At 40.8% G+C, this 126,650-nt stretch overlaps 6 protein-coding genes across 9 annotated transcripts; 4 read left to right on the plus strand and 2 right to left on the minus strand.

Annotated features, from left to right (window-relative positions):
- The first annotated feature begins 10,202 nt into the window (after nt 1-10,202).
- pcdh7a (protocadherin 7a) lies at nt 10,203-51,685 on the plus strand. Its single transcript, XM_026170852.2, has 6 exons — nt 10,203-11,676; nt 11,837-13,780; nt 16,000-17,176; nt 22,274-23,053; nt 45,916-46,117; nt 47,650-51,685. The coding sequence occupies exons 2-6, from the start codon at nt 12,357-12,359 to the stop codon at nt 48,186-48,188; spliced, it is 4,122 nt and encodes a 1,373-aa protein (XP_026026637.2). The 5' UTR covers nt 10,203-11,676; nt 11,837-12,356; the 3' UTR covers nt 48,189-51,685.
- Nucleotides 51,686-62,940: 11,255 nt separating this feature from the next.
- On the minus strand, nt 62,941-73,427 carry crmp1 (collapsin response mediator protein 1). Of its 2 annotated transcripts, none has more exons than XM_026170853.2 (14): nt 72,688-73,427; nt 70,867-70,955; nt 70,448-70,632; nt 70,142-70,306; nt 69,632-69,693; nt 69,449-69,529; nt 68,587-68,655; nt 68,376-68,496; nt 68,145-68,301; nt 66,511-66,652; nt 66,249-66,419; nt 65,008-65,187; nt 64,346-64,511; nt 62,941-64,232 (listed from the first exon to the last, which is right to left on the minus strand). In XM_026170853.2, the coding sequence occupies exons 1-14, from the start codon at nt 73,036-73,038 to the stop codon at nt 64,141-64,143; spliced, it is 2,031 nt and encodes a 676-aa protein (XP_026026638.1). In that variant the 5' UTR covers nt 73,039-73,427; the 3' UTR covers nt 62,941-64,140. The 2 variants fall into 2 exon arrangements, with proteins under 2 accessions (XP_026026638.1, XP_026026639.1); XM_026170854.2 differs by lacking the exon at nt 72,688-73,427 and adding an exon at nt 71,851-72,067.
- Nucleotides 73,428-75,285: 1,858 nt separating this feature from the next.
- wfs1a (Wolfram syndrome 1a (wolframin)) lies at nt 75,286-85,716 on the plus strand. The gene is made up of 12 exons (XM_026170855.2): nt 75,286-75,438; nt 75,856-76,416; nt 78,693-78,772; nt 80,348-80,492; nt 80,568-80,741; nt 81,011-81,091; nt 81,175-81,314; nt 81,465-81,602; nt 81,698-81,943; nt 82,634-82,912; nt 84,137-84,300; nt 84,480-85,716. Exons 2-12 carry the CDS (start codon nt 75,861-75,863, stop codon nt 85,663-85,665), a joined length of 3,189 nt encoding a protein of 1,062 aa, XP_026026640.2. The 5' UTR covers nt 75,286-75,438; nt 75,856-75,860; the 3' UTR covers nt 85,666-85,716.
- A 2,020-nt stretch (nt 85,717-87,736) lies between these two features.
- Nucleotides 87,737-96,295, minus strand: ppp2r2ca (protein phosphatase 2, regulatory subunit B, gamma a). 3 transcript variants are annotated; one of them, XM_026170861.2, is made up of 10 exons: nt 95,486-96,295; nt 94,646-94,839; nt 94,153-94,250; nt 93,845-94,028; nt 92,946-93,058; nt 92,512-92,689; nt 91,226-91,390; nt 90,965-91,134; nt 90,527-90,618; nt 87,737-90,239 (listed from the first exon to the last, which is right to left on the minus strand). In XM_026170861.2, the coding sequence occupies exons 2-10, from the start codon at nt 94,707-94,709 to the stop codon at nt 89,942-89,944; spliced, it is 1,362 nt and encodes a 453-aa protein (XP_026026646.1). In that variant the 5' UTR covers nt 94,710-94,839; nt 95,486-96,295; the 3' UTR covers nt 87,737-89,941. The 3 variants fall into 3 exon arrangements, with proteins under 3 accessions (XP_026026646.1, XP_026026645.1, XP_026026644.1); XM_026170860.2 differs by having other exon boundaries at nt 94,646-94,890; XM_026170859.2 differs by having other exon boundaries at nt 94,646-95,016.
- Nucleotides 96,296-96,573: 278 nt separating this feature from the next.
- On the plus strand, nt 96,574-106,405 carry pde5aa (phosphodiesterase 5A, cGMP-specific, a). Its single transcript, XM_026170856.2, has 20 exons — nt 96,574-96,991; nt 97,264-97,930; nt 98,637-98,720; nt 98,855-98,935; nt 99,056-99,145; nt 99,235-99,387; nt 99,538-99,605; nt 99,706-99,854; nt 100,361-100,536; nt 100,654-100,704; nt 101,193-101,339; nt 102,192-102,320; nt 103,337-103,431; nt 103,599-103,686; nt 103,869-103,969; nt 104,076-104,153; nt 104,253-104,316; nt 104,419-104,493; nt 105,164-105,247; nt 105,429-106,405. Exons 1-20 carry the CDS (start codon nt 96,714-96,716, stop codon nt 105,549-105,551), a joined length of 2,781 nt encoding a protein of 926 aa, XP_026026641.2. The 5' UTR covers nt 96,574-96,713; the 3' UTR covers nt 105,552-106,405.
- A 245-nt stretch (nt 106,406-106,650) lies between these two features.
- Nucleotides 106,651-120,142, plus strand: hpf1 (histone PARylation factor 1). The gene is made up of 8 exons (XM_026170862.2): nt 106,651-106,807; nt 107,652-107,835; nt 108,615-108,801; nt 109,013-109,111; nt 116,852-117,005; nt 117,360-117,447; nt 119,298-119,470; nt 119,815-120,142. The coding sequence occupies exons 1-8, from the start codon at nt 106,769-106,771 to the stop codon at nt 119,947-119,949; spliced, it is 1,059 nt and encodes a 352-aa protein (XP_026026647.2). The 5' UTR covers nt 106,651-106,768; the 3' UTR covers nt 119,950-120,142.
- The last annotated feature ends 6,508 nt before the right edge of the window (nt 120,143-126,650 follow it).

Genomic DNA, 126,650 nt, shown 5'->3' on the forward strand with positions numbered 1-126,650 from the left:
CAGAACTTTTTGTTTGGCACCTCCGATTTTTTTTTTCTTAATTAAAGTGAAATAAATATGTTCATATAATCAACATGTTTGACTCCTCCTATAAACAAGGTCTCAAACCATGACTCTGCAGTCCCATCAGCTCTGCAGAGCTTCATAGCGGTTTTCAGGTCACTGTTTGCGACTTGCCTGTTCCAGTTTTCTCTAATAGCTTTATTTAAGCTGCAGCAAACAGCTGTCTACAACAGAAAAGCACTGAAAGCCCACTATACACTGCCTACACAGCATCAAACATCATGCAGACTGCTGGTACCAGTTAGCTGACAGATATGAGTGTTGGAGGCAAACTTAAAGGAGAGTGAATATTGAACTTACATGCACCCAAGGATATGACTTCACAAGTATGAAATGACTGCAGAGTGATAGACAGTTCAATAAGTGTTTATTGACAAGCACTTGGAGTATCTTGCAGAATGCATTGGGGAAATCTGAAGTAACCCCATTTTTCGATATGTGGAGAAGCACAAAGCTCTAACCAGTAAAATAATGGCTGCTAAGCTTCCAGTTGGGCATATACAGTCCATTATGATGTGTTTACACAAATAGTTTTAATGCATCTATCATGTTTCCTGAAACTAGTTTATCTACACAAAAACAAAGCAAACAATGGTTTGGGCCCGCTGATTGGTTTTGTGACAGTATCTAATCACTACATGATCCATTTTAAGTGCTTCTACTGTATGTGCAAATAGTGCAAAACCTAAATATCATAGACTCTGCTAACAACAACAACAACAATCTTTATTTATAGAGCACATTTAAAAGCCTTGGGCATACCAAAGTGCTTTACATAAAACAATAAAAGGTTCAAACATTGATAACGGATAAATAAAAATAACGAGTTATGTTCATAGATAAAAGCTACCAATAAGAATGACTACAGCACATGGGTAATAGCAAGATAAAAGCTGTACCACCATAATAAAAGACACCAATAGAAAGATAGGAGGGAATTAATACAAGAGGTCTATAGGTCACAGCAACCAAACAAACAAACAAACAAACCAGCAATTAAAAGGTGGAGAAGGCAAGTTTAAAAAGATATGTTTTAAGCTGTGATTTAAAAGAATGAATAGAATCAGATGCCCGGATGCCAATCGGGAGATTGTTCCACAGCACAGGTGCGACAAGAGCAAACGATCGATCACCTCTAGTCTTAAGTCGAGATCTGGGCTGAGCCAGCAGTAGCTGTGACGATGACCTTAAAGCCCTAGCAGGAGCATAAGGGTTTAAAAGTACTGCTAAAGTACTGGATACACAAAAGCAATTATAACCTAATTCATAACCCATCACTAATCTTCATTTGTAAATATAGGATGTGTAAATAAGCTGCGGTTCGCTAACAGAGGTTATTGTATGATCTGAAAGCAGTCTAATGTTTCAAGATCTTACTGCTCTGGAATGCACTACAGTGGTTAAAGCCTTATTTTTTGCAGCCACAACCAAGGGTTTCTATTGTTAACAAGAAACCGTCTTTCATAAAGATTAAAACAGCAGCTTCACAGAAAAATTCTTCAATTAACAGTACACCTAACTGCAATTAAACTTTCACCTTTAATTAAGGTACAAACACAACATCCTTGTTTTTTCAAAGAGCACTGTCAGACATCAATCATGTAAATGATAAAAATAATTACCTCGCCTCTCCTGCTTAGCAGTGGTATAAAGATACACACTGTTTGGTCAAAACAAGGTGTTAAACAACAGACTGTACTGCCGAGTGTAAATGTCAGCGATGCTCATAACATCTCAGGCATTATAAATAAATGTTGCTGAAAAGCTGCAATGCCTTTAATAAAGAACTTCCCGACGGGTCTGATCTCAGCCCTATTCATTTATTACAGAGCATCTTCGATATCAATTACAAGCTGAGGCTTAGAAAAGGCTTCCTAAATGCTGAGTGAATATGTATCTGACACACTAGTTTAACAGCTGTACCCTTCTAGATCTGACAGGCATATTTTTTACAAGCTTCTTAACCAGATTACTAGAGGTCTGTGTATTTAATTAATAATATGAAAAGGTTCAATTGTTGACATGCTTGTATCTACATTTATTTGTACATGAGTGTCATGGTCCTGTATGTATTTGGACTTTTTGATTCTGGCTTATTTAATATTGTAACGTTTAGCTTATTTTCAGGGTTTGTGTAGTAGTTGTATATTCTGGTCTTAGTTTTGTCATCTAGTCTTTAGGTCTTTGTTTCCATGCCTCCCCTGTTTTCCATCTTCCATGTTTAGTCACCCTTGTCTTCATGTTTGCTTATCTCTTGTCCTGGTGTTTTATGTTCCCTTCTGTCTCCCCAGTCTGTTGTTTTCCCCTTGTTGGGTTATTTCCAGTCAGTTGTATATAGTATTTGTATTTGTATTCTATTTTTATCTTATTGTATATTTATTTTTATTTTATTCTACTGTATATAGTATTTTATTTTATTCTATTCTGTACAGTTGTGTACTGTATTTATTCTTATTGTATTCTAATTTTTGCCTCATAACTTTTGCACTGTCCACTTCCTGCTGTGACAAAAGAAATTTCCCACGTGTGGGACTAATAAAGGTTATCTTATCTTATCTTATCTTATCTTATCTTATCTTATCTTATCTTATCTTATCTTATCTTATCTTATCTTATCTTAGTGTCAAGTTCACATGTCTTAGTATGGGTCTCGGTGTTAGTTCCTGTTTTACGTTGATAGTTCCTGTCTTGTGTGTATTATGTTCAGGTTTGCTTCATCTGTCTCATCAATCGGATTAGTGTCAACTGTGTTCCCACCTGTGTCCTGTTCCCTTCTTATCCTCTCTGTGGCTGTATCCCAATTCAGGGTCTGCAGCCTTAAAGTACGCAGCCTCAACGATCCTCAAGGGCCGCGTACTCAAAGGCCGGAAGTGCGAGGCTTGTGAAATGGGACGGTCTAGCCTCTGTTGCGCTGCCCAGGTTGCCTAGCAACCATGATACTAACAACTGGAAACGTGTCATACAGCTTTGCTTGACAGAAATGAAGGAGAAAATCTTTTGTTCATTTGTTGGTTTCTTTCTACATGAGCTTTGATCATTCTCTGTAAGATTAAGCTCAGCTATTGAACGGCGTATATTTTAAAGTAAAGGCTTTAAAACCAAGTTAGTACAAACGTCACTTATGTCACATAACTTTGCCGACATGTGGCCAACAGTAATGTTTTAATGTTCTTCGTTATTAAACATTTGCACATAAATAAGTGACATAATATTCAGTACTTACTTAAAGTGTACTCTTCGGGCGCCCCTCATCCGCCGTTTTTTTTCGGCAAAATTATCCACACCCACCGCCACGCTATGCATTCTGGGATATGTTGGGCCACGAAGTCTACACTGCCACAGCCTTAAAATTCAGGGAAATGAAGGACGCATTTCAGGGCCGCATTTCGAGCAGCCTTTGAATTGGGACAGCCTTCGGCGTGCCGCTGTGACGTAATCGGCCTTGAAATGCGGCCTTTAAGGCTGCAGACCCTGAATTGGGATACAGCCTGTGTATATATTGGTCGTGTCCAAATTCATGGGCTGCATCCTCCTGAGGACCTCCGCGGTCTATGCGGGCCGGGTCCTCAGAAGGTCGGGTAGGCCGGAAGTAAACAGCTGGGGAAATTGGACGGTCTAGCCTTCTGATTAGCGTCACCGCTGTCTCGGTGGAGTTTAATAAACTCAGCCGTCTGCTCCTTGCTATCTAAAATATAACAGGACACTGGCGTAAATTCTCGACCGTCTCATACTTCTTTTTCATCAGTTTTCTGTTTGACGTTTAGTCAGCTGTGTAAAAACCAAGGAGGAACCCACCCGGGGGATTAATAAAGTTTTATTTTATCTAATCTAATAACTTTAATCTCAGCCAAACTGATTTACTCACGAACAAACAAAACACTGAAAAAAGCCCAACAATAACATTTTTAGGTTGTCTAAGTGACTTATATATTACGTTTAACCCGAGTAGCGAAAAATGAATTTGGACACGACTGCGTTCCCGTCTGTGCTCTGTCGTGTTTTGCTTCATTGTAGGTAGTGGTTCTGTCTGTCTGTTTTCCTTCCTGTCAGTGAGTCAGTTTATTTTATGTTTTGTGACTCTTTAGTTGGCCCTTTTCCTCGTGTTTTTTGTTGCCTTTTCCAGCATTAAAGCTATGAATTTTAGTTCAGTTCTACGTTTTTGGGTCTGCCTGCCACACACCTACGCGTACAGTTATGATACATGAGTGTTACAGATTGATGCTTCCTTTGCTGAATAGGTACTCCAGAACAAAACCACTGACATGTAAGCTTGATTTTGACCTGCCATTGGGTTATTGTAGAATTAGTGTAACCTTCCACCAGTTCCATTTTGTCATTTTGTGACAATCAGCAGGGCTTTGCTCCCTGAATGTTATGTACACTGATCTTTTCTAATCATAAAAAAAAAAGAAATAACACTAAGCGGCTTAGCGAATTTTGCCATCCCGGGTGTCAGAACAGTCACTCACTGCAGAACAGTCACTCACGCAACTAGTTTTTCATTTACACACTGTAATTTCCACTGTCACATGCAGTCAAACGCTTGTAGTGTAGAGTCCAGATGTCATTAAAAAGAGCAATATAGCAACCCAAGAGATGGACAGTACATATTTCAACAAAGAGCTGGGTTTTTTGTCTGCTCTACTGTACCTGGATTCTACTTTAAATATTTGAAACTGTTAAATGTCTCAAATCCCAGTTGTATCATGAGTCTATCCCAGCTGCCAACTGGCAAAAGGCGAGGTACACCCTGTTCGCCTGTCTGTCACAGGGCTAAGACAGAGAGACAGACAACCTATTGTAGTTGTGTGCATGCCTGTTGCCACTATTGTTACTACTATTTGCCATTTAAAGATTGCCCTCATGCACTCATTCAGTTTTATGAAATCAACCTTTCCCAACATTTCAGTAGTCGCAGATTGTTTTGTTTCTTTTTCAGTAATTTCGGTATTTATTTTCAAATCTTTGTTCAAATACACAATTTATGTCATAACTTAAGCTATAACAAACGCAACAGACTGAATCCTTGTGAGCTACACAAAGCATTTATAATCATTTTGTTAAAAATAATACGCTAACACGGTTAAAATTGGAGCAAAAGGGTCGCACAACATCATGGCAGGATACATATTATTCTGTTGGTAAACATAAAAAATAAATGCAGAAATGTTGCTTAATATTTAATGGTTTTAATATGTTTATCACTTTTGTATTTTATTTTTAGTAACCCGGGTTGGAAATCAGTCCTAACATTAGTGTTTTCTCAGAAAAGAAGATGCTAGAAGTGGAATGTAATGAACTATAAAAGTCAAGGATAAATGTAGATGTTAAAATAAAGGAAATATTGCATTGGTTAGACTCACACTCTAAACCGAATCAGAAAATATTAGAACAATATGGAGGACTGACCTTTGATCTACCCATGGTGTAAGTACACGACTCGATCGTGTCACTTCTTCTTTGTGTCATCTCACTGTGATCCTGATTCTGGTAAATGGACTTATATTGCACTTTTCTATTCTACTTGAGCTCTCAAAGCGTTTTGTGCTACATGCCTCGTTCACTCATTCACACAAGCACATTTTCTACATCTAAGTGCTTTCCATCTCACATTCACATGCTGATGAATGCATCAGTAGCAGCTTCAATATCTTGCCCAAGGATACTTTGGTATGCAGGCTGGAAGAGCCAGGGATTGAACCACTAACTGTCCAATCAGTAGAGTACCTGATCTACCTCCAGAACCACAAATTATGAGGGACATACCTAAAAAGGTAGATTTTTATATATATTTTATTGAATATGTTTTTATATAATATGACATTTGCTAGTAGACAAGAAAACCAGATCACTCACCTATTAGTAATGCCAACTTCTGACTGTCTTTTACAGGTGATTAAGGTTGGTTCCTTCAGAATCAGTTGAGAGTTCATAGCAATTTCATTGAATTTGCTGACTCAGGTTTAGCACTGCATCTAGCAAGTCCAACTCTATGAAGAAGCTAATTTAGCACTGGCACCTTAGCTGGGAAGCCTTAAAACATTAAAATTAAAATTGTGGCAAATGCTTCTCACAGTCACAACTCCTAAACCTTTCTTTCCAATATTGTTTGAGTGCTTGTTATCATCCTAGTGGAGAAGACCAGCTACCCCAAACACACTGCCACGTCTCTCTCTGTTTTCCTATTCACACTCAGCACAGAACTTAAAGCAGACTACATGCTGCATTTAATGTCTGCAATAAATTATATGCACTAGGTGTAAACAGCTGTTCAAAAACATCTATGACTACCAACTATAAAAATGGAAAATAAAGAAAGTACCCTGGGGATAATACAAACAACCCAGGGGAATTTGAACTTTGGAGCCAAGTATGCCTGTGTACACAGCACTAGCAGGGGCATAGGAATAATAACAGAGATACAGCTGCATATAAGGAGAAGCCCAGAGATGCTGAGCTACCTAGAGGTCAGTACCATCAAAGCTGAATCAGAAGTGAAAATTCAATTGATTCATATATTAGAAATAATGTTGAATAAAACATGATATCATAGTGCAGATAGTGGTCAACATATGGTATGATTCAGTACAAAAGCTGACATTATGCGGAAGCTAGCTCTTAAATGCTGATGTAAAAGAAAAAAAATAATGCAGTATAGATCACTGGGATTCTATTCTTAAGTGGTTTTCAACCTTTCAATGAGAAAGAGTCACTTTTCAGGTGACACACAAGATCACTGTAAATTAGACATGAAATTACTGCATGTTTTTAGTTTGATCACAAGTTTCTCACATAACACTGACTGAGACAGAGAGTAAAGGACGAACAGACAGCAGCAGGGGTTTTATTTCTAGGAGCTTTATTAGTTTATTAGAACATTAGTAGTTCCCAGCATGTAGAACATGATTTATAGTTCACAGCTCTGGGAAGCAAGTACACAAACCAGCATAAAATTCAGATAGATGCTTGTCACTGAAATTATTTTACAAAGAGTTAAAATAGGACAAATATGCATTTGTTGGAATTATAACTGCAAGTTTTAGGAACATTTGCAAAATGTGGAGTTAGATCATCACCGTTAGATCATTTCACCTTGTAATTGCTGTTCTTCTTTGTCAGACTCCTTACCCTGGACTTATTCAATATTAAAATAGTTCTTTGACTGACACTCTCATAGTTAGAATGTGAATGATTGGGCCTCTTTAGAGGTCTGTTACTGCAGCTGTTTCAAGCTGCTTTGAAAAGACATCAAACCGTTGATTACCAGACCTTGCTAACAAAAGCTACTAATTGGCATTTCATCTAATATAGCCCACCAGTACCAGTGTTTTCAAATGTGATTAAGTTATTCCAGAGTCCAGTTTAATAAAGCATATCCCTTGTATCTAGAGATTTGTAACTGTGATAACATATTAACAAACAGAAACATTTTATTCTAGACATCATCCAATGCACACGTGGGCATGTGAACTGAACTGTAATATTCCTTGCATCCAGAGATTTGTAACTATGACAACATATTAACAAACAGAAACCTTTTATTCTAGAAATAGTCTAATGCACACATGGGTGTGTGAACTGAGTTGTAATTTCATATTGAAGGACACCTGTGCTCTTTGTTCCTTTATTAAATGTCTTCTACACATTAAATACCAGGTGTATAAAAATTAAACATTATACATACACAACATAACAGCAAAGTATACTGTCCACACAAAGCCATGAGGGCTGATCCATGGTAGAAGTCAGAGAATGGTGACAGAGGCTAAAGTCCCACATCAGTGCTGATGGTGCTTGGTTTATTGGCTCTTTCACCATGATAAAGAGGATGAAGGTCATGCAAGATTGAGTCAGTCCTTGTACTCATCCCACTCTCACTGACTACCTCTAGACAATATGGGCTCATCCTACAACACAGCTTGCTTTCTTGACTGGCTTATTGAGCTATTTAGCTTTGCCAATCTTGATGCTCCCTCTCCAGCACATCATAAAAAAGAGTGCACAAGCTCCTCAATGTCCTGTGTTATGGTATTGTACACAGTGAAGGACAGAGTCAGCCTCCTGCCTCCTCTGTATCTCTGCTTTTCACATGCTGTGGAGAATTAGATATTGGCACAGTCAAATGTACAAACAGATATCAGTTTCACTGTATAAGGATATATATGTTTGTAGGGTAATTGGATCGGTGTGGGCGAAGTGACAGTGATTTGAATTATTAAGAACCATGAATGACAAAAATATTATGTATGTTGAGAAATTCTGAAAACCGAGTTAACAAAGAAGAGGATTTCTTCCCTGCTTGTTTCTAAGGTGAATGCTAAGATGTGGTGAGGCACAATCTTAAGGGAAGCAATTAAAGTTGTGGTTGCAGTTATTAGAACTGATTATGACTTTTTCTTTTTTCAACTGTTGATATTTTTCTTGATTTTCTGCATTCCTCTTCTAACATTCTTCACCTGTAATGCTTTTTTTCATGTTTTTTTATTGAACAAATCATTCCATTTTGTTAAGGTTGCCAGAGCTGTTCACCTTAACATTATGCAAACTCATCTAACGCTTGCATTACATACAAACCCAAGAAGTTTGAAAAGGATTAAAAAGATTCTGATGTGTTTAACTGGAGAAGAGCAACAGAAAGTACACACATCTAAGGAGTGATGGAATATTCTGCAGCTTCATTTGCGCTCCCCTACCAGGAAGCTGCCGATCCTTTAACAGGTGGAAGCAGGCATTGTGATTTAGGAGAGATTCGTGTGAACCAGATAATGGATCAAATCGCAAACGCTGAGCTGAAGTCCACCACCAGGAAGAATCAATAAATGTATTCTTGGGCTTGCAGCTTGTGTTCTGTGTAGGAGGTGGACTGCAGGATGTCAAGTAGGTGGTCTGTGAAGATGATTCAGGTTTTAAAGGGCTTTATGACCACTGAGGTTAGCGTGATGAGTTTTGTAGTCACTCAGCCTTTTTTTGCTGCAGTTCTGGATGGGAACACTGGGGTATAAATATATGCTCAAACAACCTAATGTGTCACAGATAGTTGGCAACTGGTGTTCGTCTTTGTGCTTCTACCAAAACATAACAGAGGCAGCAATCAATAAACAATTAACAAATCTCATTTATGATGCAGTTTGAGTAGAAAAAATGAATAGACGGAGAGGGGAAAATACAAATGTCAAAGAAATGGCATATAATGGCTTTAGATATAATGCACCTTGAAAGTTTCTGATTGACTGAATGTCTGTAGTTAAAGCTCCATGATGTCAATGTAACATCACATATACATAAATTTGAATGAAATTGATTATAAGGTCGCATTCTCTTAAAAGGGATGGTGCTGGAACAATTATCATTTGCCTGGATGACATCGAGCAAACATGATTCATGATACTTAACATGAATAACTTTTTATGATCAATGCTGTGGAATGGTTTTTCCCTTATTTCCCTTATTTCCTTATTTCTCTGTGTAGTTATTACAATATGATGTAAAGACTGTTGACTGCTGCTGCGGTGGCACAAACAGCAGATTAAGCCTTTAGGCTAAAAAGCTTGTCAGCGCAGAGACAAAAAAGACATTCTGTGTTTAACTAGACCACACACACACACACGCACGCACACCACGGGTCACTTTTCATTCAATATGCAAATTGAAAGTGCAGTTCATTTGCTGATGAAAGAGGATTCGTGCTCAATTATATCTTAATGGGTTGGATATAACAGCATGTTCGGGTCAGCATATTTTTATTAGATGATTTTTTATTAGGTCAAATGAGACCAAAATTTCTTAAATCAGCTGAAGCAAAAATGAACTAACCTGACCGGAGGAGCCAAACAATACACACAAGCAGGCGCGCACGTGCACTTCATTTTCTAATTGCCCGTTTCTTTCTTTCTCTCGTTTCTTCCCAGAAATGAATGTGCGCGCTCATGCCCGCGCGCACAAAACACGAGGCGAATTCCAGGATTCATTTCGAGGGAAACAAACGCGCACGTGGGGCAGACAATAGAGGGCGTGAGTGCGCTTGAAGCGGGCGAGTGTCGGTGCCTCTGAATGTTAAGCACATTGGCCCATAAGCGCTTTACACACCCACAGCTCCTGGTGCAGCTGGGAGGGGGGGAGAAAGGGGAGTGGGGGTGGGAGAGAGGGTAGAAACGGCAACATGTCACCCGTCTAGGCAGTTTGTCAGTCTTTGTTTACTCTCCGTCAGCAATAAACTGTTCACTAATGGCTGGTGCACAGGGCTCACTCCGTCAATAATGTTATGTGTTATGGGGAACTCCCTGCTTTCAGGCCGGGAGACAAACGGTGCTAGTGGCTCTATAACAAACGGCCTGACTAGCTTGGAAATTAGAAATGCAAAGGTGATGTAGTAGAGCAGCAACGTGGAAATCCCGGTAGTGTTCAGTAAGCAGCGGACCGATGCTGCATTGCGCTTCTCACCGAGCAGGTCCCTCCGCTGAGAGACAACAACTCCACACCAGTGTGCGCACGTGTGTGAGTAGACTATGTAAGAGGCAGTGAAAGCCAAGAAACAACCGAAACACCTCTGAACGTTAAAAGAAAAGAAAATAAAATCAGAAAAAGTGGTAGATAGCATGCTTACCACTTTTAATTCATCCGTGGAATTTATTTCTGCATTTATTTACAATAGAGCATTGGTTGCAGTGTTGCCTTGTGGAAGGTATACTATAGGTTACAGTTTACGCATGCCGTGCAACTATACCCGTCACAGGATTGTAAATATTACAACAATTTCCCATTACGTGAGAGCGCAAAGGCTGTGTCAATTTCTGCCTCTTTCAGAAAAGAATGAATGAAGCCCTCTACACTTGCCTCTGCAAAAGAGCTGCACCAGCAGAAATATGACTGAGCGCTGGGCTGACTTGTATTACAGCCAGATCACTCTCTTTTCTATCCGTCTCTCTTGTCCTTTGTATGAATACGTGAATAAAGATATTTCCCCACCAGGAGCTGTCAGCAGCCCAGACACCAAGCCATTTAATCTTCCTATATGACAGGAAGGGGGGTGAGGTCTGTCCCCAGTAACCGACATACACACACAGCGACCCAACACCGCCTCTGCTGCCTCTCCCGTTACAGCTCAGCGATCGAGTTACGCGAATGGGGGAAAATGTTGCAGTAGCGAAGAGAGAGAGACAGAGAGAGAGAGAGAGAGAGAGGCAGAGAGAGAGAGAGAGAGAGAGAGAGAGAGAGCGAGAGAGACTGCAGCATTGCTGGAGACCGGAGGCAGCAGCAGCAGTCCCGAGCAGTGCAGGTGAGAGGGAAAAAAAACCAGAGGAGGAGGCGCGTGTGGAGGAGTGAGAGAGAATGCGGGACTCTTGGAAAAAGACGCATCTACACTCGGTCCATCACCGAGACATCCATCCCGAACACGGGCTGCACAGGATTATGCTAAATTGATGCTGCACTCGGGATACCCCCCTTTTAGTCCACAAAGAGTGGCTCTGGTTTTTCTATTTTATGAGAAAATACATGATCAGAAAGTCGGCTTGCAAAACACTCCTCTCTCCAGATAACTTGCGTGAAGGAATCCGACTGCTTGGCACGTTGCTCCACTGCGGGAAAAAGAGGAAAACGCAGCTGGATCTGAAGGTAAGAAAAGATCCCGTCTAGCAGGATCCCAGAGACTTGTTTCAAACAGATTTTCATTCTTTTTCTGAGATTCGAGTAAATTTTGACCATCCGGAGAGCTGAGAGGCTGTTTTCTCTTTCTCCCTCTCCCTCTCTCTCTCTCTCTCTTTCTTTCCTCTAGTGGTGCTGCATTGCAGTTTCTAACTGTGAAAAACGCGAGAAAAGCCTCTGTCCCAAATGTGACTGGAATAAAAAGAAGTTACAAATAGCATTATGAACTGATAAGCGCCCTTGTCCGGATAGCTCTCCGGTTTACGGAGGGAAGAGAAAGAAGTGAGGAAGTGGATTAATCCAATTCTGATAAATTAGTTTTATTTTTCGCAGCAGGATGGATTTTTTTATATCTCTGAGGCTTAAACAGCCCAGCAAGATAAGAGCACTGCTGCTATAGAAGTTTGAAAATAAAAATCACTGAGTATAGGAGGAGAACAGAAGAAAGGAGCCTGTGCCACTGAAGTGAACTACAGTCAGAAAGCTTTTCTCCGGACCTCAGGCAGCAGTCCACAGAGAGTGGTAGAGAAAGGGTAAGAAAGGATAAACCAAACACCCACGCCGTGAGGTACACCAGAACATAAATAAAGAAGAGACGAGCCGCAGCTACGAGGCAGACAGCGGGAAGGAGAGAAGCGAGAGAAAGAGCCATGCAGAGGCTTGGTGCAGTGCACTCCTCCGCGGCGCAGGTTCTCAGCCTCGTGGTCTTAGTGCTGCAGCTGCTGACTCAGCTACCGGGTGCCGACTCAGCTCTCCGGTACCGGGTGGCGGAGGAGGGTCCACCTGACGTCAAGATTGGCAACGTAGCCGCAGACCTTGGCCTCACAGCAGGTACAGGCAGTGGGGATGTCACCTTTGCCCTGGAGAGCGGCTCAGAGTACTTCAAGATTGACAATGTGACAGGTGAGCTGACAACCGGCCCACGGCGCATCGACAGAGAGAAACTCCCCCAGTGCCAGATGATATTTGATGAAAATGAGTGTTTCTTGGACTTTGAAGTGTCAGTGATCGGGCCACTGCAGAGCTGGGTAGACCTGTTTGAAGGCCGTGTTGTCATCACAGACATCAATGACAATACACCTTCCTTCCCCTCACCCGTGCTGCAGCTCTCAGTTGAAGAGAATCGGCCCATTGGAACCCTTTACCTGCTTCCCACTGCCACAGACAGAGATTTTGGGCGAAACGGCATTGACCGTTATGAGCTCATTCAGGACGGTGGGGCTGGGTCAACTTCATCAAGACGCACAGCAGGAGGAAACCCCATTACTAGAGTAGATGGGCTTGGGGACCGGAGGGGTAGAAGTGGAGATAATGGGGGAGGAGCTAGAAGCAGTGTGTTTGAACTGCAAGTGGCAGATATACCAGATGGTGAAAAACAGCCACAGCTCATTGTGAAAGGCACCTTAGACCGTGAGCAAAAAGATTCATATGAGCTTGTCCTGAGGGTTCGAGATGGAGGGAACCCACCACGTTCCTCCCAAGCTCTGCTTCGTGTTTCTATCTCTGACGTGAATGACAACAGCCCACAATTTGAGAGGTCTACATATGAAGCAGAAATGGCAGAAAATGCCCCTCCAGGTACACCTGTCCTCCAGGTTAGAGCGTCAGACCGTGATATTGGAGTCAATGGGCAAGTGGAGTACGTCTTTGGAGCTGCAACTGAGTCTGTCAGGCGACTCCTAAGGCTGGATGAAGCAACTGGATGGCTGAGTGTTCTCCACAGGATTGATAGAGAAGAAGTGGCACAACTGAGGTTCACAGTAATGGCCAGGGACCGCGGCCAGCCACCCCGCACTGATCGAACCACGGTAGTTTTGGCTGTTCGGGATGAAAATGACAACGTTCCTGTTGTAGAGATCCGAAAAATTGGCCGGATCCCTGTACGAGACGGAGCCTCTTTAGTGCCAGAGAATGTCTTGGTGGACACACCAGTAGCTCTGGTCCAGGTGTCAGACCGGGACCAGGGAGAGAATGGAGCTGTGACTTGCACAGTAGTAGGAGATGTCCCATTCACACTCAAGCCAGCTGGGGAAACAGTGCTCCCACCCTTACCTGCAGATGACGCCTTTGACAGGTAAGATGAACCAAAACAGTTAACAGTGATAACTTACACAAAATCCTGAAAAGTTAAAAGTAAACATGCCAGGATAAGTGTTTATCATTAAGCATTTGCTGAACAACACTGAATCAAAGACTAGATAATAAGTTACTTGGGCACACACTGTCAGATAATGAACCTCTATCCTAATAATAATTCCTTGCCAAAGCACGGTGGAAATTTTTTAAGGAGCACAACACAGTAAGTTATCTTTGGTAATTATGAAGTAATGAGGCATTTCAAATAAAAGTTCAATATGATACACAACTTCACTTGAGCGGGGGACAAAACATTAGCAAACAGGCAGAATATTAGTAAAATAACATGTGTCTATGTATCATTAAGCACCTGAATCAAAATGACAGAGTTGAAAAACAACAGCGAGGTCATTGTTTATTAAAAAAAAGGGTCATATACATCAAACAATACAACTTTAAAATTCCATCAAACACAGGTAATTTATAGCTATTTATTAACACTTATGTACAGTGATTAATTCAGTTATCAAAGAACACAGATGTGTGAACAATCAGAGGGAAACTTGAACCCTTGATCCTTATACGGAGAGATTCTGTGGGCTCTGTCATGCTATGGAGGTCAAGTTCCTGGAACAGTTTGTTCCCTTAAAGGCAAGGGTCTCCAAAAATCAATACAAAGGTGTCCTGAGTGCTCACCTTTATTGCTTGATGAAATATTTCTGTACTGATGGCCTTAATCCATAGGGCACAAGGGGTCACTAAATGGTTTATGAGTATAAAAATGATATTAATCATATGGTCTTTGTAGTAACCCCATCTCAACCCAGCACAACACCTATGGGAGATTTTGAATCATATACAAAGACCTGACTCTCTACCATTGTTATCAAAACATCAAATGTGGGAATATATATTTTTTAATAACAATATTTAATCCCCCCCATTAGCGTTTCGCACACTTGTAGAATCAGTGATGAATGGTGAATAAAAGTTGTTCTAGAAGGAGCCTATTAGCTTAGTAAGATGCTTTTCTTCTTCTTTTGTAATTTGTCAACCCCCATTTTCCATAAACTGTACACTAATGTGAAGCTACTTCTTGGCTCACTCACTGGTATCTCCTCACCATACATACCATACAAACCTTGAACCGTGTGAACTGTTATCATGATTCAGAAATATACAGCATATGAAAATGTATATACACCTGCTTATTCTAACACTGATAACAACACATCCAGCAAACTGTTTCCATCTAGATCTCTGTTTTTCACAGAGAATTCAAGTGTTTTTCTATGCCAATTTCACTTGAGCTTAGTTCAAGTAGTGTCACTCATTCACTAACGTTACAAAGTAGGGAAGCTATCTTACAATCTGTAAACTTAAGGCACAAATATTCATTATAGTCAAGGGCTTTGCACTTTTAAATAATATTATTCCAGCAGTGATGACTACAGATGTCAGTGCACTTCAGTCAGTTATAAGAATGTTCCCTTAAGGCATTGAATGGCAGGAGTGAGAAAAAAAAGACAAAGCCTCTTAGGATATTATTGTTAGTACCAGACACCTGTACAATGAGGTTAGTGGTTTTATTGAATGTAAGGCTATTGTCGACTAAAGAAATTTGTCAAAGTGGTAACGATAAGAGGTCTTCACCACATCGATACATGGTTTTAATTAAAATGTCACAATCACAGTTTCTCCAGTGTTAGTGTCCCTTCACAGATTATTGCAGTCACCTTGGAAGATGTTTTTAAATCCAATGATTATTAAAGTAGCAAATATTAGAGCTGATTGAAAGAAAAGTGAAATTATTCGACAGATGTTAATTTTCAGGCAAAAAAAAAAGAACAAGGTATTCTCTAGTCCTTTCTTTTTAATTGGGTGCTTGTCTTTTTTTTGTTTCTAATCACTGTGATCTGCGTATCTCTATGCTTTTTTTCCTGTTGGAGAGACAACACAAGACTTTTGAAGATGTGACCTTGGGCTTTCTAAAATCAAAAGAAGTGACATTTTGTATGATATGATAATAGAACATTTCCCATAAAAATACCAAGACAATAGCCACTTAACTTTCTGCAACACCTGGTGTCTCAGTGCCAGTGCAGTTTAATAAGAAATATCATTATTTGTCTCCACCGGAGATCAGACGTATATCATTTCCCTGTAAAATGTCTATTGCATTCATGTTTCTTTTTTTTCTTTTTTCTTTTTTTACAGGAACAAGAAAAAGTACTTCTTACACACTTCTGCCTTGCTGGACTACGAGGCCACAAAAGAGTACAGTGTAACAATTGTGGCAGTAGATTCTGGCAGCCCCAGTCTCTCTAGTAACAGCTCATTGATGGTGCGAGTTGTAGATATCAATGACCATGCTCCAACCTTTGCCCAGAGTGTTGTGGAGGTCCACTTTGCAGAGAACAACTCGCCTGGCGAAAGGGTAGTCACTGTTGTAGCTACAGATGCAGACAGTGGCAAGAATGCTGAAATTGCCTACTCACTCGACCCTGCTGCTAATGGACCATTTTACATAGATGCAGACAATGGAGACATTCGTGCCACTGGGGTTTTGGACCGTGAGCAGCGAGAGCGATATGAACTGCGGGTTTTTGCAAAGGACAAAGGCACCCCGTCTTTACAAGGCTCTGCCAGCGTTGTTGTTCAGGTGACCGATCGCAATGACAACGCTCCAAAGTTTGTTCAGGAAATCTTCACATTTTATGTAAAGGAGAATCTGCTAGCCAACAGTCCAGTTGGCATGGTCACTGTGACTGATGCTGACGAAGGTCAGAATGCAGAACTAAGTCTTTTTGTAGAGATGGATGGAGTTGATGAGAAGATGACAGGAGAAAAATCAGAGGGAGAAGATGGTAAAAAAGAGAATGAAGAGTTGTTCTCCATTGAGAACAACACTGGAACCATCTTCTCTTCTGCATCATTTGATCGTGAAAAGCTTTCCACCTACACTTTCCGTGTCCGGGCAGTGGATGGAGGTGAGCCTCGCAAAACTGCTACTGCCACCGTCTCGCTCTTTGTGACGGACGAAAATGACAACGCCCCCGCAATTACTTCTCCAGCCAACGAGTCCTACACCCTCCTACCGCCTGCTAGCAGTGCCCGCACCATTGTCAAAACTGTAACAGCCATAGACTCAGACACAGGCCCAAATGCTGATCTTCACTTCTCTCTAGTAGGAGGAAATCCCTTCCGACTGTTTGAGATTGGCCACACCAATGGAGTGATCACCCTGGCAGAGCCTCTGGAGCGCCGCCACAGAGGTCTACATCGTTTGGTGGTCCGAGTGAATGACAGTGGCATCCCCTCTCTCTGTGCCACTGCGCTGGTTCATGTCTTCATTAATGAGAGCTTGGCTAATGCTTCACTAGTGGATGCACAGGTAACTTCATGTATTAATACAGTCTTATGCTAACTGATTTCTCCCACAGAGTACATTAAGTTAAATAACTCAAAGTAAAAGATTTAATGAAACCTACTGTCCCTTTTTGGTAAATGTGAACCACAATTCCACACTGTTGATAATGATAACAAATATTGACAGCGATGGTATTGCCCCGGGGCCTACTTAAACGGCCACAATGTCTACACATTACAGTGCAGGAGCTGTGGCTGCAGAATGAATAAATGCAGAGATTCTGCAGCCTGCATGGTGTAATTTTCAGACAGTTTTTTGGGGGAAAATGTGCCTACATTTGCCCCAGATAAAGAAGCCCATTTCTCAATTGATGGCTACTGGCAATGCCAGCTTCTTTGTAGTTTGGAGCCTACTGGAGTGTGTTCTTTGTCCAGCATGCATTGTTATAATGTGTGTGTGGTTAAAATAACTGTTATTACTGAAGTGGTTCTCCTTTTATGGTACATTGAACTCAAAGCTGAAAGCATTAGGTGTGTGTGTGTGTGTGTGTGTGTGTGTGTGTGTGTGTGTGTGTGTGTGTGTGTGTGTGTGTGTGTGTGTGTGTGTGTGTGTGTGTGTGTGTGTGTGTGATAGAGAGAGGGAGAGTGAGAGAGAAAGAGGAGAGGAAAAGAGTGTGTTTGAGAGAGAGAGAGCATTAGAGGTAAGTATGTTAGAGAGCCAGCAAGAGAGAGATCGCCCTGTCCCAGTTTTGGCCCTCTGATACAGAATAGGTTGAAGTATGTTCGTACATTTGAATAGAAGTTATTCCAGAGCCGTGTCTCTTAACTATAGACTTGAATATTAATGCAGTATAGAGTTTGCATTGTGTTTTGAAGCACACTGTGAAGAGAAGAGACACGGGCAGAGATTAGATAAAGTAAACCACTTCAAATGGTAAAGGAGTAATGTTTACTGGGAGAATAAAGAGAATCTTTAATATATAATGCATCTGCTATTACTGAATAAATCTGTGTGGCTTTCTGAAACAGAAGTCTTCAGAGCAAGATCAGAGTTGGCTTGAAAGAGCCACACAGAGGTGCAGAGGTAATTGACTAGACTCAAAGACATTACCGAGATACCAAAAATAACTACAACAGTATGAGTTCAAATTTAGCTTATGCTATGCTGGTGGAAATCTTTCTTTCTCCTCTGCCTCCGTATTAATCAAATGAACTTCCCATTACACTTTAAAAATGTTCAATTAAGTTATAAATGCTGGCAGGTAATAATTACTGAAACTTTATCTCTGGTGTGGAAATTGGTACTGGCGCTTAATTAATTAAATTGGTTCAGTGGCTTTGTGGTTAGAGTGTTTGTGCTGAACTTGTGGTTTCAACTCCCACTTGAAACTTGGGCAGGAACTGATTCTTAGATTTTCTCTGAGGAAAAGGTCTTCAGCTGTCCACTCTTTGCATGTATCATGATTTATATAAATATAAATATTGTATAAATAGTAGTGAGGTAGTGAGGCGAACAGTAAGAGTAGTAAGAGGCACACATATAACAAGCAAAAAAAATGTTTTGGTCAATATGGACAGCATAAAAAGTTCCACTGAACTCTAACCTATGCAAAATGTTAGCTGAATCTGTAAGAGCACACTTTATAATGCAGATGCACCTCTTGCAGACTCTACCTCGTTCTATGCTTGTTGTAGTGTATTGCTTCCCTGGGTGGGAAGATGACTAAAAATGAGACACTTGGAGAATATATATGATTGCCAGCTGAGAAATGTAAACTTTAACTAATTTCTCATTTTCTGTTATGTTAGTATAGCTATTTTAGACAGTTGCATAGCAACTACAGTAAAACTGTGCTAAACATGCCCTCTGAGTAATCTAAATCCTTGTATTGAACCACACTTAAAGCTAAATGTTGTGTTTTAGCAAGGGAAAAACATCCTGTATTACCTCAGCTTGAAAGTTTTGACTCACCTCATGTGGAGACAATTTGGCATCCAGATATCTTTTCGAACAAAGTCAAACAAATGAGTGCAGACAGAGGGTGAATGATTTTATCACAAGGGAGTAAATAGAACACCTTATGAATTTAACACTTAAAAATAGAAATATATATAAAAAAAACAAGAAATCAAAGAGATGAGAATTTAAAAAGATCACGAGGTAAGTGATGAAACAATACCAGGGCAGGAAGAATTAGCTGCAGTATGCCTAAATGACCATGCCACTGAATCAAACAATAGGGTGTAATATATCCAAGCTGATATAAAAGCTGTCTGTGATTACAATATGCATAGTTTAGTGTGACTGTAAGGAGGAACTTGAAGGAGTAATTGAGTAGAAGTCATTGAAGAGAGAATACCTCCATCTCATAATGAAGTCAAACTGAGTGGTGGATGGATGCCAGATGCAATTAGGGAACGAAAACGGCTGCTGCTGCTGCAGTAGCACCGCGGCAGAAAATTACCCCAGTCTTTTCTATCCAACATTACTGGGAGAGCCACATGTTGGATAATTATCTGGAATATCATTCTGCAGAGTTTGAGGTAGAAGAAGAAAGAATTTAGTTGTGAGATTTTAGACATTGCTGTCATTTGGGACCCCTTAAGGTACATCAAAAGTGTGATCTACTATGACGTCCACTTACACATTTTGACCAATTGTATATTATCTCAGTTCATCTATATATATATGAATATATATTTTTTCATCTTAAAAATGTAAGATTTTTAAAAGTGTTGCTATTCTGTGGTGTGAATTTATTGAGCCCCCAACCGGGAATGAGTACTTTTCAAGTATCGGCTAGTTGTGTGGACTCCTTGTCTGGATGCATCAGTATCTGCAGTGACATGCTGATAACTGAATCCTTGGAGAGTAGAACAGATAGATGCTAATGTTAGGTCCAGCTAGAATAAAGCTCATGCAGCAGAATGGAAGATTCCTCTGGGATTTTGGGATGCGTCACAAGGTTGAATTCAAATGTAGGGGTAGAGTTGGCAGCTTATATCGCTCAACACTTGGGGCATCTAATGTTCTTGTGCAGGTATGCTGTACCCATACCTGCATACAGCATGCATATCTACACTTGGATGACAATACATGGGCTGTCTCATCTTCTCACATGCACACTCACTCACTCACGCACACACACACACACACACACACACACACACACACACACACACACACACACACACACACACACACACACACACACACACACACAGAGAGAGAGAGAGGAGATGATTCACAAGCATACACCTTGCACCATTTCGTGTTTTTTGCCGTCACATGTGCCTGTGTGCTCACTCAAACACACAGAGACTCGGCGGCTGCACCATCACATAGTGGTATCTGTACATATGACACACCATCGCAATGTTCTCTTTGTTCTGCACACACAATACAGCAGACAGTGCAGGGGATGCGCTATGCCAGAGACGCCCAGTAGAATGAGAATGGAAAGGAATACTGCAGGCAAAAGAACAGTGGGGCTGATGGGAGAGCGGAGCCTGGCAGAGAGGCCCTCTGCAGTGGAAGCAGAATAATGGAATAGAACCAACACAACTCAGTGAAAAACAATGAAACTTAACCCTGATAGATGGGGATAAAACAACGAACTACAACACTGCCAGGCTTATTCTCAGCTCATGGATAACAAAAAGAATGCCTCTGTATAAGTAAGCCTCATATGCCTTTTGTAGTATAATGAGCAAGTTACACAGTGCAGCTGTATGAGCAGAATTTTCTGCAGTATTACTAACACTGCAGGTTATACCATATTTTTTTTTTATTGAGCCATCTGAAGCCACGAGGGCTCATATTTAACTTCTTTTTCTCCCATCCATCCTTGCATACTTTATTATCTAACATTCTTAAGCAGCAGGCAGCAGGAATTACATGAGTCAGTAGTTTTTTGTCTAGATGGGTCAAAGAAATTGTCGTATGAGCTCTGTGACAAGGTGTCGGGATTGCTGAATGAGTTGTCTCGCTAACAGCTTACACTCTCTGCGGGCATGTGTAGGTGCATAAATAGATATCACTGTGCTCATATCTGTCTAAACTTGTAGTGCATCTAAATAATGATTCTGCCTACAAAGCTGGTTTGTATTGATTAGTCGTATTTAAATTCATGAGTCTACCCCATATTATCAGCAGGGCTGTGCAGACCAGAACACCACAGCCTCATTGTCTCCTGTCGAGCAAGGCTCCATATCCACTAATGGCTGTGTTTGTGTTTCAGCATAACCCACTTTCTTATAATGATCCTTTTATTAGTGTACAAGCTCAGAGCATGTCTGAGCTTCAATCCTGTATATGTGTTCATAAAGGAAGATAATTGTTAGATCTATCTTAAGCCCAGAGACAAAATATGTGCAATATGCTGTATATTGAAATGGATTAGCGTGGATTTACCTTGTAACAAAACCATTATGCTAAACAGAACAAACTTGAGACCTTAAAATGTGGGGGAAAAAATGGCTCTAAAGACAATTCCACAGAGCTCACATATTTACAGTGGCCTCCTTATTTGTCTAACTGTCCAATTCGCAGTGCAAAAATTGTGATACCAAATCCTTAACAAATCCATGCCTACGCTTTCATTTACAATAGGGACATTGTTCATTGATGAGACAGTAGATGAGTTTGCATTCAGAGGGTGTATTCATAATGTCTCTTGAATTTATTTTCACATTTACTGACTGTTTCTCCTACTTTTCCCATTCCTAACTGCCCATGAGCTCAATGTCTAAAGTTTCATTTTATTCTTTTAATCAGCTTTAAACAGTATAATCCCAGATTTTTTCTCTACTACTGCAGAAGATGCGAGATCACAAGTGAAGAATTGGAGGCACAATTTGAAATGCTGCAACTGGGAAGCAAGAGCAATTATATATTTAGTGACACCCTATGTGTCTGGGAATAATGGGAAGCTCTCACACTAAAACACAGTGTAATTAAGATGACGATGCTGTTTGATGTTTCTCTGTGGCTCACCCCCACTGTGTCATCTTTTTACAGTTGCTGCTCTAAACTTTTTATTGATGGTTTGTCTCTGCATTCCTTTTCCTTCTTTACTCTGCATTTGCATCTTATCTTTCCCCCTATTCCCTTTCTCCCCAGGTGGCCCGAAGCCTGATGGCTCCGCTGTCACTAGACATTGCAGGGGACCCAGACAGCGAGCGTGCGTTAGGCAAGCAGCGCCTCAGTGTAGCAATTGGTGTCCTGGCAGGAGCCGCAGCAGTCATCTTGGTTATTCTTCTGGTAGTCACAGCTCGGCAGTGTGGTGCTCAGGGTAAGAATGGCTATGAGGCCGGCAAGAAGGAGCCAGAGGAAGATTTCTTTGGTCCCACGGGGGCGCAGCCACAGGTTGGCCGTGGTGGGGGATCAGATCGTGGACGCAAGCCTCGTAGGGACAAGCGCAGTGGAAGCAGTGGGAATGGACCTGGAGGAGGAAAGTCAGACAGAGCCCTCTACAGTGGTATAGTCACAGTCAACGGACTGCGTCGCCATGCCAATGATGATGATGAAGAGGATCTGAGCAGTGCTAGTGAGCGCCTGGCAGCTCGTTACTGTGCTGTGGATGGTGACCCTGGAAGCCCGCGGATGGGCGGTGGTAGGAGGCATCAGTCAAGCCCAGATCTGGCCCGGCACTACAAATCCAGCTCGCCCCTCCCCGCAGTGAATCTTCAGCCTCACTCACCTCCAGCAGAGGGAAAGAAGCACCAGGCAGTCCAGGAGCTGCCTCCCTCTAACACCTTTGTAGGCAGTGGTGGGTGTGTGGGAAGTGCTGGTTCCAGCAGCAGCAGTAGTGGAGGCAGTGGCAATGCAGATGCCATGTCCCTGGGATCTGACCAGTGCTCAGAGTATGGCTGCCAGACTGGAAACAAGTACAGCAAACAGGTAGGCGCACTGGATGTTGAATATTCTTTTGACTGGTCCCTCTTTACAACTCTGTCTTAAAAAACTCAGCTCTTTCTGTCTCTTTGTCTCTTTGTCCGCTGTGTGGCTCCTGATCTCCTCCTTTTCATCCCAGGCTTCATGTCTTCTTATTCACACATCTGCTGACATACTGTACTGCAAACCCTGTCGCTGATGTCTAAACACCATTTTATCTCCACAAAATAGCTGTCAGTGTGTGTGTGTGTGTGTATGCTTACGCACTTTTTTGTGTCTGTGTCAGCATACTAAGCCTATGAGCAGTGTGGCGGTAGCCTGCTGTCAGACGCGTGCGCTCCATGTCAAACATCGGCCCTCTGTTTAGCAAGATCTACTACAGGGCACATACATCAAGCTCACACTGTAGCCAAAGAGTACGTGAATGTGCATGATTGTGTGTATATGTGCGCGCGCACACGTGTGTGTATGTGACACCGTGTGTATGAACCCCTGAGGAGATCAGTCGGAGTGAAAACAGAGAGGGGTGTGGGTGAATAGTTGCTTCCAGCAGGGTAATTGGTCATTTTGTGTTTCTGTTTCCCTTGTCAAGCTGTTATCTTTCTTCCATTTATATATATGTTTATCCCATAAACAATATCAGTCATATAGTTAATGGATGCAATGGCTTTGGTTTTCAATCCAGGCGCTGCAGTTAAAAGCTGAATTCCTGCTGATAAATAAATGCACCATAGAGATGGTCACTCACCCCTCCACCTACACATGTATACACATTTACAAATACACAGACACAGTCACTATCTATCATCACGGCAGCTAACCCTTCTTAAAGAGGCGGGCTTCTCATTTCCTTGACAGACAAGTCTACATTTATCCTCCACGTGGTGAGAAAAGTGCTGATGTGGTCATTAAAAGGGAAGGAGAGCAGCTTCTTAGGCTAATCAGTTCATACATGGGCTCTCTGATCCCGCTCAGTGCACGTGCACACACACACACACACACACAGGAACACTCACACATATGCATACGCACACAAACTGCAGAGGTTAATCCATTACGGATTCAATCCTCTTAATCTGCCATTCCCAGGGAAAGAAAATGCTTACTGGGAGAGTTTGGTGTTCATGCTTATGTGCACTCAAAACATGCCAGAGCAGAGAGAGACTCACACAGACACACAAACTGACAGAGTAATGAATTATTGATCGGATGTGGTAATTAACTCCCATTCTGCAGTGAGGTTTGCCCCCTCCCCACCCAAGCTGACCCCCAAAATTTCCAACACCCATTGGTTTCATACACAGTGTGTGTGTGTGTGTGTGCTGGCTAAGATTTTGGGAGCTCATGCGTGACTTGGTTTCGCTTACATGTCAAAATTTGTTAACTCAAACAGTTTAGCGACATGAGCAGGTTTTTGTTTGTGGGTGCCTGTCACTTTGCTTGCAGTAGTGCTTATTCCATGAAGGCATATGCATTTTATACATGAGTGCAAGTGAGAGATAGACTCCGGGAGTAATAGGTGGTGTGCATGTGCCAGATGTAGGATTTGCGATGCCAACAGAAATTGGAATAGAATTAGATCAGGAGTGGGTGAGAATTACAGAAGGTTAGGAGGGGGAAGAAGATGGAGTAAACGAGATGGGGCAGAACTTCTGCATTTTAAAGCTACTTTACTGGGTCAGTGAAAATATTAAAAGCTGTTCATTTGAAGTCAGCACATCATCAGACCAACTTGGATGCTCATGAATAAAGTGCAAGATTGCATCAAAGAGGAAACAAGATCACAAGACAGCTCAGTTAATAGTGTTGGTTGTTTTTATGTAAATTGTCCACTGAGGAGTAGGGAGAGAGAGAGTGGGAAAGATATCTGTATACGAATGGAAATGGTGAGGGACAAAATGGTGAAAAAAACAGAAATGTGGTCTAAATGATTAGCTATTTAACTAAATTCTACAAGAAGTGTGTGTGTCCGTGTGTGTTTGTGTTGGGGGTCGGGGGTGTGTGTCTCTAACAGTAATAGAAAAATTATAGAGGTTCAATACCAAACTTCTTCTTCTTGCTCACCACAGTTGATCAACTGCCTCCATCTCACCCTGTCTCTAACATCCTCCTCTGTCACGCCGACCCCCTTAATTTCCACTATATCCATGAATGTTGTCTGTCTTTTTCCTCTTTTCCTTCTGCTCAGGAGCTCCATTTTCAACATCCTTTCCCCAACATACCTACTATCCCTTCTCTGCACATGTCGAGAGCATCTCAGCCTCAGACTTTGTCTGTAAATTGATCAACCCGTGCTATCCCCCTGATATACTCATTTCTAACCTTGTCCATCCTGGTCACACCATAACATCTTCAACTCTTCACCTCCAGTTTGGCCTCCTGTCGTTTCATCAGTCTCCAAACCATATATCATAGCAGCTCTCACTAACACCTTCCCTTTTCACTCTTGCTACTATCTTTCAGTCACAAATCATCCCTGACACTTATCTCCACCCACTCCACCCTGCCTGCACTCTCCCCTTCACCTCTCTTACATGCTGTCCAGTGCTGTGGAGGTTGGTTGAGCCCAGGTATTTAGTTTTGTTTACCCTCTCCACCTCTGCTCCTTGCAACTTCACTTTTACACCTGCAGTGGACAAATTCTAAGAAAGACGATAGGAGTATGTTTCTCCAAGAAAAGAGAGGCATGGAAAGCGGGGAGTAAAGATAGAAGACAAGAGAGCGAGAGAAAGAGAGAGGCCTGGTTTGGGTGGCAGCCAGAGACTGAGAGTGGACTGCTGAGATGTGGGTCATCAGGATACCCGTTGGCATCAGGACACATTAATGATCACAGCAGTCACATGGCACTGCAGTCAATATGGGCAAAGTGGCCTTGTTCCACCCTTTAACTCCACCACACACACAAAAAAAATGCACAATTCATCACAACAAGGTTCCTCCTGTCTGTTGTCCTCAGTCACCCACAATTAAAGCTTATCAAACTTAACAGTTATTTTTCCAGTTATCTTTGGTTTTCATCCTTTTTGCAGAGTGTAACTTAATCTGAAAGAGCGCTTTGAACTTTTCACTTGTTCACTTTTCTCCCCTTTTAACTCTCACTCCCTCTTCCTTTCCATCAGTCTCCAACTTTCTTTGCCATATGCCAGGCTATAAATCTAAACACCCCGTCGCTGGTACCCTTGCATCTTCCATGCGCCACACTGACCTCCGAGAATAAATCGACTCAGCATTTTCACTAGTGCGACTTCTTTTACTGTAGTGTGCACTTTCTCTCTTGCTGAACCCAGCGGGTGTGCGGGGGCGGGTGAGCGCTCGGTGCCACAAAGGCTGAATCGAACCAGTCACACATCATCTTAAACCCATGCACACACATTCAGTCCAAGTCCAATCAATGTCCTGTTAACAAGGCCAAGACTGCAGTGGAAACAGGTGGGTCGACGGTGCAGTTTTTTGCGCACTGCACATTTCTGCAACACTTGGTGAAGGTCACTGCTGGACTCTCACAACACGGGGCACTTGTATTGGCACAGCAAGGTCAGGTGAAGGGGAGTTTGTGGTGAACAGGACTCATCCGGCCAGTCTTGTCCATCTAATTGGACTGTATGGACGGGTGCGGGTGGAGAGATTAGGTCTACTGGATTATAAAATTGAAAAGCAGCTTTTCATTTCAGCAAAATCCCTCCAGGATTAAATATGATGAGCCTCTGTCACAGACTCAGATTCATGCATGCCACATGAATGCATCCGCACATACGCCCCCTGTGATAACATGCAGCGTGCATTTGGGTCGTAGAGGTGAAGGTACTGTCATCCAGAAACAAACAGAAACACACAACCACACACTGTCCCCTCCCTGTTGCTTTGTTACACACACGAATGCGCACACTGTAACCATCCCGTGACCCTTGTCATGATGATACCAGCACACTGAGGTATTTATTAAAGTCACGACGAGTTCAGGCCACTCAGCCAGCCATATGCTCAAGGGGCGAGTAGATGGGAGATGAGGAGGTGGAGGTAAGTGGGAGGTGAGAAGGACAAGGTAACCAAAGTGGGGATCACCCATTGAGCCAGACTGAAACTGATCTGCTGACCTGGCAGCAAAGCACGAGGGGAGGGGAGGTGCTGGGGTTAGAGGCAGTGGACTTGAGAGAGGAAACATGAGCCAGACTGAATGAAATGAGACAGAGTGAGAGAGGTTTAAATGATGGAAGGAGACTAAGAAAGGGTTGACCATCGCACTATCCCTTCTTAGGTGCTTGGCTGTAGATTTAGAACACTTGCTTACCCTGTAAACATTGATTTTCCGCTTGATCGAGATTGTACGAACATAAATAGTCTGCGTCTGAAAGTGCACTGAAGGTCCATTATTAAAACTCACAAACAAACTGACATTTGTAAACATCGAGAAACACGAATTTCCCTTTTATTGACAGTTTTGTCGACCTGCCATTCAGCAGTACTTTGTGGGCTCTTGGCATGAAGAGCCACAGTTGAATGGAAGTACAAAAGCATCTTCATCGCACCTTCGATTTAAGATTTAGAAGCATCAGCTGAAATTGAAAGAATAATAGTTTGTTAGTTAAATCATTTCATTCAACATTTATATTTTAAATATAGGCAACGATCAGATTTATAAATGACTCATAAATGTTTTTGTCATGTTTTTTAAGATCACTGGACAAAATAATCCTTTACTTTTTTATTCATGTTTTTATTTATTTATTTCCATGTTTACAGTGTAGTACTGTACACAGTATAGACATATCTACAATCACAGGTTTTGAGCTATCCATCTGTTTGAACTCCTCTGTTGTTAGAACAGCTACATTGATATAAATTTAACTGAAAGAAACTAAGCTCATAGACTGAATCTGACCAAACAAATCTTCAGCTGCATTGCACTCACTTCCACAGATATAACTCTGTAATACAGGGGAAAAGCCTTAGCTTGAGGACCAGATTTGGTTTCAAATTCCTGAAAAATGGTAAATGTGAAAGCACTGCAGGCTGCATCTGCACAAGAACTGTTTTGGTCTCATTTCGAAGCTGCCATTTCACACCTGTTTTTCTGCTATTTTCTCCGGGACTATGTAGAGTGTATTGGGCCGTGACTGCTGCCGAAACTTTTCAGATTGCACAGCGGCGCTCCAACTGAACACAAAATGATTGAGAACTGCAGCTGCTACTGCTGCTGGGCTGGCATGCTGCTTTCACAATGTAGCCAGCGTAGACAAGGTGCAGTCCAAATGTCCTCAGTGGGATGAAGATGAGGTTTTTAAAGTGATGTTTTGGTCGCCCATACTCTTCAAAACGCTTTGACTCAAGATAAGAATGTGAATGTAAAAAGTAAAGGGCAACAGGCGATGCTAAAGGTTGAGATTATTTTTAGGATTCATTGAATTAAAGCCACAAAGACAGCATGTGCACTTCCATGTGTGGCAGCCTAAGTGCAGCCAGAGAAAGACAAAGGAAGGAGAGAATCAGAGGGAGGGAGGTTGCAGGAGGCAAAAGGAGACAAATTGTCTGTTTCCTTACACATCAAGGTCAACCAGAGCTGGAATGTGATTAGAAGTCCCTTGTCTGTCTCAGCTGTTTACCACACAAGATAATACAGACAGGGTGTTCAGCTGATAATGTTACCGTGTTAACAACTCCTCCCTTCAGCTTTTGTTTCAACTTCTCTGTGGAAATGGCAAGAATGTGGGAATGTCTTTCCAGCAGATACATGCACTCACGCAGGCAAGCTGAAGCAGGGATACATGTGGCAGGCACTGTCAAAATTATGATTTTAACACACACAGACGTGCCCACCGAAACACTTTTGTGTGTACATAATAGCACATAATTACACACCCTCCCAGATCCTTATGCATACACACTTTTTCACTGCAAGCAAATGAAGTCTGATAAGAATATGATGACACACAAGTGGATAGGAAAGTTTTCCATCTCTTACATCAGTTTCTTCTTCCATTCCCTCTGGATCGGAATCACATTCACAAGCCCGGGCACACTCTGCCTCCAAGAATCACACACATCTGCGGAGGCTCACAAACACTCTCTCTTAACTCCCTGACACAGACACACATTTGAGCACACACAAAGACCTACATAGCAAGCCCCTCACTGCGATGCTTCCTTTTATTTGCGTCTTGAAGACTCTGCTCCGCATTGTACAGCTCGGCATTCAGCTCATCTGCCTTCCAGCATTACCTTAATGGTTGTCTGTGGGTTGAGCAATTTTACCCAATATTGCTAAACAAAAGCACTCTTTCTCACACTAGACAGGGATTCGAGACAGCTTAGTAGCCCTATGACTGGTTTTATCCACCTACACAAAAGAATCTTCAGTGCATTAAGTGGTATTGAGTTGAGCCGAATTAAATTGGCTTGAATGGATTTTGAATTGAACTGAACTGGACTGCGCACAGCGCAGCTAAATTGAATAATTCAGATTGTGTGGAATCAAGTCAGATTGGATAAACTCAAACTGAATCAATCTAGGGTGAGTCAACTTGATTAAAATTGGTTTAGCGTTGCCAGTCGATGTTCCAGGTGACAGCTCGGTGGACGGACTGATTTTATTATGTAGAATGGACTGACACAATATCAGCATGCTTTCGTTAAAAGATGCTGAAACTGAGTTTTGAACTCATGACATCTACAGAGGAAACAACTTACGAATCATCAAACACCTATCCAATGACAGGTCTGCAAACACACATAAAGAAAAAGCGCTTTTATTCTTAAATCACAATCAGGCTTAAAGCAAAGGAGGTGAATGCTCAGAGTTAAAGTATTGGAATATAAAGATATATGTCTAATTATGAGTCTTAAAAAAAGACAGTACATACTCTCAAAAGTGATGGTAACAGATCTAAGCTTCAATGTACAAACTTACAAAACCAAGGTGGCAAAAATCTACTCACTGGAATGTGCTTATAAACACTTATTATTTTATTGTACAGAGCAGGCGCCTGAGATATTTGCTTTAGAACTCAGCGCTGTGTAAGTCGTCCAATTAAAAAAAGTGTCTCTTTCCAATCTTCCATCCCCAATGTCTGACTTTACCCCCCGCCCCCTCCACACACTCACACACGCACAATTACATCTTCCTCCGTCTGTCTTTCTCTTGATTGATCTCTTTGTTCTCCCTAAGTGGTTTCATCTCTTTTCATCACTCTCCATCTGGATCCATCTTTTTTAAAACGTGTTTTTAATGGTTCCAAACTTTCTTTTTTTATAACACTTAATAGTTTCTTTAAATTTTACAAATGACTCTTAACAACCCTCTCCATTTCCTGCTCCCTCTTTTTCGTCTGTTTTTAGACCGTAGTTAAAATCAGCTTTAATCTTTGCTTTTCATTTTTGGGGGGGTTGGATAAAATTAAGCATGCTACCAAGGAACAAGCCTAAGGTGTGAATATCTGCACTGTGCAATATGGTTTATGCATTTTTGCCACTGGCGAATCAGAGCACATTTCTCGCCGGATATCAGCTTATTAGATCTTGCGTGAGTGCAAAAGACTGGCCCTGGTAGCGCTGTAGTCCAAAGCCAATGTTTTTGCTCCAGGCTACGTGTAGCCATCTGTTTAGAATTGTTGGTGGAAGATAGATAAATCGGAAGATCGAGATGAAGACTGTAGAAGAGGAGGAGAATAAATGAAAGAGTAGAAAAGAAATTCCTGGTTAGTACCACTAACTTTGGGGGGGGGGGGGGGGGTATAGTGGTGGCGGTGTGGGGTGGTTGTAGGAGATTTGGGTAGGTGGATGAAGAGAAATAAGGTGAGTGGGAGAACAGGCAATGCTTCAGTGAGTGGTGGAGGGAGATGTGAAGCTACAAAATGAAAATGCATTCTTAGGTATTGCCTAGGGGTGGAAAGCTGATGGGGGGAGTACAGGGAAGGAGGAGATGGACTGAAAAAGATAGAAATGAGGTGTATGGGTCTAGGGTTAGAAGTAGAAGAAGAGAGGAGGGAAGGAGGTTCACTTTGAGAGGAAAGCCAGCTCAGACTCTCCAGGCTATTTTGGTGTGTGTGTGTGTGTGTGTGTGTGTGTGTGTGTGTGTGTGTGTGTGTGTGTGTGTGTGTGTGTGTGTGTGTGTGTGTGCGTGTCAGGGAGAGAGGGAGAGACAGGGAGAGGGAAAGAGATGAGAGCTTTCTACCTGCCCTAATGAAAAAGTTACATAAATCTGAGTGGGCATGCCTCTGCCTGCAGCATTTCTCCATATTATACCACTGACCCAAACCTCTCCCAGTGCATGTGTGAGCGTACACGCTATGTGTGCGTGTTCGATCCTTGTAGAGTCCCACTTGCCTGTTCATGTCAGAAATAAACTAGAAGAGAGACACCCACGTAAATGTGCAGACACACTTACACTTACACACAGACCAAAAGATCTAGCTGACCCAAGCCCTAAGAAATAGCCAGTGTCTTCAAACAGAGATGTTAAAACAGGTTGACCTGCTTGACAGACACACATTTTCACACAGGCTGTATAATCACACACTCTTGTTCCCTTGGACTTTGGAAAGGAAGAACTACCTCCATACGCATAAACTAACATGATTTATGTTCACATACAGACACTTAGAGCCAAAACACAGTGAACGTGATGAATCAAACTACACTTAAAGTCAAAGACTTTCTCCTGATATAGCACAGTAATAGCAAGGCATTACCATAAAGCTCGTTCTTAATGGGTCAACAGTGCACAGGTACAAATCAGACATAGATTATTTAAGAGGTTCTCCTCTTGTTTCACAAATGCAGCACTAATATGAAGATGGCAACTAACAGCACTTGAGGAAAAAGGGGGTAAAAGCAAAAAAAACCCCTCACTTTTACTGAAAATTACTCACATCCGCATATGCACACAGAAGCTTTAAAACAAGCGCACTAAGAAACTGAAATCAAAGTCATGCAAATACGTCTTCCAATTAGGCCCCAAACAGGTTTCCATGGGATGAAATGGCAACCTCTAATTGGCTGGATAAAAGAATGCTCACATCCGAGCCGACAACTTGAGACAGCTTGGAAAATATACACATCCCTACCTGCATCCATACAAAGACACACACAGGTGTACACTTTGTAAGCGCGGATCACAGACAATTTATTCATGGTTAGGGGAGTCACACACGGTATCACCGGTAAGATGAGAAGCAAGGGTAGAGTGTGTTGACACAGATATGGTGTATTGTCAGGTGCAGGCACACACACATGCTTGGGTCAGTCTCTTTTTAAAAGCGTGAATAAAGCTTTGGTCGTGGTGTCGTGTTAACATAAAAGCTTTCATGCTGTTAAAAAGACCAGGCTTTGATTAGAATTTGATGTGTGAGAGTGTTTTCTAATGCCGGCCTTTGCTGACAGCGGCCCTTTTAAATCCTGCAGAGCCTTTGCAGGGAGTCTTCTGTCAAAAATATGTTGAATCAACGATTTCACCTTAACATGCTCTGAAGGTTTTTTTTTGTTGTTACTCTTTTTCTTTTCCCCCCTTTTTTTTCTCTGAATTCTCTAAAAGACAGATGTTAAACGTGCTCACCATGTTTGCAGTAGATCTTTAGTAGATCTCAACCAAAAGGCAACAGCAGCAGCAGTAACAGTGTAGCTGTGGATGATCAAACATTGAATTTAAAATTGTTAACTAACTGAATATTAAAAAAAAATGTTTTTTTTAAATCTGATTAATAAGTCGCTCCTGCAAGAAAGTGTCTCTGTGTGACTTTTACAAAGTGGTGTTACTCTTACATGGCATGATCATTATGAATGGTTAAATAATTCATTTCTTATTCCCGTATGGGGATTTGTGTAGAATATGAGATCTGGACTGTGAGGAATCCAAATGCGCATATCATGTCTGAACCCATGTAGAGATCAGTGAATGTATTTGCATCTACAAAGTGCTCCACTTAAGCTCAAAGTTTTCAATATATATAGTGCTTAAGTTGCTGAAATATTGTGTACATTAGAGGTCTCGTTGCTGTCTTGTGAAAATTAGTTTTCAGATAAACTAAGCGGATTAAATCCCCCTAATGGGCTGAAAAATACATTTCTTCCTTGAATAAGCTTTAAAGAGTAATTGGATTGTTGTCTCGTGGCTTAAAAGAAAGCTTGAAAGATCAATGCTTTCTAAAAACACATAGCTTCCTCTGCAGATGGACACCGTACAAGAGCCGTAGACTGCAACAGTTTCAGTATTTAAAAATTTATGTAACTTTTAGGGATGAAAACAGGTTGGATTTCAGAATCTTCTATGCCAGCATACTGAATATGTAGTCTGGACTCTTGGTTGGTTACAAATGGCAATTTCTGTCAGCCTATTGGGCTAATGAGACTAAATTATTAATGAGTTGTGAAAATAATCCACAGTTAAGCCCTGAAGCCTGAAAACAGAAGCACTGAATCAGAACATAAAGAAAATGTGACAGATGTTATATAGATGGTTATATTTTAATATACCATACACAAATCCTCATACACCCAAAATGAACCCTAATGAGGTTCCTTACTGACACCTTAAAAGTGCAATCTATACCTGTCGTTTTATGCTGCAGACAAACAGCATCTAAACTATTTTTACTGCATTAGCTGCAGAATAATTTGCACTTTTCAACATTTTTTAATGCCACGAGTCGCATAATAATCAGGCAGACTTCTGAGTAAAAGGCTCTGCTGAATATGACTTCACGGGAGCCATTTCTTAACCCTAATGCCGAACTATAATTTTCAAAGGGGATTGCAAAAGCCAATGTACATATATACGCTTGAAGTGTGGTGTGAGGTTATCGATAGGGACGCTTTGGAGTCTCCCCTGCTTTCTAATTAACTCTCCTTCTTCCTTCTCCGACCGCTCAATGGCCCAACTTTGCACTTGGTCTCTGGTGTATCGAACACACACGCGCGCGCACATGCACGCGCAGACTCACACACGTTATCACACACTCGCATGCAAGAAGTCTGTTTGCATACCAAAAGCATACTTCATAGCTGAAAGAAAATGAAAGCCGTATTAATTATACAGTCTGCGTTTGTACACGCACGCACACACACAAAGAAAAAAAGAGGAGAGAGTGAGGGAGCAGTTATTTTGTTTCTCCTATGCGTCAAAGGAGACAGAGTGCGAGAATGATTGAGTCTCTCTGCGTCAGGGAGAGAGGGAATGAGAAATAGTGCAGAGGGAGAGAAAGAGTTCACTGTCTTCTCTCTTTAATGTGCGTGTGTGCACGTGTGTGTGTGCCTGTACATCTTCGTGCGTGTCGTCTACCCAGTATAACGCCCCCTCTGTGTCCCCGAGCCACTCTCTGTCACTCACACACACTGAGACTATTGTCAAGACATTGGGCGAGGCACCCCAAGACATTTCTGTGGCACTGTGTCTGTCACGGGGGTGATAGGGCTGTAAAGGGGTTTGCACATGCACATACACCCACACAGTTGTGTTTAAATCATTTTAGAGGACATTAAATTGACTTAATTTTTTTATCTGAAGGCTTCTCCTGAAACTAACCATAGCTGCTATTTGCTTAACTGCTTCCCTTCCCTAAACTTAAACTAAACCTGCTCGCAAACCATGTCTTCACCTCCGAATTGTGCCCTAGTTATTATTGGGACTTGTTTATGGTTCCCAAATGGGAAGTTGGTCCCCACAATATGATGGTGTAAATACATTTATGTCCCCACAAAGTATAAACACACAATCTATAAGATCCACAACTAATGTACAAATATGCCATTTTATATGTAGGCAGGTGAATTAATGTGGCAGTCGCCTGGAGTGCAGAGCAGGCATGTGTGAGTGTGTGTTTGTACTTGTGCGTGCCAGAGTTATAGCATACGCATATGTGGGTTGTGATTATGTGTGGCAAGGCCTATGTGGTGTACGTGCTTGTTTGTATCTGACAGCACATTAGGCAAAGCTATCTTTAACCTTGTAAAATGAGTGACACTGATTCTAAACTGACAGGATGGATTTCAGTTTGCCATGGCGCTCCATCGTGTCAGCCTCTGTCAGCTCAGCCCGTCCGCCCATTTCACAAAAGACAGGAGCGTCACAAAGGAGACAAAGTATATGTGAGGGGGAGGTAGAGAAACAACGAGAAACAAGAAGAAAATGAGAGGTTTATGGAGAAAGCTGGGAAAGATATGAGAAATGAAATAGTTTGGAAAGTCGGGGAGGAAGAGCGGTCTTGTTTGACAGAGAAAGGATGCCACACCAAAAGAGCTGAAAGTGTAAACGAGGCAAAAGAGTGTGAAGGAGAAAAAAAATGGGAGTGTGAACCGAGGTAGAGGTGGTGGAGGGAGCAGGGGGAAAGAGACCTTGCTCTTGTAGTCGGACGTCTCTGAGGTCCTTTATTGACTCTATCTATTGTTCACAGCAGCACTCCTAATCACTCTCAACAGGGAGGTTGTGTTTGTGTGTGCCCGCGCGTGGATGTGTGATCTTGTTTGCGTGATCTTGTTTGCCAGCCTTTTACAAAAAGTACGTATCTTTAGCCTCATCCTCACTTTTACTCTTTCATACACTGGCCCCCACAGAGAAGCTATTGTTCACTCTTCATCTGGTCAACCTTAATGGACAATAGCAGTGGGTGGGAAAAGCCTGTTCCTAACACGCATACTATTAGTCTAATGGTACAAATTCTCACACACACACACACACACACACACACACACACACACACACACACACACACACACACACACACACGAAGACAGAATGGGCAGTAAATACCATCTAAATAGCAGGCATACATATGTATGGTCTCTCTTACTCACGCAGGCACACAGAAGGCCAGTTGTACGCGGCCATCCTGTTTGCATCTTTCTTAACAATGACTGCTGTCATGGATATTATAAGAGATGACTGTTTTAAGGACTAGCACTGGAAAGTGATGAACACCACCAGCACACACACACCAACAGAGGAGCTAATCTGAATCATGGGCATTTGTCCGGTAAGCCTCGTTTCACATCTCACACTATGAGCCTTTGTTTCTGTTTTGTTTTTTCCCCTATAGACAGCCACGGCTGCACAAAAGGATAAACATTTCAAAGAGCCGATGCTGTGAATAGAGTCAATGATTTTCAATGTGTATCTGCAGGGTGGAGAGCCCAGATGGAGACAGGGAGAAGGGAGAAAGCACAATGCCAGAGTGGACAGATTGATGGTAATAAAGCTGTGGTGGATGGCGAAGCAGTCGATCCACATGCAGCGAAACAGTCTCTCTGCCTGTCTGCCTCTGCACAAACAGTCATCCGCAAAATACCTGCAAACATCCACACACTTTAAATAACTAGTTAGGGCTAAAATGGTGCACAACTGACTCACGGTTTTATTTCTAAATGGAGCCAATAAGAGAAAGTGATTGAAGTTCACAAAGCTTCAACAAATCACAAACGTGCCTCGCACAAAGCAAAAACTGTTAAGCGGGACAGGCGTGTCAGAAGTCAGCGAGGCTCGTAGTTCCAGTGTTTGCCACCGGAGGGCTTGCAGCAGACTGCAGCATTCTGAAGAGGAGTGTGGAGAGAGGGAGCGAATGGGTCCGCATAGTGCCGATCAGATGACCTCGCTGCTGCAGTTAATGTTCTCTGGCGCTCAGACACAAGGCTAAGGCTCTCCCTCATACCGCGGGGCTGTTGTACAACAAGCTGTTGTGGTGGTAGGGGTGGTGTTGTTTGAGGAGTGCGAGTGTGGTTGTGTGTAAGTGTGTATGCAGGAGGGGAAAAGATTAGGGGAGTGGAACAAGAGAAGGTGCTCCTGTGAGGGGAATGAGGGAGCGTGACACCAAGAAGGTAACATGTTTCTAAAGCACTGCTCAATTTCTGTAATCCGGTCTTTCTTTCTTCTATACCCTTCTCCCCATATTTCTCCTTTTTCTTTGCCTCCTTTCTCTTTGTCCCGCTCTCTTGCCCTCTGCGTCTCCACCCCCCCACGCACTTTAATTTGCCCCCTCATTTCTACTGCCGCACTTGCCCCCCTTTTTCTCTACCTCATACCCCCTCTCCCTCCCTCTTCTCCCTTTCTCTCTCTCTCTCTCCCTCTCTTCTTTTTCTCTCTGCAGTGCAGCACAGTGATTATCATTCCTCTCACAGAGTCAGGCCTGATAGTCAGATACTGCTGAGCACCCTTCTACATCACCTGCTTCTAGAGGGAGCAATGGAGAGCGAGAGACTGAGACAGAGGAAAGAAGAGAAAGGAAGAGGGGAGGGAAAGAGGGAGAGAAGATCGGTGAACTGCAGAATGAGGGGAATGAAAGAAGAAAGAGGAAATGAAAGGGGAGAAAGTGGGGGGTGAGGGAACAAAGGGTGAAGGAGAGCAGAGAAACATGGGAAGGGAGGGAAAAAGCAGAAGCATGGATAAGGGAGGATTGCTGTTACTGCAGAGGTGGTCCCACTGCAACATACATGCTGCATAGTTATAGATGTGTTGTCAGTGTGTGTTAAAGTGCACACTTGCAAGTGTGAGTGTGAGCAAGCGTGGCTGAAGTGCGCATTTACGGCATCAGCGTGGAAGCTATGAATGTCTGTGCGAGTGCGTGAGTGTGCGCTGTGATAATAAGGCGCCTTGACTCATCAACATCACTGGGCCAGACAGCTGAAGAAATGCCACTCATATTGCTTCATCCCTCCCTGAGCTGAGTTTCAACCTGCTCCAAACCATTTTGTGCATTCTGCAAATGCCACAACAGTCCGCGTCTCTCCCTCTGAACGACATTCTTCATCTCTTCTTCACTTCTACTTCAGACAGTCTGTGGTCATGCCGAGTCTTTTCCTTTTATTATTTTATATTTACCTCGCTACAAATGCTGATTAACAGACATTTTTTTTCCTCATCCCACCTTTGATCAGTTGTTCCATCCATCATCCGTCACTCCCTTCCACGTAGTCTCTTGACACATGTCTGTACCTGTCTGCTTGACCCAGCGGTGACACTGCGTAAGCAGGATGTCTGCTCTTTTCAACATAGCCTTAAGAAACTGCATTATGGCACTGGAAACGTCACTCTGTTACACCACTAAGGGCTTGAACAAAGTTGCAGATCATTTCTATATTTAAATAACCAGTTTAAATATATCATCATCAAATAAATTGTTAACCCGTCTGTCCTGTTTGCGCAGTAACTGAAAGATGCTTTCTGTCAGTGTGCTTCACTGTTTCCCCTCCTCACTGGCTTTGATGCATAACTTAACAGTTGACAGCAAAAGATTTCAGGAGGTTTTCTCATAAACTCTTGGAGATTTTATTAGGATCACACGAATTTTACCAATTAACTCATTTTCCAGTTAAACTTTAGTTTCATTTATTTTATTGGACTCTTTGACATGATGAGAAAAGACAGAAGAAAAGAAATAGCAAAAACTGTTGGAGTAGAAATGAACTTTGTTTGTGCAATTAGATTAAAAAAAAAAAACAACAACAAAGATATTCATGTGTTGTTGTTTTTTTCACCAACAAATTTCACACTTAAGGTGCTTGTAAAAAGAAAAAAATCCCTTACAGTTATGAAACAAGACATCTGGAGCCAGAGAATTTAAATGGCAATTAAAATGGTAGAAAACAATAGTAAAGAAAGGCAAGGAAAAGCAAGCTTTGAAGTTAAATGCAAGTCATGCAACATGTCATCCGTAGAGCCACTTTGTGTGAATCCACAGTGAAGAAGTGTCTCTGCATAAACGCCTTTTTCATGGCAGTTTAATCATGCAAGGTGTAAGGATTCCTGCTTTAAAGCAGTCAATGCAAGCTCATTATTTTTCAATAATATTTGCATTGTAATCTGGTCGCTGTTATTGAGTTCACTTATTCATTCCAGTATTCACTCTACTCTTAAAGTATGACCACATGCACGCTGGCTGTCTGCATTAGCACAACATGATTTCTAAACGGCAGCAAAACAACAGAGCAGAAACAAAGGTCATTTTGACTGATCAGCATTCCGGATATGAAGTCTGGACTATACCCATGTGGTGTCAACAGGAGCATATTAGTTTTCAGTGTGTGCTCTGGTAGTATAGTGCAATATCACCTTACGTATTCCACACAGTTATAGCTGTAATAAGCATTAGGCTGACATTTTATCAGGTCTGGTATTTTTTTAGATAGTAAATAAACTTCCAGATTATAAGAATCGGGATAAAGTGATATTATCTGTTAATAAAAAATAGCTATGTTGAATAATCTGCACTTTTAAGGCATTTTTAATCCTTTCTCGTGCAACACTAGTCACAGTAGAGCTGGCGTATGAAGCTCACCGGCCATCAGGAGCAACTAAGGGTTGACCGTCCTGCCCAAGGTGGAGGGACCAGGGACTGAACTGCCAACCCTCTGATTTATTTATTTTTTGACAGCTTTGTACAGAACCAAAGAATAGATCGCTATTTACTTTATTCATTTGTATATTAAAGGCTTTTTAGAGCAATGTACTCGTTTAATCACTAATTTATTTTTTTTAATTGATTATTAAGTCATTACTCATATTATGCTTAAATCCCAGGGTTATTCTAATGATTCAAGAGGTCATCCTGCCCACTAGAGCTGCTAAGCCTCTTAAAGAATTCCATAAATCTGGTCTGTAATTAAGACTTTCAGTATCCCACATCAGTCACACAATCCAATTTTTGGCCTAAAAATATCTTATTTTACAAATATTGATGTATGCCATCAAACGTAACGTGTTCTCAGGATTAAATCACGATTCAAGGATCGCTGCCAGGGAAATTACACCGCGGCACCCCTCAGTCAACGTAAGGAAAATTTCAGGTGTCTGGAGGGAGCGATTACAAACAGGATGTTTGTTGTCTGCTTGATTGACGTTGGACTCAGTGAATAAACCGACTTTGGCCTGTTTCAAAAGAACTATATTAACAACACGGGAAAAACACTTTTTCTTTTAACATCCAGTTTTTTATTTTTAGCAAACAGCAATAAATACAAACATGCAGCAATATGTTGGGCAAAGACAGATGAAAGTATAATCCATCACAACACTTTTGATGCCGGGCAGTAGGACCGGCTAACGTCATTATGAATTATAAAGATAAAAATTAATCATCATCAACACTAGCATTTCCAGCTCTCAGTCGATAAATTTAATATTTGTTCTGTCACAGCCTGTTACATTTTACACTTCTTTTCATAGTTTTGTTTTCTTGAATAAAAGAAAGAAGCCACAAAGAAAAAAACCAATTATTATGGTCATTAAGTATGTTTAGCCGAAACCTAATTACACTGACTTTTATCAATTGTCAGTTCAGAAGTTAAAAGCTATCATCAACTCTTTTAATGGATAATGATTTTATATTATGTATCAGCATTTAAAAAGTCATATCAGTCAATCCGTCAAATGAATTATTTTACATTTTTTGGTCTGTATTTACTGAATGTGTCTCACTCTGCCTCCATGCAACATGATTTGAATAAATCTGTGTTCATGATGGGAATTTGTCCCCCTGTCTATGCACTGTTACAACCCAGTACACTTGGTTTCTAAAAATTAGCCGCAGTGGCTCTTCACCTATACAAAGATGATGTCAAACATCAAGGAGAACGAGCAGAGAGCGAAAGGGAACTGTGGCTCCAGTCCTACAACCATATTTGTAGTTTTGGTTTATGCATAAGCCGCATCCTGTCAGTTCATTATGCAGACCAGAGTGTACCAGGGCATAAACAAACACAAACACGGTCTCACATCCAAATGCTCTCTCTCTCTCACACACAGACACACACACACACACAGAGAGACCAAGAATCAGATGTGCAGATACACACATGTGTTGAATATGCAGACACATGTAACAAGAAGAGAGGGAGACTGTTAATTAACTAGAGCTCGTTAATTCTCTTTGAACCGACAGCATGGAGGTTTACACACTAATTACCTTGATGACTGAGCCAACCTGTGCACGCGCACACACACACATTCTACAAACACAGACGCACACGCAGGTGCGACTAGTCTCACGGGCTGACATAACACATCTTGCAGGTTTTGAAAGTCTCACACTCGTACACGGCTATCAAACACAAACATAAATGTGAGAAGTCTCACTCATATGCATATACACACACTCACACACACAGTCTGCAACACGGTTTTGCCCTGAAATGAAAGCTATATTAGGAACTCTTTTTTTTTCTCTTCAGAGCTGCAAGATACAGATGGTTAAGTTTATTCTTAGTTCAGACCCATCATGCTTCCTTTTGATTCACTCTTTCGATCTGCCAGAAATAACTTCAGACCAACTTCCAGGATGGTCATATGTTTGTACAATATAGTTGCATTACATCCACACACACATATGAAAACATAATCGATCAAACACGGACACTCACACTCGCTCACTTTGCTGCGCAGATGAGCGAAGCTCCCATGTCAGTATTGGACTGTAATGGCCCATGTCAGATTAGGGGGAAGGGTTTTTTTTATGTCCTCCGTCAGACTCAATTAATACTCCATCAGGCATGAATTCATAGGCCACACTGGACCTTAGCCAGTTCATCCATGCGTGTGTTTTGAAACTAATAAATGTGTTTTCACATTCAGTTGATATTTGAGTATAGCACTATGTTACCTATTATAATAATGAGACTTTTTTGAAGTTCCTCCTCCAAATTAGAGAAAGTGCACATGCACACACAAAAGTGCTTTTGTCAGTCAGGTTGGAAAACATCAAGGAGGTTTTTCAGTGCAAAGGTAGAAGCTGGCAAAGAAGCAAGGAGAGAGTAGGAGACACTTCGCAGGTATAAGCAAAGAAGGCGGAGATGTGAAAAGCTTTTTAAGAAATCCATATTCACAAAAGAAAGATGTTCAAATGGTTACTGGGTAGCAGAGGGTGAGTGAGAGCGAAAAGGAAAAAGTGAGACGACAATGTGAAGTAGCAAGAGGAGCTGAGGCAGAATGTGTAGAGTGTGGAGTCATAGAATGTAATGACTAGAAGATGCCAAAATATGGGATTTGGCAAAAGAAAAGAAGCGAGGTTTGTCAATGAGGCTAAGGCAGTGGATGTGAGAAGACGCTGGAAAAGGGGGTTTGGGGAGTGCAGAGAAGTTATGGGTCAATAAAGCCCGCTGTGGGGAAGCAGAGAGGGACTCATAACGAGGTCAAGGACACATCATCGATCGCCACATCATAACGCTGACTGGCAAGGAGAAGAAAGGATTGAAGAGGAGATGGAGGAAGTGAACAGGAGTCACGGAGGACAGAGGGAGAGCTATGCTACAGCTGTGGAGAGGGGGTGACTGTAGAATTGGCCGAAGCGAAGAAGGGGGAGAAGCGGGAGAGAAGTAGAAAATAAAAAATAACAAGGATGAAGGAATGAAAGGGGGCAAGTCTGGCCAGAAACAAGGTTAGAGGGAAATTGAATTAGACGGAATCATGGCTGAACAGATCAGATCTGTAATAAAACACACACAGAGGAGCAACCCGCACCAGTTTTGCAATAAGCTGCTGTAAATCAAGGCGTGCTCTGTGTTGCAAGCTGGATTTCTACACTTACACAGTAATCCTACCCCCTCTCATGTAGCTGACATGTTACATTTAAGCCACAGAGCTAAGAATCTCATATTCAGAAGTACAGCTCTAAGAAAAAGTTTGCTAAGCCTTTGGAAAGACCATGATCTCTACATTGATTGCCCATAAAATGTTATCTGATCTTCATGTGACAATTATAGACAACCGCAGACTGACTAGACTAGCAACACGCAAACAGCTGTGCTTTTCGTCTTTATTGAGCACACTAAGTAATTGCTCAATAACCACATGAAGAGAACATGAAGAGTTTGTGTGCTGAATCAGATCTTTCGACACAGCAGCCTCAGCTTTATACTTTATACTTACTGCTCAATTAGCAAAGGTTGCTCACACGCTAACTTTCTTAGCATAGTAGCTAATATAAAACATATTGACGGTGTTATTGTTACTTGTCATCTCAATATACCTCTGTTTACTGACAGCTTTGCCCACCTGAAACAAATTACCTAGTTGCACAAAAGTACGATTATTACCTCTTTTCTTAAGTTGTGTATTTCCTCACTCAGGTAGATGTAACGGCACATCCTTGATGTTATTGAATACAATCAAAATAGAAGTGATTTTTATTTTATTCTGGACATTTTTCAGATTGAAAAGGGAGAAATGTCAACTGTGCAATTATACTGGTTGAAATATCTTCTATTGTGTAAGATAGAGAGCGTTTTTCTCAGCTGGGCAAGAAAAGAAATTAGCGGATTCAGGAAAGAGCTTCTGAACAGCGGACTGTGTTTTTAAAGTTGCCCAGTCATTTATTAGGGGGCAAGTTTGTTTTGTCAAAGCCATACATGAGAATATCTTTCTTTCTTTTTCCTGTTTTATATCCCTTGAATACGGGCATGCCCCTCTTGTGGCCTTGTGATCAGAAATTATTATAATTTTTCATCATTATTTTCATGAAATAAATCTGTGATCATGAAAACACATCCTGCCGTAATGTTGAGTTAATATTATTTTATGATCAGAAGTAGAAAAGTTTTGACAGCCTGTTAAGTGAATAGAGGATTTCTTTTTGTCAACACCTGTGATGTCGGAAAACACTTATTATTACAAGTTCCCACATTTTCTTGGCAGCCAAACTATTTCTTACTCATGTTCTCGCTGACTCTTTACACCCAGCTTCTACTCATTTATCCACTGTTCCCTCTCTGAGCTGTTGCCCCCTGTTTGAATAAGTGGAAAAGAGGTTGAGCTGCTTCAACTAAGTGAACGCTCTAAAAAATACATTGCTGTCTGTGGAGAGTTAAAATGAAGCCACCGAGGTTGCAAGAACTACTGGTTTTCCATTAGATTCCAATGTCTCGGCTCTTTCCTCACCCTTGCACGTGCCTCCCATCCCTGTTGTCTGAGTCACTTTTTCTCATCCCCATTTTATCTCAACGATGTTAAGAAGTGGCAGAAGAAACACGTGCTCCATTAATTTCCCGTTTCTCCTTAATTAATTTTGCTGTGTTCGCCTCTCATCTTGTCTTGTGCGTTCATTAGGTGAACTCGCTCAAATGTTTCTTTTCTTTCTGCGCGCGCTTGTGTGCCTGTTTGAAAGAAAAGGAAGATTTGGTACAGTCCGGACTTTTATTGCAGCCCTCCATCAGTTTTCCTCCCCGATTATCCTGAGGTGACTTTCTGAGCTGACGTTTTGTCCACCCTAATCTGCTTCCGTCCTCTGCTCAGTCACTTCCTCCCCATACGCTGCATGTTTCAAAGCAGATTTAGGTTGAAAGGGATGTAATTTTGTGACCAGATAAATGAGTATGAAAGGGGTTTGTGGGGGAAGGGGGGTTATATAGAAATGGGCTTCCTGGTGCAGAGTGATCCCTTCAGGCCAGACAGCGTCGTTTAACTTTCACTGATAGCCTCTCAGCGTGAACTTATAACAATCTTTATCCTCTCTGTCTCGCCTCAAAGTGAAAACCACTCCGCTAACTAGACTGGGGGTGATTAGAGCGTTAAAACTGGAGCAGGTGCGATGCTTAGTTTGCATGAATGATGTAATTCACTCCTGAAACCACTAACACTGTAAAACTAGATTATTTGTTATTGATGGGAGATGGTTCAGTGGTTTGTGTCGCAAGGATGCTTGCAACCTATTTTTGAAAGTTGCAGTTCTTATTTATTTTTTGCTATTCAGATATTAATAAATTTCTACATTATGATGAGTTGGCTTACTTCTAAACTAAGATAAAATGAAGGAAAACGCTTGTCAGATCTTTTGATATCTCATATCTCTGGAACTGGAGCCCAAAGAGTAAATTGTTGTGGATCACAAATGTGTAGTTTTACATTCTTATTTTTTTTATTAACCCTTTAATGCCCAGTGTATTATATTAAAATGCATTTTTTAGACTTCTACATCATCTGTCAACCCTCCCCACTCCCCCGAAAAACCTAAATAAATCTCACAATACATTTTAAGCAATAAATAACAAAAATAGAGGTAAAAAAAATGCCAGGTGTAGCAAATGTGACATAAATTAAAACTCAGGCTTTAAAGGGGTTAAATAAATGCAGTGGATTTTAGTAAGTAAGCTAGTGCGAATTCCACATACACAGCAGGATGATCTAGTAGAGACTGGCTTGAGCTGAATACGCTGCCTGTCATTCATTTTGAAGGAACATGTCACCCTTTGCGCCAGAGAGGCTGTATGAGCCTTTGGAGACACAGACAAGCCTTTTTAACTGGAAAGCACATGCACCACCGAGGCCTTTTTTGCAGTTTCAAAAGAGTTAACCACGCTCAGACTGAAATTTAATGGCCTCTTCCTTTGTGCATGTTCCACCATTCCAGCACATTTCCGAAAAATCTGACCTGCCAGTATTTGTACCTGAGAGACAGACAGGAAAACGGAAGGCCTTCACCCCGGCTTTTGCTTTAGTCAAAAGCATAAAATCTGTGCATGTCCGTTTTTTCTTGCTGTCAATGAGAAAGATGTAAAATGTCACCAGACTCATCATTTAACATCCTTCTCTTATTTCAATACAGTGCTGAATGTTGTTTGTGAGCTTGAACTTTATATTACCCAGCTGCTACTACTAGGCACCATTCCAGATTGAAAAGAAACTCTCTCTGGCCCGTCCAGAGGTTTGTAAACATCAACCATGTCCAGAAACCTTAATCTAAACTGGGATTAAAGGCCAACTGAAAACTTTGAGGGAGTGCCATGATTGGTTGATAACTATTACCCTGCATTGTAGCAGCTAAGCCCATAATCAAGGCGAACATCCTCCGATAATCCCAATATGTCTTTGCAGACCCCTGCCCAACAGCCTAATCCTCAGATTTAGAACCTCAGATTAGGAATACTGGATGATTAATCTCATATTGTGCGTTTGTTTTCTGCAGGGGACCCTTCGCCGGGTGACCTTCTCGGTAGTGAGCCAACCACAGGACGGTGGTTGCTATGACAGTGGCCTGGAAGACTCGGAGACTCCGAGTAGCAAGAGTTCATCAGGGCCTCGGTTGGGAGCCCTGCCACTTCCAGAGGAAGGCTACGAGCGAACCACACCTGAGGGCAGCGTAGGGGAGGAGGAGCATGTGGAGAATGGTACACACATGGTGCATTAGAGCTCAAAAAGGCCGAGCGATGCATTTACTTGTATATGTTTTACTTTGCTTGGACATGTTGATAGACACTATCTATGTCTCTCATTTTCTCTTTCCCTATCTCTCTCTCGCACCCCCTCACCTCCTCTTTCTATGCCATAAAAACACACAATAACACTTTCATTAAAACCTCGGCTTGCTGTCAAGGCCTCGGGAATCTTTTCAGTCTTTCACATGATGGAAATCTGTTTTATACAAAAAAGCATTTGTTCTGTGTGTGTGTCTGTGTGTCTCTGTGTGTGCATGCACTTGTCCCACATATACAGAGTGTTTCTGAGTAATATGTGAAGGGTTTTTTTAATAAAAGCTAATGTGTGTTAGTATGTTATGCCAGAGAACCGTCCTTGGCCTTGTCCAAGCATCTGCTTCACCAATGAAATTGTGTTTTCACCTTTTTGTGCAAAGTCTTTGTCAAGGATGGCAAGCGACAAAAAAAGTTATTCTTTTGATCTTTTCACTCGTCTTTCCTCTGTATATGGTCATGCCAGGGCTGCAGCAACATCGGCAACAAGCCAGGGTCACTGTGACCTTGGTGAATAACTAGTTCTGTGGCTATCAGTGAGTTTCCAGTTCAATGCTGCTTCTTGCCAGTGTGCGAAATTTTGTTGAGTTTAATAAGTTTTTGTCACGGTCAGATGGAGAGACGAATTGAACAGAGAATTCATTGTGTTGGCTTTAATTATACTGCACAAGTATGTTCTTGTTTGGTTTCGCATGAAGTTACTGCTGCCGCTCTACATATTCAGTAAAACTTTGCTGGCAGATTACAGCAGAGATATCTAATTTCTTGCGGTAAATTCAAGTGAAGCCAAAGTTAGAAGCTTTAACAGGAAATGAACACATTACATGACATGACAAGACATGAAAAGACAAACGACTGGTTTTGCATACATAAGGCTACAATACATCAGCATTAAATCTCTGGTAGTCTTGCTAACCTTTGGAAAAAAGCACTGGAGGAATGTTACAAATACACATCCAATCAATTCCTTCCACATAAAGAAATTTAGTCTTGCCATTCAAATTCCTGCTGATGAATTTCCTTTTCTTTTCAGTATTTTTTTCTTTTTCTTTTCTTTTTTTTTGCTTTGACCTCAACTTTTACCTTTAATGTAATGCTGAACCGCACCTGATTTTTTTATGCATTCTTTGGATGTCAGCAGTTTTTCTTTTTGCTCCAGCAGCATTTTTCCTTTAATTCAACCCCCTCCTTTGCAACCTTTGTCTAAAACCATCTTTTTAAAGCTATTTTCTGTCTTCCTGTTTCATTGTTCAACTCTCCTTTCTCTCTGGTACTTTTTATTTCCTTGTCTCCTCATCATTTGGTGGTCTAGTGTGTGGCACCGTGAGTCAGTTCATTGTGACATTCCCCTTTCACTCTCTTTTCGCCAGTGTTTTCATTGTGATATATTACTTGTTAAATTAAGGCAGAGATGTCATTTAACTTCTTTTGTTTCTTTTTTCTGTATCCAGATGCTAGACAGCTGCCAGATGTAGCTTTGACAGGGAAGTGTACCAGGGAGTGTGATGAGTTTGGCCATTCTGACACTTGTTGGATGCCTGTCCGCTCTTCGGCACGGCCGCGTCAGCGCCACGGCAGCGACCCACCACGACTCTCGACCTTTGCCCCCGGAGATGACAACAATAACCTTCGCGGTAACGACCATGAGAGTGACAGTGAGAGTGCGGGAAGCGCGGGGAGCTCCGAACCCGGAGTGGTCGTCAGTGGAGAAGGTCAGAGATTACCTTTAGCCAATGGGGATCCGCTTGGCACCCTGGGTAGGGGAAACCACAACAGGAATATGGGTGATCACAACCGTAACCTTCTTAACCGCAAGATGACTTCTGCATCCTACGACACATTTAGCAGTGCTGGTTTTGGGAGACGCCAACAAGAGGAGGGAGGGGGAGAAGGCCAAAACCCACCTGAGGTCATACCACTGACGCGGACAGGAGGGGACTACAAGACCACATCCTGCCTGACCTTGTCACGCCGTGAGGTCTACCTGTGACATCCTTGCAGTCCTCACCACTACTTCCTTTTCCGTAACAAGAGGGAGGATTAAAACTTCACTGGCAAGTCATCAGCGTGAAAGGACTTGGAACCTGGGAAGATGTGAAACTGTCAGAAAAGATGTTTTCCAAAAATACTTTTTGATTCTGACTAATATTTATAGGCCCTTAAATGTAGGAAAAAAATTGGATAAACTCCTAGGAGAACCCTGAACAGAAAGAACACTTTCTAAAGCATTTTTCTAAATACTGGTGAAAGTTACCTACAGGCAAAGCTCCTCTTATGACAATGTGGAGGAGGACAATCTTCTCTTCTTTTTACCTGAATCTGATGCATGCCTGACCCTATCCCACAGAGGGAACTGTATGAAGAAGAAAGAAGCGGAGACGGTGTAAATTCTGATGCTATAAATTCCTGAGTGCGTATAAAAACTGAGTCTACAGCAGACCAGATTTGGACTCAACTGGTGAGCCATCTGCTGAAAAACCACAGAGGTTTCATCCAGTCAAAACAGATTAAAAAAGAAGTGACGGGTCTTTGATTGAGTTATTTGAATCTAATTCAAACCAATCAATTTTTCTAATGTCTAATCAACTGTATCATAACACAACAGGGGGATATTAACCAATCAAACTGCTCATGTCTTGAGGATTTTCTGTCATAAATAGAGCGTAAAGTACCACCTGAGTGTGATCGCCGTAATGTTACACACTAGAAAAAAACGTCAGTTGTTTAAAACACATACGATTCAGAACAAACAGCAACAATGTGAAAACAGACTTTTCTTACAATCAAATGTAATTTTTCAGAATACAGTGTCCTCATAGTATGTCAGTAGTGCCACAGTATTCGGGCGTGTGTGAGAATATATGTTTATTATTTTACCTTTACACCCAGTCTGTATGTATATAGTGTATGTCAGTATTTGATAAAACAGCAGCGTTATCTCTCCGCTGCTGTCTTTCGTTGAGTAGACTGGGGTGCTTAGTTCATTGCACATCTACGGTATCCTAACGGTGTTCATGTATGATAAGTGCTTTCTCACGCACACGCGGACACATATGCACTCATACGCATGCAAGCGCTCATACACTGAGCATAGCATGTAAACACAAACATACAGTGCATTTACAGAATGTGGACGTGCATAAGGCCACCGTTTATGACACGAGTCAGTGGCTGTGTAACATAAAGTATGTAATAACCTGCATTAACTTTCATACAGAAAAAATTAAGAACAGGCAAACACAACACACACATACACACAGCATATTTAAACATAAGTCATATAAACGCAGTGCATAGTTCATGTGCACTATGTATGTATGTGCTTTTTTATCATAATTTTTTAACATTATCATTGAACTAGCTGTAGCATTTTGCCTGCTCCCCTCCATCCAGTATTTAAACATGAAATGTATTTAATAATTATTCATCTCTGACTGATGTGTGAGACTACATTAAAGGGAATTTCAGTGACATCTACTGTAAGTGACGATAGACAATGTGAAAACCGGAGCTATTCTGCTGTACGTAGGACTCATAGAAAAGACCAAACTTCTATAGCTTCTGTAAGAAAAAAAGGAAAGAAAAAAACTGCATGAAAGGAAGATTATGCTAACTTTTTTTTCCTCTCTTTTTTAAACCACATGCTTTTTTGAATACCACGCCTATTTGGATACATCTGTACTAAATGTGTGTGCTCGCGGGGAAATGGAGATAATGATTGCAGCAAGGGAGTTAGCTTCAGTGGATGAGATCGTTTCTTCTTTATCGTGGAGAGAGTTTGAAGTAACCTTGGGCCCTTTCGCTCACTTTGGCACAAAGGATGCCAGAGGCTATATATATATATATATATATATATATATATATATATATATATATATATATATATATATATTAAAAAAAGAACATAGTGAATTGGGAACGTAAGACTTGTGCTGCGACCCGTTTCACCGCGCAGTGCTGACCTGAACACGCCCATACTGCTGTGCTGAACTGCACAGATAACAGACTCCTTCACATTTTGTCCTTCCCATCAGCTACTGCACGACTTCGACACACTCTGCTGCATTGGGCTAAAGAGTGGGTGTGGATTGAGGCCAACACATCTTAATTCCCATCATCAGTGTGTGGCTCAGTGGTGTGATAGGGATAATAGGGTTAGGTCGTCCCTGTGGTCTTAATGAGTTTCTTTTCTCCTCTCTTCTCCTCCCTTGATCTGTTCTGATCTCATTAATGTCTGGATAGAGGAATGTAGCACTGCTGGAAAATTGCTAGTGTGTCTCTTAATTTTTCTGGTTGTTTTCGGAACATAAGAGTGAACTAAGACATTTAAAAAAAAATGTGTAGTAAGGTTCAGCTTACTCACAGAGTCGCGGCTTGACTGTCACCTCACTGAAAGATAACTGGACTGGAAATGAAGCAGGAATCATTGTGACACCTCCTTAGATTTTACAAGGATAAGAACAGCTCCGTGTGTGTGGATACACTTTGTATACCTGTATATATCTTTAACTTTCCAACTCTGTAAAAAACACTCTTTAGCTTCAGGTCCACTGATGTATTTACTCCCAAAGCCTTCATTACTCCCATATACCCCAATATGGCTGTTTACTGAGCTCTGTTTTTGATGGACTGTGCTGAGGATGTAACAAAATTCAAAGCCTAACATTTGGGATTTTTCGCTTCTTGGAGACTTCATGGGGATTGAAAACAATCATAATATCCTGCATGGTATGTTCTGAGAGACAAAAGGACACGTGCTCATTCTCTGGGAGAATGAGTTGAGATAAATGGTTTTCAGACCCTTAAAGGGCATCAAGAACCCGTGGAGAAACCAGTTTGTGAGTTTTGCAAAGAGACTCTTGAGACAGCCCTGCCTTTTAAAAGTGGCAAATATTTCTTCAAACTGCTGTTTTATGGCAGTTCCATGATGGCACCTTTCAAACACTTAAGAGTGGATTTAAGGGAACTTTATGTAAATGAATCTGTGTGGGTGTGTCTCTTTTTTTTATACTGCACGTTTAAACATGAAGATGTTTCAGTCTACTGCGAAAATGAAGAGGGGAGAGAGACAGAGAAAGGCATCATGTCTGAGATCTGCCACCTACTAATCAAGACACTTTTGAGAAGAGACACTTCAGTGGACGCCATGTACCTGTCATCCCCCTTGTGCTGTTACCCTAGCCATGTACAAATAAAGTACACTGTAGAACAGACAACCGGAAACCATAACAAACGATGGCATGCTTAAGGTTCAAATCTGCACTTGATAAAAAAAAGGAAAAAAATGTTATTTTTGTTTTCCTCTTCTTTGTTTTCTTTACCTTTAGGAATTGGCTCTGTTTCTTTGCCAATTCCCCCCTGTAATTACATAATGAACTAATTGCATTTGCTATGATGTGGAAGAAGAAGAAGAGCTCTTGACGAATGGTTTGGTATGAAGATTAATCATGTAAAAGTTTGACTTTGACATTAAAAACTTCAGACATACCCATTGGCTGTTAGCACTTTCACTCTGTTCTCAGATTATTTCGCACAGTAACAATGAGAGCAACAGCAGGTGTGACACTTGTAATGACACCAAGCAAAATAACTTGCAATATTTTTTTTTTATCAAGAACTGAGCCAAATGTTGGCAAATTTATTCATCAATAAAGTCATTACTTACAGCAAATGGAAGCCTTACTTGAAAATGGTACAAAACTGGAGACAAGGCCATCTTTATTCAAGGTCAGCTTGGTCCAAATTCTCAGTTTCATAACAGCAAGCTGCAGTTAAAAACTTCAGAACAATTTTCTAAGCAGGCTGAAGTGTGGAGGTCATTCTCCCATTTACATCTTCCAAAGTCAAGAACGCCCAGTGAAGTTTAGCTTTTGTCTGCCTTCCTGTTGAACCAACAGCACCACTGTCACGCAATTATATGTCATTTTTGCAGCTGGCTGATATCTGAAAATTAGATTATCACAAAAAAATAAGTTTAACACTAAAAGGTGGAACAATCTATCAACTTTGAAATATTCTGCACTGGACCTTGTTACTAGAAAAGTTTAAAATGTAGAAGCAATTTGGATTTGGACTTATCTGAAAATGCTTCACAGGTGTTAACTGCTACAAAGATTAGCGTGAAGGACTTTAAAATGTCAAAACGAAAAAGAAAGGAAAAGAAAAATGAGAATCTGTGTTTGGTTTGAGTATGCAACGCTGACACCAGATGGTCATGCGTGGTACGTCAGTTTCCTGGTAGAGCTTTTTCTCTGTGTCATAACCCCTTTAAACATGCAGAAGTGAAGTACAGTAATATTTTTAAGCAATTAAAGGCATTAACTTTACATTAAAAAACATGTCATTTTAATTCAAATGACTCTTTTCACTGAACCAAAAATATTTGCTAAAGATTTAGATGTAATAAAATATCAAAATATGATGTCCCTGAATCTTGGAAATGATCCTTTAAGAAAAGAAGGTTCTTCAAATTTATGTGATACACAATATATTTTACATGATAGCTACAATAACTATTTAAACATTACTTTATTGTTCTTGAAAGGAATTGATAATTTCAGAAAACAAGCACATTTTAATATTTGAGTACCCATTATCAGGGGCATCGCAGCAATTAAAAGTTGAATCCTGCACTCTACTCTGTTTTCCATTGTCACAGAACAGCATGTTTTCTCCTGAACTTTGAGCTGGTTACAGCACTCAGAATTTAATGCGTTCCTGTTTCACAATTAGATTTTCAAACAATTCCAACTAATTACTAAATTACTTTTGCTGTTTGACAAAATTCAATTCAAATGCATCTTGTTTTATTTTTTCCTCGGGTGATGGCTTATAATAATCTCACATTTGATTTAAGGTTCAGTGAAAAAAATGTCAATTGATGGACTCTAAAGTCATATAATTGTGTGTCCTTATTATCATCAATTAGAATAATCGCTTGTATTACTATGCAAGTGTGTCACCCATTCAATAAAAGGCTGTTTTCACCTGGAAAAACATTATGAAGTGCTGACCTCAGTTTTAAGTTTTCAGGAAATAGCCACCTAGATGTATTTGCATTCCACAGAGGACAAATTCTTATGTAGCTGGTAATAAAGTAATAAAAGCACACATTGATTAAATCATTTAAAAATATTAAAAACCTTCTTTGAAACATCAGAACCATCATATCAATCAACTTTTACTCATATAATAAGCACTAGCCATAAAAGGTTTTGTAAATGATAATTGAATAAGAAATTGTCTGTCATCCAGAAAAAGTGTTAAAGTTAAACTCTTCATTAAATTCAAGGGATACATCTGATGGATGTTCATTTTATTGATTTTATAAAGATAGAAGAAAGTGTTGCGATTGCGCCCGGTGAAGTAAATCCCAGCATGTTAACCTCCTCACACACTGCCCAGCAGTATATCAAGTGGTCTTTGGAGTTGTCAGGTGTTTTCAAGAGCTTAAGCTCACTCTTCTTCTGAGTGACAGAAAGCTAGATTGAATTGCCTTTGAATTGGCTTTACATGCACAGAGAACCTTGGGCTCATTGCTTCAAAGTGAAAAGACATATTCGTGTAATATGTTGAAATTCGCCTGTCTTATTCGTTTGTGCTTTCCAATGAGAGGGGTTTATTTTCAGATCCTATCAGAAGGTGTAAGAGTAGAAGATGTAAAGAGTTCTGCAACTTATCCACACACACACATACACAACATTCAGGATTGGTAGAAGTGAAGATAAAGCATTAAGGATGCGATAAATTCTGTCAGTGCAATGTTCCTATGTTAAGGGGAGCCTTGCAGCAGAGCTGTAAACACTATTTCTCGCCAATATGCCAGACAGATGATGTGAGATTTGATCCTCCCCGTCTTCCTCGATAGGCTGTCATTTATGTCTTTTCATCTTTTCATGGTCACACCAGCCTCAGCTCATCAAAGCTGTGCCATCAGCATTCTTGGTAGGAACAAGGAAGCAGGAAATAACACATATACAGCACATTTTATATAAAAGCGCATCTTTTAGCATGATGGCATCTGCCTATACCTGCACGATAAAAGTTACTTTTCAGATGAAAAGTGGGTTATTCAAATGTTCCTAAATGTTTATGAAGCAGGATAAATATGCCAATTATATATTTCTATGAAATATGTAATATATTTGACAGTCCTCTGCTGTGCTTAGCTTTGCACTTGCTGTAATGTATGAAGACTGCATGGTATGTTTTAAGGCTAATTTGCACAGTATCAATGTCAGTTTGGTTTCTGCTGTCAAAGTAAATCCAAACAAGTGAGAATAGTCATTACTGTAAAATGCATTAACGGCTTCTTCATGTTTTAGATGAAGGGGTTTCCATGCCGATGGAAGGCTGCAAGAACGGTCTTGAACGAAAAATAAAAATATATGCAGAAAATGAAGCGATCACATTGCAGAGCCATGCCGTACCAAATGTGCGATGTCACAATGGTCACTATACCAGGACTTGTTATGATGAATAGGTTTCAGCAGGGAAGAAAAATACGCAATGCAGTATTTGTGGCAAAGCGGAACAGGTGGAACAGTTTTTCATAAAGATAAAAGAGAAACAGCTAAAACAGCATTTAAATTCATTGGTACATGTTGTTAAGGTTTTGCAGTTATACATCCTGAATGAACACATTTATATTCTGTCCATTCTTTTTAAAGGACTTTTAAATTAAGGATTCATTTATACACACGTTTAAAAGTGAACTTAGGATTTCCTCACTGCATACTGATGAAATCTAACAGAACCTTTCACAGCCTCTGCTCTGCTTTTATGTAACAATCATGTGATTTTCAGAGAACTCACTTTGACACTCACAGAGTAACGTTATTTCCATACTTGCAGGACCGCACTGCTTAGATTGGTGTAATGGTCTCAAGGCGAGACCACTTTTCAGTGTTTTTAATTTACCCCATGGGTCTCCTCAAATGTGTTTACTTTGTTTGTGCCATTTCCTCACAGATAAGTCTGAGCTCATAATCCGTAGGAAGTAATAAAAACCCTCTGTGTGTGCGTGGTTGTGTGTGTGTGTGTGTGTGTGTGTGTGTGTGTGTGTGTGTGTGTGTGTGTGTGCGTGTGTGCGTGTGCGCGTGTGCGTGTGCGTGTGCGTGTGCGTGTGCGTGTGTGTGTGTGTGTGTGTGTGTGTGGCTGATGACCTGCAGGTGGTGACATGTGATTTTCTGTTTCAAGTGATTGCAGGGATGTCATTGCATCTCCTGATTGACCATTTCTTTGGGTTTCCAAATGTTTCTTCAGTCCTTTGTTGTTTTTTTGTTGTTTTTGTCTTTATCCTCACAAAAGAAGGTTTGGGGGGGGTTCACTTGTGTAGCTAATTCAGAATCAAAGTTGTGACAGCTGCCCAGTGTCGAAATTTTACTACATGTGGTTAAGTTTGCATGTTAGTAAATAACACCCCCACTCTCTGGTCTCTTGCACCGTGAGATAGGCTCCAGAGCCACCCTGTGAAAGCCTAAGTGGGATAAGCAGTGCCAAAGGAGTGACAGATAGATACGTTATACACTTCATTTCTATTTCCAGTAATTCGCTTTGACTGTTTTCATTTGGGGGATAAAAAAGTACTGTAAAAACTGCTGCCCTAAAGCTTTATTTAAAAAGTTCATCCATATAGCAAATGCAGTCTCGTCTGTTACTCAAGTAAAGAGGACACCAAACATTGTTGCTCAAGTTTAAATCAATCTACATCCATTTCAGATTCTGAATGCCTCGAGAGTCTAGACCATTTTCCCCAAAGTTCAGCATGGACAGCATCTTATTTAAAGAAACTTTTGTCTTTCTCAGGCAGATGTGATTTACTGCTGTTAAAAGCATTTGATGATGACACATTTAACATGGGGATGTGTAATAATGTCAAGTGGTAATGCCATTAATAATCAAACTGCATCCCTCTACTTCCTCCTCAGAAGGCAATCATCATTTTTGTGGTCTTGATAATTTTGTTGTTGAAATTAGGACTATAGTTATGATCCATACTATCTCTGCAAACATGTCTGTTTTAGAGCTACGAATAATGGACCATTCATTACCGCGTATTATCTTTTGTTTTTGGATGTCACTCAAAATATCGTCACGTTCTAAAGAGAACTAGCAGACTTTTTTGTTTATTGCACGGATGCTGGATGCAGCTCAAATATGCACTGCAGGGGCCTATGGGACTATCAGTAGTAGGACGAAAGCACAGCTGGCTCAGTAATTTGCCTGGATGCAGTCAATCCTCTGTTATGCCCAAGAAGCGGTCTGTACTCTTTCAAGGGATGGGAAGTCATTGCATTGTTATGGCACCTGTTCAGACTTGTGTAAACTCCACGTACACACAGCCACTGTTTTACATTTCTGTGATTTCATCGCCTGCAGCAGAAAATCGGAAGACATGCATAATTTCAGCCTCAGAAGCTCAATATTACATCCCTTTGGTTTACTCCCAGAGCAGATGGCAGCAGCAGCATGCAGGTCTCTGTTGGTCTCTGTGAAGGTGATGTTGTCTGGATTCAGTTCATCTGTACTAGAAGCTAGAAAATGTTCTTTTCAAATATATATATATATATATAGTCTGCATGATGTAAATTAAAAATCTCCAAGCAAATAAAGTTTTAGTGCGAAGATCAAATAAATGTCAAACTATGTGCTATTACTAGTCTGCTTTATTGCTTTTACAAAATACCCCTATCTGTTACATGCGACATAAAATTAAAATCTTTGACATTTCAGATTGCATATGATGAACATCTTTCTGACCTTTACATTTTTTATGATCATAGAAAGGGTAAGTGGCTCCACTGTTTCTAAAGCAAGCCCCAGCACTGCTCTCCCTGCAGCATTTAAAAACTGTTTATTCATTTTCATAATTATCACTTTCACACCTGGTCTCCCTAAAACACAACATGGTGTTTTAGGACTTTAGATGGCAAACACAAATAAACTCTGGGACACTATAACGAATGCAACTGATGCACAGAGAGTGCAAAAGCAACCCCAATAAAGCAAACTCACTAAACAGCGCTTCCTTTGAGAAAACACTTGAGAACAAGTGATATCAGTCTCCAGATGAAACGTGGAAATTAAGTGAAGTAGAAGTAGCTGTTATTGTTGAGGACCACAATAAAGGGAAATGAGCCTCCAAGGAAACACAGATGGGTGTAGATATTATACAGATGCAGCATAATTAATCGTATGTAGCGTTTGGATGTACATGGCTTTTTGTCGTGCTAGTTGATATGTTTTGCGTAGCATTTATTGCTTACTTTAAGATATCATGTGACATCTGTGAAAGTTCACTGACTAATGCTGTGTGAAACTAATATGAGACAGTCTGCGGTCCATGCTGTTCCATGTTAATGGAGCAGGAGAAAACTACATAATGGCTGCTTACTGTGTAGTTCACTACACTCATGCATCGGGATAAGTGATGTTTAAAACAGACTCACAGTGGATCACTGCCAGTCAATGCAAAGTTGTTCTGAGTGATAACCTTTATCCTGACATATCTATCTCAGTGTTAGTGCTCTTTTCCAGGATCACACTGCTCCAATCCATGGTCCCCAATGTGTAAAAAATATATTGTCAGTGATATGCTATCTCCTTCGCAGTCACCAGTCACTCTCCGCTCAAACCCCTGTTAGAGATTTTGGACCGCCTTGTTAGACAGCACTCTCCATCGCTATCATCAAAACACTAAATGAGGAAATATCTTCTGGTAAAACGGTGCTCTATCCCTCCAATGGAGTTTCAGACATTTTTATTGCCAGGGGCCCTCACATAGGCTGGGAAACTGTCTGGGGTGTACTGCACTTGTCTCCTGATGAAAGCTGTCTCCACCACCCTGAAATGGGTAAGCTGTTAAGAAAATGGGTGGATGGATGTTATTGCCAGGGCACGTTCAGGCTGTTCTGGCATTGCGTGGTCACCCAACAACAAACTAAGGGACTTTATGCGGGCTTTTCTTTTCAATTGTGGCCCATCTATAGCCTCTCTTTCATGAGTATTTGTCACTGTTAAGAGCCTGCCAGCTATAATATAAAAGTTGTGAAGGAGCACACGCTGCCATCCAGATGAAGTCCTTTCCAGGGAAAGGCCTCGCTTATTGTGATCTGGCAAAACAATGCTAAACCACATTCAGAATGAATAACACCAGCATGCATGGCACAATATTAAAGGAGTCCAGATGAAAATCCACCCTGCCTGAAGTCCAGACATGTCACCCTTTGAAAACATTTGGCACATTATGAAATGAAAAACAACAAATGAGGCCCCCAAACTGTTGAGCAGCTGAAATCCTAAACAGGCATTTGAAAAGATCGCTCTTTCAAAGCTAATTGCTCTATGTTCCCCAATACTAAGTGGGCACTTTTAAAAGAAGAGGTAATAGGGGATGCAATACAATGATAAAAATGCCGCCTGTCACAACTTTTTGAAATGTGATGCTGTGGTGAAGTTTTAAATATAGCATTTATATGTTCTTTAGCCATCCCTTCTTTCATTTGAAATGCAGTGTGTGCTTAAAAAGTTTTAGGAAAATATTCAAGTTGAAGGTAAAAGAGGAAGCGTGCAGACCTAAATAACATCTAACATATCTGAAAGTTATGTCCTTAAGAAACCGGGGGACAGTTCCTGAAAGACCTGAGACAGGATCTGAGACATGCATCTGACCCGTATTCTATTCACCAAAAGCTCATCCGAAATTGTTCACTGGAAGTGATGGCTGTCAAGAAGCAGTTCTTAAGGAAGGGAAGAAGGAAGAAAAGAGTGAGGTATGCCAGCAGAACACTATCAGTCATGGATTGGTTTCCCCAGAGCCCGGACCTCAGCATTATTGAAGCTATGTGGGTTCGTCTTGACAGAGAACAGAACAACATCCAAAGAAGAGCCTTGGATCTTCTTCAGATAGCCTGGAGAACTATTCCTGAAGACTATATAAAAAAAATTACAAGGCAGCTTGCCTAACAGAGTTTATTCTTTGTTGAAGAATAAAGGCAGTCATACCAAATATTAACTTTCAGGCTCATTAAAATTTTACAAGCTATGTTTTTACCATATACACTATATGTCCGTCTATCTATTTCACTTAATCCTTGCACCTATTTCCCATTTACCCAGCAAAACATAAAGAAATGAGCAGCAGCTTGAGACTTTTAAACAGTACTAGATATTTGTTTTACAAACAACAAACACTGATAGTTTGCATATTTGATATGTTACCTTTGTTCTACTTTTAATTAAATGTAAAGTTATTCAGAGTCAGAGTTCTGTTTTTGTTTGTTTTTTAAACAGTGCTCCATCTTGTTAGAAATAGGATCATCATACTGTTTAATCACATGCACCTTTTACTTGAAGGTAATAATAATAAATCATCTTTATTAAACAACAATTAATCAATGACTATATATGAAGGATGTTTACTTTGATTATACAACCATTATATGGGAGTAGCTAATCGATAACAGGTAATTTGTAAATGTAAAATGGAGAAATATGGAGAAATATGATGAGAGGTCAAATGTGACATGATATTTGGATACAAACTATAACATGATATTCAAAATCCCCATATACCAGTACTGTTTTCTAAATGTTGCCAATACAAACAAAGGCAGTAGACTTTTAAGTACAGCTTTAAAGATAAAAGACACTTTGTGAAAGTTTAACCTTATAAGATGAGATCAGAGGTCCAAAGAAACAAGATATTTAGCGTTGTAGATCAGTCTCTATATCTTAAGTAACATAGTTTTTAGTAGATATTTAGCATTATTATCACTTTGTCCTTCAGATCAATCGAGTTTGAAGGAGAGGTTAGAGGTCAAATTTTACATGATATGTTGAATCTCTATGCCATATCTCTGTGAAGGTTCTCAATCTCAATCACCTTTATACTATATGTTAGACCACACTTGTAAAAATTATAGTTTCTATGTTATAAGGCTTTTTTATAAGCTGACCTCGGCGTATGTGAGGTAAATTTTAATGGATTGTTGACCCCATGCTTGAAATATCATGTTTACAGACACTACCAAAAAATGTAACCTCCTTGGTGGCAGAAACAAACCTTATTTCTACTTAATGCATTATTAGTTACATAATTAATATAATCTTAAGAAAAAAATGATTTTCATTATTATTATTTTTCAAACTTACAATTAATTTACATATTTTGTAAAAAATTAAAATCAATAGCTTTCTTTGATTCAACTTGTAACTTTTTTCCAAACACAATGCAAATTGTTATTTAACAGCTTATTTAACAATATTTTGATTTTGATATAAAGTAAACATTATTTGTGTTGTATTTTTGTGATGAAACTGATATAAAATACTTGAAATAACACAAAAACCAGCCAGCCCAGAGACATAACCTCTCCACCATGTCCTCTGTCTGCCCTGGGGCCTTCTTTACATGTCCAAAACACCTCACCTTGAAGGCACAGACAGGGCATCCCAGTCAGTCACCCAAACTACCTCAATTGGTGCCTTTCTATGTGAAGGAGTAGCGGCATCCAAATGAATATCTCTAAGGCTGCACACAGACCCCCTTCATAGGAAACTCATCACAGATGCTTGCATCTGTGATCTTATTCTTTCAGTCACTACACAGAGCTCCTGACCATATGGGACGGTATGGTCACATTAGCCGTCAAATTGACTGATTCTCTCAGCTCTCTTTTCACCACAGCAGACTGGTGTAGCATCCACATCACTGCCAAGACTGTACCAGTCTGTCTGTCAATCTCCTGCTTCACTCTGCTTTCACCCGTGAACAAACACCGAGGTACTTAAACTCCTCCACTCGGGACAGCACCTCGTTCTGGGCACTCCACTCTTCCGTCAGATAAAGGTGACACCTTTGTCAAGTAGATTGTCCAGCCAAATATTGGACAGTCACATCGGCAGATGGAATTTTCTTCACTCCCAGGAGGGATTGTGGCTTGCAATATAACAGCATCAGCTGTCCTTTTCATGTGTGGCATAACCAGGGCATCTATCTGTCTCAAGTAGATCTGGCAATGTCTCCAATGTTCTGATGACTTCCAGTCTGGGAAGTTCCCCATCAAGATGATGAATGCAGTAATAGCATCTAAGTTGACACATGACAGGTACCCCTGCCTCCCTTGATATTATGTGATACTTTAACTTAGGACAAACAATAACTGAATAAATCAGTTTGCTAAAACTGCAACGGCAGAATTGGGTTCTTTTTAAAACATCTGTATTTTAAAAAAAAAACACACTAATCAAAGCAGAAATAGAAAGCAATGATGTGGCATCATTAGAAACACATTAACTGACAAAATCATAAAATACCTGAAAGATTGAAAAAAGAGATATAACAAAAATATAACTCCTGGGGCTTCATAGAGCCCAGTTAGTGGGATGACAGTTAAGGATACACTTAAATTAACTCTGGGAAATGATGCCTCAGATGTGCATAAAAATACTGCTAAAAAACCTCATTGGTACTGATCTACTCCATCATAAAGTGAAAGGACATCTTTTAGAAATACACTTTTACTCAGACTACTCTGAAGTAGCACAGCTTTCCAGCACAACCCAACATTCTGCCATCATAGACATGAAAGGCTTTTTCGTCAGACATGGAACCCCACTGTGTGCCTGCTGTCACTATTGACTGTAAGCTGGATAGGCTGTAAAGCAGCAAGAGCCATGTGTACTGACAAAAAAACATCCAGAACGCCCTCTGCTGACCTTTTCCATATTGCACACAGATACAGAAGAAATCCAATGTTAAAATACAGCTTCTCTAAATTTTGAAAAAAGAAACCTAAATCAGACTTTTTTAGATTCTTTCTACTACATCCTGTTATACCAAACGTTTTTGTAATGTGCCAAATTTCACAATATGCTAAAAAGGTTAGCACTGTTGGTTCACAGCAAGAGGGCCCTGAGTTCGACTCTGCCAACTGGCCAGGGTCTTTCTGTGTGGAGTTTGCATGTTCTCCCCGTGTCTGCGTGGGTTCTCTCCAGGTACTTCTTTGCACAATCCAAACACATGCAGTTAGTGGGGTTGGGTTAATCGGTGGATCTAAATTTCCATGTGAATGTAAATGGTTGTTTGTCTCTCCATGTTAGTCCTGCATCAGATTGGTTTTCATTCAGTCTTGATCTATAAAAAATGTAGTGTTCTCATTCCTGTACTCATTTCTTTTCAGTTTAGCAACTTTTTCTACTGTGATTTATAAATTGTAATAATAAATTATATAATTATATTTATAAATCAGTTTTTCAACCTTTTGCATGTGTAAACCTTTTTGGGGGGGATTGTATCTAATGCTTTTAACAGCAACGTTACCTAAATCTTTCTGATTAACTACATGCAGTTTATGTTGGCAGCGACTTTCCTGTATAACAGTGACTCTGAAGATTATTAGATTATTTTTATATGCATAACACACAGTATTTAACTGAGCCTCTATAAAAGGAAATTTATCTCCAATCTTAAACAAAATACAATAAAGTGAAAGAATTATAATTGTGCTTTAGTTTGTAACCATTACAACCTATCAAAACTGGCTGTTCTAAAGTTTCCTTTCAAGGTGTATTACAATAAATAAGGCCTTTGATTTAACCTGAGAAAATGCATTCAGTAATTCTAAATTTAGAAAAGACAGAGACAGATCGTGAAAAATTATATTCAATCATCTGAATTTTGATTACGATCAGAATAACAAATGATATTACTAATAACTCACAGTGTGTTTGTCTTACCATCATTTTTGACAACAGTCCAGTCTTTATTAAGTGGTTCCATTGGTGACAACAGACAAGAGTAAACAAAACAGAGAAACACTAAATGTACTATAATGAGGAAAATGCCCAGAAATAAATAACTGAAACAATAAAAGATTTAAAAAATAAAAATAAAAAAACCTGTTCAGAAGTTCTTTTTCTGCAGTGAGTTTAGCATGTCATTACAACAAAGTTCTTATTCTGGTGGGAGTGATTGGCAGCAAACTAAGCACGCACACTGAGAAGTCTACATTATGTAGGTACATCAATCTAGAACTTAATTTAGTTCACTTGTTTCTGTTTTCACTTTGACTGCTTATCTACTTTCACACAGAGTGTAAGAGAGTACTGACACATTTGCATATAGTATCTGGTGGTGGAGAAAAAAATGCATTCCTTTCAAAATTTACAGTAATTTAAATTGCATGAATATGTTTTTAACTAGGTAACAACTGCCTCTGCCCACAGTGGATGTCGTTAGGGTTTTCAAACCATACATATACCAATATAAGAATATGCTTGTGCTGTTGAATACAAATGTGCTTTGAGTTCATTTTAAAGTGTTCCTCCATTGCAACAATAAACCACAAGTAGTGTAACATCTAAAGACGCGTCCATGCAGTGTAACTGATCCGCTTGAGCCACAATGAAACAAATATTGCCAAGATATTAGAACCAGATGCAGAAAAAAATCTGACAATTCTTGAGCTGTCCACCATGTGGGTGGAAAGGAGCACCATGTCAGACCCACACGGTAAGATGTGGGAGGTGAGGAAGAATAAGAAGGAAGTCATGCTCACAGGAAATAAGTTTATGACATAACACTTGGGCGACGGGTTGGTTGGAGGGGGTCCAACACTGAATCTGTGTGTGTGTGTGTGTGTGTGTGTGTGTGTGTGTGTGTGTGTGTGTGTGTGTGTGTGTGTGTGTGTGTGGTGTGCCTGGAACGTGACTTTTTATTGATTTGAATTATTTAGCTGATTGTAACTCACACACCTTTTTTGGATTAGAAGTAGAAATGTGCTTTTTTTGTTCTGAGTGACCATGACAAACCGATATAACAGAAACGGTCACGTTATGCCAAAAAAATGCAAAGGTATTCATTCAGTCGTACACATACACTCGCACACACTCAGTAGGTGAAGCGTCGCACCAGCCGTGCTTCATATGTATTCAAGTATTCAGCCAAGGCTGGTGATGTTGGAGCGACCACCCGGGGGTGCTACAATGCGGTGGCCAGAGCGACGTGGGATATTGTCATCAATCTGTGCACCTAAAATGAGGACAAAATTTATATATTAGATGGCTCTAATTGCAAAAGAAATCAATTTTGCATAACTGTGTATTTAGAGTACATTCTGTTTGAAAATATATTACTTTTCTTACCTGAAAGGCTGAAGTTGGACTGGTGAAGATTACGTATTGGTGGTGGCTGGTGAGAGGTGGGAGAGGTTTTGGCTGACGGTGAAGGAGTAATGTATTTGGGAGTCGGAGCAACATCATATACAGGGCCATCATATATCCCCCGAGTTACACCCTGCTTACGCTTTACCTGGGCAGAAAACAGACAGAGACACAAACAAGCCAACCTATTATTCATTCTTTAGAAGCGAATGGCCTGCAGCACATTAGTCTCCATAATGCGGGACTAATTGGCTCATTTGTATTTTGCCTGAATCACCTACTGGTGAAAAAAGAGAGAATAATGATCATGTTTCTAATCAATTCAGCTCCTGTTTTGTTTTGTTTTTTTTCTTTTTCATTATCATAACATAATAATCTGTACAAAAGGTAAAAATAAACATCCCAAATTCCTCCAACCAAGGTTAGGTTGTACAATTATTTAATTTACAGAGTCTTCTTCAAATCTTTATTTGCCTCATTTTGGGGGCATATTTAAATTTTTACCTTTTATGAGGACTTGCAGCAAGATAAGGAAAAGAAATCCTCAAACATCTACTATCCAATTAATCTTTCAATGAAATTTTTCAATGTGACATTTATAACACTGTTTTTTAAGTATTTTTAAAATCTTCTAAATACTCTACCTCATTCCTGAACTTTACACGCTGGTAAGCATAATCTGGGAAGGGTTTGCGTGGAATAAATCGACCGGTGCCCTGCTGAGCATGCAGCTTTCCTTCTTCATACACCACCTGGCCTTGAATCAGCACCAGCACTGGACCTCCGCGACATTCCAGACCCTCGAAGATGTTGTATTCTGCAGCCTGTGCAGAGAGAAAATATGAGACAAAGAAGTACAGAAAACAGAGGATTATTTGATTTTTCCAAATACTGTACAGTGTTTAGCCTCTCTATGCAGTCAGGGCAAGCTTGTTTTTTATCATAGGGTTTAATAGATGCAGCAAAATGCAGCATATGAGAAGATGGGGGATAAATAAGTGGGGGGCAAGGGGATACGGGAGGTGACTGTATAAATTCAGGGGGATGGGCGGAGATATAACAAAATGGGTGAGGGGTGAAGGGAGATTATAATTTAAATCTGGCTTCAGTCTGGATTAGGGTCTTTGGGAGTGGCAGAACAGACCAATAAATGAACTACGGTGTATTGAGTTACATTTTTGAAAGCAATTTTGTTTTACCATTTGCCTATAGCTCATTTTGTTTTGCAGATAGATTTTGTCTTATCCTTCACACAGACACAGCTGTCTGTGTGATAGCTGCTGCTGTTGAAAAAGGTGAAAAGGCTTCATCTGTGATGCTTAAAGGATTAAAACAACAATGTCCTGATAATCCACGGTCCACAGTGTGAACTCGGGAGCATGGTTATTGTTCCGTGTCATTTTCAGTAGACTCGGTGTCGGTTTCACAATACGAAATTTCACTTGCCATCTCTGATTTTGAGAGAGAAATGTACAAAATGCACATTTGACCGCACATTTGCTCAGACCCGAACACAATAAGAATGAACAGCTATTCATGTGTAAACTCTGTCTCATCTGCCTTTACGAAATATTATTTTAATTAATTTAGGAAAAAACTTTTAAAACATTGAGGCTTACTATTTTGGTTCTAGCACACATATATGATATATACTGAGTAAAATAAAGCTAGACTTGACTGCATATTATTATTCAGGTTTCTGTTCCCCTCCTGTGATCTTCCACATGGTTCTTATCCTATTTTACACTCTGCAGTCTCCCATGAAACCTTCTGTTGTGCAGCCTCTGTCTAGACCTCCCCCCTTATTTTATTAGTTCTTCTCCCTCTCTCCGATTTACCCACCCTCTCTTTTCCCTCATCATCTTTCTTTTCTTTTTGTCCTCACCGACTGCTGGAGTTTGGCAGTGATGGTTTTGACGCTGTCAGGGTCCCAGATGACAATGTCTGCATCAGAGCCCGCAGCTATCCGACCCTTACGTGGGTACAGATTGAAGATTTTAGCAGCGTTGGTGGATGTGACTGCCACAAACTGGTTTTCATCCATCTTCCCCATGGCCTAAGGGAAAAAGAAGTGGATGTTTAGAGTGCTACACAAAAACCTCACACCTACACAAAAGAAACAACGAAAACATGCCCTCATTGCTCACCACTGCCTTTTCCCAGACAAAGCCCATTCTCTCCTCGACGCCGTTGATTCCTTCGGGGATCAAGGTGAAGTCATCTTTACCAATAGCTTTCTGGGAGGTGCTGTAAGCGCAGTGAGAACTGCCCACCACCTGGAGGTCCCCACTGTATCAAGGCAACAAAATGAAGTGAAATCATCAGCAAACACTTAAGGATGCAGTCATTGACTTGTCTAATGTTAAAAGGTTCCCTGACAAATTGCTAAAAGTTTTAAACCCCCTTAGAGAGCTCAGTCTGTAGAAATAGCAACAAATCAATAAAATAAAAATGTTTACGTTAAAAAAAAAAGACAGAATGAAGAAGACACATACAGAGAAGTTATTTTTTAACCACTAGCCACCAGGTGTCCTCACTGAGCATGTAAGGTAAAGTATGTCAAGTCATGCAGTGGCCTATTGCAGAAAAACAGCCAACTGAACTACAGAGAATGGTGCAACACAGCTGCAGTATCAGTCCTTTAAACATTAACTAGATTAATGCTCAGTCTGGTCTGCATCATTAAAGAAAGCCAACAAGACTTATGCTCGCTTTAGCTCTGAATAAATAAGGCTGAATCCGGCTGATAAAGAATTGTGATTGTCACGGTTCAGTTATAAGACCTTTAATTTATTTGTTAATTACAGTGATTACTCCGTGTTAGTGAGCTGTGGGATCGTCACCTTAATGCCAAGAAAGTGCTTATTATGTAAATAATGGGCTTCACTGAAATCTGAGGAGGAAAAAAAGCTGTTCTTGTGTTCATGTCTCCGAAAAGAACCTAAGGATACACCCCGTTGTTTCAGGAGTGGCTCAAAGAAAACAGCAGTATCACACCACCGGCTTGACAGCATGGACCCGCCTTGAGAAGTAGGAGCTTCAGACGAAGGGTGGAGAAACAGAGGAAGATAGAGGAGGAGGAGAAGGAGGAGGGAGGCACTCGGTAGCCAAGGCAACAGATAATAGAGGTTTCAGTGCTATTTGTGGAATCGGGGGCATTTTAAAATGTGCAGCTGGAAGTTCTCCGCATTGTGTGTGTGTGATATGTGTGACGGGTGCGAGTACTGTGTCTGAGGTAATACCTGAGGTGAGTTTGGCCTTGACTTGCACTTATGCATAGGTACAAGTTAACCAACCATTATCGTGTGCTTGACTGAATATACAGTAAAGTGGCTTCCAAATGATTATGTAGTCCTTAGTCTGTAATTAAGTCTCTCTTCTCTTCTGCCTCTCCTCACACCTTCACCTTCTCTCCATCTGTTCTTCTGTTTCACTGAAGTTTGATCTAAAATTCTGCATAACACTAGCAGCTGTTTGTGGCATGAATACCAAAGAGTGTGTAGGGGTAAAACGTAAGAGTCTCCTTTTGTGTCTTCGATCCTATTTGCATTTCACATTGAGCAGAGGTCATACTGTAGCTAAATTAAGCTTTTGTCTGCCTTTACATAAATACTAAAAGTTTTTGCCTGTTTTAGGGTTTATGAAACACTCTTGACACTGCACATTTTCTCAGACTTCATACAAACTACTTGTTGTAAAACTCTGGAGTCTTCTATAAATGAAATTACTACAGTTTTTAGCAATATCCATTCACTGTTTAAAAAGAAAAAGTGAGACGTACCAGGCCAGCAGGGTGTGAAGATGGTCCGGGGTTGTCTGGTCAGGACTTAAAGGTGGAGAGGTCACGTAGGCAGCAGCCTTGGCCCAGTTTTTGCTCCAGTAGTGCGAACCATCAGTGGCCAGGCTAGCTGTAATTGGCTCTCCGAAAACCACCGAACCTGAGAAGAATAGTAGAATGGTTAATTTCATCCTTAATAAAGACAGAAAAGGACATTATATGATTAAGAACTACCTTTCCTCCGGGCCTGGGTGATAGTGTCAGCTGCACTCTTGCTCATCACCTTTGTGATGTAAACAGGACAGTTCACACGATTGCCAAGAGTGATGGCACGGAACACCGCCTCAGCCTCCAACTGCACAGGAAGGGAATAAACTAGAGCCAAGAACCTATACAGTGGCAGGTGAATTGATTAACAGTGAAGCTATGGGGGGAAAAAAATCACCTCTTCGGGACGACTAAGAGGATGGCCTTCTGGGCCAGTAATTCCCATTCCAAGTATTTTTTGCTGTTCCTGCAAAAAAAAAAAAATTTATAAGAATAACAAAAGAATGTCAGAATTATCTTCACATGCAATGCAATCACTGACAGCTGTACATACAGTAACTGTACAGCCATGTTTGAATGCCTCTGATGAGATTTCAGGAATTAGAAATAACAAATCTTTTGGCCTGTCAAGCTAAAATAAATATGCAGTGTAATCTTCGAAAGCCAGCGCACAGCTGGAAGATTAAGCACATTTCAGTTTCTCTGAAAACCTGGATGACAACCAGATCCCCACCCTGCTCCCTTTTTAGTGTTTGTTTGTTCTCTATGGGGTTGATATGAATTTTCATCACCTATCTCCCTATTTCTCTTACAGTTAGTTTAACAAGCGTGTCATGATCATTCATCAGCACTGCAATTATCTTCCATTACCCTGATTCATCTTCACATACATCAAAGTTTTTGCCATAATTGTCTCATTAATCTGGGCCATCATTTCCATGACCACAACTAATACTTGCCATCACTTCTGCTAGCTATATCAGCACCTTCACCCTCACCAACTTAATCACCATTACATAATCATCATCCTCATTAGAATAATAATGGTCAACTTTAATGGTGGCCTAAGATAAACATGTCATTCTCAACTGCAGCTGCAGTTGCAGGCGTATTAATCCTTGCTTTCTCTTTCTGAGAGATGCAGCATTATGTAACAAGAATATCTCTAAGCTGTGGTGCATGCTGGAGAGAGCAAAAAAAAGGCAGCAGCACTTACCTACATAATAAGATATCCTTTTTCAGCAGGCAGTAGCACTTACCTGAGCAATAAGATCACCATTTTCAGCGTGAACTAACACCACAGCACCCAGCTGCTTCAGAAATGAGAATGCCTCATACAGCTAAAAGACAAGAACACCAATTTTCAGATTTCTACTGTTAAAAACAGAAGCCAGAAGATTCGTACAGTACAGATTCGTGGAATTTATGAGTATAAAACATACCTCTGAATCGGTCATCTGGTACACATCCTTATAAGCCATGTATACTTGAAAGGAGTTGATACCTGGCAACAGAAGAAACAATGAACGGCTTCATAATGAGAAAGTAAATACTCAGGAGCGTGGATAATAAAGACAAACTGTGAGTGAGTAGGAATGGGAAGCAGTGCGTGTTTGTGTCTAGCCAAATAATACAACTCCTAGAAGGAAGCTGGACACACAAGCAGCTGGTTTATCTCGTATGGTGACTTTTAAAGCTGCCCCAGAAGAAAATGCTAATTTTTCTACTCAAACAGATTACAAGTGAAATTTGCACATGGCCACAATGACAGCAGTGAGAACAATGGCTCTCTATAGTGTCTTGACTCTAAGAGGATTCAGCACTTTAGCCAAATTGTTTCTAAATCTGTCCCTATTGTTCTTGTGAAATGTGCCCAAACTAGGGATTGAAACAAGAACTGCAAGAAAGGCCACATCTCTAAAATATCATAAAATAATTAAAAATGGACGTACCTTTGTCCTGCACCAGAAGCTCCAACTCATCTTTAACATTTTCATTCCACTGGGGGATGTCTACGTGCAGAGAGTAATCACAGCAGGCTTTCTTGTCTGCGGCCTCCTGCCAGCGCTCAAACGCCTCCAGCAAACTGTCACCAGGCTGAGGGGCTACATGGTCAACTGAAAATTAGGAAGGGCACAAGGCATAGAAAAAAGAAAGAGCGTAATCAGTATTTTGAAACACTTAAAGACAAATGTAGATATGGTATGTGCTATACTGTAGCTGACACTTGCTGACTAAGTCTAAGCATTCACACTCACTGATCATAGTGGTGCCCCCAGCAAGTGCAGCCTTGGTGCCCTGAAAGAAGTCATCAACAGGCTGTGTGCCCAGATAGGACTTCATCAGGCAGGTGTTAACATCTATTCCACCTGGTATCACCATGCGGCCATTGGCCTCGATCACCTTGACTCCCTCAGGGACAACCAGGTTCTCCCCCACCTGCCTACCCAGGATAAGATGTGCAAAAACAGATGAATTGATGAAAGGGAAAAGGAAGCCAAATTATGGAGGTGTGAAGATTATGGAAAAGATTTGTCATGGCAAAATACACATGGGAATGCAAAAGGGTTGAGAAGATGGAAAAGAACACAAAAAGAAAGGAAGAGCAAAGAAATGTAGAAAACAGCCTGTGTAGTGCTTAAAACAACACGCTCATACAATGTCCCCAAATACGCACTTGATGAGCCCGTCTTCAATGTAGACATCTGCATAGAAAGACTGGTCATCATTAACAACTCGCCCTCCTTTGATCAGCAGCCTTTCACTCTGCAGGGGAAAAGCACAGAAAGGGAGATCAGGGAGGGAGAGGTTGAACTTAGTCCTGACATTTTGATATATTGCACAATCAGTTATGTAATCCATGGCTTTATAGCAATATAACATGATGTGGTGTAGTGTGGACAGAAATGCATGGCCACACAAGAGCTGTACCTGAATGGGGCGCCAAAAAAAGTATCTTTCTGTTATTTCAATTATGCAATCAAATACTGAACATTCACAAACAGGGTGTTGAAACCAGCACGTTTTTTGTGAGACCACCACGTGTCCACACCTTCTACTACTACGGATGGTGCCTGGCAGCAGCATTAGGAAGATGTTACGTCTCCATGGTAACCAGTGATCAAGCAGAGTTTGGCATGACGACAGCTGACGGCTTGCCGAAAAATCAACGTCTTTGACCAATGAGAAGGCAAAAGGGGGGAAGAATATGCAGACATTATTTGTGTCTTAACCTTCAAATTCAATGTGTAACTCTAGGCTTAAGATCCATTAGACACTGGATAATTCTCAAATAACAGACGTGCCAAATGTGTAAAATCCACGCTTGAACACAGACTGAAAAGGATGCACGTCGTTTGTTAAAATCTAGCTTCACATTTCGTTGCTTTTAAGCAAGCAATTGTCACTTGCTCGACTCCAGTTTCGATCGCACACGTCAACCGAGTTAATCTCTCTGACAGGCAGCGAGATTATACAACATTATCCAACCAGGAGCGAGAAAACGCGCTCAAACACAACGCACTGTCACCTTTCTTTGGCGTGCAGTTTCTCGTAGGGGCAGCATGAGAAAGCCTTAAGTGAGGTAACTTTCAGTAGGAATTTAATCCGTATTCATGCATACATGACTGCTGGTCGCTGCTGAGCAGGCCGGCTCGCTTACCGTCAGATGGGGGATGCTGTTCTTGGACCCAGACATGCTCTTTCCGTCGCTCTGCCCCCTGGCAGTTAACTCAGAAGCGAATTATACCGACTCCGGCGCCCCTGCGCGGCTTCCTGCTCCCCTTTGTCTCCACTGATGTGATGTGGGTTTTGTTTCCGTGTGTGACAGAAAGCGAGCGATGAATCCGCCGCCGTACGGCTGCGTCAGGCTGCGTGGCGCGCGCACAGTGGAAGAAAGCTGACGTTCCTGTGGGCGCGCGCGTGAGGAAAAACTCACAGCCACCGTATTGCCTGACGACGTTCACGACACGGGGGGGAAAAGACAGCTATAGGCCGTATGTGAAGACACGAGCACCCTCACACCCACTACACACACACACATCTTACTTCAAAGCATAAACAATGCAGCGTGGAGGTTGGGTGGGGGTACATGTTGTCTGTCGCTGTCCGATTCAGCACCACGGCAAGCAAAAAATATGTGTTGCTTTGTTGCGCGCGTTTTGCGCCTTTTATTGAGAATTTAAGCTTAACGCAATCCATAATAGCCAAACTGCAATGCACCATAAAAAGTTCATAATTTATGCAAACTGACGCCTTTGTCAGGAAAATAACTCCTGGTTCCTGGTGTCCCAAAACGAAACCAGCATAGCTTTTTTTGGTGGTTTATGAGTAAAAATTTATTTTATCCTCTGCGTAGGCCAAAGGTTTAACCAAAGGTTAAAGTCTAGTGGCACTTACTGGTGCACTTCATTAATAAATTATAGTTAGGGAACGACGGAGCCATTGCACTATCAACATATGTCAACAAAAAGCCACAGATTGAAGCTGTCAGTCCTACCTTGCCATTAGGACTTTCCGTCCCCGATGAAAATCTGACCTCAGCACCACTGCGTGCTTCGTTTCTCTCTCCGGGCGAGCCGTTCAGCGACGACTCCCGGGCCTCGCTGGGCGTCTTGCTAATGGGGTCACCGGTGTCTAAGAGTCGTTCCCGGCTCCCGCTTCTCGGGGTGCGGCTACCTTTTCTCCCCACCGCGTAGTTTTCGAAGTCTATGGTCTTGCTCTCAAACGCCCCCTCGACGGAGCTGAACATACCATAGGTCTTCCGCTGGTTCGGCCCGGTGGTGATCGGCCCTGCTAGGTAGACAGGTAGCTCATCCTCCCGGTTCCACTGTCTTCTGCAGTCAGACATATTGGCTACAGTGGGAGACGCACACTTCCCCCCCAAGTCTGAAAGGATGGAGACGGCTTTGCTTATTTTACGTCTAACCGGGTCACAGTCCCGCCTCTCCAGGCAAGCGCACTCATTCGATGATGTGAACTGGAAAAGCAGCTCTCTTCGGGCAACCTAGAATCCTTCCTCTTCATACACACATGGTGCAGTGCTCCCGTTTTGACAGGACTGGTGGCGTGTCAGTGTGAACTAGTTTTAAAGTGAAGCATTCGTGCTGAAAGAATAAGTAAGCACATCTACAACTTACCCCGATAAATTTAGATTCGGTGTTTTGGCCTCTTTGTGGAGGACCTCTTTGTCTCTCTCCAGTGTGCCCCTTTCTCGTGTTTTAATGTGGGGGGTTGTGTCTGAGCAAGACACATCATTATCATCGGATTAAATCAGCATCATCTTTCCATCCACATCTGGGGGGGATCATCCACAAAGTCCATGTGCCTTAGGGGCTTAACTGCGGTTGTCACACAAAGACCTGCTTTACATCAAAGACCATGCGAGCTAAACGAGAGCTAGCCTTTCTAGTTCCTTCATCTTCAATTATGGAGGCCTGCCCTTCCCAGGGCGCTCCATATGTACTCTCGGAAACGGGATGAGGGTGGGCGGCGGCTGTCCCTCAGCACTTGGATAGGTGGACCGCTACAAACATTAACACAGCAATAATACGTGCACACGCATTATTATTATTATTATTATTATTATTATTATTATTATTATTATTGAAGGAAACGGTTTCCAGGGCCTAATCCGTGGATCGACTTCCTTCGAGGCGTGGACGTCTATCAGCAGAGAATGTACCTTCACCTATCAGCAGAGAATGTCCCTTAGTCTGTAACACAGTCAAATATATTCTCAAGTAATATTCAAGCATGCCATTCAGCGTGTTAGTACGAGCTCGGGAGCAGCTTGGGAGAACAAGAAAACAGAGACTGCTTTAGATTGTCTTCCCAAAGTGACTCAACTTTATTCACAAGTACAACAGTTTATATGGTAAAATTCATGAGACAGCAGATTTATCAGTTTAAACCAGTACAGACCAAGATAAGGCAGCGTCTTCCTGCCCTTGGGTGAAGAAGCATCCTTTGTGTAGTGTATCAGTTCAGCTACAATTGTGATTATCTCAGCGACATATTTTCAAGGCACAAAACAAAGAGTTCTTACATTAGTGAAATCTGAAACAAACCATTTGGCCTTCAACAGGCGTCTAAAAGATTAAGAAACTAATGTAGCTGAGGGAGTGATCTCTGTGGTATTTCAACCTTGTACCAGCCTGTGATTCTCACACATCAATTCTTGGGTCAAAGAGAAAAACACTGAAACAAAGGGGCCTTATTGAATGACAGAGTTTTCCTGCATAATGTCACTATAAAACAATATCCAGTAAATGCTACCATGGTACTAAAATACCTAACAATTATTATTATTATTATTATTATTATTATTATTATTATTATTATTATTATTATTATTATTATTATTATTATTATTATTATTATTATTATGTATTTGTCCTCTTTAGTATACTGATACAAGTGTTTCTCTACTACATGCCTCATAATGATCAACTACACTGATGTAAAATCCTGTCTCTCCTTAATGAAATAATGAAAGGATCATAAATCCTCGTCTAATAGAACATCGGGTATTAATAACAATACGACATTTACTTTTGAAGTAACCGAGAGATGGTAAACAGGTATACATAAGAATCTCCTATTTTAATTCATATGCGATTGTGTTTGTATCTGATGATTACAGCAATTGTGACTTATATAATTATCTTGGTTTTATTTATTAGTCATTTTAATGATTTCTATTTTACTTTCACAGCATCTCAGGGTGCAGGATCGCTGTCCTCTGCCATATGGAAAAGACACAATCGATTAAGTGTAGGCCCGTAGCGTTTGATCTGGGACCCCGTAATCTACTTACATGTGTCTACTGCTCTAGCTATAGCTAAAATAACTGCACGTCCAGGCTTGAACTTTAAAGCAAGACCTCAAGTTTGTTTGTTTTTTCTTTTTAAAATTGGAAGTGCATTGGGGAAATGTTTAAAGAATCGCCATAAAACATCCGCAAAGCATCTGTCACAGGTTTAAAAAGCTAAAAACCAATCAGGTAAGCTGTTCCTTTGACGGACATTTGCAGTCCTTGCGGTGCGAGAGCCTGTTTTAAGAGGGCGGGCCACAAAGTTGTGGCGTCGTTTATAGCCCAGAGTTTGACGGCAGCGAGCAAGTGTGCGTCTCTGGTTACTCGGGGCTGTTTGGTGAGGATTAATCTGGAACATGGAATACACACTCAACATTCAAATCCAGGAGGGTGATTGTCTTGAATCCTAAAGAAATCTGCTCATTTAGTAAACAGGTAATGATTATTGCTTTACTGTATGTCATCATAGCGCAGTTTTAATGTTGAAGATTTGCTCTAGTTACTGACGTTCCGAGTTCTCCTGTTGCCTGTTACTTCATGTCAGTCCCTGCTTGCTGCTCTGATGCTTTAATGCGGAGTAATTACAGTACTTTCCCAAAGCACCTCTCATTTACCTTGCGTTTTCTCAAATTTTTATGCTGTTGTATATTTTTTTAATTAGCCTTTTTCTTGCTTTGCACTTTTAGCCTGCTTTATGTAAGAATTTGTTAAGTTCAAAACTTCAATGAGAAGATCTGTTGTTATGGACGTAAAATGTCTGTAGGTGAATCCATCAAATTCTGTAACAGGGAGTTCAGAAAGTTCACTACCCAGCTAAAATATACATTTTCTCTCACCCTGTTTTTATTTTAGGAGAGATGGAGAAGGATTTGTCATCAACACCAACTAGTGTCAACGTCCAGGGGTCGAGCCCTGTCCTGGATATGCCCTCTTGTCCATCCCCCATGCAAATTCCTCTTACACCCATCTCCAGTAACCTCTCTGCTTCTCCCACTCAGCATGAAAAATCACCAACCTCTCTGGAACCCAGAAAATTACCCAGTTCTTCGCCACCATCTACACATACTACCGCTAAACAGATGGATCCCCCCCTTTCCTTAGACAAGTCAAAGCCCTTATCTCCTGCTGTGTCTCCTAGCTCTACATGTAAAACCGTTTCTACTAATCCCTCCCTTAGTGCTCCGATCAGAACACCCCTACCAGCTTCTCTCACCCTTGCTGACCCTCAAACTTCCACAATTTCACTCACTTCCGACCTCACATCTGCCTCCTCAACAGCTACTTCCACCACGGCTTCCACATCTTCATCCATGGCCTCCGCAAAACGCACTTTTGCTTCCATGGCCAAACGGGTAATCATACAGGAAAGACTTAGAAAAGCTGAGGAAGAGGATGCCTTTGATGAAGAGGATGGTAAGAATAGTTTCATTCAAATTGAGGGATTAAATGACAGATTTTGAAGGTTCAGTGCTGCTGAGAGGATGTCATAGATCAGTTGCTGTGTTAAGGTGATAAGCCTTCTGCATGCTTTGGAATGTCTTTTCATGTAACCCTGTCCCAAGGAAAACACAACTCTTGTCAAGAATCCAGAATGCAGATCCACTTTGGCTTCCTTTGTTTACTCATTTGAATACCGTGCTGTAAAACATTTTGGGATGCTTTTTTTCCCAGTGAATTAAACACAATAATTGAAATAATGCAAAAGGCTTTTACTTAAATATCTCAGCAACTTGTTATGGCTTGCATTTAAATCTGTAGGGCATTACACAGGGACATTATGACTTTGGTAGTCTAAAACTCCAATATGAGGTTCAAATCTATGAAACAATATTAGTTGCGTTGCCGTGGAATTTTGTGCACAAAGTCATGTCCCCTCATTGATAGAAATAATACACCTTTTTCATTGTACATCGTGATATGTTTCATGTATCACAATAAATATTTTATCTGTCAAGTGCACTAATTTTATAACCTCACTTCCAAAAGTTGGGAAGGTGTAAATGCAGTTTTAAGAAGAATGCAATGATTTCCAAATCACATAAACTCCATATTTCGTGGAAAAATATACAAAGGCAATCTGTAAAATGCTGAAACTGAAGAAATTGTATTGTCATTGAAAAAATATGAATTTTGCAACAGAAAAGTTAAACAGAAGTTGCTCATTGTTTAATAAGTCAATTTTACAGCCTAAATTTGGTTGGTTAGCAGCATCACTGGTTTAAAAATGTCTGCCAAGAGTAACAATAGGAAGGGTTCAGCACTCTCTGAAAGTTTAAATATGCAAAAAAGTATTACTATTTAAAGTTTATTCTATAAAAAAACAAAGCACAAAAAGAATTTGATTGTGTCATTGTACACTCAAAAATTAACACTCGCGTTCATTAATTCTCTCTGGCACAGATTCAACAAGGTGCTGGAAACATTCTACAAAAATTTTGGTCCATTTTAAAATGACAGCATCATGAAGGTGATGCGGATTTGTTGGCAGCATAACAATAAAGTGAATTTCCTGCCCCATCACATCCCATAACTGCTCTGCTGGATGTAGACCTGGTGACTGTGGGGCCCATTTGGATACACTGAACTTATTGTCATGTTCAAGACACCACCCGTTTGAGTTTCCTGACATGGTGTTTTATCCTGCTGGAAGCAGCATTTTTTTTTTTTTTAACCCTACAAGAAGATGGCTAACATTGTTAGCAACAACACTCAGGTAGCCTGTGGTGTTTAAACTATGCTCAGTTGATACTAAGGAGTCTACAGTGTGTCAAGAAAATATCCTCCCTAAACCTTGGTACAATAAAAAATGCATTGTACTTTCATGTTGCATATATCAAAATCTGACCCCACTATCCAAATGTCATAGCAGAAGTCAAGACTCCTCAGACCAGGCAATGTTTTTCCAATTTTTGTGTTGTCTGGTTTTGGTAAGTATGTGGGAATTATAGCCTCAGTTTCCTGTTCTTAGCTGACAGAAGTGGCACCTATTGTGGTCTTCTGCTGTGGTAATCCATCTGCTTCGGGGTTTAATGTGTTCTCAGAGATACTCTCCCTTGCATACCTTGTTTGTGAAAGTAAATATTGAGTCTCCTAACTGTCTCCTGTCTCCTAACTGTCAGCTTAAAGCAGTATGGCCATCTTTCTCAGACCTCTGGTAACAACAAGGCATTTTTGCCAAAAGAACTGCTGCTCACTGGATATTTACTCTTTTTCAGACCATTCATAGGAAACCCTAGAGATGACTGTGTGGGAAAGTCCCAGTAGATCAGACTGTATAATCAGATTTTTATGTATAATAATAAAACTGTTCATAATGTACATTTTCCTTAAGTACTTTAGAAAACCGACACTCTTGTCTCATTGACATTTTGTGGTATTTCAATATATTCCATAGCTGTTGGAATTGAAAACAAGATCCTGGCTTCACCAGTTGGAGATCTGCTATGCGTGATAAGCTGTGACATTTGAAATGCAGTAAGGGCTAAAGTTGAAGAGTGTCAAGCCCTTTTCTTAATGGACAGCGGGGGGACAGTTATGAAACTTTTACAGCTGACAAGTGCTGTGAGGTAAAAACTGGGCACGGTGTTGCTGGAAGCTTTGAGGTTTTGTCAAAAAGTTATTGGCAGTTAATTAAAATTGATATACATGATTTTTTTTTTTATTAAGACATATTGTGTCCTCTCCTGCAGATGAAGAACCAGAGGAAGACGTGTCTGTGGAGCAGCTTGAGGAGAAGGCCATAGGCGGTGATGCCAGAGCTCAGGCCCGTGTAAGTGAAAGCACATGCACAGACATGCACAGACAGGCTCTTGGCATTGTTTTCAGTCCTGCAAGCTGACTCAGTCTGGTTTTCAGCATGTGCCTATTTTGGGCCACTTGGAAGATGATCCCACAATTTCAGTGTGACACACTAATATACTGTCATACTTACAAATCATTAAGAAGTGTAAAAGTTAAAGCATACTGTAGCATGTACTGCTGCTGTATAAATAACAATGCAAAATTCACACTCTGTTTACTCCATGTTGTCTGCCAGCGCAAACAAATTCAAGGGTGGTAGAAGTGACATTCCCAAGTGTCTTGTCAACATTTGGTTCAACATTCTCTTGCCAGATGTCATGTATTTGCACATACCCACTGTCTAAATAAGGAGAGGGTGTGCATATCTAAGAGAACACATGCAAACCTGAGACCATATCAGTACAGCAGCTGGATGCTGAGAAGCATTGGTAGGCTTTCCATTTGTGCATTATGGTATCCCAATAGGCAAGATACACATTATAATATTTACAGTACTGTCCAATACTCCAATTCAAAGCTTTATTTTATTTTAAAAACATTTTGTCACTCTAGCAATTAAAACAAGTTTTATGATGGTATTTTCTTTGTTTGTCTGATAGACACAGGAATACACAACTGCAGAACCATTAAAAACGAAGACACATCTGATTCCACACAAATAGGGACATTTAATAATAACTGAGTGAGAGGGAAGTTTATGAAATGACAGTTAATATTAGAAAGCAGTCACTTGATATGCCACAGGGGCCACTGCTGCCCCTGTTAGTTAGACATGACGAATGCCCCGACGGCTACAGAAACAGAAAATAATACATTCTGAAGTCATGTGTTCTTGGTGCATTATATGAACTTTACTATGAACTGTTTTGAATGGAGCTCACAAACAAGTGTAAATCCAATAATCCTTGAGGATTGTTCAAAATAACAAGAGAGCTACTGGAAATACAAGTTCCTGTTTAATTACATTTTTGTGCCACTGCAGATTAATTTTGATGACAGTGAATGTCGTAGCTGGAGGTGTTGCTTTTTTTTCATCTGTCTCTCCCATTTTTTTCATAATATTAATATTTTAGGAATACCCTCAGGGAAGTTCTTAAGCTTTAGCACAAACGTTCACTTGATCTCAAAAATGAAATTATTATTATTTGGTTACTAAAATTCAGAGGTCAGTGTGACCTCACGTAACACATTTTTGGCCATAACATGCATACACCAATTATGACCAAAACACTTCACATACATTTTTAATGGGATAAAATTAATATGCGATTCTGTTTCTGTCCAAAATACAAAAGAAGCTCAGCTATGATTTCACTATGGCATAATGTTTTATGATAACACTTTTTGGGGCATTGTTCACTGCTGTATCTTGGGAGCTAGGAAAAAGATTGTAGTAGACATACAGTTTTGGACATACACGATTTTTTGTAGTTTTGCCTTTAACACCACAGTATAACAAGCTTGCTTAAATACATATCCATGCATGCAGTACATTAAGTAAGCTGAAATAATCTGGCCCTTTTACCTCTCCTCTGTCTTTCAGCTTGGTCAGCACTACTTGGGTCTTGCTAAAGAGAAGGATAGTGAAACAAATAATCTGCTGGCTGTTAACTGGCTTGTTAAAGCAGCGAAACAGGGAAGAAGGGGTGCAGCAAAAGCCCTGCAGCGCTGCTGGATCCAGAAAAAAGGTTCATTTAACACAAGTATCACATGTGTTAAAGTCTTTATGTTTCTGTTCTATAACTTAAGCTCACTTCCACTAGGAATCACTCCAGAGAATGAGGCTGATGTCCGCAGGTTGTCGACAGAGAGTAAGTTTGAGCTGGCAGTACGCAAAGCAGCCATGCTGATGTACTGGAAGCTAAACCCAGACAGGAAGAAGAAGGTGACTGTATCTGAGATGCTGGAAAATGTCAACCAGGTGAATGCAGTTCCAGGTAGGAGAGACAAACTCAGCCACAGATATTTTGATAAATTCATCATTAAAAAGTATTAACTATTTTTGAATGGTGAAAATAATGCTGCATGATGTACTAGTGGCTATACCTAGAAGGATTTAGTATGCTGTTATGCAATAGCTGTCACTACTGCTGGAAATATGAGATGCCCCTGTGTGATTTTAATATTTGCAGCTGTTACAATGAATAGTTTCATGTTACCAGCTTTCATCCAGCTCAATGGTGGTGTGGTCATTTCTCACCAACAGGTGGCACTGCAAGCAGCAAGGTTCCTGTCCCAACTTCGAATCAAGCCCAGAAAGTGTTGGGGAGCATGGTCAGCAAAGAATGTAGGTATCCAGAGAGGGTGGAGGAGCGGACCAGAAACTATATTGCATCTCCACCTGTAATTATATCTCTCTTTATCTCTTAGCCAGTCAGATGGTGGACCTGGATGAGTTTGTTGAGATGACTAAGAACTATGCACAGGGTATTGCCCCGGCTACTCCCAAGAATGGCAGCCAAGTCTCAGCCACAACTGAAAGCCCTGCACTTCATGACAGTCGTACAGGGGTAAAAAAAAAAAAAAAAAAAAAGAAAAGAAAAGAAAAGAAAAAAAAGGTTTACACTTTACATAAGCAGAAAAAAACTGTTACTTGAACATAGTTTATTTGATACAGCATGGCTGTGAATGTGTTTGTGTTTGCAACTGTGTTTTTAAAGCACAAGGCTGAGTCAGTCTCATCAGGATGCAAGAAGTCAAACAAGAGTGCCTGGAGTTTTGGCCGAAGTGGGATGATGCTGCACACTAGTGAGACCGGAGCCTTTAGAAGGGCCATGGACATGAAGTCACAATTAATAGTACCTGTTACCTCATTATTATTTCACATTTTAATAGTCTTTTAAATGTGTTGATATTCTCTGTTCATCTTCATATCCATCTCTCTTCTCCTCAGATGCTGCAGTACCCACTGCATGCAGTTGTTGAGATAAAGGAGCATCTTGTTGATTGGGCATCACGGGCCGGTGTCCAGTGGCTGAGCACAATCATTCCAACGCAACACGTCAATGCTCTCATTTTCTTCTTCATCATCAGCAACTTGACGGTGGATCTGTTTGCTTTTGTTATCCCTCTGCTTGTCTTCTACCTCTCCTTCATCGCCATGATCATTTGCACGCTGCGTATTTTCCAGAGGACAAAGGTGAGCATTTCCTTTCAGTTTCATTTAGTAATTTTCACACAGTTAGCAGGACTGTCAGAACCCTGAAAGTTTACATGAAAGTTTATGAAACAAAGTAATTTCTACTGTAAATGTGCATTTATTTTTGCATTTCTCCTTAATCAATGAAATTATGTAGTGCTCAACCAATTTATTACACCACAACCAATGTAAGGTTTATGCTAAATCTGCCCTACATTAACAGTACTGGTAATTATCAAATTACCAGTAAAAAAAAATACCACAATCAGTATTTTTAATGCAAAAATATAATTATTGTTTCAAATTTACTGTGTTGCTAAAAGTTGCTTTTTATGCTAAATGCTTTTTATTCTGCAAACTTAGTATTTCTGACCCCAAAGATACAAAAAAGGGACACAATCTCAGATTTAAAATTTGCAGCACATTAAAAAAATTCAACCAACCTCAATCCACTTTGAATGCCTATAAATCAGAAAATATTTATAGCATGAATGTAAACTTTGCGGACGACATTTTTGTACAAAAAAGTCAGCTAATGCTAAATGGGATAGGTGAGAATATGTTTTCTGTTGTTGTTGTTTTTTTTTCTTTAATTTGTTTGATATTGAATTTCAGTCTAAATACCCTGCATTTAAATTTCTTTGGAGTGCTTTGCTTCCTTTCACTTGTAAACTTTCCCCCTTTTTCTAGACCTGGGAGAACTTTAGTGCCCTGACATCTCTGCTGACACGGTTTGAACCTGGCCTTGATGTGGAGCAAGCAGAGACAAACTTTGGCTGGAACAACCTTGAACCGTACCTCTATTTTATCTTCTCCGTCTTCTTTGTAATTTTCTCCTTCCCTGTAGCAGACAAGAATTGGATCCCCTGCTCTGAGCTCTCGACTGTGGCCATCTTCTTTACTGCTGTCAGCTACCACAGCCTCAGCCCAAATGCCACAGCATATGCACGCCGGGCAATGGTTATAGAGGTCAATTGACTGAGTGATTGAATGATCAGAATTACTGTCTTGCCTGTTGCTAAGTATAATTTACACTAATAATACTGCTGCTTAATTAATCATTTCATTCTTAATGAAATGATTTGGAATTTCTAGGAAACCACTTGTTTGCCTTCTGTCATAAAAACGTGTAGCAGCAACATGACATTGATAACAGAGAAAAAATATTTTTGTAAATACTGGGAAATCTCAGATTTGGGAGTTGAAGTTTTATTTTGCCTTGTAAAACCAGAGTTTGACATAATTTTCTAGTAATGCCTTTTTTAGGCATAAGTTGCATAATTAGCCTGATAGTGACCACATGCTTTCATTCACTCGTTGTTGTGTACGCTGTGTGGCAGGCAGAGGTAGGACCCAAAAGCAGGACTCAGACACAAAGGGATCAACTGAAAGACGCAGCTGAGACTATTTAACCACAAGGGTACTAACAACCAAAAACTCAGAAATTAGCAACTAGGAACTATAAACTGGTAACAAACAACTAGGAGATTAAAACTAGGAATTAACAAGTAAAACATGGCACACATGGCAAACAGGGACAACACGACAATGTGCAGTGGAAGAGAGAGGACTTAAATACACACATGATAACGAGAGGATGGGACACAATGAGAACTAATACAGACAAACAGGACAAGAGAAGCAAAACTTAACAAACTGTACACACTACGAGAGACTGTCAAAATAAAACAGGAAGTACAATAACCACACAGACAAAGACTAAGAAACAAGTGTTTGACACTGGGACCAGGGGAGAAACAGACATGGGAACAAAACTGACTGAGGAGACAGAAAAGAAATACTAAACACGGAGATAAGAGTAAAACAAACATGAAGACAAGTCTGATAAAACAGTCTGTGGAACATAGGAGAGGCATGGAAACAGAACCTGAAGACTAGATGGCAAAACTAAGGCCAGAAACTACAAGTATTACACAAAACAGAAAAACAACTAAAAGAACCAGAACTACGGATATAAACTAAACCATAGAATGGGTTAAAGGGTTTTTATGTGTACTTAACCTCAGTTTTATGAATGGAAAACATGCAATGCTGTTGTGCAAGGTTTTAACAAATGTCGACAAAAATCTCTTTCCTATTTATAATCTTAATGTTTTTATGACAGTGAAATAAAACAGCCTTCTCCAAGTTAATCAAAACCTCTGTTGTGTCCTTGCATTTGGTTTAATCCAGATGGCATCATCTCTCTGTTGCCTGACGCAGTTCTTGCCACAGAACATGACGGCGCTTCATTTACTGGGACGCACCTTCGCCACTCTGCCACTGGGGGAGTCTGTGGTGCTGAAGCTCAGTCTCCCCTGCTTGCTTTATGTTTACCTGTTCTATCTGTTCTTCAGGTAAGAAAGATTTGGACAAACTGAAATATTGATTACTTATATTAGTAAAATTCTCAAACTGGTCTTACTCCTGTCTGCCGTGTTGTTTTATTCTATGTTAAAATGACAGATTTACTCTTCAGACACTTAAAGTAATCTCAGAACTTTTTACCCCCTCCTTTTTGTTTCTCCTTCCTTAGCATGGCGAGGTTGCGTGGTTTCCGGGGAACTTACTGCTTCCTGGTTCCGTATCTTGTGTGCTTCATGTGGTGCGAGTTCTCAGTGGTCCTCCTCCAGAATTCCACTGTTGTGGGTCTAATCCGCACTTGTGTGGCTTACTTTCTCTTCCTGTTTGCCTTGCCTGTTCTGGCATTTGGTCTCGCCACCATGCTCTTCATCCAAGTGTTTAAGTGGTTCCTCGAGCTAGAACTGACAAAGATGATTGTGACTCTGGTAATATGTGCGATCCCTGTCACCTTGCGGCTGTGGACGCGGTTCAGCACGTCCATTCTGGATGTCTTTCGCTCACTGACTCATCGGGGTCCAGTCAAACTCATTTTACTCTGCATCTCCATGGTCCTTCTATTCTTCTCTGTCTATGTGTACCATGCAGAAGGTGAGAAGGTGTACAACTCCACCCTTACTTGGAGTCAGTATGGCCAGGTTTGTGGGCCTCCTGCTTGGGAAACCAAAGGCATAGCCCAGACACAAATCTTCTGTAGCCACCTGAATGGACACAGAGTCACCTGGACTGGGTGCTTCAAGCAAGTCCGTGTGGCTGAAACAGAGAATGGGGCACAGTCTGTGATCAACATGTTGCCGGTGTTTGTGGGAGATTGGCTGCGCTGCTTGTACGGTGAGACCTATCCCAAATGTGAGCCAAAGAATGCCGCAGTTGCAAATCTGACAGCTGCAGATTTGACAGCCAGTTCTGCATCAGGGCCTGTTTCACTGCCAATCCTCCTTCTATCACAAGATGAGGAAGAACTGTGTCAGCTCAAGGCTCTGGCTAAACATACCTGCCATGTCAAGCGTTTCGACAGCTACCGCTTTGAAGTGACAGTGGGAATGATCCAGGATGAACGTGGAGAGAGAGAGGACCCAGCCAGAGATATAGTCCTAATGGCGAGTCATGAGTTCAGACAGGTGCTTCTAAATCTGAGCCCTGGTAATAAGGTGGAGTTTAGCACCAAACTGGAGGGACGTCTAGGAGCCAGAGCTCCAGCCTTTGAGTTGAAAGCTATCCACTGTCTTGACTGTCCTTCTTCAGTGCTCACTGGAGGCAGGCAGGTGAAAATAGAGAGAAACTGGAGACGTACCACAATGAAAGCCCTGAAGTTTGCATTTGATTTTTTCTTTTCCCCATTTTTGTCAGCAAAAATTTAAAACTAGTAATTAAAAGTAGAAATAAAATAACCTATTTGAGTCTCTCCAGAACATCATCTTGTTTCTTATGATGTTAGTCTAGAAGCACTGATGCAATTAAAATAGTATTTTTTTAATTGGATGGATCTATAAAGTTTGTGTTCCTGTGCATTAGTTTATGCAGATCCTACTTTTACTTCATCTACAGCAGTTCAAGAATCGTCAGACACCAACTTTGGCAAGACTCATGATCTGTTTTATTTTCAAATCCATTTTATGTCTAGCTAGAGTTAAACTTATGCACACACAACCTAATATATAATAATATGTTATAATATAGTTATAAAGAACTGGAAGATTGCTGTAATTTGATGGTATCCAGCTGTATGCAAGAAGGTTAATGCTGGGTGCTGTTCTCCTTTCACCTTTCACCTAGAAAACTGCACATTTGTTGAAAACAAAATAGCGACTGAGTAGATTTTATATCTGCCTTTGTATTTAAAAATTTATCTAGAAATATAGTGTATGGTTAAGATATTTGCATTTGTATTCTGTTTATATTTGTGCATTTTCAAATGCATATTTAAATATTTTTATGGAAATATATGACACAAATTTAGTGATAATATATATGCATTTCTGGCTTCCTCTGTTAGGCAATATTTTATGATGTTGTCTTTAAACTTCCTGGTCTTAACTTTAATTTTAGCATCAGATTTTCCTGTCTCTCAAGCTATGATGCACATGCAGTCATTTTGAAAAGCCAGCATAAAACTTTCATCAAGGGGGGGTTGCAGTAAACTTGCAGATTTTTGTATTACACATATCAAAATGCATCAAATGTGGTGCTGTGGATTATACACAGATATCTACACTTTGGTCTGATCTGTTTCTCATCAAGACATCGTTCCAGAAGTCTTGTGGTTTGCCCAGATGCAGATCTGCAAACTTAAACTGTGCTGACATCTTGTTTTTAGAGGAAGAGCCTTTCTCCTGGAACCCCTTCTACCCAAGTTGTACTTTTTATAAATTTACTATCATGAACTTTAACATATTCAGGCCTATAGAGGCTAAGATATAGTGCTTGTTGTTCTTGTAGGTGATCTGAGAGTTACACAGTGTGACTTTGGAGTGAATTTGCTGGGGCATCCCCTCATTGGAAGATTGTGGCATTTTGTTAACACACATGAGAATGCTCCAGCCCAGAAAACTGCCAAAACCTCTGCTTTTATAGAAGTGCTCACTTGCTGATGATCAATAACCAGACGCAAATAAGGTTGAACTTTGTGCAGTTCTGTGAAAACTTTCGTTATCACATTAACACACACTAGACCTCCTTTTATGGTATTTCTCAAATGTATGCAAATGACAAATTTAAGACACACCATGTTCATTCCATAACAATTAAGAATTACCAGGAATGTTTAAAATGTGTTGTTTCACTGAGTTGAACACAATATTGGTTCAAGTTAAGAGACCATTTTGTTTACAGAATCCGAACCTTTAAAGAAAAACAGTTTTTATCTCAAAATTTGCCAGTTTGGAATTTGACTGAAGAAAGAGGTACTAAAGAAAATATTGTACACATAATTAAAATAAGCCCTGTGAAAGATTGGCGATGTGCCCAGAGTGTATCGCCACCTCTCAACCCTAAGCTCCATAAGCTCCAGCAGCCCTGAATTGGATACGTGGAAGAAGATGGATGGACGGATAGTTAAAATAACAGTAATGAATGATTAATTTATTTTTGAAATGGGGGTTTTCCTAGCTATCTGGTTTACACAGTACAGTAATGCAGTGGTGGTGTATGAAAAGCTTTACACATAAACACTATCAATCTGTAACCTCAATGCTCGTGTGGTTTACAATTGCTGACGTTGAGCCTCGACACTGTAAATGTGAGTGCCTTTTTTTTTCCACTGGTGGAGTTAAATGGGGTGTCTATTAAAATGCTTGAATTGGGGGGGAAAAATCTCTTGTGAAAGGTTTTATTCAGATTAATATATTTTTTTATATATATTTCTTTTTTGGTGATGAGACAAAAAGCAGAATCTATTAAATGAGGACAGACATTAAAATGAAATCCAACACATTTTTGTTAGATTTTATGTTATTTTATTAATGCACATTCCTTTCATTCACCTCATATGAGTTATGTTTTCGTACTGTTAGATTTTTAAAGCATGATAGATATACACGCTAGTAGCATTGAATAATGGCGACATGCTGCTGCTGCTGTGCTCCCGAACACAAATCGTCTCACTGGTTGTATGTGTTGGTGGTTATGATGCGATTACAACTGACTTGTTCTAAACTACATTTCGCCACTGCAGGGATGAACCTCGGAGCTTACATAATGCTTCACAAGGCCCTTCACTATGTAAAACCGTTTTCTTGTGGGTTGTCGTCATCATGGATTTTGCTGTGTCGTACATGTTAAATCAATAAGTGAAAAACTGTACCTGCACATGATAACACTGGCTGGTAGTGAAGACAAAAAATATATATGCCCATAAGAAAACCATCTTAGCTACAGGCAGATAACACAGATGTGTGTGAACAGCAACTTGGAAAACCAAACGGGCATGAGGGAGAGAGGAGGAAGCAGGTGTGACAGCAGTTATTTCTTTACACTGTTGATTCTTCAGATTTTGAAAATGTGCAAAGGGACTTGATATTCTCTACCTTTGCACTGGTTATGTTACCCCACCCACTACAGTACACATTTAAACCACTTACAATAATCCCATCAGGGCCAAGGTCACTTGAAAATAAAGTACTTCACTGTAAACAAACAAGTCTCACGCGATCCAACACGGACATCACCTTACTGTACTGCTGTACATCCCAGGCTTTCAGAGTCGCACCGCAGAGTAGCATGTGGCGCTGTGAGGTATACGGTGTAATGACATTAAGATCTTGTGATAGTATGAATTCACATGACATTACTGCTGTGATGAGCTATTGCACTGATGATAACCTCTAACCTCCAAGCACACTGGACACAAAGTCAACTTTGATTTAAATTTGGGAGTCTCAACGATAAACGATGTGCTTAGAATTCAAGTTTGTCCAAACTGCAAGATTCCCCCATCAATACACACACTGCCTCCTTCAACTGCTATGTTTTCTCATATAAGCATGTGGATTTGTTTCTTTCCTCTTTTTCTTTTTTTTTCTTTTTTACATGAGATTACCATGATACAGCAATCAAAACACAATAAGGGCTTAATATACACAACCAAACAGTTAGTGTTTTTTGTGCACAATTTTACCCCGTCCTCTCTACAGCCAGCGACAACTACCTATATACTGCTACGAGAAAATATCTGATAAAGTGTGATTCCACAAACCTTATTATAAATGAGATCTCACACCGATTTAGAGTGTCCTTGACAAAATGCTTTTTTTTCTTAGCTCTCTGGAACTGAAAATTGGTACCGCCTTTAAAAAAAAACACAGACTATTTACAGCAAACAGTAAAAAGAGTGTGTACATTTTTTTGTTACCTGTAGAAGAAGAGCTCATGTATTAAAGCAGGAATGGTGCTGCACTGTGTTTTGTTAGTGTTATTATTGCAACGTGAACGGGGAAAAGATTACGGGACAGTTATTCGTGCGTTCCCCCAGAGCACTGCTCTGAAGGAGAGACTGAATTGCTGTTGTCACACGACAAAGAAGAAAAAACTTTTAGGAGACTGTTGTGAACTATACAATAACACCATTCCTGATACCTCACCCTAGTGAAAACAATTAGATTTGGATTAAATGCCTGGTAAAGTTTTCCAGCCATTCTATCGGTATATTCTGTAGCATTTAGAAATTACCTCTCAAATGCTAGCTAGCACATATCTTCCATTTTTATGTGAAAGGTAACCAGAACATTAATGGGAAGTGCAACACGGTGTGAGGAACAGCACTGAGTCACTGCAGATCGAGAGGTGTCCCTGCACCTCATTGACTGCCCCAACAGTGGGGCAGTTAGACAAACATCTTCAAAAAGTGGAAGTAGAGTGCAGCCAAAAATAAATCAATCAATCAAATGTCCCGATGGGTACTAGATCAGTTCAGTTCGGTGATTAGATTAAACACCTTTAAATAAAATGAACTGAATAAAGAGTCTTGTTATTTTATGATTATTCCAATTATGTACAGACTCTGCATCAAAGCATGTCATCAAACATGCCACTCTCCATGCCCTCGATAGAACATCCAAATATATTCCAGTCACTCTTTGCATTTCTGTGACACTTTGATAAAAAGTACTGTGTCTGCTTCTGTTCATATTTCCATTCTTGTCACTGTGCCTGCGTTTCTGGGTTGACACGATCCTGGAAGATGTACAGATTGTTGGTGGCTGCTATGGCAATTATATTTTCAGATGGGTGCCAAGCCATGTGCAGGATTTTCTTGGTGAAGTCCAAGCTATCGACGCCCACATCGCCCCTGCGACGTTTACCGCCAGTGTACACACGGCGGGTTCGCAGTACGGCCCGGGGCTTGCTGCTCTCTCGCCAGGCCTCCAGGGTTACGCCTCGGCCTGTCTCCCTGTCGAACATCCGGAAGAAGCTGTTGTACGCCCCTGTCATAATCACGCTGGATCATGGAGGAAAGGAGAGGCGAAAGGAAGTAAAGAGCGGGAAGAGACAAGCGGTGTTCATGGTAGAATGAGGGGGAGGAAAAGAGGAAAAAGCAAACTGAATACATGAGGATTGATTTGATGTCTGTAAAGCTTGTCTCTGGGATTGATTTAAACGTCGGATAAAGCAGGAGGCCGGGCATTTAGGAAATCACTGTAAGCAGTAACACACTGACACAGCAGTCTGTTTTTGCTTCCAAATCTACTTAAGCTGTACTTTGTCTGTCCCCCCACCGCCTCTTACCTGTCTGAGCTGTTCCAAACACACTCAAACTTGTCAAAGATGCAGTCGTTTTCGTAGAGGGAACACAGCTTACTCCTCAGGTATTCATGGACCTGGGGATGATGCAAACAGTCAGCTTAAGTTTTGGGGAAGGTAGCATTATCCTGCTCAGGACGCTCACATTTTGGCATTTTAATCTTCTTTCTTGTACTTTGCTCTCATGTATAATACACCGGCAGTAAAAATGAGAAAAGGCTTCCAGATTTTCTTTGGGATCAAGTTGATGCTGCTGAATTATGCTGATCAACTGAATGAATTGTGTATGAATGTAAAAATATATGTATTTTGAATTTGAAAAGCATAACAAACACCCAAAATTTTCAAATTTGATTCAGACAGATTTTATGTCAGACAAATAATGAATACAATTTCCAAATAGGTGCAGGTAAAATCCTCTACCTGAAAGGTCTCCACTGGGCCTTTATCCATATTGATATCCCACACCTTAGCGGTGAGGTAGTCTCTGGTCAGCAGGTAACGTCCGCTATGGCTGAACTTAACATCCGACACAGAGGAAATAATCTCTGAGAAGAAGGAGCGGTTCCCTGGATCCTCAGGCTCCTCAAAAACTAATCAGACAGAAATATAATTGCATTGCTTTCGTGAGAGCAGGATTCCTCATGCACAGCTTGCAGTAAACTCTTTAAAATGTTTCCTCACGTTTGGTATGTTTGTCGCAGAGAGCCGAGGCTCTCATGTCACAGAGGCGCAGCGTTCCCTTGCTGCTGCTGTACACGAACAAGTGGCAGTGGTGAGGGTGGAACTCTGCCGCTGTTATCACCTCCGTCAGATCCTCCATGTTTGCTGGTTTGATGTCTACAATATCTGAGAAGCAGAGCCATCAAGGAACAAACAGCGCAGACATTAAGCACCACATAAATCTGGCGAGCTGGGTTTCTACCACAGCCACACCGAATTCCATGACTATGTTTACATTTTGTCAATTGAGGCAGCAGACATGCAAACAAATCACTTATATTCATTCATGCAGTCTTTTTATTTTCAGATGATCTACACGTTCACAACCTAAATTCATAAAGACATCCCGGAAAAAAAAAAAACTGCACCCCATCCTATCCCCAATATGCATGCACAGGCTGTTCCTCTCTGTTCTATTTGTGGTAGTCCTGTGTGGCTCAGAAGAAAGTGTACTGCCGTGTGAATTATTTAAACTCGTCTTCCATAGATGCCTCTATGATTTTCTAGGTCAGCTTCCATTTGAATGGGGAAATCACAACATGCAGCCAGTCCCACATGCTACCACCTGCACTGACTACTCAGCATTATAATGGAAACACAAATCCAATCAGAGTCACGTTGTTTACATTAAGTATAAATCAGAAGATGAATTTGGATGATTGGTTATGATTACTGTACATAACCTGGAATTGGCTCCGTGATATTTTAGGCATAAATTTAGATAACAGTGGATGAAATACAAACACAGATTAGAAGCATATGGGATGCGTTCCCAACACTGCTCAATTTCTTTTTCTTTAGTAAGGAAACTACATACATAATGATCAATACTGATAACTAAAATCATGCACACTAACATAGTAGCATGAATTGTTTTACAGTGTACCTTAACACAATTAAAATGAGATTTTATCCTTTATGGACACTTCACCATAAAATCAAACACAAAAAAAGCTTACTGACGTATATTAAACTTTTTCTTTTTTTTTCCCTTTTGGTGTAGACAGGAATCTTTACCTGTTTAGGTATATTGTTCTCATTGCTGTTTTACAATTACCATAAGGATACAGTTATACTTTAACAATGAACAGTGATCTAATTCATACCGCTGAATTCTCTGTAAAATTGAAGGAGTTTCCACCACACAAAAGTCTGAGGGGAGCTATAGAATTATTTAAAGCAAATGGTCATGGTTGGTTAAACTGAAAATAGTGTGTTATAATACAAAAAAAAGACAGTAAGGATACTGAAACTGCGGTCTGTGATGCCCAGGTGCCACATGTTGATGCGGAGGTCGTCAGCAGACAGGTAGGTTTCCCCATCGCTGTTGACTGAGATGGAGTTGACATGGTAGGTATGTCCATTAGCGAATACTCTTCTGGGACGGACCTCCACCATTAGATCTGTAGGTTTCAGCACTGGCACCTTAAATGGTGAGAGATAAAAGATTTAAGGCGGAAGGGAGGAGGTGATAAGAACAGGAGGAGTAAATCATAGGGCAAAAAGAAAGACAACAATGAGAAAGGACATAATTGGAGGACAGTAGAGCCATGGATCATTTAAGGACAGGAGCAAAAAGACAGACACTTGATTTGATGATTAAATGTTAGCCTGATAAATACTTGTATCAGGCATACCCAACAAAATGAAAGTGTGCAGTTGTATGTGTGTGTCCGAGTACCTGTAGAGAGGTGATGGTAGAGATGTCCTTGAGCCGTCCCTCCTCATCTTTCAGGTTGTATCCTTCTGGTCTCTTGTCTCTCTCGCTTACCTTCCACAGTTTAATAGTCTTATCTGTGACAGGCATCGGGATTTGCGTGCCAGAAAATGATGATTACATTCGTCTGTGAAGGTTCTCAGTCATCCAGGTCATCGTAGTCAAAGGAGCTTGCAAAGAAAAGCGTCTGGACTTCTTTGAGTTGCTAGAACTTAAAGAAGTCCAGACGCTTTTCTTTGCAAGCTCCTTTGACGATGATTACATTCATTGAAAATTGCAAAGCACAACAAAAATCACATTTGCAGCTAATTTAAAACATAATACTTAATTCATGCACCAAATTTAGATTTTTTTTTCTGTGCCATTATTGCACCCGTAAGTGAGACTCCAAAGACTATCTTGATGTTATTTAATTCTATGTAGGTAATAAAAGATGACACAAGGCTGCCATAATTTTGGAAATTGGAGGTAGTTTGAAACCAAAGTGTGTAAGCGATACCTGTGCCATATCAAGCAAAAACAACTGCTATTTATAACAAATCTCTCTCTCTCACTATCTCTCAATAGATAGATAGATAGATAGATAGATAGATAGATAGATAGATAGATAGATAGATAGATAGATAGATAGATAGATAGATAGATAGATAGATAGATAGATAGATAGATAGATAGATAGATAGATAGATAGATAGATAGATAGATAGATAGATAGATAGATAGATAGATAGATAGATAGATAGATAGATAGATAGATAGATAGATAAAACCTATATGCATGTATACTTCCTGTACTTCATTTTACGACAACCAACAATCAATATGATGTTCTGATAGAGACTGAGAAGTCACTGATTTCTCACCATTGGTGGAGAGGAGGAAATGTGCTGCGTTCTGCTGTGGCAGCCATCTGATCTTGTTAATTTTTTCTTCTATCTCCACACTCTTCAGGTAGTCAAAGTCAGGCTCGTGGCTCTGAAACGTGCTGTAGACATTGTACTCCCCAGAGTCCCCTGTCTCGCCCACCTCCTCTGATTCACCTTTCGGCTGCCCAGGGCAGACAGTGAGGAAAACACGGCTTTCAGCATGCATTTACAGTATGTGTACGAAGCTATTTTTTAAAAAAAAAAGCATGTGTACAGAAAGTGGTGGTTTTGCATTGTAAACTAACCTCAGTCTCTCTCTGAAAAATGACCACCCGGCCACCTTTGTCCCCCGTGGCCAGAAGGTCCCCTGTCTGGTTAAACTCCACTGTAGAGATGACATCAGCTGTAAGGAAGATAGGAACATTGGAGGCAATTAAACAAAAGTATAGAAAGAAGAAAAGAAAACCGCAGCAATGATAGAGTAGCGAGAACGTTAGGCAGACATGGCAAAAAAAGCACAGATGATTAAGTGACCATAACAATGTAGAAAAGGCTGGCAATGAAAGAAAAATTAATAAAATCACATATTATTTCAGTTACTCTAAACCATAAATCAACCATTTATGTCTATGATGCCTAAGGAAAATTTAAATTATGAAAGTGTCTGTTGCTGAGTCAGGCAGTGTCATCATACATTCCTTCTACTGTGCAATGCAGGAAGCTGAAATTAATCTGTTCAATTATACCAGTATGTTATCTGACACCACAGAGATGGCAGCGAGACATCGTCCGCTCTACCTTCAGTGACGTAGTCTCGCAGGAAGGTGTGGTTGATTTTGGGGCTCTCAGCGTCCTCGCCCATCTGAAGCTGAGGGAGGGTGACCCGCCAGTGCGCCCGTCCTGAGGGGAAGGGTCCAATCCGTAATGTCTCTCCCCACCCAGTCTCCGCCCATGCTGGTAGGGCCTAACGGAGCGGCCTGGAAAAAGGCATCCTGGGAAACCAGCCGGCAGGAAGAAGAAAAGGCACGTCGAAGAGATTGAGACTGGAATGCAAGGGGCGGGGGAAGGAGGAACAGGGTTTTAGGAAAGAGGAATGGGAGTGAGAGGAAATTAAGATGCAGGAGGACAGAAGAGAGAACGGTGGATGGAGAGGCTGGTGATGAAGACAGCTTTGGAAAGGAAAGACGAAGGCTGTCATTAGGTAGGCTGACAATATGTGCGCACAGCATGGCAAATGATGTGACCTTAGTTAGACATTCAATGCATTCATTAGCAAAGACACGTGTGTAGACGAACAAGGCCTAGTGGGTGCTGAATCAAATCACAGTGCTGTAGAATGAAGGAAAAGCAACAAACAACTAGAGCAGAGAAAAGCAAAAGATGAATCCTTGTGTTTAAGCTCAGAAATAAGTACATAATGAACATAGCATGAGAATGAAAATATCAGCTGCTACATTCAGCCCTACCACTGGTAATAATGTTCCCAGGGTGTGGTAGTCCTCTTTGACTACTTGCCAGATTCCTGCTCTCACATGCACGCACACTTCTCAAAAAGATAGTCCTTGACAGTGATCAGAGGAGAATGCGATGTCTTGCCTGTGCTGCAATAAGGAGGGAGACAGGCCTCAGCACACCTACCAGTCCGCCTGCTGCTGTCGCTGCTGCTGCTATTCCTGCTGCTGTTGTGTTAATGGACCTCTGCTGCAGTGTACTCAAACAGGCCTGCGTGTCTTTCCAAGTGGGAGGAGAAGGGACAGAGAAGAGAGAGCAGGGGTAGTAGTGAGAGGAGGAGAGGCAAAGGAGGAGAAAAAAGAGAAAGAGAGAGGGATAACGAGGAGGATGGAGGTCCGTTGCCTGCTGATGCTGTGGATCTGTGCAGCATCCAATGTGTCATGGCAGCCTCCTACTGGAGCAGCCAATCACAGTATAGCTGTCACTGGAGGATCCACCCACTGCAGGTGATGAGAAGTACCCAAGACCAGCAGAGGGAGCCCTTAAATACTGAGTGGCACATACCAGCATGCAGTTTTCTGTCCAAAGTAAAAATAATATTGAGGACTGCAGAGCAATTTAAACAGATGAAAGAAAAATTCTTTAAAAGAAACTTTTAAAACCTCACACACCAATTGATGGTATGTCGCTACAATTTCAGTTATTTGTCTCCAGAAAATAAAACATGATAAGAAAAGGATAAACAAGATATCAGTCAAAGAATGTTTGAAAAGCCCTTTCTTATTACAGCACTGTGTGATATTCCCTAAAAACTAAATAAACATTGTTCTGGTCACCTTGCTTTTATGATCTTCGGCTTTTCTTTTCTTTTCTTTTCTTTGCAAGGAGTACAATTTATGTTATGTTGTACTTATGTTGCACGTATAAATGTATTTAACAGAATCTGGCTAAATGAAATGTACTTGACTGGTATACAGTTGGCATTCAGTTTACACCAAGCCAAATAATTAGGATTAACCTATTATTTACTATTTAAATGAGGACATGTTGGTGCTTTTTTGTTATTGTACAAATAAATATCACAATAGGTTGGTTTTCCTAGTTCTAAGATATTTGCTTTTTTGGACACTTGGACACAGGTGTTAAATTTAAATGACGAGTTCATAACATGTACGAGCCGGGGGTTAGAGCAAATCCATTTAATCAGGTTCCTTTAGTGGATATCGGCTAAATAAAGGTCAAGGGATTACCTTGACGCAATCGTTTTCACGGGCTCTTTATGCTCTGCTCTCTGGCAAGTCGTTAGTCTGTCTTACTTTCTGCCTCCTCGCGTTCGAGGTGTTTCTCTTAGATAGCTCACTGGGCGTAAAAACTGAGTTTACCCGATCTTTTCTCGATTTACCTGAGCGAGGGGATGCCCTGCCTTCACTCTGAAGCGCTAGAGTCCATGGAGCCTGGCAGCGTGAGTCCTGGGGCATCTCCGGACGCTGGCGCGGAGTCGATGCGCAGGGGAATCGTGAGCGACTCGCCGATGGTGCAAGGCACGGGCTGGTTCTTCTCCCCACTGTGGAGTCCAAGGTCCAGGTTGCATAGCAGGAAGTTTGGAGATGGTACGACAAGCTACCAAGAGGACGCATGGTTGGATGACCACTCCGACTTCACAAGGGCTTACTTTTTACGCAGAACCTCAGCGTAAGCGTTTACATTTTATACCTCTACAGTTTTAGCTGAAACTCAAATTACTCAGATCCCTCAAAATTATAATGTGCGATTAAAACGTTTTTAACAAACTTTTGTTGAATAAAACGCTTGTAAAGGTGAACACTTTATTAGTAATGAAAATATAAGCTGCATTAGATAAAATTATGTTTCCACATATACGTTTAATACTTTTTATACAAATTTTAAGTACTTTATTTTAGTTTTGCTTTTAAATAAATCGTGTAATTTGTGTATGATTTCAGGGTCAGTTGTCCACAGACAGAAATGTCCCCACTTCTGTCAAGGTTTCAAAGGAGGAGCTCTGACCATTCCGAGGCGCTCATGAAGGCACCTTATCGGAGAAATTCTTCCCCATTGAGAAGCTCAGACCTGAACGTTTTAACTTTGACAGACAGACGCCTCGCTTCAAATCTCAGTGTCCCTGAATGGATGGACCACTTTGGTCCAGATGTTAAAGAAAGCCATTCACCATGCTGTCTCTGCTTACCTCGTTGTTCCCGTTTTCAGTTTTCTCCCTGTCAACCACGAGCTCCCGTTTGCCCCTGCTCATCTAGCTTACCCCACCCTCCACAGTTTTTTCCACCCACATCATGTGGCCATGGTGACGGCTGCCCTTGGATGATGGGGCTCCTAGGAGAAGGCCTAAGCTGTATGGGTTCTTTAGCAGAGCTCTGCCAGGGGACTGTGATCCATGTTGGGGAGCTACTGGGAGCAGAGGGTGGTTCGCTCTCTCTTGTACGGAAACACTGTGGTGGAAGGAGTAGCTTGGAAGACGTGATAGCCCTAACATCACTGGGGCACTTGAATGAGGGAAACCCATACAGCCAAGCTCATCTAGAACTGGTAAAAGGGATCATGGGATGCGTAATGGCTACAGCTTCACCAATAAATCTAAGAGATGCATCTGAGGTAAATGTTGATGTCATGATTGTACATGTAAGCTTAACTCCCATGTTCCAGGGCACAGACGAGGGATTAAAAATCAGAAATAAGGACTGCATGTTTAATGAGTCACCCATTTCCTGAAAGTCTGTTTTGAGATGATGACATGGCTATTTGAAGAAGCCTGATAGGGAATCCCTGATGACGCAGTTTCTTTTAATCCTTTTAGTGACTGCTTCCAGTGATAAACCTTGGATTACTGTCCTTTCCTCGCACATGCCCACACATACACCCCCACAAAAGTAGATTCATGCCAAAGCTGTCTAAAAGGCTTACAGGTGGTGGTCACAGCAGCTCTTCTTGCCCTCACAAGTAAGGTGATTTGGAATGTGTGCCTGGAAGAGTTGAACACCAGGTAAACCCAGTCAGCGTGGGTGTGCATGGGTTGTCCCTAATAACTAGGTAGATGCCAAGCATCCTGAGAAGTGTGGGTATTTTTGGTCAGATGTGGCTAAAGCTGATGAACAGCGCTGACCCAATAGCTTAACAACAAAGGGTTATGAAGAGATTAAAGTTAGTTTAGGTATTAAAGTCTGTTGCTACTCAGTTGCCACAAATATCTAACATACATAAGACTGTTGGATAGGATATGTTTAAAACATGTTGCTGTTAAGTAATTAATATTAAGTGATCCTCTTACATGCACTTATGTTTTCCTTATTTGTCCCAACAGGACCCCAGATTCAACTTAGCCAATGATCAAACATCAAAGATCAGGACGGTTCTGAGTGTTCCTATCAGCAACCATAGGGGAGAGGTATGTGTGCCGTTGCAAATACCTTTAACTAATGTAAATGTCCTGTGGATTTTTCAGTGGCATATTGTTCATTGTCATAACAGAATTTTAAATATAGATTGGATGTAAATAAAACGTTTTCTTTTTTTGAACAGGTTTTAGGTGTCCTGCTAATGATCAACAAAAGAAATAGTTGCGATGGATCACGTTCTGTTTTCACAAACGTTGATGAAAAGGTGAGGGATTGGACTTTAGTATGGAGATTTTTTTCTATTATAAACATTATTTATAATGTCAGATATTTGCCTTGTCTTAATGCTTACCACCCATAAATACGCGTTTGATTTTGTTTTAAGGTGTTGTCAAATCACATGGATGTGTTGGGGACTGTCCTGGATAATGTCCAGCTGTATGAAGGTGCGAGACAAGAGGCTAAACGCAGTAAGGTAAAGCCAGAGAACAGTTTAAAATCGTTTTATGCCTTGTAACATGTCTAAGTAATATCTTCATGCATATGTGTGTGTGTGTGGTCCAGGCTTTGATAGAGATGGCACAAGTACTATCAAAGGAGCACCATTCCCTTGAAGTTATGCTGAGTAAGATGGCTGCCACCATCATGCCCTTTACACACGCTCAATACTGCACCATCTTTATCCCCAGTGAGCAAACTTCAGACACTGAAGAAAAGGTACATTATCTTGACATCCTGCTCAATTTCCTTGTTTTCCATTACTTTGTCTGTTTAGAATATAGTACAATATTTTTAGCCATACACAATGTTTTCATTTTTTTTTTTTTTTGTTTTGTTTTGTTTTTCATTTTTGTCTTTTGATTACAGACTTTATTCTCAAGAGTTATACATTTGGAATGTGAGGAGCTCGGATCAACCTGCCAGATCTACAGAAGGTATTGTCCGGAGACTTTGCAAGTCCTTGAGTGTGATTTACTTTTAAAACAAATATGGGATATTTGGGGGGTTTTGTAATTTGAAAGTATAATTTTTCAGGGAGCGTGACCTCAGGAATATAGATCCGTCATATGCCTTTCGAACCCTGACTTCTATGGAAACACTTAATATGTCGAAGAGTTCTGATGAACTGAAAAGGAGTCTCATCTGCTGCCCAGTTAGAAATGAGAGATCTGAAAATGTTATCGGTAAGTTCTTTTCTTGAATGGCAGTAAACATTGTAAACAGGATAGGATTTGAAAATAAATCTTTCACACCTCTGTTACCAGACAAGCACAAATGAAGCACAGCATACAAAGCTCTCTTATTAAAGTAGAAAATAAAATAGTATCAAATAATATAAAATAATAGGTTTCACAGATGATTTGCAGTGACCTTTCACAGCTAGAAATCCTTACTTAATGTTTAGACCTTTTCAGTCTTTATACTACTTACTGTGATCTGCTCTGAGAAGACCAGATCTGGACATTTTATAAAATTGTTTCAGTTTTTAATCCAGTTATCTTTTCTAGCCACTTGAATATTTAGATGCTGAGATTATTATTGTGATTTTTTTTCCCAGTGATTCCAAAAACAAGTTGCCCATCTCAGCTTTACCACAGAAAGCAACTAGACTATGTGTTAAAAACAAAAACATAATTTGAAGAACTTTGTGCTCAAGCTACACAACCATCTGTCTTTTAATGTCATTTAGCTGTGTGCCAGCTGATGAACAAACAAAGCAGAGCCTCAGATGAAATGGAAGTCTTTAACCGATATGACGAGCGCCTTCTGGAAGACCTGGCAGTGTATTGTGGCCTGGCTCTACAGTATGCTCAGGCAGTCCAGATCACTGAGGAGCGGAGGGCCAGTATAGAGGTCACACAGGAGGTGAGAACACTATCTCGCCCAATTAGTAAGTTAGAGAAGAGTCAGAAAAATAATTCATACATTAACAAATCTTAAAGTTTTGTTTCTGAGTTTTCTTTGTTTATTGTAATTGTGCAGGTCCTTGCCTACCACATCACTGCAGCAGAGCAGGAAATCCAGGCATTGCAGGTGAGTCTTTCTTTGGAAGAAATCAGCCTTTCTCTTTTTATCCAGTTTATCCCTGTTACAGCGTGGCATCGTGCATGTAAATAGTGATTTAAAGTAAATAGCGCACACATTTGTTCCCTTTTCTTTCATATACCTTGTTCTTTCTGTTAAATGCCTTCCTTCTCCACTCTTCCTATTTTTTTAATCACTATGGCAGTAGTCAAGCAATCAACCCTTGCTTTGTTCCAAGAGGCCAGATTTACAGGCTTTAATGCTATTGTAGAACTAATGCCCTAACAACTTAAAGCTCTTGATCAGCTGCTATCACTGAATGTGAGTGCAAAGGTTAAGGTAACCTCCTCACCCATGTTAAAGCTAGATGGGTTTTCTGTGTTTACACACCTAGGTAAACTGAGGAAAAGAGCTCAAGTTCTATTTTGTTTGTGTGTGTTTGTGCTTGAACGTCCTGAAGAGTACATTTCAATTTCTTTTATTGGTTGTGTTTTTAGGAGGCCACCATTCCTTCTGCTGAATTGCTGAATATTCTAGACTTCCATTTCTCTGGTTTCGGCGTGCCAGAAGACGCGACAACACAATCCACGATTCGCATGTTCCTGGATCTCAATTTGGTGCAGGATTTTAACATAGACTACAAGGTAGCTCAGCTTCTATTTCTATTAGTAGCGTCATTTTCTTTATCATATAAATGAGGAAACAGTTAATTTTTGTTTGTTTGTTTGTTTGTTTGTTTGTTTGTTTGTTTGTTTGTTTGTTTGTTTGTTTGTTTGTTTGTTTGTTTGTTTGTTTGTTTGTTTGTTTGTTTGTTTGTTTGTTTGAGAACAAAATGACATTAATAGGCTTGTTTCATAAGTATTTATGAATTCAAAAATCCTTTTTCATACACATCATGCTTCTTTTACATCTTTTTTCCAATCAGGATACAGGATAGTGCTTGTATCAGTGTTAGTGTGAAGCCAGTTTGGCGTTTGTGCCTTTTGAACAAGCACAAAATTCAAAGTTTAATAACTAAGCATTTCACAATGTTCCATTTTAAAAGTTGGGGTAAAGAGATTTTGGTAAGAAGAAAAGCTTCTCTGTCAAAATCTGCAAGCTGCATCTGCAAGTTATCTGTGAATTTCTTGGTAAAATCCTGTTGTGTAGCTACTGATGTTAAGGACTGTGAAACCCTGGGGTTCTGTGGTGGTTCAAGCTTGTTTCACTGGCATTGGTCTTTTTTTCATTTCATTAACTCCATCTTATCTAAGGCACCAAAACAGGAATCACGTTAGTGGGAAAAGGACCTTTGAGAGAGGAGAATATGAGTTCATAATGGATATTTTAGTGTTATCTTATTAGCTCTTACATTTGACAATATGTAGTTCAATATGTCTCTTTGAGTTACAGGAATTTCACTACTGACAAACTAGAAAAGCACAATAGAATCACCTAATACCTTAAATATTCTCAATTTCTATTATTTATCAATTTTACATATCTCATCCTTCCAGAGTCTTTGCCAGTGGGTTTTGACTGTGAAACGTGGCTACAGGAACAACGTGCCCTACCACAACTGGCACCATGCAGTGAGCACTGCTCAAAGCATGTTTGCAATGCTCATGGCAACAGACCAACTCCAGGTTAGTTTGTGGTAAAAGCAGAGTGGGTCTGTAGTTGCTATTATTATAATTTTATTTACAATCAATTCTATGTGTCCATGTGACAGTCACACTGTGACATTTGCATAATGCCGCCGGAGTTTCATCTGTCCTGTAGCTCAGAAGTTTTGGGAGGAGTCAGTTGAGGACTGCCAGGGTTGTCCTTCCATACTCAGCGCTCTTAACTGTTTGGAAGAGGATTAATTTTAGATCTTGCCAAAACCTCTTAACTGCTGTCTGTAACAATCAGACACATGCCTACGCCTCAACTCAAGTGACTTCTGCCATTCACTCACCAGTGTTCTAAGCTTTTTGGAGATCCAGGTGTATGGCCACCCTGGGGGTCTCTGTACCAGGACCAAGCTGTATCTGTTATGCATATTTGTATCTGTTATAGTCTGGAGCTTAATTATGTGGGATATTCAATGAAGACACTGACTGGTATTAGTAACACTAAAATGGAAGTATCATTTGTCGTACTTCATTTCTTTAACATCAAACATTGAATAGTAGAATTACAGTTACACTTTTTTTTCAGTATTTGTTCAGATAGAAAATGACATTACTATCTAACATTTTACTGTCTTATCACTTAATTCTTTTAGATTAGAGATTATTTAAATACAATTAAAATACAAAAAAAAAAAAATTAAAAATGATTTAGAGATTTTGCATCATCAACTATCCATAAATTCCTGCTTCCTGTTTTTTACCCTTACATATACTCGTGTGTAGGGATCCATAGACTTCAGCTCCAATTGGGGTTGGTCCTTTATCATCTTATCTGTTAGAAACTTTTATTATCGACTTTTGACAGCACATGAGCCACCTATTGATACAAACTTTCTTTTATTTTGTGTAGCACATGTGCAATATATACATGTGCAGATGATTATTTTCTCACTTATTATTTTTTTCCTATAAAGCGTTCAATTATAAAATGCAGAAAAATAATTTTCTTCATTATTACAACCTGTTTCTTTCTGTTCATATGTTAGACCATTTTTTCTCGTCTGGAGATCTTAGCGTTGATGATAGCCACTCTGAATCATGATGTTGATCACAGAGGAGTTAATAATTCCTTCATAGAAAGGTAAATGTTACTTCTTCATCTCTCACATTTACTCCATTACTTATTTTTACTCTAAATTATCTAGACCATAATTATTTGTATTTATTTTGATTTGTACTATCTATAACACTTATTAGTCACTGCCTACTTATATTCAGTCCTGATTCTTTCTTTCTTTTTTCTCTCAGGACTCATCAGCCTTTAGCTCAGTTATATGGACACTCCTCTCTTGAGAACCACCACTACAACCTGTGTGTCTTCATCCTAAACAACACTGTAAGATGCAAGAAATAAGTTATGTTTGCATGCACACAACAGGACGTTCAAATGAAGCTCATATACTATATCTATTATTCTGCAATCATTCCACTTGTGAAATAATTAGATTATTTTGATCTCTGTGTGTGAACTTGTAGTCTTCAATTTAATTTACTTTCTTTCTCTCTCTCATCTTCCAGGGCAGTCAGATTCTTAGCGGTCTGTCTGCTGAAGAGCACAAAGCTCTATTACACTTAATCAAAAGGGCAATCCTTGCCACAGACCTGACTGTCTACATGGAGTACGTCTGAAACATTAAAAATGTCATAGAAGACGTAGATTACACATTAAGTCAGTCTTATTTTAACCCATGTTTCTTCTGGCTGTTTTTAATTTTTTTTTTTCAGAAGAAGAAAGGAGTTCTTTTCTCTTGCTAACAAAAGCGGAGTGAGCTGGAAAAGTGAGAAACAAAGAGACTTGCTCAGGTGAGAATCACATAAATTAGAATCAGAGGCATATTATATTGTTGTGCTCGGTAAACCAAGAGAATGCGCTGTGTTGTAAGCTATTACTTTACCCCACAGGTCAATGCTGATGACAGCCAGTGACCTCTCTGCTATCACAAAGCCTTGGCCTGAACAAAAAAGAGTAGGTCTCACAAAGTAGCTCTGAATGAAAAATAAAACACTTCATGCTTCATCTCTCAATCCTTTTTCACTGCAACCTTAACCTCACTCTTCCGCCTAACAGATTGCCAGTTTGGTTGCCATGGAGTTCTTTGCACAGGGGGACAAAGAGAGGGAAGAGTTCAAAATCAAACCCATTGTAAGTGGAGCTTGCAGGATTTGTAGTGTGCCAAGGATTCTGAAAATGTTGAGTGGAACTCACATCCGGATAAAAAAGTGTGCGCACATAAAAAGGAATTTAAATCAATATTATTTTTTCATGATTGGAATCAAACAAGAATCCAATCATTTGTGAATATCTTGTTTCAGTCTGATGATAAATGTTTTTAAGTTTAAAAGGCATGCTGTTGTCCTATTTCTTGTTGCGCTACAATTGCATCTACCCCGTCGTATAACAGTATCACGGTGCCAAAGACTGTTCTTTGAAAAAATACATAACCACAAACACTGGTATGTCTCAGAATATCTTCACATTTTTGTCACTGTGGTTTAAAAAAATTTCTTATTTTGTTTACACAGATTCAAAAAAGGGTTTTCATAAAATGTTACTGTTACTCTGTCTACACTATAACAAAAATAACAATATCTTTGAATACATAAAGCTTTATAAAGCCTGTTGTGTATTTCTGATGCATTTTTCCCCATTCAGAGTGAAGTAAATTTAATGTAGCTTGCAGTGTTTGGGGTTGAATCAATCTTCATATATAAATGTTCATATTCAAGTACTGCATACTTTTACAATTCTATCTGATCTTCTGTAAGTGCTTTAAGTGCTTTTTAACAGCCACTTTATGCTTACTTTTCACTAGGACATAATGAACAGAGAAAACAGCACTCGACTGCCGTATATGCAAGTTGAATACATTGATGAGGTCTGCTATCCACTCTACAAGGTGTGTTATTACTATTGGTATTGTGTAAGCAATGTGTAGATAACTGTATATTCTACTTGCATGCATGTGTCCTTATATATTTCATCACAGAATTCACCTTGTTGTCATCTTGTTCCCTTAAGATCAGTTGTAATTTCCACTGTTCTATCAACAATCCCATCTCTGTCTTTGCCTTCCTCAGACTGTATCGAGACTGTTTGACTCCTGCTCTCCTTTGCTAAATGGGTGTAAGAAGAACAGAGAAAACTGGCTGCAACTTGCTGATGAACAAGAAAAAGAAAACAATGAAAACTTCACTGCATGAAGACTTTAAGGGAGAGACACAGACAGACCAATGAACAGCGGACTGGAGAGAAGATGAAGACACGTGGCTTCAGAGGCTAAAAGGAGGCTTGCCCATATGTTCTATCTTCATTCTTCTAAGTGAAGACTGACCTATTGCTCACACAGCAGAACTTTGATGAGCAAACTGGTTAATATGTTATGCAGTGGCCCTCACGGTTATGATTATTCCTGCACTTGTATTGCAAACAACTTATTGTGCCACATATATAATAGCAAATTAAATGCATTTACTGTATGTAAAGATGTACTAAATAGCTTCTCAAAGTACTTTACATTAAAAGCTACATTCACATTTATGTTCTCTCTGTATGGAGTGTTAGGTTAGGGGATGGACTGCTCTGCCTTCACATTGAGCCTACATTAATCTGTTTATTTAGCAGTGAAGCTTTGAAAGTCTGAAAAATGACTTTGATTATTTGCACACCATATCTGTATTTGTATTTTTATCTGTGCTACACTGAGTTTCGTAAGACCTGTATCCAGATTTTCAAATGCATAAGTATTTTAAATGTACTGCTTCCTTTCCACATACCATCAAATTAGTACAGTGATCTATAACATAATCAATTTTGTGAACTTGTATTCAACTATTTATTTTATTAGATTACTGACATCTACATATTTTTTTTTTATCTGATTTGACTTTCTTTCCATAATGGCTCTTTGGAGCACTTTGACCCTGTGCTAATTCTATTAATTGTTCCCCTTTATTGGCTCTGACTTACAAGGTTATCTTGAAATTTAGCAGAACTGATAACAACTAATGTTATTTCCACCATCTGAAACTGAGCAATAAAGATATTGTTCACCACACATATACAGCATGCATTTTAAATAATTATCCAGCCTAAAATGTTCAAAGTATTGTCACATACCTTCTATATGATTTGCATAACCTTGTTAATAGTAAGTAGTTATTTAGCTGAACTGTAGAGGCAAAAGGGGCAGATGACTGTATAGTAAGCCAATTTATTATTATTAGTAGTAGTAGTAGTAGTAATAGTAGTAGTAGTAGTAGTAGCGTTGTTTTATTGTTACCTGGATTATTTAGGGGAATGGACGTTTGCATTCCAGGCCTGTGGGTGGCACTGGTGCTCTTAAACAGGGCGCTGTTGCTGCGGACGGCTCGACGCTGACTGGCAGAAGAAGACTTCAACGGAGAAAAAGAGGAATAAAATGACAGGGCGCGCAAAAAGAAAACACAAAGCCGTTCAGGTAAATACGCTTTGTTTTGACCTGCTGTGTTTGGTGCAGGAATATGCGTTTAAAACAGCAGCCTTACCAAACGAGACGCCGTGCTCTGTGTGCAGCAGAGCAGCTGCCGTTAAAGTCGGTGTGAAGAAGTGTTTAGCAGCCTGACCGAGCAGCAGTGGACAACATGGCAGCAGCTCTGCAGGCTGGTCCCACAAAGCAGCTTGTTCAGCGATGCTAACAGCACATACCTGAATGGGGTCTTGGGCTTTGATTAAATGGAAAGCACTGCACCATAACTGGACCTTTATGCTAGCTAGGAAATATCCGTGCGTCGTTCCCATTCACTGATTGTGTAGTGTGGCATCAGCAAGCGCACTGTGGGTGTCTTCATTGATTGGTGCCTTTATCCATTAAACACCAATAAATGGCCCCATAAGATCGTTTTGCTAAGGTTGCGAGCAACTATTGGAAAAGATTTCGATCCCTACTCGTATTGTACACGCCACTGCAGGGTACAGAGTCCAAGGCAGTGGACACAGCTGTACTTATTGTACACTAGTGCTGATGCGAGGTCGATGCATTATTTCTCACGCAGTAAATATTGACCTACTTCTGTGGAGACCATGATGCTCAATGATTATTATAGAAGTGTTTTGAATAACCTTTATCGATATTTTTTTTTTTTTTGGATGGATGGATGGCTTCTTTTTATAATAATATAGTGGTTGGTTCAATGTATCCACGATATGTTTTACTGTCAACCTGCTGAATCAAAAATGAGATATTTGGAGCTTGATATAATACATAAATAGGCAACTTACTATGCAGTATTGCTCAGGAGTTCCCCTGCTTTTCATGTCTTTAGGAAAAAGGCACAAATAATGGAGAGGTGAAGAAAGCTCGAAGTGAAGAATCCAATGATGTGCTGCCATCGGGAGTGAAATCGGAGCAACGTGATGAGCTGATGCAGTTATACAGTTTTCAAATGCCAGAAGATCTGTACCACTTCTGGGAATTCTGCAGCGAGCTTTGCACTGACAACCCCTGTGGTATGATGATGTGGTACTAGACTTCATAGGGTGGAACCGCTGAATTTAATACTGCTTAGTATTTCAGTCTAATAGAACATTAAAGACGAGGTAATTCAAAGCAAAAAAAAATTCCACGTGACAGTCGGTGGTTAAGGACTTCAAAATGAACAGATCTCCTATTATACTTAAACATGAAATTCAGAACCTGTTTTTTAGCTATTAGATGCTCAATCGTTGTAATGAACTTAGGAGCTGTAATACAGGTGTGAAACAGATGACACAGTAGAAGACAGAAGCATCACGTCTGTAATACTGTAGTACTGTACGGTGCTTTAAAGGCCAGTGTAACAGCTAGCTAAAAGCAGATGTTCTTGAAGGTGCTGCGGTGAGTGGTAGTGTACACACTGCAGTAGAGTACAGCAGCTGACAGTCAATGATCATTTCATCTATAAAATGTCAAATATACTGAACACCTGAACAATTTTATCTTTGATTTTTTTTTTTTTTTTTTGTTATTTTTGAATCCAGCCCTAAAACAGTGGATGATTTGTTTCCACTGAGTGTTGTTTTGTTCTCAGATTTAAGTTTATTTCATTTATCAAGGTTTTTTTGAGCAGTGCAGATGATTCATTTTATCATTAAGTGAAAAATCTCCATCTCAGATACTTATGTGGTGTATAAGATATGTGCTACAAAACAGTGTGTCTATTTAGTAAAATATTTCATCAATAATTTGCACTTAAGTAATGCTTCTGTGTCAGCTCGTTTCTGTATCAATATATTGTCACTCTCTGTAGGTGCTCTGAAAGACTCGCTGGGATTGCAGCTAGTTGGACCATTTGATATTTTGGCAGGAGCTCACAAAAACTCCAAGAATTCCCAGCCGAACTTCCACCTTCACTGGCGATATTTTTATGACCCACCAGAGTTTCAGACCATACTCGCAGGGTGTGAGAACAGCCAGCATCACATTGGTTACTACAGGTATAGAACATAAGATCTGAAGTGTGTGACTATCGGCTTTTATTAGAATCTTGTAGCTTCCACCAAAGGCTGCTTCCAACATTTGCTCTACCGAGAAGATAGAGAGCATCGTGTGTAATAATATGAAAATAGTGATAACAATATGTACATGAGCACAAGTGGTTCTGATTTTGTTGTTGCTTTGTTTTACTGAATTTCATTGTTCCGCCAGAGATACTCCAGACTCCCTCCCTTCGTTTGTTGGGGAAAATGAAGCCAAGAAGGGCTGTACTATAACACAGATGGGGGACAACGTGTTTGCTGCAGTCCAGTGAGTGTTAACCACCACAAACTCACCTTATATCACTTTATATAATCCAACTTCCAGCTTAAGAAACAAATTCTTGGCACAAGAACAAAAAAAGTCCTTGTGCATTAGTGACCACTGATGGTGGTGATTTTATTTCCCACATCACATTTCACAATAAACTGTTTTGTTTTTTTAAATGTAGTGTTTAGGTATGTACTGTTTAACAGGTTCTAAAAGTGATCTGAAGGGGGACAAATGCTGAAAAAGCAACAAGGTCACAGCCTCCAAAGCAGGAGAAATGAAAACTGTTTTTTTATGTTCAGGAAAATCAGGAAGAGCTTAGTATCAGCTGTACTGGAAGGTAGATCTGGGCAATATGGATTAAAAAAAAAAAAAACGATCACAAATTTTTTTTTTCTTTACTGAACAATTTCAGTTTCTGGTGAACTGATGGCAGGGATACAGATTTAACGCTAAGCAAGAAGACTCTTTGTAGGAAAACCTGTTGCGTGGACTTTCCACTATTCCATCATGCTTGTTTGAATGGTATTATTTAGGGCTGCACGATTTTGCATAAAATGAGAATCACGATTATTTTGGCTTAGAATTGAGATCACGATTATCTCACGATTTTCTTTTCCAGTATAAATATTTATTGCACTTATTAACTGCACATCAACTTCGCAACAGTTGAGACTGAACATAAAAACAATAAATAAACATAAAAACAACAAATGTCTCACATTTTGTTGTTGCTGCAAAATGTTGTACTGCTTGAAATTCCGTCTCCACCGTTGCTCGACACTGCGTGTATAGAGCAGTGTTGCCAACTTAAGCTGGGCAGACACTGCGTTTTTTTTCAGTCGCGCGATTCAGCTCCTGCTCAAACTGTACGGTTGACTCGCAGGGGTTAGAAGTTCATAGGTCACGATGCAGGGTCTCACACTATACGGCCCGATGCTCTGATGCGACCCGAGTGCTCACACTGTGCGTCCATAAAATGAAGGTTATAAGAGAAATTCTGTTGCTCGCTCTCCCTCTCTGTCTTTCACTCACACAGACACGCACACCACCACCATCAACTTTGCTAAATTGCTAATGAAAAACATTGACCAGGCAGCTGTGATTGAGCAGCAGTGTAGATCCAACTATTTTCACGGTTGTTGTGGTCGTGATAATTTTGTGAGGCCACATCGAAAAGGCTCGGATGAGCTTGCCATAGTTCTACAAGTTGTGCCTCCATCGCTTGTGTCCAGATCACACGCTGCACTGCCGTGCTGCGCCGTCTTTGTGACATTTGTGTTTGCGCGTGCGCAGTGTGAGAAACTGCGGTGACACCCTCACGACGGTCGCGAGGATTTCAAACAGGTTTGAAATCCTCTCGACCAAGCGATTGATGATCGGGAGCTGGTCGTGAGGTGTCAATCGCTTCTCGTTACCCCACGTATACTACACGATGCACGACGCACGATGAAGGCCAAAATCGGGCCGATCGCCAAAACGGTCGCACGACTCAAAAATCTGCTCAAAATGGGCCAAAAATCGCACAGTGTAAGCCCAGCATTAGCGACTTTGTCGCTATATTTAGCGAGTTTTCAGACCCCCTTGGCGACTTTTTTTCTAAAAAGCGACTAGCGACAAATCTGGCGACTTTTTCTGGTGTTATTGGAGACCTATTTATGACGAGTTTTTGAAGTGAAAGCGCGTATCGCTTTTACTCTCAACAAGCAGCGGGTGCTGCCGTGGGCATCTCACCCGTTCCAAAGCGCTCACGGGCAGAGAATAGTCCCCCCCAGCTTCTATCAGGGCAGAAGATGTTCACACCTGTGCGTCCGAACTGCAAATGAATAGCGCATGAGCGAAGCCGCTGCTCTCGCACTGACTGTAACGCAGTCAGTTCTTCTTTTACTGTTGTGCTTTTTTGTGGATCACGAGGTTTAAAACTACTTATACACACACACACACACACACACACAGTAACTCCACCAGAGTGCCTATTTCGGGTCACTTTTGCCGGTACAAGCCCGGATAAAGGAACAGGGTTGGAATTGTGACATTAAAAAAAAACAATAATTGCTAAAATAAATTTAATTTGTAGTTATAAATAAATTCTAAATGCATTTAGAACGTTCTTTACTCACTTTATGTCTCTTCCATGATGTTATTTCTCTCTCCAACAACGTAGGTTACAGTTATATTAGCATGACCAATTATGCAAATTAGGCGATGACGTCATTTAACGACTTCTAGCGACTTTTAGGACAGCCAATAGCGACTTTCCTTACTGAGGAGTTGGCAACACTGGTATAGAGCAGGTAGTGCAACAATAGAAAAATAGTTGCAGGACGGCACTGTGTAGCGTTTGTCTAGGGTGTTGATCATTTTCCTAAATCCCTCGTTTTGCACAGTGTTGATGGGAGCCATATCTTTGGTCAGGTGATAAGTGATAGCCTCCGTAATTTCTTTGTGCCTGCGGGAGTTCGACGTGAAGCGCTGTATAAGGTTCCCGTTATTGATTTTTGGGTGGTTGACCGGGACGGATTTTCTCCTGTCACTTTCTCATGTGCTCTCCGTTGTTTTTTCCCTGCTAATTTTAGCAGCCAGCTTCTGTATCACGTGGTATAAGGCTCCGCCCTTGTCATTTGTTGAGCAGGAAGAGTGAGCGCTTGTTTTCATGCAGATTACGTCCCGGATCAAAATGCGGTACAATCGTCGTCTTTATTTACTGCTCACAAGGACATCTTAGTTGCCTGACATGTTTTTCACAAGTCCTTGCAAGTAATGTTTACATTATTTTTTTCGTCTTCTGAGGGAATGGGCAACATGTTGACTATGATTGACTGCTGTGGCGTTATGCCAACCCTACAATACTGTCTGATAGGCTATCCGGTTGTTCAGTCTGACATCAGTGAGTGATTAAGATGGCGCCGGTGAGGTCGGCTGCCGTCACGACTGCTCCGACCACTTTTTCTTTGTCTTTGTTTTTTAAGTTAGTTTTCAGCGTTTCTAAATCGGCAAAATCATCACCATTGGGTACATTAGGTATGACAGTGACACTCTTGTTTCTATTGGTATACAATGTACTCACAATTCGAAGTTTTTAACTCCGGATCCGAGCTGGCCGAGTGAGATCTCGAGGGAGAACAAAGGGAAGCGGCGGCGGCCTAGAGGGAAGCGAGCCGGCGTCAGGAACAGGCTGAGAGCTCGTGCACACCGCACACCTCTGCCTAGCATCCTGCTCGCCAACGTCCAGTCACTGGAGAACAAGCTTGACGACCTCAGGGCCAGGATAAAGTTCCAGAGAGACATTCGGGACTGCAATCTCCTCTGCTTCACCGAGACATGGCTGAACCCAGCGGTGCCGGACCACGCCATCCAGCCGGCCGAGTTCTTCTCGGTTCACCGCATGGACAGGACACAGGACTCGGGGAAGTCAAGGGGAGGCGGCGTGTGTTTAATGGTGAACAACAACTGGTGCAACAGTGCGAACGTTGTTCCTCTCACACGCTCCTGCACACCAAATCTGGAACTACTGTCCATCATGTGTCGTCCTTTTTATCTACCTCGGGAATTTACATCGGTCATTGTAAGTGCCGTTTATATTCCACCACAAGCGGACACGGTCACCGCCTTATGCGAGCTGCATGAGGCACTCACACAGCACCAGACACAACACCGGGACGCTGCGCTTATTGTGACGGGGGACTTTAATAGCGCCAACCTCAAACGCGCAGCGCCGAACTTTTATCAACACATCACCTGCCCCACCAGGGGTGAAAGGACACTGGACCACTGCTACACTACGGTCAAGGACGGCTACAAGGCACAATCCCGCCCCCCGTTTGGCAAATCTGATCACGCCGCCATCTTCCTCATGCCAAAATACAAACAAAGGCTGAAACAGGAAGTTCCGGTTCAGAGGAAGGTCGCGCGCTGGACGGATCAATCGGTGGCCGCGTTACAGGACGCACTCGATGACGCAGACTGGGGCATGTTCAGAAACAGCTCCGACGATGACGTCAACGTGTTTATGGAAGCGGTTGTGGGATTCATCGGGAAACTAGCGGATGATACCGTGGAGACAAAGACTATCACAACGTTTCCCAACCAGAAGCCGTGGGTGGATAAAACCATCCGCGACGCTCTGAGATCCCGCACCGCTGCCTACAACACGGGACTCATGACGGGGGACATGGACCCGTACAAAGCCGCGTCATATAACGTGCGGAGGGCGGTGAAAGAGGCGAAGCAGCGCTACGGGAGGAAACTAGAGTCACAACTCCAACAGAGTGACTCTAGGAGCCTGTGGCGGGGACTAAGGACAATAACGGACTATAAAGCACCAACAACCGGTATGACGAACGCGGCCGTGACTTTGGCAGACGAGCTGAACACTTTCTATGCTCGCTTCGAGGCTGCAGCTAAGGTCTCCAACAATGCTAGTGTTAGCGGTGCTAACGGCTGCAGACAGGAAGATACTGCCAGCACCGGAAACGTGCTCGTCATCTCCGAGCATGAAGTAAGGAGAGCCTTCAAGAGAGTGAACACCAGGAAAGCAGCAGGACCAGACTGCATCCCAGGTCGTATCCTAAGAGACTGCGCATACCAGCTAGCTCCTGTGTTCACTGAGATATTCAACATCTCTTTATCTCAGTCGGTGATCCCCACATGCTTCAAAGAGTCCATCATTGTTCCTGTCCCGAAGAAACCCCACCCTGCTTCTCTCAATGACTATCGCCCTGTAGCCCACACCTCAGTAGTGATGAAGTGCTTTGAACGCCTGGTCAGAGACTTCATCATTTCTTCACTACCAGTCACACTGGACCCACTACAGTTCGCTTACCGTCCAAATCGTTCCACAGACGATGCCATCTCTCATCTCCTCCACACATCACTCACTCACTTGGACACTAGAAGGGGGAATTATGTTAAAATGCTCTTCATAGACTACAGCTCTGCATTTAATACCATAATTCCCTCCACACTCACCACCAAGCTGGAGCATCTGGGACTCAGCTCATCTATGTGTCAGTGGATCTCCAACTTCCTAACTGGCAGACCACAGGCAGTAAGGATGGGCGGACATGTCTCAGCCTCCACCACTCTCAGCACTGGAGCCCCCCAGGGGTGTGTTCTGAGCCCCCTGCTGTACTCTTTGTACACATATGACTGTGTGGCCACTACCAGCTCCACCACCATCATCAAGTTTGCTGACGACACCGTCGTGGTGGGCCTGATCTCTGATAACAACGAGACGGCCTACGTGAAGGAGATTAGGAATCTGGAGAACTGGTGCCAGAGGAACAACCTCCTTCTAAACGTCAGTAAGACAAAGGAGCTGATAGTGGACTTCAGCACTAAGCAGGAGAGGAACTACCAGACCCCCGTCATCAACGAGTGCCCAGTGGAGAGAGTGGACAGCTTCAAATACCTCGGAGTTCACATCACGCAGGACCTGTCATGGTCCTGTCACATCAACACCGTGGTGAAAAAGGCCCGACAGCGTCTCTACCACCTCAGACGCTTGAGAGACTTCCAACTGCCCTCCAAGGTGCTCAGGAACTTTTACTCGTGCACCATAGAGAGCATCCTGGCGGGAAACATCTTAACCTGGTTCGGGAACAGCACCATGCAGGACAGACGAGCTCTACAGAGGGTTGTGCGGTCAGCTGAGCGCACCATCCGCTCCGAGCTCCCTGACCTGCACTCAATCTACAGCAGGCGGTGCTGGACCAAGGCCAGGAAGATCGTGAAGGACCTCAGCCATCCCAACAACAGACTGTTCTCTCTGTTGAGGTCAGGAAAGCGATTCCGCTCCCTGAAGACCAACACAGAGAGACTGAGGAGGAGCTTCTTCCCGCAGGCGATACGGTCTCTCAATCACACCACCACACAGTACTGACCCACACATACAGTTCTTACACACACACTGGACTTTCTGGACATTGTTTTTGCACAACACTGGTCACTATATTCTTCATTTCCAGTTAATACTTGTACAGCTGCTGTTATTGTGTATATATTTATTTATATTTAGATTTCTTCATACATTCTTATATAGTTCTATATTGTGTATTGTGTATTTTGTTGTACAGTTATTTTATTTTCAACTTTAATTTATATATTTTATCTTATTCTTCCCAGTTAAATTTACCCTTCATTCTAATTTGTGTTGTACAGTTATTTCATTTTTAACCTTAATTTATATTTTATTCCTTCCTAGTTAAATTTACCCTTTTTAATTTTTCATATTTATTTCCTATCTTATTCATAGCCTTTCCTTTTTTTGTTTTCTTTAGGTCACGAGCAGTTGTCCAAGCATTTCACTACATATCGTACTGTGTATGACTGTGTACGTGACAAATAAAATTTGAATTTGAATTTGAATTTGATTTGACTATGATTGACTGCTGTGGCGTTATGCCAACCCTACAATACTGTCTGATAGGCTATCCGGTTGTTCAGTCTGACGTCACTAGCCGTGTCTGGGTCTAAACTCCGCTGCAGGTCCATATATCAAACGATCACTATGGCATTACTGAGAGTTGAAAAACTGTCTAAAGTCTTTCATCTTTAATAAAATGATCAGCGTTCTGCTCTACCAGGTGTAACTATTGAGTTTAACATCCAGGCATCCATGAAAACGGAATTTATGACATTTAAAGGAGTTAGAAGTTAGCAGGGAGTTAGCTCGCTAGCTTCTATCTAAATACAATATAGCATGTCCTGACTGCGGGGTTTTGGAAACAAATTAAAACGTACAGCTCTGTTATCACTTCCAGCATAAATGAAGACAGAAAACTAAACAGCAGTAACGTTTGTAGGGTTACTGAAGTTGGGCTAGCTGGTATATAATGATGTGCTGTGTGACCGCTAGCGACACAGCTACGTTAGCATAATATAAACAAGCTATTATTTATTTATTATTATTAAACAAGCTACTTGTATTGTCTGTCTGATCAAATTGTAAAGCCTACATTTATTATCATGGTCTTAAAAAAAAAATTTTCTCGAAATAATATTGTAATCGTTTTATCATCCAGCACTATCAGAAAGTTGAAAGAATCATCAGTGCGTTGCATCCTGTTGTGTTTGGGTTTTGTAGCTGCAGATCAGTCAGGGTACCTTTGCTGAACTCTTACATTACTAAAAGTGTATTTATGTGGATGTTGTTATTTTGATGCATATCACCCACCTAAACCTTCAGACCACAAATAAACTTTCATGGGAACAATAGTAGAATAATGCACCACATTTAACTGCAAAAACTGTTCAGGAATGTTTTGAGGAATATGAAAAAAGCTTTAAGGTTTTAAGTTGACTTGCTGAGTTTCTGTGTCTGCCTGATTGAGCATCTGAATGTGTTGGGAAAAAACTCGAGTGCATGGAGACTTAAAGGAAGTCGTGCTAATCTGTTGATGCTTGATACCACAAAACGCCTTCTGAGGTCTTGTGTTGAGTCCACCCCTCAACAGCTCTGACCCACTGAGGTGTGGTCTCAGCACAAGGGGAAATTGTAGAGTATTAAAGTGGTGGCTTTAATGTTGTGGTTTATTTGTTTGTTGGCCACTTAAAATTCCATCAATAACTTGATGCTTACAGAAATAAACAGTCAAATTGGGTGATCCTTAACTTTTCATAATATGCCCTCTTGTCCTTCCTCCTTTTATTTCATGTGTGAGAGTGGAGGTACATTACTGCATGAAATTTTCTGTCATCACTTCTTTTTGTCTTGTAATTTGCTGTTCTTACTTCCATCAGCCTGTATCTGCTGAGGAAGAGGAAAGATAGGGGCAGTAAGAAAACTGGGGATGAGGCATTGGAAACCTTGGAGGCAAAGCTGAGAGACAAAGCACAGACTCTGGGCTTTTCTCTGGAGCAGAAGACCAAAGACATGAAGCAGAGAGACAAGAAGGTAAAATGGACACGCCAACAAAAAAAATTACCAAGACCTCTCTTGTAATACCCATTAAATCAGGGATGTCAAACTCATTTTGCATTTAGGGTCGCATATAGCCGACTTTGATCTTAAGTGGACCGGATGAGTGAAACTGCACTTTCTTCTTTAAAGACATTGATGTACACATTTAATCCTCGAGACATCTTAATAAAAGATCAAGTCCAATTTCATTTACAGAAAAAGTTCTGGTAGCTCTGACTGTTCCACATTTACAAGACAGTAATGCTGCTTGAAAAGCATTAAATGTATAGATATGAAAAAAAAAAGTGTTCTTAAAGTTGATGCTTGAAAACTTTTTACACACTATAGGTCGTAACAAAGACATTCCACGGCGCGGGCATTGTTGTACCTGTAGACAAGAATGATGTTGGATACAGGGAACTTCCAGAAACAGATGGTGAGTTTACAAATTTAAAGTTGTTTTAACACCAGTTTTTTCCATTTGTCTTTTGTTTATTCATTGGTGAGGTAAACAAATTTTGATAAAGGAATTTAGCTTCTGTGAAATAAGCTGGTTATATAGATTGCAGAGATGTCTTGATGCATTCTCAATCATCCAGGTAAGTAAATCTCCAAAAGTTGATTCTGTTCATGTGGATGTAGCGTTTTCAGTGGGAGAAACGTTTTGTCACTCATCCAAGTGACTTCTTCAGTCTCAACTGACTGCAAGTTTCCCCAATCTTATACTGTAACTAGTACATTTGCATAATCACTGAAACCAGCCCATTGAAGGAAAAATGGACTGGGAGGTCAGTTCCTTCATCTTGATTATGCAAATTCTCATGACCATTGATCAACAACCACTGATCAAAGATCACTGATCAATGGCCATGAGTACCATTCACACAGAGTTGGGGAATGGCTGCAATCACAGCATTATAAGATGGCGAAAGATGTACCCTTAAGCACCCTCCTCTATTCAGAGATGGTCTTTCCCTTTTCATGTAAATGGCCTCATTGACTCTGCGCTCAAACCAGCGTTCTTCCCTTTCCAGGATGTGTACATCCTCATCATTGAAAGAGTGTCCACCCTGTAGGTAGGAATACTGCAGTCCTGGTCTAATGAGGTGGCTCTTCTGTGTTGTGCCATCCGCTTTGCCAAAGGTTGTTTGGTTTCCCTGATGTATAAATCCTGGCAATCCTCCTGGCACTTAACAGCGTACACTATGTTACTCTGTTTGTGTCGAGCGACCAGATCCTTGGGGTGGACCAATTTTTGGCGCAGCATGTTTTGGGGTTTAAAAGCCACAGAGACACGATGTTTAGAAAAAATGTGTCTCAACTCCTGACACATGGGATCACTACAGGTTTTTGCTTAGTCAGCGGTTGTCCTTCTCTCCTGGATCGGCTGGAACTTTCTTTAGGCGCCTTTCCAGCTTTGACAAAAGTCCAGCTGGGATAACCCCATTTACTCAGGGCCTTCTTGATGTGATGTTCTTCTGCTTCCCTGTCCGCTGTGTCTGTGGGGATGGTGTTGGCGTCCTGATGACAACCAGTTTATGCTCCAGTGGATGATGAGCGTCAAACCTTAAATACTGATCTGTATGCGTAGGTTTCAGCTTTTAGATGTTCCCCATTACTGATGGAAATCTCACAGTCTAAGAAGGCTAACCTGCCACTTTTCATATCCTCCCTGGTAAATTTGATGTGTCGGTCCACCAAGTTAATGTGATTCGTGAGTTGTGGTACGTCCTGAGATTTGATTTTCGTCCAGGTGTCATCCACATACCTGAACCAATGACTTGGTGGTGTTCCAGGGTAGGATAACAAAGCCCTCTTTTCCACTTCTTCCGTGTACAAATTGGCCACGATGGGTGAAATTGGGGAGCCCATGGCACACCCATGTTTCTGCCTGTAGAACTGACCCTTGTATGTGAAATAGGTGGAATGAAGATACAGTTCCAACAGCAAACACACTTGGTTAGTGCTGAGAGTGGTCCTGTTGCTGAGGTTGGGGTCATCCTGTAATCTCTTACGAACTACCTCCAACGCTTCCGTGACTGGGATGCAAGTGAAGAGACAATGCTATTGACCGGAACTCATACGATTATAAGATTGGGGAAACCTGCAGTCAGCTGAGACTGAAGAAGTCACTTGGATGAGTGACAAAACGTTTCTCCCACTGAAAACGCTACCTCCAGATGAACAGAATCAACTTTTGGAGATTGCAGAGATTTTTTTTTTTTGTTTTTTTTTGTTTTTTTGTCTCCGCTCCTTAACAAATTTGTTTTTTCCCTTGTGTCCCAGCTGGTCTCAAGAAAATTTGTAAAGCCATTGTTGAAGCACGGACTGATGAAGAACGCGTCAAAGCTTTTGGACCGATCCAGGAAATGATAACATTTGTTCAGTTTGCTAATGACGAGTGCGATTATGGCATGGGTTATGAACTGGGAATAGACCTCTTCTGTTATGGATCTCATGTGAGTATACTAAGTCACTGCTTCTTCAGCAATCATCTTTCTTGGATTTGATGTGATTTCTGAGATGACTTATGAAATAAAAAGAACTTTTCTTTTCGACTTATTTCTTATTTAAAATGGGATAGTTTTAATTCTTTGACATATTTAAAACAAAACACAACAGTGGCTATACTAGAACTATTAGTGGTTTAATGTTGCACATACATTTAAGTTAAATAGAATAAACATAAGTTGGGAACTAATGCTTTGGTCCATACAAAGAACTGAATTTTCAAAACTTTTTAAGGACTGGGTTTTTGGGGATATAAATCATTTCTCTTTGATTTTCTCTCTCTCTCTTACAGTACTTCCACAAGGTTATCAAGCAACTTTTGCCCATGGCTTACAACTTACTGAAAAGGAACTTGTTTGGGGAAATTTTGGAGACCCATCTGTCAAGTCGTATCCATGACAACATAGACCAACTCTCTCCACATTAAAACAAAAAAAATTATTCAGAAGTACATTTCTGTTCTGGCTCTTTATAAGCTTTCCCACCATGTGTTCTTGTCTTCTGTTGTTTGTCATTGCTGATATTTTTGGTGGATTTGTGCTGCTGTCACTAACTGGAAACAGTTTAGTGATGTCTTGTTTGTAAAAGGTAGCTGTTCAATAAAGCTTTTTTTAAATATATATTTCTACTTTTTTTTTTCTTTTTCTTTTTTTTTAACCTGTTTGATTTTTGTGTCCAGCCTAATCTGAGCCAAAGTCCACCTCACTTTACAGTTGAATTGTGCAGTCATCATAATTTTTGCCTTGAGTTTAGATCATCAAGGTGGACTGGTGTTGATCAGACTGCAGGCAATCTGATGGAACAATGCGTTTAAGGTGGTGTAATACCATAGAGTGGAAATAGAGGGCAGTGTTGTGTATGGGAGTTCATAAATGAGCAGCACGGTAAGATTCTGGGAACGACTTCCCATCATTCATATATTGAGTCATCATTTTCCATACTGTACATAGGATGTATTTGGTAACTGACATTTCTGTTGATGAATGTTTTGGCATATAGAAAGGGATTGATCCTTTCCTGTCTTTTCATTAGTCTTTCAGGATATGAGGAGAAAAACTGTAACAATAAGAAAGTTTCCCGTTTTAGCATACTGGAAACGCCAGAAAACCCCCTAAAACCAGGCCTGAGCCACCTCATTCATTTCCCATTTCTGATTAGATGCAGTTCATAAAATGGCTGGTATTTGGATATATTTTATTTAAGCCTCTATTATATCAAGCCTTTCTACAAACAAACGTTTTACAGCAGAGTAATATGCAACAAGAAGCCCATGTGGTTGCATTGGAATGGTTGCATCCACAGTAACGCAGCCTTTATTAAAAATTTGGATGACTGCACAGACTGCTCTGTTGCTGTTTTGTTTCAAGACATTTCAAAACATTTATTTCACTTGTCAATAATTGGGCAAGCTTACACTGAGTATGTTACATCTTCAAAATCTAAAGTGCATTACAAAGGTTATGGTGGCTGTGTCATTGTCGTCTTCCTGCTTTGATGTTTTTTCTTGTCGTGAAGCTTCATTGGTACACTAGACTTATAAAAACTCTTTTTGGAATGAGCATTCATTAATTTGGATTTAAGGACCTACAGTCAGACTGTAAACAGACATATTTACAGTTTGTAAATATTTTGACACCAGCATGATTTTGTAATTTGCCCCCTGTCCATCAGAGCCATTTTTAGAGGCATACATATAATGCACAGGGTGTGTTTCCTTATTTGTTAATTCCTGAAAAACTAAGCAGATGGAAGATCTGGAGCTGATTCCAACTTTTGGACTTGTATTGAGCAGTTGTTCAATTTTGAAGTCCAAAGAGGCATCGCTACAGTTTATTCAAGGAAGAAAAATGGATATTCTTCAATAGATCATTCAGTCACCTGAACTTGACGTAACAGAGGAAACTTTTCAGTTATTAACTACAAAACTGAACACAGAGAGACACACAAAAAAGCAGCAGCTGAACTGCTGCAGTAAAGGACTAGCAGATCAAGGAAGGAAACAATATTTAGTAATGTCCATGGTCGATGTCGTTGGCTGCAAGTGATTTCCATCCTGACACTAAAAACAATCCTGATAGTTATAATAATTTTAGTTTGCTTTTCAGTCTATAAACAATGTGTGTTTCCAGGGGGAGCTTAGTTCAATATATTTTTTTTGTTTAACCCCCTCAAAAATCTGTACTTACGCCACATATTGACTGTTTGATTTAAAGTGCACAATGCTGGTTCACAGAGGCTGCAAACAAACAAACAAACTCATGGTCCATATAATGGTCCAAATGGGTTTAAATGTGAAAGGTCTGAAAGGAATGTGATGGGACTGACCTTGTGTTCCTTGTTGCCTGTATGTTTCCTCCTCCAGAAGCCTGACTGACTAGCTGGCTGGCCGCCTGGCCATTTGGTTTCGCTTTTGTTTTCACCTGCACACACTTATACGCTGTCTTTGCACTCACACACACACTGTATACACACTGATGTCCTGATAACTACCCATACAAATCTCTGGTTTCACTACTTTATTTCATTAAACCACTCCACTGCCTCCTAAGATTAGGTGTGGTCTCCCTGTTTTTGTTATTCTTTTAAAGCGGGTTGCATCGAATGGGAGCTTGTCTGCACAAAAATCGGGGTCCAGTAAGTTTTCAAATGCTTGTTTGTACTGCTTTGTTAGGCTGCACCTGGTATTCTTGGGGTCACATCTTGTGTATACTTATTTTGGTTAGTTATTTCTTTTGACTTGCCTTTAGAAAAGGATTGAACAGAATATTGCTGCTTATTGTCATTTTACATGTATAATGTAATTTTGGGTGCTTCACACCAACTGTGGTGCAATAAAATATTATTTATTTGATCGTATTTATTATTCTTATGGTATCTATTATGTTTCTATTGTTCAGCACTTTGGTCAGCCTTGTGTGTTTTTAAAGTGCTATATAAATAAACAATGATGATGATGATGAAAATATAAATAGTAGACAGGAATAAATAGCAAACAGGATAAATATATACAAAAATAGGCACACAGAGAACAAGTTGCAAAGTGCTTGGAACTAATGCAAAGTAAAGACTTGATCTGAATAGAGTCCATGTATGAGTGGCCTGAGTGTTGCGGGGGTTACTCAGAGCATGGCTCAGATTAGTGAGGTGGTTGGGCAGGGTTGGGGTGTGGGCAGCCAATGATTTAATTACCCCGGGCCTGTTTTAAGAATGTTCAACTTCAGGTTATTTCCTCAGCACCAGTTCTCTACCTCTGCCCCGTACACTGTCTGATCTATATCACAGTGGTGTCATTGGCATGCTTGATGATGATGTTTGGTTGGGTGGGTTGGTTTACACTCGTATCTGTAGAGAGTGTACAGTAAGGGGGCTGAGAACGCAGCCCTGTGGGGAGCCGTGGTGCTCAGTGACAGTGAGGGGGAGAGGTGGGGCCAAGTCGGACTGACTGATGCCAGTTGGTGAGAAAGTGGGGGATCTGAAAATAGTCCAGTTTGGTGGTGAGGATTTCTGGGATTATGGTTTTGAAGCTTTAGTCCACCTTCCTGTTCTCCAGATGGCTCAGGCTCATAGACAGCCTCCATGAAGTCTTTGAGGCTGTCTATACCAGTCTTCTGAGGATGGGTATGATAGTGGAGGCCTTCAGACAGTTGGGAACAGTGGCATGAGTCAGGGAGAGGTTGAATAGCCTGATGAGGATCCCTGACAGTTCGTTCAACCAACTTTAACCACAGCCCCTGGGATGCTGTCGGGGCCAGCAGGTCGCCTGGGGTTCACTGCTCTCAGCCTCCTCATGACCTCGTGTTCCTGGAGGGAGAAGGGTGTGTGCTGGGTGAGGTGGGTGGCAGGGGAAGTGGGGGAGGGGTGGTCTCAAACTGAGCAAAGAAGGTATGAGCTCCTCTGCTAGTTTGAGGCTGCTGTCCAGGATATAGCTCTGGCCTTTGTGGTTGGTGAGGTTGTTCAGTGGTAACATTGGCTACCGTTAGCTTGCGAGGCAGATAGATAGGCCAGCACCAAGTGGACATGGCACCTAAGTGTAGTGAGCAGTGACTGTGTAATTCTGCTGTTATGGCACCAGTCCTGAAGCACATAAGCACAGACCACATGAGCACAGAGCTCACCACCCCTTCCCTTTGTGTGTTAATATTGTGAATTGGTTGTCTGAGTACTGGGCTGTGACCTATAACTGGTTTGGGGAGGCCTCATAGTCTAGAGTACTTATTGAATGTGACTATACCTAGAGGTGTAGCGCTATTTAAGTAGCAGAAAGCATCAGTTGTGTGCTCCAGTACACGCACATGTTTGTGTTATTTGTTTCTAAGGCTGTTAACAGTGGCAAAAGTGATAAAATCTCAGGTTGAATTTATGAACATGAAGTCATCCGTGTGATTATCTTCTAACAGTTATGGTATGCTGCTTAAGACTTCCTCCTCCCTGGAAGTGTATTGTCTTTTGCCACAGAGGTGACAAAAGTACAGACATTCTGTGCTTAAGTACAAGTACTGATTGTTGTAAAAGTTGAAGTACGGATTCACCTTCTTAACTCAACTAACAATGAAAAAGTATAGACTGAAACATGAAACATGCGCAAAGTAAGAAAGTAAAAAGTATCTCTTTGGAAGATGTTTCTACTACTGTTATGTTAATTTAATAATGACAATAAATGAGAATGCTAACTTTACTTTGGTTGAAATTTTAGTTCTAAATAATATACTCAGCTTGAATCACTTAGGTAGAAAATTAAACAGACTGAAGGTAGATTGCAGTGAATTAATCTAAGCATCATCAGCTTAACTTCAAAATAATCTCTGCAATATGTAGTGTACCTCACTCTGACCATGAAACCACAGCCACTGTGCACCTTTTAATTTTTTAAAAAGTTTCTAATGACTTAACTTTTACAGACTCGGGAGACTCCGCCATTTTACAGTGGCTTGCAAAAGTATTTGGTCCCCTTGAACTTTTCCATATTTTGTCACATTACAGCCACAAACATGAATCAGTTTTATTGGAATTCCACGTGAAAGACCAACACAAAGTGGTGTACACGTGAGAAGTGGAACAAAAATCATGCATGATTCCAAACATTTTTTACAAATAAACTGCAAAGTGGGGTGTGTGTGTAATTATTCAGCCCCCTGAGTCAATACTTTGTAGAACCACCTTTTGCTGCAATTACAGCTGCCAGTCTTTTAGGGTATGTCTCTACCAGCTTTGCACATCTACAGACTGAAATCTTTGCCAATTCTTCTTTGCAAAACAGCTCCAGCTCAGTCAGATTAGATGGACAGTGTTTGTGAACAGCAGTTGTCAGATATTGCCACAGATTCTCGATTGGATTTAGATCTGGACTTTGACTGGGCCATTCTAACACATGGACATGTTTTGTTTTAAACCGTTCCATTGTTGCTCTGGCTTTATGTTTAAGGTCGTTGTCCTGCTGGAAGGTGAACCTCCGCCCCAGTCTCAAGTCTTTTGCAGACTCCAAGAGGTTTTCTTCCAAGATTGCCCTGTATTTGGCTCCATCCATCTTCCCATCAACTCTGACCAGCTTCCCTGTCCCTGCTGAAGAGAAGCAGTGTTAGTTTTCCACCGCACATAGCGTTTTGCATTTTGGTCTCATCTGACCAGAGCACCTTCTTCCACATGTTTGCTGTGCCCCCCACATGGCTTGTGGCAAACTGTAAATGGGACTTCTTATGGTTTTCTGTTAACAATGGCTTTCTTTTTTCCACTCTTCCACAAAGGCCAACTTTGTGCAGCGCACGACTAATAGTTTTCCTATGGACAGATTCCCCCACCTGAGCTGTAGATCTCTGCAGCTCGTCCAGAGTCACCATGGACCTCTTGGCTGCATTTCTGATCAGCGCTCTCCTTGTTCGGCCTGTGAGTTTAGGTGGACGGCTATGTCGTGGTAGGTTTACAGTTGTGCCATACTCCTTCCATTTCTGAATGATCGCTTGAACAGTGCACCGTGAGATGTTCAAGGCTTGGGAAATCTTTTTGTAGCCTAAGCCTGCTTTAAATTTCTCAATAACTTTATCCCTGACCTGTCTGGTGTGTTCTTTGGACTTCATGGTGTTGTTGCTCCCAATATTCGCTTAGACAACCTCTGAGGCCGTCACAGAGCAGCTGTATTTGTACTGACATTAGATTACACACAGGTGCACTCTATTTAGTCATTAGCACTCATCAGGCAATGTCTATGGGCAACTGACTGCACTCAGACCAGAGGGGGCTGAATAATTACGCACACCCCACTTTGCAGTTATTTATTTGTAAATAACTAAGTTTCTGATAGTAATTTAACATTCGATAAACAGATAAATAATGTGATCAAGACCAGCTTCTTTCAACTCCGCGTACTTGCAAAGGTGAAGCCATTTCTCTGCTTCAGATACTTTGAGAAAGCATCCCATGCCTTTATTTCATCTCGCCTTGACTTCTGCAACAGCCTCTACTCTGGTGTTACTTCGTCATCTATTGGCCAACTACAGCTGGTTCAAAATGCTGTGGCAAGGCTTCTGACTGGCAAGCGGAAGTGAGAGCACATATCCCCTATATACTTGCCTCGCTACACTGGCTGCCAGTAAGTTTTCAAATTAATTTTAAAATCTTGACACTTTTAAAACATTGCATGGACTAGCTCCTATATATCTTTCTGATCTTTTAAATTGGTACACTCCAGCGAGATCTTTGAGGTCCGCGGACCAAATGCTTCTAACTGTCCCTAGGTCTAGATTACAACACAGAGGAGATCGGGCTTTTGCTGTGACTACCCCGAAACTGTGGAATAAACATATCAGGACCTCTCCAACACTAGATACTTTTAAAACTTGTTTAAAGACCCATTTTTACTCTTTGGCTTTTTAAAAAAAAATTACTATTCTGTATGAGTCTGTCATTATTTTATTCTTATTATTTTCTTATCTTATTTATCTGATTATTCTATTGTACAGTACTTTGGCCAACAGTTGTTGTTTTTTAAAAGTGCTATATAAATAAAATTGATTTGATTTATTTTCTATTCCTCATTGATAATACTAGTATTTTATTAGTATTCTGAGCTGGGGGGGGGTTGTGTTAGGCACAGACACAATAATACTGCAGTATGACGGCCACCCTTGTTGTCCT

Source organism: Astatotilapia calliptera, chromosome 6 (assembly GCF_964374335.1).
Source record: "Astatotilapia calliptera chromosome 6, fAstCal68.1, whole genome shotgun sequence".
Classification (NCBI taxonomy): Eukaryota; Metazoa; Chordata; class Actinopteri; order Cichliformes; family Cichlidae; genus Astatotilapia; species Astatotilapia calliptera.

Coding starts and splice junctions, on each gene's coding strand:
- wfs1a (XM_026170855.2), top strand. CDS start 75,861: ATGGAGAAGGATTTGTCATCAACACCAACTAGTGTCAACGTCCAGGGG. Junction 76,417..78,692: donor TGCCTTTGATGAAGAGGATG/GTAAGAATAGTT, acceptor CCTCTCCTGCAG/ATGAAGAACCAGAGGAAGAC. Junction 84,301..84,479: donor CTGTTCTATCTGTTCTTCAG/GTAAGAAAGATT, acceptor CTCCTTCCTTAG/CATGGCGAGGTTGCGTGGTT.
- hpf1 (XM_026170862.2), top strand. CDS start 106,769: ATGACAGGGCGCGCAAAAAGAAAACACAAAGCCGTTCAG. Junction 109,112..116,851: donor AACGTGTTTGCTGCAGTCCA/GTGAGTGTTAAC, acceptor TACTTCCATCAG/CCTGTATCTGCTGAGGAAGA. Junction 117,448..119,297: donor GGAACTTCCAGAAACAGATG/GTGAGTTTACAA, acceptor CTTGTGTCCCAG/CTGGTCTCAAGAAAATTTGT.
- pde5aa (XM_026170856.2), top strand. CDS start 96,714: ATGCCCTGCCTTCACTCTGAAGCGCTAGAGTCCATGGAGCCTGGCAGC. Junction 102,321..103,336: donor TGGCAACAGACCAACTCCAG/GTTAGTTTGTGG, acceptor TTCATATGTTAG/ACCATTTTTTCTCGTCTGGA. Junction 105,248..105,428: donor TCTGCTATCCACTCTACAAG/GTGTGTTATTAC, acceptor TGCCTTCCTCAG/ACTGTATCGAGACTGTTTGA.
- crmp1 (XM_026170853.2), bottom strand. CDS start 73,038: ATGTCTGACTGCAGAAGACAGTGGAACCGGGAGGATGAGCTACCTGTC. Junction 68,656..69,448: donor ATGGTGATCTTATTGCTCAG/GTAAGTGCTACT, acceptor TTTTTTTTGCAG/GAACAGCAAAAAATACTTGG. Junction 64,512..65,007: donor GTGTAAAGTTCAGGAATGAG/GTAGAGTATTTA, acceptor TTTTCTGCCCAG/GTAAAGCGTAAGCAGGGTGT.
- ppp2r2ca (XM_026170861.2), bottom strand. CDS start 94,709: ATGGGCGAGGACGCTGAGAGCCCCAAAATCAACCACACCTTCCTGCGA. Junction 93,059..93,844: donor TTTCCTCCTCTCCACCAATG/GTGAGAAATCAG, acceptor TGCCTGTCACAG/ATAAGACTATTAAACTGTGG. Junction 91,391..92,511: donor CATCACAGACCGCAGTTTCA/GTATCCTTACTG, acceptor TCTGCTTCTCAG/ATATTGTAGACATCAAACCA.
- pcdh7a (XM_026170852.2), top strand. CDS start 12,357: ATGCAGAGGCTTGGTGCAGTGCACTCCTCCGCGGCGCAGGTTCTCAGC. Junction 17,177..22,273: donor CTTCACTAGTGGATGCACAG/GTAACTTCATGT, acceptor CTTTCTCCCCAG/GTGGCCCGAAGCCTGATGGC. Junction 46,118..47,649: donor GGAGGAGCATGTGGAGAATG/GTACACACATGG, acceptor TTCTGTATCCAG/ATGCTAGACAGCTGCCAGAT.